Below are 144,179 nucleotides of genomic sequence, written 5' to 3'. Positions count from 1 at the left end.
TTCAATGCACTACTGCAGTCTCATCCAGGTAGCCTCTTGCCAGTTTTTCTTTTTGTCTCTCCTTAAATATATGCTCTGATAGTAAATGTGGCAGACTACAAGGACTGCTTGGTTTTGGTGTAAAACACACAAGCCATGACAGAGCATCCACAGTTAATATGCCACCAACCACCTAGGTTTCAGAAAGGCTTCTCTCCATAGTGTGAAAAAAGAAAATGTGCAAATCAGCTATGAGACAATGAAAGCCAAGGTCAGGGCAGTTCCCAGGAGCTCTCCCTGTTTACAAATACAGAGCAAACTTGCAAAAAGATGGAATGAAGTTAATCTAAACAGATGTTAATGTAACTGGGATTGGAAACTGGCCCTGTTTGCACCTCTGTAGAGATACCCTACTTCTAGGTTAAATGTGAGAAAAAAGTGTCCTTTTATAATTATCATCTCATTGATAGGCAGCAGATCTTACCATAAAAAGTTTTATATTCTTCACTGGCAAGAAGGTTTTATCCTTCTCACATGATGTGACACAAGCTCTGGCCCCAGACTCAGAATATATCAGCCGATGTCAACACTTTCTCCTTCCACTTTCTAAATATTGCTGATCAGGCCAAGTTTCATTTCACTGAAAAGGCCACTTTCTTTCCTGGCTAGGTGGAAGAGAGAAACTCAGAAGGGTTCAGACATGATAGCTGCATCTCTGTCAGTTTAGACTGCAGCATCTGCATATTTCAGCTGAAAACTTCCCTAGATTGCAAGCATGCAAAATGTGAATGTGCTATTGGGGTACAGGCACATGGTCCATTCATAACAACTCTGCCTCCTCTCGTCTGAGCACCCCTTGCTTGGGACTATTCTGCCAAAGAGGTATACAACAGGATGTCTGACAGTCCCGGGCGTCTGTCTTCTCTGGTCCTATTTAATGCACATGGATCCATCCCAGAGTATTCAGGCCATGCTTATCTGGTTTTGTTCAGTTTTTCTACATATGTAACCACACACATGTTTTGTTCTTCATCCTTTTTTTATTAACAAGTCTAAACCAAAAGATATCTAGGAAAAAATCAGCAAGCGTTTTCCATAGGTATGGAGTTACCTGTCATTGGCACTTTTGCCACTTGAAATTCACTTTATTCATGTTATCTTCCTTACCTTGTGCTTCATGTTCCTCCTCAGGTGTTCCTGGCACTCTGTTAACAGAATATTATTTATTTCACTTAGGGTGTGAAAAATATTGTGCTCCTTCCCATGAAAAAACTTTCTGAAAATAAAGAAAATTAGGGTCAGAGATTCAAAAGTAATGGCCTTGTTAACACACTGGCTACACTGAAGAGTTAACATTGGTTTGGTTGAAGAAATGGTGCCTGTTCTAAGAATATTTCTGTCCAAATCTGAGTACTTATTGAGCAGGAAGCACAAGATAAAAAAACTTTGAAACACAGCAAAACCTTTGAAATGGCAAGATGTTTTAATGGGAAGTCCCTTTGGTGGATAGAGGACATCCAATTCTAATTTCTTATTTAATTAATCTCTTTATTTGGGCCAAACAGAAAATGTGATTTCACTCAGGGAATTTCAAGCTGGTCCCTTTGCGAGCTGCAGGCATTTCTGCTCTTGGCAGAAACAAAAAAGAGGGAGGAGAAATGGAATAATGCAAAATGGGAAAAACAGGAAGGATTGTTTCCACAAGCAAAGCGGTTGGGCAGTCAGGCCATATACTCTGGGGTGGCAGGTGAGCCATAATGCTTTTGCTTTAAACCTCTTGCTCACCTGGGATATTACCTGTGTCTAACCAAACCCCTTTCCTTCACTGTGAATGCTGCATAACTCAGTATGCCTCTAAAATATGGCAAAGCATGGGAAAAGAGCCAGAGGACTCATCATGGAAAGAGCGGAGAGAGAAAGAAAGAGAAGGCGCAAGAAGGTGGCCATGCCGTATGAGATAGAGACACGAGAAAGCAGCAGGCGGAGTGTCTTGTCCCAGCTTGATCTGGTCCCATAGAATGGGTGAAGGGGCCTCCTGGCTAGTCTGGATCTCTGAGTGAGGCTTACTAATGTGGGGAGTGACTGAGGCTTACTAATAAAGGGAAAAGTCTCCATGGCAGAGGAGGTCTTCCACTGGGGAATTCCCTACATGTCTGCTCTGTTCAAAGCTTCCCTTTTCTCAAGAGGCCAACAAAAACAGAGAGGAGGAAGGGAAACACAGACTTTCATTATTTCAAGTCACCATTTAGGACTGAAATACAATACACAGATTTTGGCTTAATTTCCAGTTCCCACACCTTTTTTTGTTTGCCAGATAGGAACTTCAGGCTTTGGTGCTACCAACAGATTTTATCATCTGTACTAATTTAAGTTTTCGGACCACCTGCCGTCACTTTTTCATCCTCTCTGGTATAGTTCACTGCTATAGGTAGTACAACACTTGCAGAACTGTCCCCTGCTTTCCTCCTCCGGATTCACAATTTGTCCAGACATGGAAAGACTTTGGGCTGGTGAGTCTGCATGGCTCTGTTCACCTCACATATACCTGGTCCCGAAGACATCCTTTTTCTGCATGCACACATGCAAAAGAAGTGGACAAATCTATACAGAAAAGACAGATGCAAGTTTAACTGGGTAAGCCTTATTTCTGGTACCAAAGCAATGGTTCAACTATCTCATGCAGATGCAGCCTACAAGTCTTCTTCTTTAAGAGAAGAGAAACTCTCTTCCTGATTAATCCAGCCCGAGATATTACCTGAACCTCTGCTGTAATCCTGCTATGCGCGATATTCTCACTGCCTAATTTCCCTTCTTCATGGGCAGCCTAATTTCCCTTCTTCATGGCAGCACAGGTCATGCCCTCACATTTCCCACATTGGAAAATGGGAAACATTTCCCAAGTACATTGGAAAACCTACATGCTTTCCTTTTGCTTGGTGTTGAAACCAGAAACCTTAGCCTGTGCCCGTTCCCTGTATTGCAACAAGGACCGTGGTTCTGATGGATGTCCAGGATATTACAGACTAAAGCAATACGAACATTTATCTCTAGTAAACAGGTCTTTGTTTAATAAAATTGCATGAGTACTATAAACTTTAAAAAAATAAATCTCTGAAATATACGTTGATATGTTTAATTCCCTGGAGACAATGGTCTAACAATACATGTGTCCAATTTCCTTATTCCTGTGTCCAGAAATTACCGTACAAACTGATCACTTCAGACAAAACTAAATCCCTCTTGGCAAATGGACAGCATTTGTTGACTAGCTAAACAAGTTGTATGTCTCATTTGCCAAAAATATCTATCTGATGAGCCTTCAAAAAAAGACCTTTTTGAAGTGATTCAGCTTTGGAAACGAGAAGTATTAAACCCCATAATTTTTTGTGAAAAACACCTCAAAATCTGAAACAGGTGAATGTTGTGCAGAAGTGATGCCATTATTCACACTGTATTTTACTGGAATTTCAGGGTTATTTGTGTGATAGATTTTTAAGAACATCAATTATGCTGCTGTCACCTGGTTTTAGGTCAGCAGCTGACCCTCCCTCCAAGCCCTGGACAGGTCTCCTCCCTTCTTGCAGTAAGGCTCCAGGGGAAATCCTGGCCACCCACTGGGCTCTGCAGTGGCATCCCCACTCCCCCAAAGGGGAGTTTCCCACGCCCAAGCCCTGGAAGGCAAATGCTAAGAAAGCCTGAGACGTAGAGAAGAACAGGGCTGGGATTTGTTATGAGTTTTTCTTGACTTTGTTAGCAAAGCCAAAGCCTGGGAAGGGCAGGGAGAGGACCCTTTATGGAAAACATAGTCTGAAGCAAGGAGAGTAAAACATGAACTGGGCCGTGCTCCCAATGCTGGGCGCATAACACTGCGCAGCTGGGCAGCTATTTGACTTTTTTTATTATTTGATTGTCAGGGGGTAACTGGAAAAAGCCTCACAGAATTTTTTTACTTCCATACTTCTTCAGGGAAATTTGAAGAAGACTCTTTAGGCTGCTCTTTACTACTAAGAATATCCTTTCCTCAGATTACTGGTTTTGACAGTTATTTTCTATCCCTGTATCTCCCAAGTGTGTCTCCTCACCTTCAGAGGAAAGGCAATACTGACTTACAAGAGGAAGAAGGAAGGAGCAAGAAGAAATCTGAACAATATTTTATTTCTTGCATCAACAATTTATTTGCTAAAAAAAAAATAAATCACATTGATCAAAATGAACAGGGTATTTTTAGGTAAGGAATTTAAATTACTTGTATCAGTCTCTCCTTAAAGCAAAATATTTTGATGTTCTCATTTTGAAAAGTCTGAAATGAAAGGGAATTTTTATTTCAAGCTACATCAAAGTTGGCCTGACACAAAACCAGGGATGTCAAAGACCACTCCTATTTTACTGGGGGAAAATGAAAGTATGTCTGTAGTGGTACAGAAACTCAAATTTCTTTTGAATTATGAGCTGTTACTGAATCAAAAAATGTGTATATGAATGATCAGAGCACCACTTTATTTTAAATAGAAAAATTAAGGTTACCTGTAAATGGAACAGTAGGTTTGCCTATTTCTTTTGGTGCAAATTATAATTACACCAAATACTAATTATTTCAAATATGTGGTGGGGATAGGTCTTCTCATTTTCTGAACTCAATAGTGTGCAAAAAAACAAGCAAAAAATATAATCATCTTCTATACTTCCGCAGTCCTTCCCCAGATATTAAAGTAACTGCTACACCACAACCTCCAAGTCAAAAACATATTTATTTATGGTCATTTTCCTATGCCATTTCCTATGACTGTAGATGTGTGCAAAAGTTTGGGTTACCCTACAACAGAATATTTTCCTTTCAAAAAATGAGAACTAACAGGCCTTTGTTAAACAAAACCCTCTTCCTAAAATATTCTCTAAGGATATGGGAGAAAGGGCTTTTTTTTGAGTAGCCTCTTTGTAAAACTTAAAATTTAGATGGAACAGAAAATAGAACCCAATTCTAATTAAGGTCTAATGGCCCCTCGCTGGCTGTAGGAGAATTGTTTCAATTACACTGTGACCAGTGTCATTGCATATCAATAGCTGGAATCTCTAATAATGCCAATAAAGTATTTCTTTTGTTTCCTTTGTTAAACTGTTTGGTTTGAAGCTATAAATTGGGGACAACAGCATTAAGTGTCATCCTATGCTTGTGAAACCATTGCAGAATATTCTGGGCTTTTAAATGTCCATTTCTAGCAGGGCCTTTCACTATGCCAGACCACATCTCCTCGCTTGTCTGTTGTTCCCACTGTTCATACTCGAAGAAAGAGCAGAAATAAAAGATCACCAACTTCAGATCCAAATGGAATATACTCATTTTCTCCTGTTGGTCTGACCAAGTATAGAGTTTGGGTTTTAAAGTGACCTTATACTGCAGCTTGTTGTTAAATAAACAGTTAATTAAAATGTGATGTGCCACAAACACCAAAACTTTAAATAACTTCAGCCACCTAAAAAAAGAACTGATAGCTTTTCCTAAGGGGAAAAGTACTAGTAGCTTACTGAGGAAGCTTAGCCTCCAAGGCCAGTCTAGCTAACTATGGCCTTAGGACCTAATCCTTGCAAAGTCCATCTGGAGAATGTCCTAATTCTGCTGCCTGATCTTTGAGATCATCCTTCTGCTTTTCTTCCCCACCCTTGCATCCGTTTAGTGTCCTCATTTGCTTTCTAATGACTTTCTAAAGTGAACTCGGCTCTCATTTCTTTCCCAGATGACCTTTAGCTGGTTTTCCTTTCCGTGCTTCCCTACATCATTGCAATATGAGCCATGATACTCATAACCATATGAGCATTGTATCAATACCATATGCTCCAAACACAGAGCAGGTAACCAGCAACAAAGCTGAGCCATGCTAAAACACACCTTTAACTTCCCAAAAGAGTAGGTGCAGTTGAGTAGGTATCTATCTGAGCCACTTCTGTGCTTGGAAATAAGCAATGGTGCTGAAAGATTTTAGCCCTAGTAGCCAGGACCAATGTTTTATGTGGGGTATTTCCAGTGCAATTTCCTGTGGAGCTTGCTGCTTTTCTGAACCTCTGATAATTCAACTCAGCAGTGTTAGAGATGAGGCAGTGACTCCTTTCTGGTCAAGGTTGTGCGTTGAAGCAAGAGGGTTTCGAACATTCCTCCCAACCCGATTCTTAAATAGTGCAAGTACTACAAAACCCATGTTCTTCGTGGGGTTATAACTAATCAGCCATCAGAGCTGTCATGTAATTACCACAAAGCTGCTTTCATTTGGAGAGAAATGTAGCAATAATAGCCTGCTTTCTGTATCCTGTTTATCATTTTACCTCAGAGTATGAGCATAGTTTCTTAATTGCAGCATCAAACTCAGAGGTTTTCATCCTTTTACACATCCCTAACTCTTTTTCCTGAGAAAGACAAGCATGGGGAAGGGCCAGAGTATATCCCTGAATAGCAAATGTAAAGCCTGCTTGTCTTAGGCTGCTTGCCTCATACCTCCCAGGGACCCCGGAGAAGAAGCCTGAGGATCTCTAGCAGTATGTGGGCCAACAACCGAAAAGCAGGAAGCCAGAAGTCCTCACAGAAGGAAGTGAAAATACTGCAGTGTTGTAATCACTGTAACTTTACACATACAAGAAAATAAAGGCAAATTAGATGGTTCATCCTTGCTGTAATTTCTTGTTACTTACAATCCGGTTTTCAAGTGCAAAATCTTTAAGCAATTAAGCCTTGCAGTTAAATGAGCTTGTTGATGGAGCCTTGGAGTAGCATTAATTCTCTCTCATCCTGACACACTGACCTGAAATGCTCAATTCCCTTTACGACATCAGGCTTCTTACTAACGGGAATCTTTGATAGTGAGAACTTGCCAACCTGACAATATGGTTGACTTTCTGAAGTGAAAATCTCCTGAATAAGTAAAAATAAGACAGGTTAAACAGATATACCTATGCTAATAGCTAGGTACCTGTTTACACTTATTAGTCACTTCATTAAAAGTATTACTCTAAATAACATGCCAGTTATATTTGTTAAACCCATTTCACAGGAAGCTTAACTAAAAAGGAAAGAGGTTAAGGGCCAGATTTTAACCTCTGCATAAGTAGGTGGCTAATCGCAGCTTCAGACACGCTCAGTGGAGGGGGAGGCCCTGAATCAGGGCAGACCTAAAATGTACATGCATGTGTAATTGCTTTCACAACGCTTGAGCTTGAGGCATGTTGTGGGATTGGGGTCTGAGCAAGAGAAGCAAACACTAGCAGAACTGGGAATACCTTTTACTGCTCTGGGGATAACGCTTTTCTCTTTATGGGGAGGCTTTTAAATTATCTCTCAGTATAGCATATTAACAACCTTGTTTTTTTCTGAGTGCTGGTCCACATATGTGGTGCGCCTGCAGATGCTGTGTGAGTTGTTCCAGCTCTCCTCAGCCCTGCCAGGTCTCTTCAGTCCTGACTTGCACACTGCCCTGCTCTGCTTCTTTCTACAGCAGAGGTTACCAGCTGTGGGATGTGCTCTTATATTCTAGGAACTATGATGTTATTACCAAATTTATTTTCCATGTAACTTGAGAGAGGAATAAAAAGCAGATTCTCAGCTAGCACAGATCATCACGGCCCATTTGTGATGGGGGAGGTTCATTATACTATGCAGAACAATGTCAATTGTTACCAAACAGGAATTTGACTCTCAAAACCCAGGCACTGGTGAAGTCTACACCAGCCCTCCACAAGCCCTGGTCTCCAGAAGGGCTAGACAAGAGGATAATTACAGATAAGATGCCTTGGGTGCTACATGGGTTGGCCCACTCTTCCGTTTTCAATGAGAGATTTTTCTGGGATTCTTGAACTAGACTCAAAAAGGCCTTTAACGGACAGCAGGGGATGGGGATGGGACTGAAGTCAGTATTGCTGCCGTTTCCCAAGCTGCAAGCCAAGCTGTCAGCCAACAGTCCCACGTGGGCCAGAGCTCACAGCGGTCTTGTTCCCTCCACTTTGTCCTCCGGTAGTCTGCCTGCTCTTGCCCCATCCAGCTTTTTTTGTGTTTACAGGGTAAAATTTCTGCTAAGCTACAAACTGCATTCATTCAGAGACTCCAAGAAATGGTACAAAACAAGCAGAAGGAGCATCCACCTGGAGATGGGAAGTAGTGGGCATGAAGAGGGTCAGAGCAGGACCCTTCCTGGCAGTGGCACTGAGCTGTTATGTCAGCTCCCATGCCACCAGTAGACATAGCCCACATACACCACCCTAAAAGTCCCTGTTCAGCTGCCATCAAAACCTCAGAAGGCCTTTGCTAATCAAGGTGTTCAAGATGTTTGGCTCCAGGCCTGTGTGCAGTGCCAGGGTTGTCCTGATAATGAAAGCTGAGCAGCCTCTCGCCTACCACAGAGCCAAAGTGAGCCAAGTTGACTTCCTGAGTAGGAGGCGACACAGCAGGGTCAGGGAAGAAGAGCTTCAGGTTCTTGACCCTGCTCTCAGGACTGCTTCATGATCACTGGTAGAAAAGGGTATAAGAAAGGCACTGAGATGAGGGCTCTGAACAGCTACCCACAGCACTGAAGTGGGGCATCTCATCCCTCCTGCAGAGTTTCAGTAGAACAGAGCCATCCTTGGTCACCTGCATGAGCCATCACAGGATGATTTACACCTTGCACAGTGACAGATCCAGAGCAAGGTAATCTAGACACTTCCAAGTAAGATGCCAGAGGACCAGAAACCGTGATGCGCAAAATGTCCCCATGACTAACTCCAGGCAGCTATCTATGCATAGGATATCAGCAAGAGGTGGGTTACTGCACTGCACAGTTTGGAACCTACTCTGAGATGCCAAATCCTCCTCAAAGACTCAACAAGCATCCCAAAGCCCTCACCCAGGGTTTCAGGCTCTGTTTGGGAGGTCAGACAGGAACAGGTCTTGTGCCATTTAACCTGTAGGCAACTGTTCTCTTTATTGGATTGGGCCTGTCAGATCAGATCTTGAAAGTTATTTGTGTTTGTGCTTCACTCAGCAGTGTGTGCAAAAGAGCAGAAACACAAGCTATGTAGATATCCATCCTCTGTCAGTGCCTAAGTACAGCTAAAATAATTGCCAGATGGTGATGAAAGTGACCTATGAGAGAATCACATAACTCCATCCTAACCAAGCTAAGATAAAATTATTGCCACAGGGGTAAAGGGATAATAGCAAAAGGCGTCATTAAAGGAAAAGTAGAATTTTAATCTCCTGTACAGGGACTAGTTTCTCTTGCTGGAGATAATACCTACGTAGGAATACGTAAGATTAGAAGAGTCCTAATGTTCCCATGTTCCCTTATGAAATACTTTGAAATGTGTTACTGGGAACTTACTTTAAAGACTAGTAATAAGGAATATGAATCATTTTTATTTACCAGAACAAAGAAAAGACGTTTACTTTTTTATTTTTTTAATGTAATTGTTTCTACAGAATTTAGCTTATTTACCTCATAGTTGGATCATACACATACCGAGAAATTGAAAAAGGCTTGATTTAAGCTGAAACAGGTATTATTCAATAGAGTCCAAATCAGTAACTGAAGATCAAAATGATTTCAGCAGGTTTTTAAGAGGGGGAAATCTATTTAAATAATTGTACAGGTACACTGTATTACTTCTAACCACCAATTTAAAGTTAAGTATAGGTGAGACAAGATGATAACTTCCTAATTTTCTAATTAGGGTCCCATCATGCAACATTGCCCAGCTGGAGCTCTGTGGCTGCCAGGAGACAGGTAGAGCCTAGGCAGAAGTGCGGGAACAGGAGGAAATGCAATCCCTAGCCCCGGGATCCCACTGTGCAACACGTGCACAGAGGAAATCAGATGAGTGAGTCCAGAGATTGTCTCCCTTCAGGAAACGCAGCAAAAGCTCTCTTTTTAGAAAAGTCCTCTCACCAGAAAAGTAACTTGGGGCAGATACCATCCTGTGTTCTGGTGATCTGCCTTTACTTTACAAAATAGGAGAGAAAAAATAGGGAAAATTACTAGTGAAGTCATGGGAAGACGAAAATCACTCTAAGTTTGACTCTGAAGAGGGAGAATTCAGCAGAGACTGCTCTGTTGCTGACGATTTTATGTAAAGCATACTCACATACTAGCAAGATTATAAAACCCAGATAGGTGCCTAGATAATCAGACAGACTGACTGAGCTTATTTGTTTGCTTGGCTTTTTTTTTTTGTTGATTTGAAGCCAAAGATCCAAGCAAAGATCTCCACAAAATACCATTACAGCAGTCTGTAAATGGCATTTTCTCACATAAAGTTGTCTGAGAGGCTGAGGAAGAAAGATGAAGAGAACTTAAAACAGTGCTTTTAGTGCTTTTTTAATAACGATGTATTTGGAGTACATTCTTCATTCAATGTATATGCAGATCAGCCTTAATAATAAATTACATTGTATTTCTAAATTTCAAAGAAGAAAATACTTCAGAGAAAGGATAAGGTAAGTCTGAGGAGCCTTAAACAAAAAATTTTACATGGTCTCATTTTCCTCCAAAAGTTTCTTGGAGAAGACACTGAATTTTATCATCTAATTCACATTTATAGAAGTTGACAGATTTAATTTCAAATGTGGTTCTGTTTCTCAGTCCAAGGACACATACGTCCCCGTGTCACACAAGCATCCGATTATTTCTTAAATCTCAACTGTGCAGATCACGCAAAGTTTCAGACTTCTGTTTGAATTTGCCTCTAAGAATTAGAATCATATAGTCACAGAATAGTTTGGGTTGGAAAAGATCTTAAGATCATCTAGTTCTAACCCCTTGCCATGGGCAGGGACACCTCACACTAGATCATGTTGCCCAAGGCTCTGTCCAACCTGGCCTTGAACACTGCCAGGGATGGAGAATTTACCACTTCTTTGGGCAACCTGTTCCAGTGCCTCACCACCCTTCTAATTTTCACATTTTAATAACTTCCTCTTCAACTGAAATTTAAATTGCTGAGAACCTTTGTGGGAGAGAGGAAAACTCCCATAATCATCTCATTTGAATAACTTGAGAAAAACAACGTGAATATCACTCGGTGCAGGTGAGCAGGGTGCAGGTGAGCAGCCACAGCCAAGTAAGCAGTCTCATGTTGCCCCACCAGGCTAAATCTGGCTCGCCTGACATTTAGGGTTAGGATCAGTGGGATCATTGATACTGGGTAAATCAGACCTTTCCTGTATTAGGCATAGCACACCGCTGAGGTATCTCTACTTGACAGAAAGAATTGGGTAGAGAGTTCACGACCTCAGTGGCTCTGGGTACAAGTATGCAAGAGATGGAGGACAAGAAGAATCCCCCAAAGAGACATAGTAGGTTCATTCTGCTAATTCCTGGTACCTGTAACACAAGCTGTGAGGTATTTGATCACGTTTCCATAAGGAAAATGCTACATCAAAACATACTAGCAAGAGATATGCTATAAAATTATATATGGTTCAGTGCAGGGATTTTCCTCTTGCAGGATGCCAGGCTTCTCAGTCAACCAGGTGTGATGGGTGGTGAGAGCAACAATGTCCCTCCTTCAATGGGGGTTGTGGTTCAGTTCCTCCCAAACTGGTTCTTTGAGATCTTTCTGAAGCAGCAACCCTGCTGGAGAAGTCAAGCCCATCTGATCTCACTGTAAGGAACCATGTACCCAGTACCTGAGGAAGCAGAAAGGGGGACACAGCAGAGGACAGAAGGAGCAGTGCAGAAGGGAGGAAGGTGGACCCGTCCCCAGCTTTCAGTCTAGCAGTGTCTTGCCATTAGATCAGCAGCTTATGGTCTATGACACCTGTAAGGAGCTTCAGAAAAACACTCCGAAGAGGACTTCTACCTCTATATAAGTGTCCATCTTTTCAGTAGCCTTTCCTTCTGGCAATGCAGACCTTCCACTGCCTCACTTGCAATGACTGACACCCTGAGGGCTCCACCACATGGAGTTGCAAGAGAAAATAGAGCAGCTACAGCAATTTGCATCTAAGGAAGGTTGCCTACATCCTTGTCCCACTTTTGGCTAGAGAGAAGCCCCACTAATCCTGATAATCAAACTTCAGCAGGCAGGCCAAAGCGTGCAGCTGAACCAGCATTTCTTTTCATGAAGGACAAGACCTTATTTTTAAAAATAAGTAAATTTCACAAATTACTCAGTCAAAATTACATTGAAGAGACCTCTAATACCCTGAATGCCAGCTCCAGGCTCAGAAATGGCATGTGGGCTTTCTTACTGCAGAGTGTGCTTTTTTTTTTTTCCCCAGGAAGTTGGTGCTGAGAATAAGTTTCTTGCACAAGACACAGTAAAGTCCGTGGATCAGAAATGGTAGCTAGTGTCTTAACTACTCAGCTTTTGCTACTCTCTCAGTTTCACTCTTCCCATGCGCCCTTTCTCTGCTGAACTATTTATTTCCATTAAACAAAATATACGTATTTAGGTTGGCAAAATCTCTTGAACCACTATTTTGTATTTATGAAAGGAGAAGCTATGGATGAAATTAAAAGTCACGATGTCCAGGTGTCCCAAAGGGCATTCCTAGGAATGCTAGATCTAGAAATCATGACAAACTGGGCGCAACCTGACACCAGCACCATTGTAGCCTCTGAATAATTCTCTCTGAGTCCACCTTTCATTCATGATGGCCCTTGAATCCCTAGATCAGCTCTGGTTTTGCCTTCCCTTAGACGCTCTGTGGCTTGGAAACAGAGAAATTTGGACATTTGGAAACAGAATGGTCTAATGTGCTTCACTGGGATGTGCAATAATGCTGCGAAAGGCATTGCCTCAGAGTGATGCAAAACTACTTTGAAGACAGGGCTGCTGAAGTTTAGCACTGTGAGTCTTGTACCTGAGCAATCTACGCTGCTGGCAGCCTCAGCTCTTTCAAAGCATTCCCATCTATCTTTGGCTTGTGCTACATAATGTGACTCCATCACAGTTCCTAGAAACTGGCAGATAATCCTTTCAAAATTATAAGCCTCCTACATATTCTCTATTGCTTTAAATATTTCTTCTTTTTCTTCCCTTATCTTTCCAGCTTCTTTTCTATGTCAGAAAGCTCAAAATTCACAGAAAGGGGTTTCAAATTGCTCAGAAAAGTAAAGTAAATTAATAGAATGGGCACAAAAGTCCATCACCCCCACTAATCTGTCTCTGCAAGTGACAGGACAAGAAGGGCCTAGACACGCTGGCTGCAACAGCTCATAGCCCTGAAGCTCCTTCCCTGCTGCCTCTGCCTTCGCCTGGACCAGGAAAAGCAGAGCAGGAATTGCAAAAAGCTGCCACCAGCTCCCAAACTGCCACCACCTCCTGTCAAGAGCAAAGGCCTGACATGGCCAGTGCTGCACCACATAATCATGTAGGACTTCCCCTAACCATGCAAGCTGGTCATCAGATTATCTGGAGAGTTTACACACTAGCTGCTTCTCCTCTCCTCTGCACCTTCTACACAAAGGAAGGTGGCGGCAGAAAGGAAGAGGGCAGAGTGCCCCTCCAGCCCTTCCCTTGCTGCCCCACTGCCCCAGTGCCACCATTCACCTCCCTTCTCTCTGCAGCTGAATCCTCACAGGTTTTCTGCCACGCTGCCCCTAAAATCCCCAGGTATCCACAGGCTGGCCTATCTCAGATCTCACAGCTGTCTGGGGTGAGTGTTCTGGGAGCAGGGTGCTCTTGCTTCTGTGTAAGAGGTCCATGACAGCCTCTGGACAAAGAAGGAAGACCACTGAAACCTGGGGAACCTGCACCCAGAGTTGCTCTCCTGGGACCTGCTTGGAGTCACCAGATCTCCATGGTCAGCAATGCCAGGTGGATCCCATGCTGCTTGCCCAGCTCACAGAATGCTCCTCCCAGTCTGTCCCTGTCCCACCTGTTCCAGGACTGCAGGATATGCTTAAATCCCACAGTCTTTCAATATGCCGTTAAATCCTGCAGTCCTCGCTTGGCTAAGTTTACAAGCCTTGCCAGGTCACATGCTACTGTACAAGACAACATGATAACCAGAGAGAGCACCTTTATACCATGCCTTGACAACACCTTTGTGAGTTCTTGCCTCAAGAGCCCATCCCACCTAGACACAAAATGCTAAGAGGTGTCCTCACCAGGAGAAGGCAAGGAGCATCAGTGGGCCAGTATGCACTCTGGGCTAATTCTGTGTCCCTGGAAAATTTGGCAGGCAGGGACTGTAGGTCCCATTTCCAATGCCTAGCCCTCTCACATCTCCTCGCAGGGTAGCCATGGTCAGCATCTAGCAACTACTCGGGTGCCTCAAGGGAGCAGTGGGTGCAGCTGGGGTCACCTGCCAAGTGTCCCCTTCTGGTTCCCTATTTTTCACTGTCTGTCCCCTATATATCTTTTGACTGTCCCCTATATATCTTTTTATCATTTTTGCCAATTGTGATCACATAGGTATTTTCCTCTTCAAAGTCTTCTCTTCATCTTTCCTCCCTTAGTGGGGGTTTGTTTTGGTTTTAGCCTTTGTTAGGGATGGGCTGCCTCCCATACCTAAAGGGGAAAAGAAACATGGGGACAGTGGCCAAAAGCAGATAACTTTGGAGGAGTACAAAACAAGGAAAAATACAGCAATGTTTTCCTGGTACACTTTCCCAACCATCACACTCACCTAGCCTCCAGCAACTTGCAGATCAGGCATGTAAGCAAATACTTTCTTCAGAAACATTGTTCATCAGAACTCTCCTTCTTTATTAATCCAAAGTGAAGCATGTTGTATTATCTCCCTCAAATAAATGAATATTAAAAGTTATGTCTGGCTATTGCAAACATTACTGGGTGAGCAGGGCATGCTGCATCATGCTGATAATTGAGAGAGACCATGATGTCCTTGGAGAGAGAACAGAACTTTTATAAAGCCATGGTGGTTCTTCTAACAAGCTTCATTACAAATGCAGACCGTCTGCCTATAAACCAAAAGTCAGTTCCTGCCAATTTCCTTGTATGCTTCTAGTTCCTTATGAACCAGGGCTGGGGTTCCTTTCAGTAATGAAATGGAAAATGAAAGAGCATGAAGGGGCAGCAATGGCATGCTCTAACAGAGACATACATATGAAGAGTAAAATTCTTATCTTCTTGAAGTTAGCAGGATGTTAATACTGACTTCATGGGGCCAGAGTTCCACTCTGATCTGTAGAAGCTGGCAGGCAACTTAACAGTCTTTGGAAAGTGTTTGCCGTGCTTGTTATTTGTAGTATTTTCAGCAATTTTAATGACAGTAAGCCCTATGGGGTGAAGCCCCATAGATGAAACAGAAGGATGCAGGCAGCCTGAGTGATAATATCATGAGCCCTGATAACTCTCCTCGCTCAAATCAATACCCTCAACTGCTCCATGCAGAGCTGCAATGAAGGGAACAACACACAGCTACCACTGAGACCCTCGAAGATTTTGAGGGAAAACAAGCAGAGATCGGCCACAAACAAAATGTTCTGACCAGGCCAATTTTTTTTTTTTTTTTCCTTCTTATCTTGGGAAGCGCTGAAAATTCACCACGGTGCTTCCACTCACTCTCTGGATCAGTCATATGCCAATTTATCTTATTTACATTTTTACTATTTCTACAATATCTACTCTAATAGCAGCTTGTTAAAGAATTGTGGACACTCTGTATGCAGGTGCTTAACTCCACCATAAATATTTACAGCAGCATTGCCACTTGAGTTTTCACATGTGGCCTTCTAAGGGAGTAATTTATGGGTGTTTTAACTCTTCTGATTCATTAGAGCATGCAGGTGAAATTTCTCTTTAAAAGTGCAACCAGTGACACCAAGTATTGCCTAATAGCTAGAACATGCTTCATGTAATATTCATGCTGGTTTGGGATCTAATCCTTTGAGTATTCTATGCCTGGCCCTAATGTCTTCTTTAGATTTCCATAGCCTAACACATGGGCTGCTTTCTTTTTACAGTCTCTTTTTTTTTTCTAAGTCCTCCCACATCTCCTACTTCATTCATTGGCAAAAGACCCAACTGAACCAAATGGTGAAGGAAGCAAGAGGAAGCCTGCAAGGAGAACTTATAAAACCGCTCTAATCTTTTAAAAAACTAGTTTCTAAAAAAAAAAAATGCACACAGCATTTATTGTGTGAATAGCGCTTTGTGAAGGGGTCCCTTTATTATACAAATTCAAGTAAGAATTTAACAAAAACATTTCTGAAGTTTGAAGAAGTGAAGCTGATGATGACAGAGATTAATGTTTGGTTTCGGGGAATCCACTTATTAATTTCGTCAGGCTGAAAACAACGGTTAACAGTTTCCAAAATAGCTGAACAATGTCAGCAAACATTTGCTTTGACTGAACTGAGACCCTCCCTTGCCCTAAGATCAGCCCCGGGACATTTTCAGAAAGGCTTTCTTTATCTCTTGACAGTGTGAAAAAAACTTTACCTGCAAATTGACTTGTGTGTAGAAGGAAGCTATCATTCATGCTAATGGAGCCCATCAGCTTGCTTTCACTGTACCATGATACCCTGGAGCAAAAAATGTGAAGCCTGTTAAGCCCTGGGCTTAGCAATAGGATTTAACAACTCTAAAATGCCTACCTTCCCCTGTACGCATTTTGTCCACCACTATCCCACACATTTCTCTCTGTTTCTGTGACAGCTGGTCAATGTAAACTAGCTCTTAAAAGATTTTATGTTGATTTTTATGCTCTGGGAGCTGTTTGCTTAAAATAAACCCTACAAATTTAAAAAAGCAAAGGCACAGAGGGACAATGGAAAACTGCAGTAGAAAACAGAGCAGAAAATTGTACAAAAAATTGTTTACAAAGCTCCCAGTAATTTGGTAATGTGAAGCATCTTCCCTGCTCACTGGCTCCTCAAATAAAATGCTGGTGGGCACATTTTGAAAGCATTGGAGATCACGATTCCTGCAAAAACATTGTTTTTGTAGAAAGTGGAGGTATGAGAAAGGTTAATCCCAGACCACGAAGCCAGAGAACAAAATCACGAAGGAGCTGGTCCCAACTGGGCTTAACAGAAAGGCTTTGACTGGGGCACTCAGGTGGGTTATGATGTACCAGGTGTGTCTAACGGCAGGCAGCAAGAGAATTAGAGATTATTAGCAGTTAATAGTATCACAATGCTAACATGCAAATGAGTGTTCAGGGGGAGGAAGAAATGGCTCTAAACCATAGTCGGTAAATGGGGAACATCAGACTACTCTCAGCCTGACCTCCTGAGATCTGGAGCCATGCCAGCCCTGGGATCTGACACACCCCATCCCAGACAAAAGAAGGGTCGAGAAATAGGCCTCACTGACAGGCCCTGAGTCTCAAGTCTCTTCTTTTGTCCATAAAAGCTGATCGCAGCCCTCCAGAGCTGGTCCCATTGACCCCTACCCTTCACTGGACCCTGGCCAAAACTCTGAAAGCACTACCCTCCTTATAATCCAACCAACACTACATACTGCCAGGAAAAGGTTAAAAAAAAAAATTAAGTAATTTGTGACGGGAGAGTAAAAAAACTCTTGAGGATATAACCAAAGCCAAAAGAAAAGCCGCAACATTAAGCAGAGCAAGGGCAGGGCAGAGCAGCAGTCCTCACAGATGGCACCGAGCAGATACCCTTCATTTCAGCTGAGATAACAATTTATACATCTCTCCACTGTGGATAGGTGGCAAAATGAGACTGGTCAGGAGCAGGGTCAGTCAGTGAAATACAACAGGACAAGAAAGCAAACCATCCTGAGAGAAGTGTTTTATGAAAGCCTGCAGGGGAGTGTAATGCTCAGAGTCTTCAGAACCCATGAGACCGGCTGGGACTGCTGCCTGCTTGATGGAGGCATCCTTGGAGTCAGACCGACCACCAGTGCCCAGCCGGGACATGTGGAAGCCTGCAAGAGCCACAGAGAGGGCTGGGAGTTCCCCTTCCCTGCCTGAGATGAAGTGAGAGTTTGTTTACAGGGGAAAAAAAGGGCTGAGGTAAAGATGTACTCTTTCTCTGGAGGTACCTTAAAAAGTCCCAAAGATACAGTAAGTTAAAAGGCAAAATGCTTGTAGCCAGGCAAGAGGATGAATCAACATTTTCAATAAACAAAACAGGTACCTTTCGCAAGCAGCTGATGAGACCTTTTTCTTCTTGCAGCAAAGCAGCAGCACCTCCCGAAAAGTCTTTTAACGCAAAATGCTGACACCAATTGCAACTGGGTGGTGATGAAAAAAATAATGTGGTTGAACCACCAAGGAGCCACAAATAGAAGAAGTAAATCTCACTTTATGTATTGGTGAGTTGCTGAAAAATGAGAAGCAGCTTCTTTAGAGATGGGACAAAGGTGGATTGCTTTCATGCCAACAGAAAAAGGTTGGTCATGTGCAAATCTTCATACACAAGAAAAAATTCCTAACACAATCCCAGGCATATTTGGTTCAGAAAAACTGCTACAACAGAGGATAGAGGTGACTTCACAGGTAAGCATAGATGGGTACCTAGGAAGAAGAGCTGAGGTACCACAGCATCATCCACTGCTGCCTGGCCTGTGTCAGGGCATTTTAATGAAAGATCCATGATCTGATTTGGTTTCCTTTCACTGGCACGCACACTGAAGGAGCATCTTTCTCAAATGAAAATTTAGCAGAATTCTGTTAGGCTGAAAACAGAAATAATAATATTTCCAAGATGCCTTGATTCTGGAAGATCTAAAACTTGGGGGAGATGTTTCTGGAAACTTTCTTTGTAACAACCAACATTTCAAACTAAACTTGCAGATATCTTTTCTAACACAATACTGAGCCATCATTTATCACTTTGATAACTCAGTTAATTCTTATGTCTGTTTAACCCTGGGAGGAGAGTCATAATCCAGGAGACTCTAGCTCTGCTAAAGTATCTACATTTGTTATTCATTGCATTTCTCTGAATACTTGGGATAACTTTGCTCACCTGCAATAGTTCTTACCCAGAAAGTTCTATTTCTCAGTTACCAGTGCAGATCTGAGATGCCCGCCAATCCCCTTGCTATGCAACTTCCTGTTTTCTGGATGTAAAAGCACTGTTTGTTACCCACACAGGGCACGCATTCAATGCGTTTTCAGCTCTCTAGCCCTTCTTGGATGGTCCCATTGTGCTACTTTGTGCAGTGATTCACCTCTGAGTCAATTCAGTCTGGTCTCACAAAATCTTTTTTACTAATATTCAGTCCTCCCCCTGGCTATATCCAGCAGTTCCATTTTCCATCAGGCAGCCTTGGACTCTTGGTCTGCTGCCCATCTCTCAGTGGGTATGGCACCAAAGGACCCTGAGGATAGATAGGAATTTCAAAGGCAGATTCACAGTGCTTGATGAAGTCTACAGAAGACCTACTGGAAAGGATAATAACTCTTTCGAAAAATTACTTCTTCGCATCCTGTCGTACCATAAAACTACATTACAGACCATAGATTGTCTGGACTTACAAATGAATTCCCAATGTTTAATCTATCTGAATTTCTTTCTTGTGGGTTTTTACTTCAGAGTAATCCTTCCCTAAACATTTTTCAGCCATTAGCTCAGGACTATACATTTTTCATTATTAAAATGCCTCATGTTTTCATTATATCTGCATGTCAGATTTTACTTAGTGATATATCAGTGGGATCACCTCTCTTATTACTGCACTTGAATTCCTCTTCTGAGACATATACAGTTATTTCAGATGAAAAAGGGCTCCTCAAAGCTAAAAGGCCATGAAGCATATTGTCAAAACAGCTACTCAGATTATTCTTGCCAGACCCGTGACTATTTGCATGAACTGAAGTAATATCAGAGTAATACCACTTATGAGGAGGGAACCAAACTAAAAATCATCTCTTTGGGGCGAGGTGCTCCATGTGGCTGAAGGAAATACATGCCCATGGAATAGCTGCCTAAATAGACAAGACAGACAAAAGGTATGAGAAAAGAAGTGTTGTTGCCCCATATTACAAACTGGGATTTGAGTCACAGTGTGAGTAAGTGATCCAGAGAAGGTCACACAGGAAATCTGTGTCACAGTTGATTATTAAACCCAGATTTCCTGATTTGCCACTGAACCCCATAATTACAAGACCATCCTTCCTGTCCCTTCCAACTCTACCCATAAAGTACCGCACCAGTTGGGCAATGCTTTACAGGAAGAAAAAGACTCCTGTGCATCCTGCAGCATGATCTTGGGTAACTCCCATCATTGGGTTCAAATCCACAACCCCAGAGCATGTCTGAGAAACTGCATTTCCTCATCCCCATAAGGCTGCTGCCTACCCTCATGCAGGTGTCTTCCCACCCAGCTCGTGCCTTGGTGCCCAAGCTGCTCCACTCCGCCACACCACCCTTCCCTGCTCCTCTCGTAGCCCTCCATGCAGGCATCTGGAACAACCCTGCTGCTGCCTTCTGATTTGGTGGGGCTTCCTCAAAGTTGGTTGTGGTCCGGCTAGTGGGGCTGGCGAGAGGAGGCCCTGGGGACCTTCAAGGCTGATCCTGTGGTGCATTTAGTGATTCTGCTTGAAACAAATGAAATGGGGTCACAGCACACACAAGCTTGCTAAACCTTATCCCTCATACTTCAACAAAAAGGCGGCAAAAAGGGTAAAGATGGCTGCGTCAGGATTGGGGAGGACCTACTGAGAAGAGTTCTATCAGCAGGAGGGAGACCTGGAGCAACAGGAATATCAAATTTCCTGGAGATTTAGGGAACTTATGGAAATCAGAAGACAAAGGAGATTGGGCTGGGACTCCTGTGAATAAGAGATGGAAAAGAGATGTGAGGATGTGAAATAGACACAACTCAGCCTATCTAGGAAAGGAACCAACTGAAAGCAAACAGCAAATGTCTGAAATCAAGTGTAACAGGAAAATAATTATACAATGTCACAGATTTCCACAATTTATTTAAGAACACTTGTCAGATCTACAGACGAGAAAAGAATTTGGATCTGTTCTTAATGGTCTTCTGAGATGTTTGAAATTTGTTTTTAGAAGTGTTAAAGAAGTAGGCTGCAGAAACAAGGAGAAGATACAGACATGCAGCCCTCCCTATCGAAGAAGTAGCAAACTCATTTTCAAGTTTAAAAAAACAGAGCCATATGGCTGGATGGTAATGCAGGGTTGAACCCTATTTAATATCAGCATTAACACTATAGAAGCTGTTGCTGTAGTAGTGACATCTGGATGAAACCTTCAAATAGATTATTCTCTAACCTGGATGAAGGATTCTGCCAGTCTGTCTGTCAAAGAAAGCCTTCAGAACAAATCAATAACAAAGATCTTGTTACCTGAACGCAATGCAATTTAGTGGCTAATCAGTTTGACAGCATTAGAAATACCGAAAAGAACAATGGAAGCTGGGAGATGTAATTAATAGCCAGGAAGGCAGAAATTACTTCAGAAACATAAGGAGAAACATTCAACTTTTATATGCCACTGTCCACTGAACTTTATCAGTAAAATCACACCTCCGCTCTAAACTGTTCCCAGTCTAGCTGATACTGTTCATAGGCTGCACTTAAAAAGCAGTAACATTACCAGTGGATAGTATTATTAGTAAAGATGAGGGATGCATGCACAAAATACTGCTAATTGTGAGAGCAGTGACAGATACAATGCCCCATCTTTGTTTAATGTTGGTTCAAATACCTGTTTTTCTTTGGCCAAGTGAGAAGTTTCCTCTCAACTAATTAAAATGAGCCTGTTAAGCATAGACATTTGGCAGTCTCTGGAAATTCAATTCCTCCTTGTAGCTGGCCTCTCTGGCTCAAAAAATATGTGAAGTTGTTCCTAGAAAGAGGGGTTTGTTAGTTCGCTTGTTGGTTTGTATTATACTTAAACAAAAGCATTTTGGACCCAATTTACTTCTCCTGACACTGAAGAGATCAGCTGAAGTTGACAGGAGGAATTCTCAGCACCGCTTGTACCTTATGTAGTCATTGAAATCCTAAAGGAGTGTAATAAAATTAACAGCGCCATTTCCATTCACTTGCACAGTGTACAAAACAATTGCTCTGATGTGAAATCATTATCATGACCATATGTTTTTGGAAGATGACAGTATGTGGGGATAACAGACTGTATGTGGGGATACAGCATTTAACTCTAGAGTTATCAGTCAAAAAATCTTGGAAATGGTAATTTACATTTTTCACACTTGTTTTCAAAAAATACTGTACTTTACATCCTTTAATGCAATACACCTATTTATTTCCTGCAGGGAACAAAACTATTTATTCATTGAATAGACCTTGATATTCATCTTACCCCGACCCCTTCAAAGTCAGTCTTTGACTCTGGGTACATACCTGGTACAACCCTGTATGTCTTCACCATTCAGTGGAGCAGATCTGACAGAGAGCAAAGGCATGATACGATTCCTGGCTTGCAGCCTACAGAATTCCCAGGGGAGCAAGGGAATCCTGCTTCTCAAGAGCAGGCATGGGCCCACGCTGGATAGTCTATATGTATTTACTCCATGAAGGCAACAGAAGTTTTGTCCTAGAGTCCAGCAGGAGCAGATTCTTGCAGAGTTCCCTAACGTCATCTAACATGCCACCTGCAGATGTCTCAGAAAATGAGTGCTTTTATAGTTCGCACTGACCCAGTTGCTCACAGACGAATGTGAGTGGGAGCTAGATATGCTATTTATGTCAATTACATTTAATACTGATATTACCTAGATATTAACACAAAATGTGCTGTTTTCAGGATGCTGCAATCACCACATAAACAGTAATTTTCGACTTTCTTGCTCCTGGAGTTAGAACGTACAAGGGTCAGCACTGTTCAAAAGGTGAAAATAGAGATGACCTTTAAGCCAAAAAGCCCATTCTCTTTGTTTTATTTAAATACATAAAGGTGCTTAAAATTATTTAATACCACAACTCATAGAGTCTAAGCAGGAGTAGCTGCAAAGAGGAAGAAAAAGTAGATGGAGCACCAGGAAAAAAACAGAGATTTCGTTCCAGTTCTGAGAAAGTGGTTGAGAAGTCCCTGGGTAGCTGTTCATGCAGTTCTTGCTCTGGCAAAACTGCCACTGACTTTAATTGCAGTTCACTCAGTTGGATCAGCTTGCTAATCAACTAAGCACTTTTCATTTCATGGCAATAAGAAGGTGTGCTGAAAATGCCATCATATCTCTAGCCATCTTCAAAGACTAGAATGTCTTCACACCATTTCATGGGTTTCCCCTTTCCAGTACTAAAAAAGGATGCTATAAAAGTCATGATTTAAATGATATATTGCAATTTTATGGACTTGGAAGCTAATTTTGCTTAGAAGCATTTTTATGGACTTTGGAAGCTGAGAGTGGGGGGAAGCAGAGCTCCTAAGATCAAAAACTTTCCTTCTGTAGAAAAAGGTTTCAGGGGGGAGCAGTTTCTGCCTCCTCTGGATAGGACTCAATTGCTTTTTAAGTCTCCAATATTGAAAGGGGTTTTTTTGCTGAAAAATACACATAAGAAGGGAATTCATTTTATCTGCCTTGCAAACAAAAGAGATTATTTTCAGTTTCTATTATGAGTGGGAGAAGGGGGGTGTCTTTCAGCGAAAAGCTGTAAGATGTTTTCCTTAATTAGTTTAATTACAGAATGTACTAAGACTATTAGATAAACATTAGGCTGTTTTCGGGTTCAAAACAGGCAGATGTTAGCAGGATTAAATCAAAATACTTTATACGCCTTTGAAGATTTTTTACTCAAAGACATCAGCCTTTTTTTTTTTTTTTTTTAGGCTCTGTAACAGCTGATATTATTAGACTTTTTTTTTTCCTTCTGATTAAAACATGTCCATCTAACTCATGCAAGTCAGCTTTCATTAACAAAGCAAGCAGCATTCGGCCTATAGTATCACATTTCTGGAATCTGATGATTTCTTTTGTGTTCATCCATTCTCCCTGCTCTGATCAGATTCTAATTATAGGCAAATTACAGCTATTGTCTCAAAGGCTGAGTAACATATTTGTGGTGTTTGGGAGGAGGAAGAGAGGGACAGAAGATGGCTGATTTACAAACAAGAATTATACGAAGTAGTAAGAGTTGCTTATAATATTTTTGGGTTGGTTTTTTTTTTTGTGGAACATGGCAATGGTGGGGAGGGGAAACGCATCTTTACCTCCAAGTAAGAGAGTGTGTCAGTTTGCTGGATTGAAGCTGCCTTTCTACAGCTTCCCTCAATATTAACACTCTATCAGCTGCTATGAAGCACTGAAGGACTAGGTAACTCCAGAGTAGTAAGTACAAAGCATGCTGCTTCGGGACCTAACAAAGAGTTCATTGAATGTATCAACAGATAAAGTATCACTGAAGAAATAAATGTAAAAGACAAAGAGAAATATTCACAGTCATGAACAAATCTGCTAAAAACTTCAAATTATGTTCCAGTTATATACATACTAAGAGATGAAATAACAGTATATTAAGCAAATGTGTAAAGAACTGAACTCCATGCTTGTGTACACTCATGAGCAACAACACCACTTCTCTGAAACCACTGAAATTATTTCCAAAGTAAATTTAGGCCAATGGCATTTCAGGCACAAACCTCCTTAATTATAATCATTTTATCATCTGAGAGTGACAGCCTGACATAACTGCTTTTAAAGGTATGAATGTCATCAACTCTAAATTAAAACAGAACTCAAAATAAAAAGAACAAGAAACTATTTTGGTCAGAAAGGTGGTTTCCAGTGCTAATATATTTACGAAGCATTTTTACTTCATCACTTTTAAAATCTATAACTAACTACCTCTAAGATTGCTTATTACTGGCCTGCAAATTACTCCAAGACACATGCAACACCAAATGAAAGACTTCTCAAACATTCTTGCATACCAATAGAAGTTCTTTTACAAGAACTAGGCTAAATGCAGTATATTTTATTGCATTACCCTGCTGGTCACCTCAGTAAGATGAAAATGTAAAAAGCTTTTTTAGCATTTGGTTTTCAAAAGGAGCTTTGGGTACTTGGCAGCCTTACATCTCCACAACTGGTCTAAAAGCATTAGTTAAGTGCAAGTTCATTATTTTCTCTATCTTCACCAGCATCCACTGAGCAGACAATAACAACAAAACCCACCAGCCAGGCTGATGATGAACAGATAGCTCCACAAAAATATCCATAAAGCACAGCTAAACAGCGTATGGATAACGCCACAGACAGCAATACATCACTGTGTATTCAGTAAGAAATTGTATGTTGTGAAGATGTGCTCTTGCACGTGCACACAGAGCCCAGTGGCCTACCTTTCACACATAGTAATCCTTTTAAAAGCCTTTCGTGAAAAAATACAGGATAAAATCCCTGAAATGTTCTTCCTGTAAACACACTGAGATGTGCAATTGTTCCTCAGAACGAATTGTATAAATATCATCAGGTGTTAATGTAATGCAGTGACCATCAAATTTCATTAAATGACAAATCTATTAAATGATTAAATCATTGAGCACACCAATTCATGTCAAGTGCAAACATACGGTGAAACACTTTTAAATCAGTTACCTGATGATAAAGGAATAATCTTCTTACTTAAATGAAAGCAATTAATGTATGTCAGGGTTATGCATTTAAGAGGTTTCCAGGATCAGAACCATCAATTTCATAGCACCTAAACTCACACTTTCAGAACTAAAGCACAGGGAAGACTAAATAGTGTTTAATTTTTTTTCCATTCCACAGGATCTCACAACACCGTACTTTGCACAACACTGAAACGCAGCCACTGATTTTCCTCCTGCCATTTGTTTCAGTATCAGTAAGTGTGACACCAGGAGGGGAGCAAAGTGGCAGTGCTGCTCCACTTGTGCTGCTAAGAGGTGGCATTGTGGAGTTCGTACTAGCAAGGGCAACATGAATAGCACAATACAGAGAAAAGAGATGTGATAGGGCCAGATGTCATGTGTCCTTCAGCAGTGTCTCAGCTGCCTGAGGTGATTACGGCCGTGGGGCCAGGCACAGCACCCCCATGCTGGACTGGGCACAGAATCTGCTTGTTCTGAGGCCCCTGAGCCACAATATCTGAGATTTCTGATTGGCCCCAACTTATAGCAGGCCAGCTGACAAAAAAGAAATACAGTCATTCATTTAACCAAGAGCATTTACAGAAATTGCATACAGGACTTGCCACATTTTCTTTGACTCTGCCTTGCCAACTATGCCTGTGTCCTGTTGTTGGCAGGAACTGTGGCCCTTGGTGTTGCTTTTGGCAAAAAGGATAAATGAAGAATTGCATTTGCCTCTCTTTCTATGCTCTCTCTCAGTCTCCTTTACTCCTTTCAGCCTTCTGGTTCCCACTTCTACAGATGACTTTTTTCTTTTCATTATTTTTGCAGTATCAGGGCATGGTGGCATTGATAAAGAGGTGGCTGTTACCCCCTCAGGTCCACACACCCTTTCTCCCTCAACCTGTGATCCACTCACTTCAACATGATCCTCAGCAACACCAGAAGTACTAAGCACCACCATGGCAGCAGAACTAGGAGTCATCCTGTACAGGTCATGTCCTGAGCAGAAGAATGGTAGTGAACACCACGAGCGTGAGCTCAGAGTGTCTGGCCATGGGCACTGGAAGAAGAATCACGTGAAGGCCAGTCTTCAGTGTGCATTAAGTTGGTTACTTTGAACATGCTGGAAAGGTCTCACAGGGTTGCGCTGTGGGTATGCTGAATGACATGCAGTGTTAAGTGATACTCATACACAGTGTGACCATGCCCATGTAATGCACAGTGAAACTGCATTACACATGGCTTGTGCAAGAAGTCTACTCTCAATGAATATGCAATATACAGTCATTCTGCAGCAGGGCCTTAAGGCATCCAGTTAAGCGGCAGTGACAACTGTGGGTGTTGGTGGAGCACACTGATACCCATTCTGCTGAGAATCAGTAGCAGGTTTCTGGAGCAGACATAGCAGTTCATCCAGCACGAATTCAGTGTCCTCCAACATTTCAGGGCATTGTGTGGGTTAGACGCACCCAAGGTTGCAGCAGGACTGCTACCTCTCCCTTTTCAGTGCCCCCCTCCAGCTTTCACTCTAATTCTGTGAGAGAGTAGTCACTCTTCCCAGCGCATAGGGAAGGGAGGAATTCCAGCCTCTGCCAGCCCAGAGCTCAGAAACTTCAGTTGTCAGATGCAGAGTCACATGGGTAGGTAGATAGTTGTAGATACAGTGCAGATAGAGATGGCGACATCATGAGCCTTGGGATTTTCTTTTCCTTTGGCTGACTAGACTTTGGCACCAGACTTTTCCTAAAGTTTAACTAGTTGCATCCTTAATTCAGGCAGTCAAGCAACCATGTAGGGTCCTGGTGATTTTCTCCTCCCTGACCTTTCCTTCATCCTCTCCTCCCACACCTGTACTTTGCTGGGGTTTTTTTAGCTAGGGTTTCACTGTATCCTGCCACACAAGGTGTCTAATACCTATGTCTATATGGCAAACATAAAATCAGAGGAAGGAAAAACAGTCCCTCTCAGAAACACTTCCAGAATCACTACATCCAGCTGTAAAATCTTTGGACCTGGGTGTCTTTGCTCTGATCCCGCTCTGAGAGCCATTTCCAGAAGTGATGCACAAGATCCTTAGATGTAGAGAAGTCCTTGGCCTACAGAGTCCCAGTCTTGGCTGACTGCATCATGAACGACAAGAAGATTCATTTCCCTCCACAACCTACTACATAGCTTGATTGTGTTCATTACCACAACCTGCATCCTAGGTTTCACTGACAAGTCCCCATCCATACAGGATGACACAGACCAGGATTCTCAGGGACATCATATGCAGTATAAATGTATCACACTGAAGTATGTGAACTCACAGTAACCTTTCACTGTCACTGTCCTTATGTCCAGACATTGACTTCTGGAAGTTCAGCTATGGTTTACCTCCTATGTATGGTCTACACACCATATATAACTGCCAGGAAAAAACTTTGAGCTCTCTCCCATTTCTGCTGAACTCCATGACAAATTCCCCTTAACTTTTAATGCATAGATTCATGTTCTTTCTCTAATGACTGAAGATCACTTTCAAAACCAGACCACTTCTAAGTATTAAAACCTGGGAAATAAGCTTAAAAGACCCTCTGTTACTATTTCCAAACCCAAATAATTGACCAAATTGCTTAATTTAAAAATCTTTCAGAGTGGAAAAAAATGTCCTGTCTGAGACTTTCCACACCAAACTTAAGCCACAAAAACTTTTTTACCATGACCATTTACAGCTGGGAAATGTGTGGTTTATAATGGAATGATTACACGCATTTAGCCTGGGATGTCATAGGCGTTCTGGTAAGGTAAGTAAGAACAGAGCCAGTTCTAATCCTTCCTGCATACGTTAGGCACAACTGTTGTAGTAAAGCAGCTCCCTGGCCCTTTGCACAGAGTTATACCAGTTCTGGGTTTTGTGGAATTCTTTTTTTAATAAAGTATATGGTCTAAGGCCCAGCTTGAAACAAAAATGCTCGTTGCTTGCTGAGTTGTATGAACTTTGGAAATATGGCAATAAAACGGACACATATGTTCTATCATTATTATTATTATTATTATGCTTAAGGGCTACAAAAATAAATCATTCGCCAAGCTCACATGGACAAAATGAGCACTGCCTTCTGTGAGAGTCTGTGCTTACATGTATCTGTTTACTTGGATGCATCTGTTCTTGATATCTTGTGGAAAAAAAAATCAAATATTATATCTTATGAAAAACCATGGCTGAAGCATTGTTCAGAAAATCAATCCTAAACCAGAAATCCATTAAAAAACCTGAATATCTGGGTCTCTCCACTTGGAACTCTCTTTTATTGTTATTAATAGATCATTTATCTTCAATATGGTTGGAGATAAAAATTCCTTTTTAAAGTGATGAAATGAAGAGATTTGCAAGTGCTGAAACCCCCTGATCTCCCCCTCTCTCTCTCATCACCTGATACAGGCTTAAGGTTTCACAGTTTGTGAAAATCAATGGGAATTTCTCCCCTTGCCAGCAGCCCGGGCCAATTTAATAAGTACCCAAACAGAAAGCTGGCCTGTCGGAGGGGCAGTCACCTTTTGCCTGGCAGAAGGAGCTGCAAGGGCCAGGACACTGGAGCGCATTGTGTCCCCGTGCGAAGGCCTTAATCAGCAGTGACGAGATTTCTTCTCAAAGTCCAGCTTCCCCCCCCCCCCCCCCCCCCCCCCCCCCCGAGCCTGACTGTAACCCGGAGGGGAACCTGCAAGGGGACAGCCAACTTCTGCCACAGGATGCAGTTACCGGGGGTGGGGGGACTTCACGTTTCCAGTAAAGGGCTTTCTCCTCTCTCACGACGACTTTGCAGGGAAACTCCAAGCAGCTGCTGGGCAATTTCCTTTCAACTCTGTCCCAGCATCACAATTCACAGTTTTATGAAGGCAGCTCCGACTGCCTCTTCTCCTCCTCTCCCTCCCACTTGTTCAAGTTTGTCGATACCCGATCCATGAACATTTGTTTCCTCCTTCCCTGGAGGAGCTTTGCGCTCCACTGACCTCAAGTTCAGCCCTAGCAAGACTGGCAGCAGGGCTCAGCTGGCTCTCGTTTTCCCACTTGCTGCAGTCCCTTGTGCTGGACAAGCAAAACCAGTGTAATTCAAGCAGGGGAAACCCTTCCCTTGCCTGCTCCTCACACTGTCCTGGGCTCTGCTGCTGGTGAGAGTTCACCCTCCCTGGTCCCAGCCTACGCTCCCTCCATGGAGGCCACTGGTGCCAGGGGTGTATGGGCATGTCTGGACCCTTGGCCTTGCTCTGGCTGCCCTTAGTTCTTCTTGCTCTGTGCTGCTCCACACTGTTCTGTACCGCACACCTGCGGCCTGGCTGCACCTTCTCCAGGTGGGTCCCAACCTCGCGGCACTGCTGTGAGTGCACAGCGTGATGCAATGGGGCATGGCAGTGGGATGGATGGATGGATGGATGGACGGCTGCATGTTTAACTCTCCTTGCATCTTGATCTCCAGGTGGTTCCCCTCCCACACTGTATCAGTACTCTTCAGCATCAGACCTCTCTTGCCTCGTCCCTTCCTCTCCCCACTTCTCCCTCTTTTCAGCAGTGACAAAGCCTTTTTCTTTAACCTGTTCGGTTAAACGCAGCTCTCCGCTGCGATCCCCCGAAGATGGGTGGAGGAGGAGCGGTTGGGAGGTCGGCGCTTTCTCTCCGTCACCAGCGGCGCGGCCTCCATGACCCGGAGCGGGGAGCTGCTGCCGGCCACTCGCGGCAGGGACGGGAGCGAGACCCTCGGCGGGAACGAAAGGGTGTACGGGAGAGCGGGCGGGCGGGCAGCAGCGCAGACCCCAGCGAAAACCCGGAGCAGGGGAGGAACGGAAGGATCCCCCCCACTCCCCGCGGATAAATCAGCCAGGTCTCCCACTAGCTTCCGCGGCGCCCCGCGGAGGGTGCGCGCAGGCAGGGAGCGGGCAGCGGGCACCGCTCGCTGCCAGCGCCGCGGCTCCGCAGCCCGGCGGAAAGAACCGCGCTAGTTCCCTTTGCGCGTAGCTGCTTCGGCTCTAGCCCCAGTGCCCTGGGACACCTCTGCTCCTCTGGTGGCTCCTTCTGCGCCACCGACCCCCCAAAGGTTTATGAAATGCCGGCATTCGTTGCTTTCTAATTAGCGGCGCCCGAATCCGTCTGCTTTGTTTTGTTCTTCAAGGCGTCGCTGCTACGCGAGCGCACATCAAACAAGGGGGAAAAAACCAACCTATATTTTAATTAAATTACCTCGCCTTGCTCGCGGGGGATAAAAACCCAACACACGTTCTGTGAGATAATCTGTACTTTCTGCTCTCCCCTGCCCGCTTTGCCCAGGGTTATCCATTCCGGTTGACGTGCTGTGATTTATTTGCCTGTATTTTTGTTTCCCGGTAGTCACATAGCGAAGTTGTTTACGCAAACTGCAGGAAGGGAACGGAGGCAAGATTTTGGGAAGGATGTGAAAATGAGGGTGGTTTGGCAGTGCCGGGACTACGGCGGAGCTCACATTTAAATCCCGCTCTTCGTCCTGGCGCTTTGGGTGTGCGTAAAAAGAAAGGGGGGGGGGGGGGGGGGGAGGAAACACCCTCACACCCTTGGATTAATGTACTTTTCTCGGTGCTGCCGAGGTGGGAACTGGCCGGGTTTGCTGCGCGGCGGCCCGGGGGAAGCTCCGGAGACCGCGGCGGGGGCAGAGCCGGGTACCGCTGGCCGCTGCCCCGGTACGATCGGTTCCCGCCCCGCCGAGGCCGCTCAGGTGCGCGGAGCGGCACGGAGCAGCAGGCGCCTCAGGCCGGTACCCCGCGGATCGGGACCGCGGCGTGGAGCGCTTAAACGGCGAGCGGTGCAACGTCGGAGAGATCATTAACGCGGCGCTAAGTGATCCCCTCCTCCGCGCCCGTCCCGTGCCTCCGCTGCTGCAGCACCGGGGCACATCTCGCAGGTGGGGCGCGGGGCTTCGGGGAGCCCCTCCGTCGCCCCGGGTACCCCGGCACCGGCCGCGGGTCTGAGGGCGCGGCTGCCGCAGAGCCCTTGCCGGGAGCCGCAACCAAGCGGAGCGGCCAGTGGCGCCGTTTTGTCACCGATCTGGGGCTATTTTTCTTTTCCCTCGCATCAGTCTCTGGTGGAATAACTGTGCGCCACAGTCCCGGGCTTTGATTGCCCTGAGGTGCGCACCACAGAGGAGGAACTGCTCGGTGGTTCCTGCGCTGAAGGGTGAATCAGTCCGCGGCGGGGCAAGTGCTGATGTTCGGGAAACGCGCAGGGCTGGTGTCGGGAAGGGGAGTGGGCACCTCGTTTTTTTCTTGTTCTTCCCGTGGGTTTATGTGAAAGGAAAAATCCCTTTAAAGTGCGTTTTAAAGTGCGCGATTTTATGATAAAACACAAAGTACCTCGGCAAAGGGTTTAGGTTCTGTCCGAGTAGTTAACTCTTTCCTCCGCGCCGCGATGCCGGAGGCGGGAGGTGGCCGAGCCCCTGCCGCTCCTCACCGGCTCTGCGGTGCTGGGAACCACTCGCTGGGGCTACTTCAAATGTGTCCCTTCACACACGGTTTGTAGAAACCGATTCCCACCTGCAAGCAGCTCATCGGAAGCTAAATGACCTGTTATTATCGGCTGTCTGAGTTTACCACTTGCCTTTGGGGTAAAGCAACGGTAACCTGCTAACAATAAACTTACCCCGGGGGTGGAAACGGGATTCCGGGAGAGTGCTGATGTCTTCCTTGGATTGTCCTAAATGCAACATTTTGCATAGTTTCTAGTAGCCTCCCGGTCATTAAAACGCCCCGCGGAATTACTGGGGGTAGGGGACAAGGAGATCTCTGCTTGCAAGGGGAGAAATACACATGCTGGATTTGGGAAGTAGGGAACAGCCATCTTCCTTCAAGCAAGTACTTACTTTCCTCCTAAATCACCCCTTTGAAACCCAATTCACCTAATCCGGCGTGGAGCCGAGCCTCTTTCTCACTAGTACAAAAAAGATGGGGTTGTTTGGGCTCTGAGCTGTTTGGCAAACTGTTGATTTCCCAACTATGGGGAACACAGACTGAATGCAATTCAGCAGATGCAAACAGGCAGAGCCTGGCTGATTGTTTTCCTCCAGAAAGTAACCTTGCGAGATGCTGAGGTTATTGACTTTGGAGTGAGAAAGGAGACGTCTGATAATCAGCTCACTCTCTATCTCCCTTAGATTTACAGATCAGGGCCTCCCTGTCTCTCCTGAAAATATAATCATGCTGGCAATAAACCCTGAGGGAAGAATGAGACAGCAAGTGTTTTTATCTGAGAGCTAACACAGTGACCTTTGAGTTACATGCGTAAAGGAGCCACGATAGGATAGGAAGCCCGGAGTTGGTCTATCTGATTGCCCCGTTTTGGTGAAGCTGCCCGGGAGGGTGCCACAACTGTCCCGGCACACGCAGGGCTGCGTTGCAGCGCTCCCCACACCTGCAGCGCAGGGAAACTTGGCATATTGTGTTTTGCTTTGGGTCTGGAACTGCTACCACAAGGTGCAGAGCTGGTCTTGAGATACGTAGTTTGGAAGGGGGGAGATATCTGTCTCACTTTGTTTCACCAGATGGGAAAACTGCACCAGAGGGACTGCTGCCTTTTTTTTTTTTTTTCCCCCCTCTCTTTTCCATTTTTTTCCCCTTTACTTTTTGGACAGAAACATTTCCTGTCTTCTTTACAAAAATGTATTTTATGACCATTTTGCTGTGCAGACTTCTCCCTCTCTGGACATTGCACAGAGTAATGCAACACCTTCAATCTGTGGAGCAGATACCTCTCGATTTCTTTATCTCAGAACATGCCTTTGTCTCCCCTGGACCTGTTCTTGCTGTTCAGTGAAAACTCACCTTTTTACAAGCTGTCAAACGTAACACTAAGAGCTGAGCATTCCTTAAAAAAAAAAAACAAAAAAAAACCACCACCCAAAAACCCCCCAAACCCAACAAAAAACCCAAACATATTTACTTAAAAATCACTTAGTATTTATGGCTCCTTGATTTTTTATTAGCCTTTTAACAATGTCTCTCACTTTACCACTAATCCAGACGGAAGGGGCTCTCCCCTATGCCTGTAGCAGATATATCCAGAGAAGGGAAAAAGAGTTGTTTAATCACTTCTAGTGTTTCCGATATTTAAGGCCGTACTGGAACACACAAAAGACTCCACTTCAGTGTGCTCTTTCCTAAAAAAAAAATATATATTGTTTCCAGATTCCATGGTCTAGCTGGTGATAAGCAGGATTCAAACAAACAGCACAAAAAGCTGCAAGTGTTACTGCTTCTACAATCCCATTCCGCAGAGGAGGCACCTTTTCCCAAGGGACCTCTATTTAACGAGGAAGAACTAATCAGGAGATGAAAGTTCGGCCCTTTGACACAAAGATGGCCAGGCTTCCCAACTCTCCTTCACTTTCCTTCCTAAACCCAGTTGAGAAACCCCAGCCTGCCCACAGTCTGGCAGACCAAAGGAGGGTAAGCGCGGTGAAGTGGTATCCATCTGAAATAGTGCAAGTGGTTACTTTGGCCAAATGCTTGACAGACAGGGAGGAATTTTAGAGAGGCCCAAGGCAGTCAGAATGGGTAACAGCTTGGCAAATGTTAAACAGCAAACACAAGATCTGAAAAACACATTCACTGATTTGCCTCTCAATTTGGTGTGGTGACTCAGGATGGAAATCTGGACATCGCTGTGGATAGCACAGTGAAAACCTCTGGAGAAAGGTCAGCAACAGCAAAGGAAGCTAATTAAATATTGGACAGCAAAAAGAGAGGAGGCAGACATGGGAGAAAGCTTTACATAAGCTTTGTCATCATGTAGATTGGCAGAAAACCCCTGCCAGGAATAAGATCTCAAACAGAAAAGAGCAGAAATCAAATGGCTCAGGGAAAAGCATCATGAATAGTTTTGATACAAACAACACTGATACTTGAAAAGACTGTGGCTGCTTTGGGAGTACGGGATAATCGGAGGGTAAGATGAACAACACAAATGTGTAAAATATAATGGGTGTAATATAAGGTAGATTAGGAACTTCTTGGCCACCCTCATGACTTGTATGAGTAGTAGATAAACAAGACAAGAGGAAATGGAAGAGAGATCTTAGGAATTTCCCGTACAAGGCACAGTTAACTTGAGGAACACACTGTCATCAGTTGCCATTAAAAGCAAGGTCTTGCTGGAAATCAAAGGGAAAATATATATGGATAATGAGAGTTATTCCTCTATTATAAAGATAATAATACTTTTGTATCATCACATTTAGAAGCAGTGCAAATCTTCAAGTCTAACAGAATGTAGGAAGAAACATGATTAATCTAGAAAAGCTCTTTTTGGGTGCTTTTTGCAGCTTCCTCAGAAGTGGCCATTAGTAGCCATAATTTGAGGTTGAATACTGGATACATGTTAGACTGAGCTCGTATGAACATTCCCATGTTTCTACATCTCTCCTGTAGCAGCTTTCTTTCCTGGGTAGCTTTTAGCCAGCTTGCTAGCATCAAGTCTGGAACTGAATTCACAGAATAGAAGTACTGAATATGACACTAAAATATTAAGTAGAACAAACCAAATAATGTTCTACTCTTTTCTCCATGTTATTACAGCACCTACGTGGCTTAGGATGTATAATTGACTGTCAGAAAAATACTAAGTCTCCAGATATTTGAAGGTGGGAATAATAATCATGTGTAATGTATAAACTGTTTCCTCCTCAACCTATTCAAAATAAGAATCATGACCATTTGTCTGGTTCTTCACATGTGGCAATCAGTTTGACTTTCCTTTCCAATTCAAGTAATTGCTACAGGAAATCTTCATATTTGTGTTCTAATTTTGGGACTTTTAGGTTTGTTTTGAGTGGAACTAGAAAAGAGTACGAGCATGCAATGTAAAATTTGTTTAAAACTACAAAGAGAAAAGTTCCACTCTTATTTTTGTTCCGTAACTTTTAATAAGAATAACTTTAATTTAACACATCTGGGCAGTTTGCAGACCATCAGATAGTGCCTACATATCCAGTGTTCTAAGTACCCTGGACAAATATGGTGACCTAATAAATTAATAATAATAATTAAAAAAAAAATCTTACATTAAATAAACCCAAGAAAAACCACTGACACTCACCAACTGCCCTTACAGACCTGCAACACTATTTCTTTGCCCTTCCAAACACTCATCTATTCTAAGCAAGGGAAAAAGAGTAGGGGGGATTGTAGCCTGAAAGAAAATACCTTCAGTAAATTCAACTGGTTTGAAGCTTAGAAAGAAAACAAGCAGCAAATTTCCAGGACTCTAATACAGCAAATTCTCCCTCAGTACAGACTGAGCTTCTATACCAATACCTCTGCTAACTGAAATTTTAGAGGGCAAGAAATTTCTTTAGACTCCTTGCCACTTCTGATCAAGCACTTTCCACGAGGGTTTGCTGAAGCAGGTTGCAAACCTGAAAGCAATGATACTTAAAATTGCTGGGACGTGGTGGACTACTTTACAGAGAAGTATTATTTACTTTGTACAGAAAAAAGGAAAGCACAATGTCCTGCCCAAGGTTATAGACAGCTTGTCTAGTTCAGGGACAGAAAGCTCTTCTATACTTCCCATAGGAGGACCACCTTTCCACACTGTATTTAATCCGGCTGCCCTTCCTCACACAACTTTTGTCACATTTTGTCTGTATCAGTGGTCTTCATGGCCCAAGGACTAAAAAGGGTGTAGACTGCCCCAAAGCACTTTTCCTTCAGCTCTTTTATTCAGAATAGGATGCCATTTAGACTCATGCATACCATTATCATAAACAAACCCCAGAACTATTTAAATCACAGGGTCTGCAAGCATTTGGAAACAACAATACATGCCAGGTATACATTTTAATTTATCCTTCTTGTTTCTCACTTATAAACATTGGTAAAACACAATACTGTGAAAACTACATAAAGGGACAGCTTTGAGTTTGCTCGTCCCTCCCTGAACTGCTCAGCACCCTAGTGTGTGTTCTCTGTGTACCTTGACATGCAAACACAGGCTTGGTTGCCTCAGATTATTCTGATATTGATCATTCAAATGTTCTGCTGCAAAGCAGCACTCCTTTCTGTAATTTTAAGGATGGAAAGCCTTTTGGGATTTTTATTTTGATTGATTGAAAAATGTGTTTCACTTGTTGGAGACCATTTCTTCTGATGTTAAAAGAGCTAAGAAACAAAGCCCACTCTCCTCCCCCAGATTTACTTAAAACATCATGGACACTTGATGGACACTTAACCTGATATTCCTTTAATTGTAGCCTTTTGTAAGTAGAACTGATGCTCTTTTAATTGCAAATATTTAAATTAAAATGCCCTGTGATGAAAGTCTGGTAACAAATAGATAGGTTTGTGCCTCTTTTAAAACTTAAAAAAAAAAAAAAAAAAAAAAAAGAAAAAAGTAAATTTCCTTCCTCTCACTTTCTGTATTTTCCACCCTTTTGTTTCCCTGAGCATCCGAAGGTAATAGAGCTTGATAAAAATGCAAGGGGGCAGGGGGAGGAAACCGAAGATAACATTATTCCTTGCCCTCTCTTTTGTTAGGACAGATTTAATCTTTGGGCAACATCAAAAGATAGGCCTGAATGACTGCCTGATCATCTCTTCACTCTCTCTTCTTTTATCTGGATTACTCTTGACTCTTTTCAGGGATGACATCTCACTATTCTTATTTGGTAAATTAGGCTATTGTTTCACTGTATTTCATTTATTGTAAAATGTTTGCTCTCTTAACTTCAGGCCATTGTTCCTGGGTAGTGAGGATGCTGTCACTGGAGAGATGACTATGTAACTGAGGACAGATACTGCCCCATTTTGCCAGTTAGCAGTAGCATGCTGCCTAGAGCTCTTGATTTCATGGGGGTTTCTAGCAGAAAACATATGGATAAAAGGGGTCAAATTTGGCCTTGTAATGGAAGGGAAAATTAAGGAAAAATAATGAATATTATAGAAGATGGAATAATATTAAACGGCAATTTAATTTTCAAGTTAGCAAACACTGATAGTAACAGGCCATGCACTGGATGTTTCTGAGAAAATGTTTGTTCATAGCCTGATCCATCAGTGCTTCTTGTTGCCTCACGATAAACACTAAAAAAAGGAAGAAACACAAATGTCACGGTCATTTGTGTTCCATTTAACAGTGAATTTCAAGGCTAATGGTTGTAGTTCAGAAACAGAAACCTCAGGACAGAATGCTGAAATATGTGGTGCTGGTACTCCATTTGTTGTCACTGGAAAGTATATTCTGGGTGGTAATTTTTTATCTAACTGTGCTTTGAAAATAAAAACCCCCAAACAAAACCCACTGTAATTACATTTTGCTTGTTCATGCTGAGCAAACCACACCCGACTTTTGGGGAGAGCAGGCTGAGGTGTGGAGAAACTCAGTGCAAGCATATGTTAGTGCTTCATAGCACGTGCAGCCTGGTGGTTGGCACCAGCATCAGCCGAGCTTTGATGAAACCCAAGGGATTGCTGCTGTGCTTGTGGAGAGGGCCTGGGTGAAGGTGGTTGCAGGCCAGCTCATTAAAGACAATAAACATGTGTTGTGCCATGGTTGATAGCTGTTGAGAGAAGGCCAGAGTGAAACAGCTTACATAAAAACATTAACAAGGTCATAATGCCAGTTGACTCACTCAGCACAACATTGCCTCTGCACAGAGCACATGAAACCATAGTGAAGTCAGCGCTGCCATGTTTCCCAGGGACTGTTGGGATCCACCAGCTCTGTTACATGGTTAATGAACACCTGAACATGAGCACCATGCAGGTGATGGGCATTTCTCAGGAGGCACATGGAGAGCCTCTCTGGAGAAGGCTACTGCTCTTTTCTGGCTCTCTCCCCTCCGGTTTGAATGGTACCAACATCTAGACTAGAGGTGCTCATGGAAAATGTTGTTCTTCATGTAGGAGAGCCATGTCTGTGAGAGTGGGGTGCCTACAGTAAAAGAGGGGAGCAGGACAGAAGTTGTAACTCTCCTTTTCTATTGATCTTTCAAAATGAAGCAGGGAGGCAACAGCATTTGTATGGAGTGTGCCTCCCACCCTGAAAGTGTTTATTCCAAGCTCAAAAAAGCAGGGCGCTAGGCATCTGCTCCTGGCATACACATGTGATGCTGGCCTTGCTTTCGGTGGGGTATCACACAGTCTGTGTCCTGGGCTTGCTGTCGGTGGGGTATCAAGCAGTCTCTGTCCACAGGTGAGAGTGCAGAGCGTTTTGGTGGGAAGTGGGGAGAGGCCCCACCATGTCCCCATGCCACATGCTGGAGATCGCCTGAGGCGACCTGCCCTGCACAGCACACAGCAGCTCCAGCTCCATGAAAATCCCCAGCGGGATTTTCACCAACCCCTTTAAATAAGCTGACTGATCAAGCAGCTTGAGGGGAATGGGGTGCACACGAGATCAGTCCCACCAGAAGCAGGAGAAAGCATCTCTGCCTGCAGCTCTGAAATGCCCCGCTCCCACTAGTCCCTCTGTGCCTCCCTCTGCTGCAGTGCTCCATGCCCTTCCCCAGCCCGGAGCTCCCACGGGCCCAGCTATCTTTCTCCTAGTCTCCTCTTTTTCCCTGTTTAAACCGTGAGGGGAGGGCAGGCAGCGCCGGGCCCCCCGCACCCCTGCAGGCCCGAGGGGTGGCCGCTGCCCCTGCGCGGCCCCGCGCCCTGATGAGCGGGTGAGAAGGGGGCTCCGCTGTGCCCCCTCTGGGGCGAGGCAGCGGGTGAGTGAGCCCCTGGCTGCGGGGGCCCCCTGGGAATCCCTCGGCGGGGCCAAAGTGAAAGTGAAGCGACTGCCGAAACCCTTTGGGGGTGGCGGCGGGAGCCATGTGACAGCCGGGAAGCGGCGCGGGGTTGCGGACGGCGATGAACGGGAGGGGCGTGGGGGGGTGTTGGTGTGTGCACGATTTCTAACGCCGAACGCCCCGCACCGCCGGCGTCTCCCTCCGCGGCCGCACTCGCGCCCGTCCCTGGAGGCGGCGGCGGCGGCGCGGAAGGCCGGGCAGGAGGGTGTCTCCCCTCCACCGCTTCCCCTCCCCTCCGCCGCGTCCCCCTCAGGCAGGGCAGGAGCGCGCCCCGCAGCGCTGCCCCGGGGAGGAGGGAGTCGCCTTCCCGGCATGGTCACGGCGGCTTATTAAGGGTGGTCGTGTCCTCCCTCTCTTTTTTCTTTTAATTGCTTTTTCATTTTCCTCCGCCGCCGCGGCTGTCACTGCTCTCACCGTTACTCTTACCACCGCTCTTCCCGGGGCTCCCTGCGCGGCCCGGCCCCGCCGCCCCTTTGTGCCCAGCGCGATGAGGCGAGGGGCCGGCGGCCGGCGGGCGCGACCGGCCCGCGGCGCCCGGGGGCAGCGGCAGGTAAGCGGGGAGGCGGCGAGGGGCGGGCGGGGGGCAGGCAGGTCGGCAGCCGCTGTGTACACCGGGTGCGGGCGGGCGAGGTGCCGGTGCGGTGGGGGACGGCTGTGTCAGCGACACCCGATGCCGGGCCGGGCCCCCCCCGCCCCGCCGCCGCCCGCCCCCCGAGCAGCCCGCTCCTCACCCGCGGTGGCGCGGCCGGCCGGGATTGTGCCGTCCTTTGTTTTATTTAGCCTGTGTATAAAAACTTGTTATCGCTGCTGCCCGAAAGGACACCCCTTCCCCTTCCATCCGCAGTGAGACCTCTGGGGTGTCTGCCCCTTCACGGATTGCTCCGTGCTTTAACTCTCCCTGTCCCTTCCCGATATTAAACCTGTCTCTTGCTGCGAATCTTCCCTCTCTCCAGCCTGCCCAGCTCGCTGCCCTCCCAAGTCCCCGGCTCCAACCTTTGTACCTATTCTGATTTATTTTTTCTCCCCTCCCTTTGGTTTCTAAAGGAGTCCCCTCCAACCTGTCTGTAGGTATGTTTGTGTAACCAGACACTGAGAGTAGCTGTCTGCCGAGGAATTAACTCGGCAACCCCCAAAGCTTAGTTTGCATTCAATAGAGGTGTTTGTTTTTCAGGTTTAAACCTCCAGACGGGTTGAAGAAATCGCCCAAAAGGAACCACTTGGCAGATTTTGTTTCCTCCCTTGAAATCCCACTGGACTTGGAGCAGGTGGGGGATCAGGAAGGGAGATATTCTGGGGGGTGAGAGGAAGGGTGGGTGAGATGGACAGTGTCCAGGGGCTGAGTAGTGTGGGAAGGAGGGAAAAAGGACTTTAAAGTTGGGAGAGTGGAGCCGCGCTTTCCCCGTTCCTCTCCTGCGAGGGGAGGGAGGATAGCTCATGCTCTCGCTCTCGTTCGTTAAAAATAAATACTACAGAAGTTGGCAGATTCTGTAGTTTTAGAGAAGTGGAGTCTCTCCAGGATTAACGTAAAAAATGTTGATGTTTGAGGAACTGCTCTTGCTCAACCCGTAAATAAAGTGGAGATGTTGACAGTTTGTCTAGCCTCTGGTAAACGAGAACAAAAACCATTTCATTTCATTTCTTGAAGGGCATCAATAATTGTGAGGGTGGGAGGGAGAGGAAGGAGTTTAACTATTAACCTTTATCTGGGATCGTAAATGAGTTGAAACTCGTGTTTCTGAAGCTTCTTTTATGCATTTGTTTTTCTGTTTCCCCCTCTCCGCTCTCTTTCCCTGGAGATGGTGAAAGGTAAATGAAAACGATGATGCTCGCATTAATTGGACAAGCAGGCGATTTTATGGCTAGCCAGTAAAAAATAAATGCCACGGGAAAGTTGCTGTTTGTAGTGCAAGCAGTGGGAAAGTGGTCTGGAGGGTGTGTGTGGCGGGGGGGGGAAGCGGTAAAGCAGCGGTGCCGGCTTCGGGTTGAGCTGTTACTTGAGGGGGTTTTGGTTTTGTGCTTCCAGATCATTCACTTGAAGACGCCGGAGGACAATTTGCAGAAGGTAAGAGAGCCTTTTCCCCAAGAATTGCATCCTCCGGGGCCATGTACTGTGTGTACCTGAGTATTTGCCTACTGTTCAGGCCCACAGTCCTGGGAAAATGTCGGGCTGTTGCTGGCCATGGTGTGGGTATTGGGAAGCACAGCATTTTGTAGCAAACAGATAAGCTGCTTTTACACACGGAGATGCTTGTTAAGCTGATGAATTCCTCCCGTCCAAAAAAGGGATACCTTTTCTTTCCTTAATCAGGATGTAGCTTAGGAAAACAGGAGATGAAGAGCGCAGTGAAAAAGTTTCTGTTCTGACCATATTTTGGTAGGAATTAGGGGAAAAAAATAATAAAAAATTCCTTGTACCTTCTTAATTGCGGCTTTCCCAAATGTGTTATGTTACTTTGTGGCATAATTCTTGTCTGAAATGAAATAAAATTACTTACTACTTCTGAAAATAAACTGTGTGCAGCCACCAGAAGTTTTCTCTTTCCACTTAATGAAGTGAAAGCAGGAAATCTTAGGGAGGAGGCAAGGGTGGGAGAGATAGGGGATCATAAAATTTGGCAGAGCAAGTGATTGGGGGGAGGATGTCTTTGTTAGTTTGTCAGCGTTGCAGTTACAAGCAAAATATGCTGTTCTAGTAAATGCAAATTCAAGTAATTTCGAATGAAAATTGTAAAAATGCTTTCCCATTATTTTTTCTTATGAAGAGCAGACTCTTTCACTTGACTGTCATTATTTTGTCATTCTCTTGTCTAGGAATCAAAAATACAAAGCCTGAGTAATACTGCTTATTCTCATGAGTTACTGTAGAAATCTGTACAGCACACTCAGCCTCAGTTCTGAGGGAGTTCCTCTTCCCCCCCTTTAAATGAGTCCCTGCCAGCAACAAGTGTGTTGATATACTGATCTGAAGGACTTGGGCATGATGCCAACTCAAGCAATTTAAATGACATGGTTAATAGTGTCTCTACTGTCCTTATCACACAGTAGTTGTCTTTAATAAACTCAGTGAACTTCCAAGTGATAATCGTGGATGACAAATTAACTCAAGTCCTAGCTCTCCTGTTCAGATGAACTATGTTTTGCTCTGATTGATAAATATAAAATGCTAATTCCGGATGAACTATATGAATTTGCAAAACATACCTCTCCTATAAATATGTTATTTCTTTCAGGCAAATAAGAGCCCATTAGATTGTCTGAAATAACTCTGAAGTGTTCCCATGGATTCTGCTGTTAGCAGTGCCATTTTTTAATTATTTCAGTGGTGATAAATTTATGTGGGACATTGCATCCTTCAAATGAATCCTTATCAAACACTTCAAAAGAGAAAATAGTTTTACATAAAGTAGGTAAGCCACTATAATACGTCTAACAAGTTAAAACACTGTAATTCCTATAAAGCATTTTGGATGGAAGTGAAAATGATTGTTCCATCAATTTCAATTTGAAATAGGTAACCTTTAAGAAGCAGCTAATACAGTTTCAGAACTGTGACACTGTCAAACAGTAAGCTGTTTCACAGTAGGAGTTTTAAAGTTTTTTGAGGACCTCTAGTACTTATACTGACTTTCTCCTTGTAGAATTAAAAAATTACAATATGAAACTACAGAAGAACAGGCAGAATATTATAATTGACAGTTTAACTGCAAGTTGCATGTATGATTCCTTAGATTATGATTTTTATTTTTTGAGAGATTTGATCCTAAAAATACCTTTGCTAGATCTCATCTTCCTGATTTCCAAACCTGCTAAACCTTGCCAAAAGCCGTAGAAGTGCTCGTCTTCTCAGCAGCTGTTAAGAGCTTGCTAAAGTGCCTAATATTAATAATAATGTTTCATGTCTTGTGGCTCTGCTTGAAATACAGTGCTGTGTGCTTAACTGATAAGTTTGGAAATGCTCTTCTTAATGGCCAAAATTGTATTTTTGAAAATTAATTTGTGAATGCAGAATGTCACAGGTTTGATTTCTTGTGGCTTTGCAAAATTCATTCCTTTGATACTGGTGAAAGCTAATTAGATTCTATCTATGTCTTAAAAGTAACAATAGATAAAAATAATCAATTACTTTCCTAAATGCCTTGTACAAATGAAGAAGTCTGACAGATTATGATTTTTTTTTTTCTTTGTGTCACCAATCGCATTATAGCAATAACAAAAGTTGTTTAAGTGACAGCTTTTGTAAAAGTGAAAGACTCAACCTGAGATACTACTGAAATCTTATCATGAAACTCCTACGGCCCAAAGAATGGGGCTAAGAAGGGAATGTGCCTTTATGTATATATTCACTATATATTAGTTATGTTGATTTCAGTCATTTCTTGACAGTATGTATCTGCCCTATACATAAAAATTAAGTACTTATTGGTTCCAAGTAATATTTAGAAGATACTCAGTGATGTGAAGACACAGTATTTCCAGAAACGCTTTTTAACGTTGACAGGTCACTCCTCCTTTTCGGATGCTCTGAAATGATGATAATGGCTTTCCGATAGTCAGGATGTGAAGTTAAAAGCAATCTTCTTTGTTAACCCTTGTAATTTATGAGGTTTTTTTTCCCTATAGCCCTCCTCAAACCTGATAGCCCTTTCAGTTTCACAGTTGGCCTCATGTTCCACTTTTCTTTTCGCTTTGAAGGCTGGGCGGAAGGCTTGTCAGGGTTTGCAGTTGTACTGTTCCATGCGGGGCTGGGTGGCTGTGCTTGAAACCATATGGGTGTTAGTCGTCAAGAATTGTTGCCACCATTCCCGATTCCTCTTTCTTATTAAAACCAATGCTAAGGATCTCTTCATTAGCAATGTATCACATTAGAAACCACATGTTAAGCATCATATACTTGTATAATGACATTTAGAAAGATAAGGCTTGTATAATGACAGTAGAAAGATAAGACTTCAGGTTTGGGGTGTTTTTGTTGAAAACTAGGCACATTAAATGCACAGAAGAAGTGTTTAGGTTCAGAAAGATTTCCAGATGTAGTGCTTCTGAAACATTTCTCCCTAAATATATTTCTCTTTTATGCTCCTTTTTTTGCCATGTTCAACACTTAGGACCTAAAATTGTTAGCACGCGTAATAAGCACAATCTTACTACTGTGAGGAATGCCACCAGAGTAACTGGAATAATTTTTGGTAAAGCAGTGCCCTATGTTAGCAGAATGGACTAGCCCTTGTCTTTTAAGCTCCGCAGGGCAGGGAATTGTCTTCGAAGTATTTTCTGTAAAGTGCCTGGCATGCCTGTGTGTGTCAAAACATGATAAATAATAACAAACAGTAGTTGACAATTTATGTAGATTTTTTTTTTTCCTTTTAATTCTTATTTTGGAATTTGCCTATAGGGGTCTTTCTAGCAAAAAGAAAAATGCCAGAGTAGCTTCCAGCTGGGACAAGATGTGCTCTGATGGCAAGAGAAGCTTTTAATCGGAACAGAACACACATTTAATCAATAGTATCTTCTGTGAAGCCGTCAGGCCAAAACATCAACTGGTGTAAATCGGTGTGTCTCCAGTGAAGTCTGTAGAGACACAGCTGACTTACACCAGATGATGTGAGTGTTCTTTTTGGCTTTAACAATTTTCCTTTAATCTTCTTGCCACTTAAACTTTTACTATGATCTGCCCACATTCCAGAAGTGTGGAAGGAAGATGGGATAACTTTTCCTTACTTTCCTCCTCTGTTAAGCCTTTGGTGGCTTTTCTTTTGTGTGATGATGTATACATTTTTAGTTATATATGCTCTAGTCTCCTCTTAAAGCTTGTGAAGGTAGGTGTCCTCAAAATCACACCTGAAAAGGAGTGCCATTATATTCAGAAACTCACCAGTCTTGTCTAGCTTGCCAGATGTAGGTGTATTGTAAATAATTTCCTGACCATACTGTATTTGTGATTAAAGGTTCCTAAATACTGTTATTAGAAACCCTCTTCTTAGCAATTTGTGTCATGTGAAGAAGTTTAGAAGCATTGCTCCCCACGTCAATTTCCCAGAATAATTTTATTGTGTCTGCCAAGTGTCTTAATGTTTTAGTTACTGAAATGCATCATCCAGATGAAGTAATTGAAAATGCTGAGTGTGTACATCTTGTGTGGTGGGAAGACTCAAATGATATTTGGGTAGTAAAGAGGAGAAATAAATTATTTTTCTTTATCTTCCAAGCCTCTAATAAACATTTTTGAAGGCAGTGTTAGTAAACTAGGTCTTGTTAGACATGGGAAAACTGTGTTTGAGTAGAGAGCCACTAATTTTCAAAAGTTCAAGTTAATTCTTGTTCTTTTCTATGGAAGCATGATGCCATTTTTGGAATTTCAGTATAAATATTTTTAACAAAACTTGCTTTGTTAAGTAATGCAGAAAAGTAATCGAGTCTGTTAGGTGATTGCCCAAAACTGATGGTTTTGAAGAAAGATGCGACACTTATGAGAGTGTGTGTGCGTGCAGATTTGGAAGCAACAGAGAAATAAATTCTAACAAAAACAGCAACTATGAGGAGAAGCGTGATTAACTGCCTATTCATACGTTCTTGCTCAAACGTCTTCTCACCCTATGCCCAGTTTTTCCTGATCTTTATAAACTAATAACATCTTCAGTGGGGGGGAAAAAAAAAAAAAAAAGAAAAAGAAAATATTGTGCCCAGATGCTGCACTGCAGCAGGTCACATAGAAATGAGGTCTGTAGAGCCTGATAAAGAGTGGATTCCGCAAATGGAAATGAGAACACTCTATTTCCTTTGAACTGACTGGAAAGTTACCTTCCTTGTCCCAGCTTGCCAGTTCTTCCAGAGCTATAAAGGACCATAGTAACTAAGCCTTTCACCAACATCTTATTAAAGCAGGAAATACATGTAATTTCAACATTTCAAATGACTCAGTAAAGATATGTAGAAAACCTATAATATATGCAATAATTTTAGTTCTTACAGGCACTCAGATGTCAATTTCCTTTTTGTTTGTAGTTAGAAAAAGCTTTGGGTGGAAATGGGGCTGCAAAAAGGGCAAGAGTTGATGCCAAAAGGATAAAACACATTTCAGAGCCTATTTTATTTTCTATTGGTGATACAGTTTTTGCAGAAAGTGAAAATACTCTTAACAAAACTCCAAACTTGATTTTAAGGCTTTAAGGGTTATAAGGGTTAGCAATTTTAAAAAATGTGTCTCTTCAATATACTTCCAGCTTGTGCAAGAAGATGTGTTTTCAGTCTCTCTCTCTTTTTTTTTTTTTTTTTTTTTTTTTTTTTTTTTTAATCTATTTTATTGTCAGAAACCCTTTTCAGGTCTTAACTTAATCGTAGTGGGGCATCAGCTCTGGTTGAGTTATGACAGTTTATAGTGACTGGACTGGCTTGAGAGCCTGGTCCTGCTAGTGTAACAGTGAAGTCAGATTTTACAGATAAGCATGTTACAGTAAGGAAAATTGAACTTCTAGATTTTTATCCAAGGATTTTCTAAAAATATAAAATTATAAGATGCTTTCATAGGAGAGGGAAGTCCTGTTACTTCACTCTTTTTAATGGTTTTCTCTGTGGTATTTACAAATTCCAGCTAATGATGAAGAATCAAATGCAATAAAATTACACTGTAGATTGCTATGCTTAATGGTGTTTTTAGCATTGTATATACTTTGCTAGTATTTAATTTATCACTAAAAATAAGTTCTCTGTTCAGTTCCTTAAGATTATAACAGCAGCTTATGAATTGGGGAATGATTTCTGTTACATATTTTCAAGTAATCTTTTACCTCTGATGAAATTACAGAAGTGTACAAAAGGCAAGAGGTGAATGTTGGGAAGTGATTTAGAGAAAGTAAAAAGAGAAAATATATTTTTTTAAGTGGAGATCAGTAAAGCTAGAAATTATTACTTTGTGTGGACTTTGTTCCTAAAGATAAAAACCACCCCCAAAACATTTTTTGTTTTGAGGTTTTATAAGTATTGTAAAACAGTGGAAGAAATTACATGTGGGTTGCTTTTGTCTGTACTGAGTATTTTCTAAGGCTAGATCTGAGAGGATTTTGTATACCAGCCTAAATGATACTATATTAACTACAAATCACTCCTGGCCATTTACAAAAACTCCATGTGATGCCTAGTCATACAAGGGTTTCGTTTTGAAATAAGACTTTTTTCTTTTCTTTTTGATTCTCTATTATAAACAATTTGAGTAATATGTTGGTTACACTACATTGAATAGCAGTACACCCAAAAGCGTGGTAGATCGGGAGTTTTATCCTTCCACCCTTGCTCTGCAGTTCTGTTTGCACAAGAGAAGTGTCCAGTTATACGAATCTGATTGCAGCGGGAGGGGAACACATGGGATGGTGCAGACGGAAAGTTGTTAGCGTGGGAGTGTTTGCAAGATCAGAGCCTTGTACTGTAAGTTGGCCCTCATGATTTCAAAATGAAAGCATATTAACCTATAAGCTTAAAAATAGTTACCCTTAATTTAAATACACATTGACAGAGTCCTGAAGTCTCGTAAGTGCTCTTCTGCTGTGACTTTGTGTGCTGTTATCTATTGTAGAATTTACTAATGCAATTAAAAAAAAAAAAAAAAATCAAAGCAATTGTTAGAAATGACACTATTTGATAAGATCATCTACCGAAAATAAAGGGGGAAATGAGATCTGACAGAGGTAAAACCAGGTAAATAGCTTTCAGCTCTGCTTTTGTTATTGAAGAAGAAAGAGAAACAATAGGTGCTGTTTAGAGTCAGGAGCTGCCCTTCTAACCTTTGCTGCTCTTAAAATGCCTGAAGGTTATTGCATGGTTCATGGTGGCTTTTATGCTTGTAGTTCAACTTTTAATTTTCTAACAAAAGGAGATGCAGTACCAGCCTGCTGATAAACACCATGCAGAACAATCAGAGTGAAAAATGGAAAAAGTCCTCACGCTTTTTTCCTTCTTTCCAGTTACTGAAGTATACTGGCATATTTTTAGCAGGAGAAAAGCACTGCCTCCTATGTTAAGCTGCCAAAGCTGGAGACTGATTTTTAAAAAGTAGGAACATAATTTCTGTGAGGATGGGATGTGCATTTGCATTCAATAGCCCCAGCCCAAACAAATGATTTGTTGCATGCTGTTATGGGGAGTGATCCGAAAGTCCAGAGGGGCTGTATCTATTTCAACAAGATATCTAATTCTTGCTGCACTGGCAAAATTGTGTCAGCTAGCCTTAAATCCAGCCTTCTCAGCATCAAAACTCCAGCTGCCTGCCCAGAAATGTTCCTCCTGAGCATGAGAAGCACCCTTTCTCTGCGAGTTGCGAAGCAGTGCACAGTGTAAGTAAGTAATAAAGTTGAACTTCAGCCAGCACTTTGGCATTGTCCTTACATGTGCTGCTTGAATTTGTTGGCGTGATCACTGCTGGTGTTTAGAATGCTGCACTTGCTGTGATGCATTGTACTTGGATACCGGTACGAGCAGAGAAGGGGTCAACTTCTGAAGGTATTGTTTTCCAGTGCAGCTGAAAGTAATGGAATGTAGCAGTTTTAGGAATGTACACCTGTGAGTATATAATAAGAGAGTAGCTGTTTGTGTATTTTCACTGCTGACATTCAGATCAAAGGTCCCCTAGGTGGTGGTGTGGTAAGAAAAGGGAAAGGAGCCACATGTCTTAACAACTCTGACCTGTCCTATTGCTCCTTGTTTCCAAGTTTTCACTAGAAAATCAGTCCTGAGCTGGCTCTGATGAGGTGACTTACTTTCAGGGGCTCACTTAATGCATATGGGTATTCAGTTCAAAAAGTGGCAGATTTATGTCTCTGTGATTAAAAGAAGAAATACTGTCAGCAAGTGCTGCCACTTAAATATCAAAACTGATGCTCAATCTTGCATTGGACGGTGCTGGGATATTGTCACAAGCACTTAAAAAAACCCATTGTGTTTTGAGGCAGTGAGTGTGACTCCTAGATGACTGATGCCAGAAAGGCTGACAAGCTGAGAAACGTCTTCAAGCCTTTACACACACATACCGGCTTACGCATCTTCGCTCCTTTACAACTACATGCCAGCTAAAAAAGCTGAGGAAGAGCCTGTCTCTTGCCTTCCAGCTTGCTTACAACTAAAGGAAATGTATTCCAAATGGAGGAGGCTCCCCCAGGCCCTGGAATTTGATTAATTAATCATCACTTTCAGCCTGCTCATTAAATACTTTTTCTTTTCTCACTTGGGCAAATGAAAAAGATGATTACACCTGGGAGAAACAATGACACCTGTTAAATCTTCCTCTATTGTTAAGCACAGTTTAAAAAAATTACATTTAGATAATGCAGAGTAAGTAGAACTATGCTTGCTTTCTTTTTACATAGGTTATGTGGAATTGTGCTGGTACATATTTGTATCAATAATGTATGCTATTACATGTGGCAGTATTTCTTTTCTTTAACTGAATTTGCTTAAATCAGAAATACTAACTTTTTTTATTTATTAAGGTAGAGAGTCTCTTAATGTCAAATTTTTGCTTGCTTCCGTGAGACATCCGGCTTGATTTCTGTATAACAGAGGTATTTTACATGAGAGTCAAAACTGTCCTCACCAGTCTTCAGTGGTTTTCTGCTTCTGTTGTGTTAACATTTTGGTCATGATAGATATCTTGGCAGCTTATGATGTAATTTATCATGTTGCTTCAGTGCTGGGGCTTTGTCAGCAACAGGGAATTTCAGGAAGAATTTTCCACTGGCTCAATAAAGCCAGCAGCAGCACTGTGAGAATTTTACATGGAAATCTGAGCGTGGACAAAGCTTAAGGGAAACTACTCGTGTGTCTGATTTTGGGGCACATTTGGCAAGAAGTAGTAAGCCAGGGGTGTTGGGTGACTGTGGTTGTCAAGAGCTTAGCTTGCTGTCCATGCTCAATGTGTGCAAGGCCTCTTGCAGTCTTTTCTTAATGTGTTGTGTAAAGTTACTAGCACTTTGATAACGCACATTTTTGTCTTTCCCTGTGGGCTTGCAGCTCCAGTGTGCTCTGGATGAATTCCTGGGGCACATTGTTTGCACACTGTACTTAGGCCTGGGAAATCAGTATCTTACTAGGCAATAAAGATTGTTGTTCAGATGGTTTAAGATACTCTTTCTGACATTTTCAGAAAGAGTATCTGGTTTGCTTTATTCGGATTTATTCCACAGAAAAGCACAAGCTGGGTATAATTTGCAAATGTTTACTTTAGTTGCACAGTTTTCACAGTGTGTTCTCCCAGTCGAAGGGTGGGGAAAACACGCAGTAAGGCCTGTGACACCATTTCACACAACCCGTGGCCACATGGTTTTATTTTATTTTTGCTTTCTGTTGGCAGACACTAAAGGGGGTGTTAATTCGTGGCTAGCTAATTTTGCTTAGAAGGTCTATTCAGCCATCAGCACAAAAAAGGGTTACCAGCCTTGCTGCTGCCTATGGCAGCTGTGGTGCAACAGCAGCACGTGCTGCTATGATCACGAGGCTGGACTATTGTTTGTAATCCCTTGCAGTAGAGCCTGCAGCCCAGCTTCTCCTTCGCTTGCCCACTACCCTTCTGGAAAGCAGCACCGTGGTTGCTTGTCAGCTGGTGGTACTGTATGCTTGCTGTGTCAGCCTTCTGTGTTTTTGGGGGCTTGGCAAGCTATGAAATAGTGACTTGATTTTAGGCTGGTGCTGCTATATGTGTTTCAAAGCTACGTGGTAGGACCTAGTTACCTTAAACATGGAGCTTTGGTCTGAAGGATGTTTACCTTCAGATGCTAATCTGTTTAATTTTCCCACTGTGACAGTGGCTACAAGCAGGGGTGGTGAAATGTTTACCTACTGGACCCTGCCACAGCCCTTTGGGTTTACCTCTAGTCCATCTTCGGTCATTTGATCAAAGTGGCATTGTTCTAAAAGGTGCAGGTCTACAACAGTTTCAGCTCTCTCCTTCCAGTTCCAGCCTTCTCCCTGGCTCTAAAGCTGGCTCACAGCTGATACTGTATGAGCCACCTTACAGCTCTCAACCTGCAGACTAAGCCACAGAAAATCAAGGAGCTTTCTGCAGGGTTATCTCCCTGAACTGGGTTTTCATGGGAGCGGAAATGCTCCACCGCCAGCAGCAAAGATGTGGTGGGAGCAGACAGCCTGCACAAGGGGAACAGTAGCACAGCCTTAGCATCAATACAGTTTAGTTCCCTTGAAAGTGGTGTAAAAACGCAGCTCTTCCCTAGCACTGTGGCTATTATACGTATTTCTAAGCAGGAAAGCCTTTTCATTGTTTCATCACATGTCTGTACACATGAGAGTGAGACAAAAGCTAGGAACATTTTATGCATCACTGTTAAAGGGATGGGGGGGGGGGGAGAGGTCTGTTTGTTTTAAATGTTATAAAAATCCTTGTGGTTGCCAGTGATTGAGAGCTGGCCTGTATTGTCATCTTATCTTTCTTTATGTTTAGAGATAATATATCAGCATAGCAATTTTCAAACTAGGAAACTATACCACTTTAACTTAGACCCAAGGAACAAGGGTGCAGTCCATCCGGCTCTATGCCTCTCTTCATTCCTGCTTTCTGCAAAAGACTTGGCAATATCATAGCAGTCATTTTTGGCGGAGGCAAGGAGTCTATTTGCAGTATTTACGTAAATATTTTATTTTTGGACGAAATGCCACTCACTGTACTTCATACTTAAGGTGATCAGCCAGTGGAAGAAAATGAGTTTGTTGCTGTTTAGCTTGCTAAGGAAAATAAACTACTTTCTGCTTATGATTTTGCCTTTAGAATACTTCTAAATATCAGAATTTTTTATCTTCCCTCCTTCCTTCAAAACAAGGCTAAAGAACTTAAGTAGGAGCTGTCTGAGTCTGGAATTGGGACTGCTAAATCTTTTATTAAATTTATTTTCTTATTTTGGTCATCAGATGAAGTGTTGGAAAAAAAAAAATCAAACCCCCAAAACCTGAGTGTATGACATGCATGATTTAACAAAACAACAAAAGTCTGATTAAAATACCCTGCCCTGCCAATTGCTGAAGTTTTTGCCTCTTGATATATTTGATGTTTAAAGCCAGCAAAAGTAGCTAGTGAGATGGAGAGTTCAAGGAGAGAAGGAAAAAAAATCCCCAAGCAGAGAGAAAGGTGGATTTTGATACAAAAATAAATTCAGCAACAAGCATAATGCCTTCCATCTTCAGAGTAATGTTAAAAAGGGTTTGCTAAAGTTTCATCCTCAGAGGGGCTTTGTTGTATTCCAGTGATTCATGGGATAAAGTGATTTTTATGTCTTTTTCACTTATATTTAAGTGGGATTTCTTTCAGATAAACAAAGTAACACACACTCAAAGACTCTTTCTGCCCCATTTAAACACCCCACCTTATCAAAACTCCATTTCCATGAGTGATGGATCTTGGCTCTAGATGGGAGAATGAAGTATTCAATTACCTTATTTTCATGTGCTAATGAAGCAGAATGTGGCTTTAGGGGGTTTCTTTTCAGCAAGGTAGCCTGTTTGGTTATGCACATGCTGCCTTCTTATGTTTCCTTCCACGTCTCTGTCTACACTCAAGCGGTGGTCTTAATGGGCAACAGTGGCTAATCCGTCTGCAGGACAACAAGCCTTGGCCTTCTTCAGCCCAGCGGGAGCAGCCCTGGCCTGTAATTAGCGGAGCCATCAAGCCAACTGTTTGGCTCGAAATGATTTCTTTTGGCACCTCTTGCAACAACTTTATATGCTGGAAATCCATGAAGGTCGCTTTTGTTTTTCTCAATTTTCTTTGCATCACAGAGTGGTGATGTGAGCTCTCAAATCCTCAGACCAAGCGTCAGCAGGTTTGTACTCTGGTAACTTCGGCTCTCCTCAAAACGGTAAATGCACAGTTTAAATGTTTGCTGTCATTTGTTCAGCTGAGCTTAAAAGTGCAGGTGCATTTGTCACTGAGAGTTAAATCGTAGAGTCACAGAATGGTTTGGGTTGGAAGGGACCTTAAAGCTTATTAGTTCCAAACTCCCTGCCACAGGCAGGGACACCTTCCGCTATGACAGGTTGCTCCAGGCCCCGTCCAACCTGGCCTTGAACACTGCCAGGGATGGGGCAGCCACAGCTTCTCTGGGAAACTTGTGCCAGTGCCTCACCACCCTCACAGCGAAGAATTTCTTCCTAGTATTTAATCTAAATCTCCCCTCTGTTTAAAGCCATTCCCTCTTGTCCTATCACTACCTGTAAGGAAATCCCTCTCCAGCATTTTTGTAGACCCTCAAATTGTAAAGGCAGATATTTTTTATATCTCTCTCATGCTGCTGACAATGCAGGAGAGAGATTTATTTAGCTCGGGCACTCTTCAGTACTGGCACTCTCTCTGGCATCTTCGGCTTTACTTCCATGAGGGGTCCCTGGCTGGGATCATTCATACTCTTGAAGCTAAGCTTTTACTTAGTGGTTGGTTAAAACAGGACGAAAATGTTCAGTGCTTTACATGATAGCTCCTTAGCTGCAGTTACACATCCTTTTCGCACTGTATAATGAAAATTAACACATTGTGGGGGTTTTCCTAGCAACTGTATGCTAGGAATTACTGTGTCAGCTTCACCACAATGGATGATGGAGGGAAATAACCATCCATCAGTTACTCACTGCCAGTTATGAAGTTGAGGAATTGGAAAAAGGCAACCAATTTCCCTTTTTTTCTTCCCCCAAAGAAGGAAATGAAAAAGTACACTGAAACATACCCAAGTTTGGTGGATGGTGGTCTTGTTTTGTTGGTTTTTTTGGGTTTTCTTCTGTGTGGAGACTTCTAAAGAAAGTGTAGAGCAACTTAAATTACTTTGGTAGGTGTAAGAATAATCACCTTCAGTTCTCCTGTAAAGCATTAACATGGGGAGCAATAGACTTTTAATATAGCAATAGAACTTTTTTCCCCTAAGATTCATGAAGAATATTCTTAAGAGTTATACAGCATTGTAATGAATCTCTGCTCCCACTAACTGATGGTAACTAGTAAGTAAAAGGAGGAAGTGTAATAGACACTGAGTCGTAGCACAGATTTTGTAAGTTGCACCATACTGCTGGGTGTCCTGGATTTTCCTGAAGGAAAAATAGGGAAAAGAAATGTATGAAAACAAAAACTGAAACCCTTGGGTATAATCTTTCACAAAGATACTAAAGTAAGTGTGATGGTAGAGTCCTGGCACGAATTAAAACAGGTGAAAAAATTAGGAGGCTGGTAATAGTAGTCTTCTGTTCTCAACCTGGAGGAGATTCCTATTTAAGTGGAGCTTTAAAAAATTGGTATTGGGAGTGGCATGTGTTCAGGCAGAGAGGGATCAAGAAGCATCTGTGATAAGTGGGGTTACCTGGCCAGTGGTTTGAAGTTGTGTACATTAAGGCTGTTGGGAGAGATAACTTGAGAAGTATGCAAGAAAATTAGGTAACTTAATAACACACATCATACTTCATGGCTGAAGTATGTAGCAAACCAGATTTGACCAGGGAAGTGATGGTACCGGTTCTCCTCCATGGAAATAAGGCTGATACCTTGTTCTGCTGCAGCCCTTGAATAGGGCTTTCGTGCAAACGCCCAAATGCCCCAGCCTGGGAGCGTGGCTCCCAGGAAATTCACCTTCTGTGAAGGAAATTGCTGTCATGCTTCCCCTGCTCCAGCTTTCCTCCCCTTGGGGGTGGGGGAATTTCCACGCCTCTCCCTTATCTCTTGGCTATCCTATCTCCACAGTGAGATGAGGGAAAATAAGGTGTAGTGGTAGCTCTTCAGAGCTACCGGCTGCCTTTGGCAACTAGAGACGTACACTGTGATCTGAACCAAGTCACAGCAGCTCTTTTATCCCTTAAGGTTGTGGAAACAGTCCTGTGCTCTTTAGCTAGAGTTGGGTAAAAGAGATTTTCGTGACTAATAACTTTGTTTGCCAATATGTGCTGTTCTGGAAAGCCAAAGCAGTTAACTTGGTTATGAATTCAATTTGTTGTTCTGGTAAAGAGTTGGAGAGTTTTCAGTTGCAACTTTTTTTAGTTTTTTATTTCTGTAATCATTCTGAAAGTGCAGCATCTCAGAGCATCCCTTTCAAAAGAAAACATGTATTTTTAAAAATACACATACTTTCTTTGGGAACCCTTGGTGAGACATTTTATTTCACATTGCTTAACATTATGAATTAGTCCCAAAACAAAACTTTTTCACTGCAGTGGGAGGAAAAAAAACCAACCCCCCAAAACCCCCTCCTGCCTTCTTAACTGCTTTTGAGACAATTCTCATCCTTCTCCTTTCCACATCCCTTTTTATGTCCCTTTCTTGGATCCAAGTTAGTAGAGTGTCTGGTACCTCTGTATGGCTTGAACTTACCAAAGCAAACTTTGCAGAGTGTTGCGGAGTAGGGGGAAAAAAAGGGGGAAGCACTGGAGCAAAATGTTCCCTGACTTGAAAAAGTAAATTTGCTGCACTTGAGCTGGGCAAGAGCAGATACCTAACATGCATTTGGAGCTGGTAGCAAATTTAAATTAGTAATGAACTGCATATCTATTTTACAAAAGTGTATTCTGGAATGAAAAGACCATTTGTTACTTCTTTAGTTATTTAGGCTGTTAGCTTATTTCCCAGGTGTTTTTCAGTTAAGAACATCTCACTATAGTTTCTAATTTTAACTCCTTTCTCACTGTCTGGTTCAGATGCACCAGCACCTCGCTACACCATTTATGTTGGGAACATTGCAGAGGCCTTTGTTTCCATGAGCATGTTTACTGAGCTTTATAGAAATTAGTAAACTATTGTGTTTTGGAAAACGCCTCTCAGAAAAACTGTGTTCTTAAACACCTTCCTGTTTAGAATGATGATAGCAAAGAGAGAGGAAAAAAAATTATGGTGGTAGAGGTAATATCTTCTACATTATATTGAGGAGAAATGTTGAGTTTGCTTTCCAGTGAAATGTGTCTTCGGGACTATGATATAGCTTTGTATATTTAAATACCCGTAATTTTTAGGCATGAATTTTGTGTGAGAAGCAGTTATCTTACTGAATCTCATCTCACTATAGAGGGAACTATGAAAGTTTCATGATCATACAGTAACTTTTGTATATAATAGGTATATACAGCATAACCACCAAAGTTGTAATACTGAATTGCAGTATTCAGTGCCTAACAATTCATAAGAGATTTGTGTGTATTATTACTTTAGAGATGCATAGACTAGCAGCCCTCCTTCTGCCTGGTTATATTTAATGTAAAATTTATCTCTACTAAGAAAGATAAAGCCAGCAGTCTCAATAACCAAGCAAACCCAGGAAGAATAGAGAGAAAAGTACCAATGTAGCAGAAGTGACCTCAAGTAGCCTGCTTCCTCAGTGAGTTGATTACAAACCAAAGATTAGCATTTAGCTCATGCTGCTACTTGCATATCATTAATCTTACGCAGATGTATAGTGCCGTTGAATTCTATTGTGGCAGCATAGACATGTGTCTTGGGGAAACTGAAAGCATTTACAGTTAAAAACCCATACCACTGCATTAAATTCAACCTGCAAACCTTCATGCATAAGTAGTCATAAAGCCACACTTAAGGCTCTTGTGTGTTGGATTTCGCTTCAGCTTCTGAGTTATGTTAAGGACCTGAGCAAGTAAAGCCACGCCAGTAGCCTGTTCTTGAGGTGACCAGAATATGGTAAATGTCAGAAATCCACTTCTGAAATAAGAGGTCACACGCTCTTTACCAAGCGCAGACAAAGCAAAAAGGCTCTTTGATGTGGCTCTAGTGTAGTATCAGCTTTGTCTCTAGCAAGACCTCTGTGCTACAAACTTGATTTGTGTCTAGAAGGCTGTACTGTTGGGTGGAAGGGTTGATACAGGCTTAGCCTTCCTGTCGTCTCCACCCCCATCCGCCTTCTGCACCTCTCGGGCGATCTCTGTTTAGGCTGGCTAAAGTCTCAGCCAGCTAGTCATGATCCCAGCCCAATCACCTAAAACCCCTGAATAATTCCATTCCAGTGCATAAACCAGAGCAGCCATAACAGCGATAAACATTTGCAAAACAGCTGCTTATTGCAGACATACACCCACTGGAGATGACGGGGAAGGCAGGGGGACCTCAAACCTTGATGCCCAAAGAGCAGCATTTCAGATGGCAGATGATGCTTTGGTATCTCCCTCTAGTTCCCAGCACATATGGCAATTTCTCTACCTACAGCAGTTCATACTTCTGCTGAATGCATACCCCTTCTTAATATTAGCATTGCTTTTCACCCCACTGCTACTTCTGCCCTTCTCTATGCCTGGGCCAAGAAGTACTTAAGGGTCCCTCTTTCATGCTTTCCTCTTGCACAGTTCTCCTTTGCCCAAGCATTTTGTCACTGTAAAGGAGCTAGTTTTGGTATAGCTGATCTGACAGCATAAGACAGAACAGTAGTGCTCTTCCAGTTGTCATAGTTTACTAATTAGATTTCTATACATGGACATGTGAATATGGTAAACCTTCCAATACTGTATTATAGACAGTGGATGTGTAGGAAAATGGTAAAGGAGTCTCTAGTGGGGCAGCTTCACTGCCCTTCTGCTATACTCTTTTCATGCTACCACTGTCTTTTAAGCAGCTTTATGTTTTGGAAAAAAAGGGTTAGGTATTCTGCTAGGGAAGAAATGTCCTTCCAGTCACATTAATGTAATTAAGCTGTTTCATGGATCATTGGTCCCTGTACTTCAGCCATGAAATGGTGTTGGCTGGTTTGAGAGGGCCTCAGCTTATATGCATAGGTATCACTTGTGTTAGGGCAGCCAGTCAGGGATGCGTATGAGGTGGTTTTCACTTACTTTGGGATTCAGGCTGTCCGTAAAGATGGCAGAAAATGGGATTTAGCAGTTAGTTAGGAACATGCCTAACTTGATTATTGAAAATGAAAAGGGTTCCCCATGTTGTCACAGCAGAATAGCCACTATTGTGGTGTATGCATTGGCACGCTTTCTTGGTGCGACGACTTGGGGTGCTGTGGGACAGAAGGGTGTCCCTGTGAGCACTGCCTTTCCCAATCCCCACTGCACCCAGAGGTGGACCACAACACAGCAGAGCGTCAGGCTTGCACTGGGAAGACACTGATATTTCCAGTTCTGTCAATACAGTGCTGGCTGCACTGGTGTATAAAAGTCTTTAGTGACCAGTTATGCAATGTAACTGCTAGCATGACTGTGGTTGAGAAAAACACGTATATTTGGACTGGAGGAAGGAGCTTTAGCACTGAGCTGCCTGTTATGGTTTTGCTGAGAGAGTATTAGAATGAGAAGTGATGGGCGAGGTGCGCCTGGAGACCCCTCTTCCCACCACATAGACTTATGGCGCAGAAATAGCATGCCAGGTAGAGCACTGTGCTCCTGGGCTGGAATGTGGTCTCCTTTAATTAACCTTCTGTTATTTTTCAAAACATACTGCGGAGTATTTACCAGGCCATAAAAAATATGCTATGAGAGTTACCATATATAATTGCAGCTGCCAGAATGAAAAAAGTCATCTTTGCGAAGGTGCATTTAGAGGGGACTGAGTTGCTTTGGGTTTTGATGTTATGATGTGTACGTGGTTCCTTACGAAACTTGGGACAGCACGCTTGAGCTCCTAGTGTAAATGAGTGAAAATTCAGCTCTCTGAGGAGTGTCTTCTAACAGGGGTTTGTAAGTCAGAATTGTTAACTCAAGATACCTGTGGTGCCCAGACCGCTGTCACTGCGTAGCTGTGAGCAGAGTAACACAGCAGAGAGAGGAGACACCAGTGTAAGAGGTGACCAGCGTGTTTCCTACACTGGCACGTGGCAGCATGTGTGCTCCCACTGTCTGCCTGCCCACATCTGCGGCTGTGGACTGTTGCAGCAACCAAAACAGGACAGGCTGAGGGAATTGAGACGGCAGCCTCATGATTTGTGTCACCCAGCCTCCTCCTGTCCCTGATGAGGGCTGTGCTAAGGGAAACAGGGTTGTTTGTCAGGCCTCAGGTGTCACTTGTCAGCCAAGCAGTTGGTTTTCTCCAAACTTGGAGAGCAATACATGATGTACAGCAAAGGAGGCTGTATTATTTTCTTTTTTTTATATATTTTTTATTTTATTTTTAATTTTATTTTAACAAGGCAGTTATTAATTGTAGAAGAGGTATTCATCAAAGGAGATTCATACCTCCTGGCAAACTAATCCACTCTGTAATCTTTTGGTTATATGGTTTAATATCTTCATATGGTAGAGCATTGTCTGTATCACATGTTCATATTGCAAATCAGTTTGGTCAGTTCTAGATCTGCTCTACAGGCACTTCAGATCACAGCTCACATGAGGGATTGCTCCTCCAGGTATCATCCTGGGAATTGCTTCTCCATGCATCAGTAATCTGGCTTTTCTTTTAACCTGGTAAAAAAACCCCAGCTGATGGAAGTCACTCATTGTTTTTAGCCACGAAGCAGCCATGACCTTGTTTGTTTTGAGCTAGTTTTCAGATGAAGAAAGCATCGACATTTCTTTCCCCTCCTTATAGATTGATGGGTTGAAGCAGTCCTTGGGATTTTACTATTTTCAAAACAAAATATTTGACCTGAAAGGTAATATTTATAGCAGGCAGCTAATAGAAAACATGCTTGCCCTCTCTCTGTCTCTCAGTGTCTCTTGTCTATGTGTGTATGCGCACTCTGGGTTCCCTCCTGGGCCTGACCTCTGCTGCACGCACCGTGGCTTCATTGACTTCGCCTTCTATTCCCTTCTCCTGATAAATGAATCACTGGAAGCAGCGAGGCTCGGTATGTGGGGAAGCAGGATGCAGGAAGTTCATGGCAGTCCTTTGCCATTCTGACCCGCTTCAAATGTCCCCTTCTGCCGGAGTGATGGATGGTGCGAGACTTCTGCGTCAGTCACTTGTGAACTCTGAAGGTCACCCAAGAGAGCATATTCTCCCTTTGGAAAGACACCCTGAAGGGATGTTGATTTAGTGACATCTAGCAAGGACTGACCCTGTCAGTCAGTGCAGTAATGCTGGAGCAGGGAATGGTGTTAGCGTTGGGTCACTGGGTCTAAAGCAGGAAGAAACGATAGCTGGACTCCATAAAAGCCCTCCTCTGGGTTGCTGATTGGATCTGGCAGGTGGGAAAGGGCTATTTTGGATGAGGTATCTGGCTGAAAGAGCAACTGCAGTCCCAGATCTCTTGTAGCAACAAGTGCTTTGCATTTAAGTGAGGACTGGGTGAGGCCTTCTCATTTGCTTGCAAACAGGCGCTCTCCCTTTTTTTCCTTGAGGAAAAAATGTTGGCGGGACAGTAGGGTCTCTAGGGAGCTTAAAAATGCCCATGTAATTAGAAATGGTGCCTGCAGTTTTTTAGGCTTCAGTTTCCTGTGAAGTTTGGATTTGAACAAACCTAATTTTCTCATGTTTGGACCCCTGTTGCATGTCAAGAAATCTGTTACTGTTCAGTGAGGGTTTGCTGTGATGGGGGGCGGCTCAGTGGGATTCAAGGTAGGCACAGAACATGCAGTGAGGTGCCTACGCTGTTAAAATTAATACAGAGGGGTGGAAGCAAACCAGGTGCAACAGCAATGTTTGGACTGAGGCGGCTGAAACAAATACGCTTCTGGTCTCCCTTCTCAGCCCCTACCTGAAATGCGGTGCCGATGGGCCTACCATCGGGGTATTCACAATACCGTAGTCTGGCCAGAGCTGTAGACTTACTGTATATTTGAAAACACATCCTATTTTTTCCAGCCAAAATTGCTGATATGCCAAACAGCAGGGGCTTCGCAACAGTCCTAAAGCTGGAGACCTGGCAAGAAAATTCAGCATTCCTCAAACCTCGTGAAGTTCCAGTTTTCAGTTCAGCCATTGCAGGTTCAGAAATAAAGATCATACTCTAAGCAAGCTGGAATTTGAGTGAATTTAAGCTGAATATTTATTAAAGCTCTATTTAGACTGGGCCATGATGAGGCTGGATTGCAGAGGCTGGCTGCAATCAACACTCAGCAGGAGGTTATTTAGATTAAATACCAACTGTCTTGGAATGGTGGGAAAAATTTCAGACAGAAGTTTTATTTACTGTTTTTTTGGACAAAGTTGGGCTTGCAGTAATATTTCAGGAATTCTGCTGGACAGATAGTTTTCCTCCTTGAAGAAACATTCTTTTTGCATTGCAAGGTTCTTGAATTCAGCTACTCCCTTACATATCCTTGGATGAATACAGTTGATATCCAATTTGCTGCCCTCCTTTATCTCCTTACTGTGAGACTGTAATCATCCTTTTGCTTTCTTTCAGTCTATTCGGGTTTTTTTTGGGTTTTGTTTGTTTTGTTTTGTTTTTTGGGTTTTTTTGTTTGGTTTTTTGGGGTGGTTTTTTTTGGTTCCTCCCCCCTACCCCCCCAAGAGAAAAACAAGACAAGGAGGAGCTTTTACTGGGGTGGGGTTTTTTCCCCACAATTTTCTCTTTTTTTTCTCGAGGTTTTTCTCTCTTTTCCCATTTTCATTTTTCGTGTTGACCTTCCTTCTCACCTTTCCTTTTCCTGTGTCCTGTCTAAAGGGTGGGCTTGCTCCTCCCTTCTCATCTACTCTCTTATTTTTGAAAATAGGAGTGATGACTGATTGTTTTTTCCCCTCATCGTTTATCTACTTGTCCACACCTGTTTCTTTCACTCGGGCTTCCTTCAAGTTTTAGCACGTATTTTCTCTTGTTCTGCCTATTGCTTTTCTTCTCTCCTCTGTGATTATGCTGGATCCCATGGTCCCCCCTCTCCTCCTTTCCGAGCTGCCTGCCTGGGGCTTGCTTCCTCCTGTCCAGCCCTGACAGAGGACTTTCGCGTCTTGGCTGAGCAGCCCCTGTCACTGTTGTGGTGCTGCAGAAGCACTTGTGCCTTTCCGTTTCTCCCAGCACGGTAGCGTTTGGTTTGAGTGCTAATGTGATTTGCATCGTTTTATTTTGGGGTCAGCCCCTTCAATAACTAATGCATGGAGGAAGCACCGTAATGACTGTGTTGCAAGCTTGAACTGCAGAAAACGGGGTCCACTGACTTACTTTCAGAATGAGTGCACAGTGTATAAAAATCACAGAGAGGAAAAACGATACTCATGCAGCTAATGTCCCTGTAAACAGACTGAGTGATTCCATAAACAAATGTGGCAAGCACCTCCCTGAAATTAAGAAAAATGCATGTTTCCTGTAATACTGCTTCATGTTTATATGGGGTCTCTCGTCTATTTCTGGCTCCATAAAGTGAGCAATACAAAATACTGGAAATTATAGACTACTGAAGGTCTCCAGCCTTTCTCACTTAGGCAAGTAAGTGAGATTTCCTGTTTCTCATTGTCATATGGCTACCATGACAGAGGTATTGTGTACAATTGCTAATTTTATCTATTTTTATTTTTTTCTTCAAGGCATTCTTAATTGCTGCAAAGTTTTCCTGAAATTAGTTTTACTAATTGGTGTATTTCTTTTGCCTTAGTTACTTTTCTTTGTATTGGAGCTTGGAGGTTCCAAGTGAGACTGTGCCTACCAAAGCAGTCAATGGAGCTACACAGTCCTTGTCAGACAGCACTGTGAAATAAATTCCTGCACGGCCTTGGCCATAATGGGCTAAAAGAAGCTGCTCTCCAAAAGCCACAGGCACAGGCATGTGCTGTATGTCAGCAGGGAACTGGTTGGAAGGTGGAGGTCTTGCAGGCACAAGCTAATAAAAGAGAGTCAAATGCTGGTACAAAATGAACTGCCCCCGTGGCCATAGCTTAGCAGATGGATAGGAAGAAGGTACAAAAACTGAAGTTTTTTATCTGTAGATGTGCAATCTGAAAGGCTGATGTGTGAAGCGTGGTACTGCTCAGCGTAAGCTGAGGAAGCCCAGATGGTCTCCATAGCCAAGTGAACCCCTACATGCTCTTGTTTGAGCCGTGCAGGACAGGCTTGGCAGCTGGCATCCACTCCCCATGTTAGAAAAAGTGATGCAGACTTTATACAGTACAGCTACTTTTCATTAATAATTTCAACAAAATTCAATAATACAAAAAATATAAAATTTGTTAAAACTGAGAGTACCGAAAGCCTTTGATAAGAATCTCCTCAAGCTCAGACTGAAACTATCTTGGTTGATTTTCCAGTGTCACAGTGAAACCAAATACTCATTAAATCACTGTAACAGTATTTAACATCCTCATGTATTTTAAGTAGTCTAAAGAAGTTTTTGTTTCCAGCAAAATAATTTCACCAAACTCACATTTATCATTTGAACTTTGCTAAGTAGGTTAATCAAATTGTAATTTAATATCTGAACCACAAACACCCTGTCAATTGTGCAAAGCTTTCTGGTTACACTTTCAGGTCTTATATCCTACTTACTCCTTTTCCATCCTGCTCAGCATAGAAATGTTGTAATTCTTGACAAGCTTATAGCTCTTAACCAGAAACCATAGGTGAACAATCTTAAGACACATAGCACACTTTTAAATAGTGTCTCCTGCAAACCCTTGTAGTGTTTGAACATGGACTACTTCTTACAGGATCTGTCTCATAATGAGCTTTTGCGGAGGGTCCCATATGTACACAGTTTCATCTTCGTATCATGGCAACAAAGAAACTGGAAATAGCCTTGCTCTTTAGTTTAAAAAGATGTCAAAAGACATTGGAAAATTAAGATTGTTAAAAAGGAAAAAACATAAGTGAAAAAAGCTTCACAGCTCCTCAGCTCATGCAGCACTCTAGTATCACAAGTGCTGGAAGTGCAAAGTAGGTAGCAGTGAGCTTCTCATGAGTTGTTATCTGCAGGATAGAGAGAGACTAATCCTTGGCTGGTGTGCATTGACTTACACAGCTTCCTCTTTCCAAGGTGCTTCCTTGCAGAAGCTGTGACCAAAACGGCAAGCCATCTCAGATGGTGCTGGATTACGGTGATTTAGGAATGATGCCTGGCATTGACCAACCAGTAGCTACCACAGGAATGTGTAACATGGCAGCTCTGGTTTGTAAGCAGTTGGCTCCACATTTGCAGGAGATGCCAGTTAGCACACTTCCATTTGAAAATGTTTAAACAGAATGTTAAAGTAGTTCTGGAATTTTTGTCTGTGAGCACCCTTCCATATAGCCCATCAGAATTCCCCAGAAGGAAGGCTACTTTAGGAAATGTGCTCTTCTGCTGTTGTAACATCTCTACTTTGCAGAGAATTCAGCGTGAAACTGTATTTAATACTGTTATTAAAACAGACAATCAGCCTCTCTAAATTGAAGTACACAGTTTAGTTGCTAAAAAGACTGCACATCAGCAATAGATAAAAAAAAAATCCTATACAGTAAATGCCGTTTTCTCTTTTGCTAATCTGAAGAGAAACATTCTTGTTCTTCATGTAAACAAGGCAACTGTAGTTACCCTCCTATTTTGGATTTCATCAGTACGACACACAGTTTATTTTCCAAAATCTAATAAAATGGATGGGAAAAATTCTTTGAAACTCATTAAAACGAACCCTAATATATATAATTTAAAATGTGGTTTCTCTGCTTCTACAAGCTGTTTGCATGCTATGCTAGACTACTGGTTTAGGATCTTTTAGATGAGGAAAGAGTGATGAATAACAAAGCTGCAGTTTTCCCCAGTGTAGGGGTGACTGTCCAAGCAGAGATTTCTACCAACACAAAGAGAATTCCTGAGAAGGCGTCTGTTTATTGTGGAAGCCTCTGAGCCTAAATAATAATTCTGCAAATTGAACATAGAGGTCCCAAATTGCTTCTTCCCACTAATTCCCAGGAGGATATTTCACATCTCAGCTGAAAACACAACTCCAAAGTTTTCTGTTCCATGGGTTTCTGCAAGTAATGTATTCAGGTTGTGTCCTTGTCCTCTCTTACAAGTTTGGTCCTAGGTTCTGACTCTGAACAAATGGCAGAATTGCAATCAGGAATTTTCAGTCACGGGATTTCAAGGCAAGGTCATGAATTAATGCACATTTTTAAGCTATTGACAATTTCACAGCGCACACAAAAATCACACAAAGACAATTTATAGCTTATCACTTGCAGCATTGTCAGGAAAGTTTCATGTGGGCCTGAATTTGTTTCATGTGCTCACAGTAGCTCTGAACAGCACAGTCTCCAATATTAAGTGTCATAGAAGTAAGAAAATACACGTTTCTCTGTCACTGTTAATTTGATGCTCATCTGTGATAGATTTACGAAGGAAGCTGTATGTAAGTAGCACTATTTATTTCTGTATGTGGTACTGCAGGAAATGTGTGAGAAATGCTGTGGGGTTAATACGCACTTTGGAAAAAAATATGGGTTCAATGTATTTCGCATATAAAGCATTATTCCCCCTCTGATTTTGTTTGGATTGCAGGGGGAATGTAAGTAAATCTCCAGTTCTACAATTATTCAGTAGGATTGCCTGTGATAGCAAAGCTAAATACACTCATTTGTCAGATAGGCAACTTAGACACTAGGATTCATAACTGAGTGTTTGTTTGCTTGCTCATAAATGGTTTATTTTGAGCTGGTCTTAGATTGGCTGTTGTGCAGAGGGCATCAAGCCATGTTCTGAGGCAAACCTGCTTTGTTAACGTTTGAGAAAATGGTCTGGATTATGGTTTTCCCTCAAATTATTAACAGGCACAAATGGTGTTTGATTTAGCTTGGGTTTTTATTTATATAATGATCAATGATAGGGTAATGTCTGAATTAGTTTGGAAATCATACAACTGTTTTTATTTGACCTGTTTTCTGCATTTGGATGTGTTTCCTTTTCCTGCATATAAATATCCATAAAAACGTTGAAAATTTCAGGTCTCACCTAGTTAGTCACTTTGTTGTGGCTACTGCTATCTTTATGAGTTTGATTCTGTACTTACATATCAGTATTCCACTTGACGGCCAGCTAACACACATTGTGCAAATAAACCCCTCATCCATTTAATCTGATTTTAATGTAATATTCTTCTCGGAGAATCATAGAAATAAGAGAGAGAAAAGCCAACTTGTGCAAATTTTTCAGTTGTGTAAAACTGTTCTCCAGTTCCTGACTCTCTCTAATGTTGGGGGTTTTTTTCTGATTATTTTTATTACTTACCAGTAGTCTGTTACTTAATAGATGTATTTAGATAGAAGGCTTTCTTTGACTCTGAAGCTCGAGCAGTTAGTCATGTTATTATTATCCACAGAACATTGTTTTTCCTATGGAAAGACTGGTAGCTACGCTGTTCATAAGCTGGCTACTAAGAGGGCGTAAAACCCCTTACAGTTCTGACTGTTCCTCTATACATGGAAAGTACAAAATAATTTAAGAACTGTATTTCTCTTTTTTACTCAGGCGATGTTCCGAGTAAGATTTCAGCAGAATTGCTTTTGTGATGCAGCAAAAAAAACCCAAAACAACCTGTCCGAGGACTCTACTGTTTGTCCTCGCTCTTTCTCCTTTTTTATGTCTTGCAAACAGCCATCGCTGCTACCCAAATTAACCTCTTCTGAGTTTTGCTTTTTCCACCCCCCTGGTACTTGGATCAGACTTCTCTTTGGGTGGGGCGAAAAGTGAACTCTCCTAACATACAGTACAAATTAGGTCTTTTTAAAAACAAAGACTTCTCTTAAGAATAGCTGTATTTTATTTCTGACAAAAGAAGGGAAAACACAAGTGCAGCACAGTAAATCAAGAAGTCAAATGTGTGTAATCTGATGCCAAGTGTAAACATGTATGGACTTTACAAGGCTTGCCAACACTAGATACTCTGATTTTCTTTCATTTGAAAAAGTGCTTTTGAGTTTTCACAGTAGTCCTTGCAAGAGGTATTCAGAATCGCCTAGTGAATAAGAGCAGGTCTGTACACCAGCTCATGTTGAATCGAGATGGTTTTACTTTTTTATGGACACAGCATTTTCTGCTCAGAGTACCTAATATAAATTTGGTAGATGTAGCTCCATATGCAGTGGGGTTTTTTGGCCTGGCTCTTTGGCAGAAAGTTTCTTAAGTGAATACTATAAAAAGCCGCTAAAGAGTCAAAATATAGTCCCTCGCATACTAATATAACTGTTTTATTTCAAGGGGGGTTAAGCACCTAACTACCTCAGGATATTGGCTCTAAAGACCACCTGAATCCTCTTCCAGCAGCGAAGGGCCTGAATACTTTCTGTGTTCACTGAAGGAAAAACTAAGTGCAGAAGGTAGCGATTTCATTAATAAAGTTGTCTTCCCTGCTATTCTATCAGGCTGCTGCTGTAACAGATCATGGAATTACTCCATCTGTGCGGAAGTACTGCTGTAAAACTGTAAATTTTCAGGCTGCTTAACATTGCGCTGAACGTTTCAAGCTGTGTTAATTATATATCTGTAAGCACTCTAGTACTGACTGCTGGTTGGGTAGATCCCGGAGGTCTGCCAAGGCATTTTTCATGTAATTTTAATGTTAACAATATTTTTGTAGCGGAGTATTTATTCTAAACATATCGCAAGGGTTTCTAAACACTAAAAAACCTGTGTTTGCAGTTACTGAGTGAGACTTCTGTTCTTCAGCCTTACCTCTAATTACATCCTATGACTGTGAGAAAGGGTGTTTCATTTTTGCTTGTTCATGCTTTACAACAGTTACCGAATTGCTTCGATATTGTTGTGGGGAGGCAAATGTAATGACTTTAGCCCTTTACTTTTCTTCTGAAGACAGTGAGGCATGTGATGGTCCTTATTTCTAATGAAGAGGGAGACACTGATCAAAATGCAGTTATAAGATTTTTTTTCTGTGCTGAGACACATCATGCCCCACCATGGATGCTCTGAGCCGCTGATGTCCTGGCACGCAGGGAAAGTGAAAAAGATCTGGGAGATGTTACATCACCTTTCTTCCTCCCTTCCTTCCGCTTCTCCATTTGGCAGTGGCTGAGGGCTGGTGCAGCCTACCATTTGAACTACAGCAGCCATGGGTCTGATTCAGCCTAAGCTACTTGGCACTACTTGGGCACCAGGAGCCAGCTGGAAGAGTGGATGACTTGCAGCTCTGGAGCAGGAGAGTGCCCAGGGAGCTGCGCTGGTAGTTGAGGATCACCATACTAAACCAATGCCGTATCAGACCTAATGCTGGCCATTCCCTATATAGCCTGTAGACAAAAAGGGACAGCAAAATGCTGGGTTCACCTCACCTTGGAGACACCCTGTGGCAGGTGAACTGCCACCTGCCCCACTCTGGACATGTGAAGGAAATGTCTAGGGAGAGCAGTGCAACTAATTCCCTTCCATAACCACTTCTGAGCGCAACTGCTTCAGTAGGTTGTGGTTGCTCCTTAGGAGAGACTGAAAGGAAGGGATGGGATGGTGTGCTGCCTGAGCCATCAAACCTGAGGGACACCTTCCAAAGAAGGATCTAGAAAGCCTAGATGGTCTCATACAGTGCTTCTCTTTCCCTCCCCTTCTCCCCCAAGCTTTTTCCATGTAAAAAACCAGAGAACTGGCTCTTAAAAGTCACTTGAATGAATATAAACTCTTGAAAGTATCACGTAGCCCTTGGAAATATTCCGAATAAATCCCATCTTACTTGGAAAAATTGCTCCTTGAAAGAAATGCACAAACATTGGTCTCAATCCAAAGCCACGGAATCAACAGGGAGACTCTCATTACAGAAGGCTTTGGATCTGGCCCATTGGTGGTTATGACCAGAATGATGGTCCGTTACAATAAATCATATTTAGATTCCTGTTTTACAAATGCCTGCAAAGTTTTGATTAGAGGAGAAAGGAAAGAACAACCTTCAGCTGCCTTCCAGTGAAATCTCCTGTTTTCCAAAGTCTTTTAAACTATTATAGACTGTCTTATTCTGCTATGAATGCTGTACCTTTTCTTCTCTCTTTTTACAAAGATTAGAGATAATATGTAACCATTTAGAATGAAGACTGAATTAGCTGTGCCGAGGACTTCTAATGCTTTTAATTTTCTTTTCTTGTTTTCTTTAACTGCTTGGTTTGTTGGACTATCTGAATCCATGGGTCATCCTAGGTAGTTTGAATATCCATGTCACAGAAGAAGAGACAGAGAAAACAGCAGGGGCTGAAAAAGAAATACCAAAGTTTGTCCTAATTAATGTGTTATATAGAGAGTAACTCAATGTGCTTTTGCAGAACAGAAGCTTGAAACTGCTTATTTGTTAATATAAATTATTTTGCATCCCCCCCCCTTTTTTTTTTTCTACTGAGGACAGTGGGGACAGTGTGCTTGCTTTGTCAGAAAACCACAGGATTCTTTAGAAGAGAGTTGATAAATGCAATGAGTAAAGCGTTAGTCTAGAGGTTGGAGTAAGTAGTTTACTATGGTGTTACTAAGAGTTAGGGTATCAAGGTAGAATTTTTGATCTGCAGAAAAGCCAAGAAAAAATTTAAATTACTGCGAAGATTGGAGGTCGTTAGATTATCCCTTTTAATATAATCAAACCCTAGCTTCCAAGAACTGTAAGTCAGGTTCTAAGGTCATGAAAGTTGGCTTAAAAATCACATGTTATGAAAGTAATATTTTTGAGTTCTTTAATTAGCTTTCTGTGTTTGTTGCTGTTAGATTTCGGTTTCAGGCTTTTCTTTGTCACCAAGAAGACCAGACATTTTTTTCTCTCATGAAGCTGAGATTTCCACAAAATCACATGATTTTTCAATACAAGGCTTTAAACAAAGCCTGTTGTAAGACTCACAGTAGAAATTTTAAGAGCTCACAGCACTGGTCATGCATAAAGTACAAGCTGATAGTAGATAAGCAATTTATTACAGTTTCTGAACTGTAATAAATACATTCTGTTCCTCACCTCAACTGGTAGATAATCATCGTAACATCCTTAAATATTGTGCCCATAAACTCCTAAGAAGCACCCGCTACCCTTAACTGTACAGAATAGTCTCTACCATGCCGACAGTGGCAGAGGTTCTCCATCTCCCAGGCCAGGTTGGCAGCTCCAGGTGTGCCTCCTCTTTCCTTTGTACTGAGAAAGGAGAAAGCAGGGGGCAAGAGGATGCAGCGTGGGCTCTGTCTGTCTCTCTAATTAGCGGTATTTTCCCAGAAGTCATGAAGGTGTTGGAGGGGTGACAGTATTAATAGGTTTTCCTATTGGCAAGTCTGGAAATGGAATAGAGAGAAATTTTTCAGGTCATCCAAAAGAACAGGCAATAGCACATCTGAGAAAATTATGCACTGGGAGAGAAGCAGCTGAGGATGCTCTAGTGGGTTTCATTGACTGGCCTTCTACGATTAGAGGTGTGGCTGTAAGGTGTGTGTTTCAGAGAAATGAATCAAATTCCACTCTTCTATTAGGCTCACAGTGAATGCTCTAGAGACAGGACGAGATTTACAAATAAGCGCTACAGGCTTTGATACTCATGGGATAGCAGGATTTTGCAAGTGTGCTCCGATGGCTCTTTCTGGAGGAAGTAAGAAAGAAGAAGAGAAAAGGTGATCTTTTGTGCCCTTAATTTTGAAAATAGATGACTATTTCAAGTAGAAAAGAGTTATAACTGGGGTTGGGGCACCTAGGGTAGGATGTCGTTGTGTTGCTGAGTCCCAGGTGAAGGAGTTTGGCAGTCCCAAGAAAGACAAAGAGGTGATCTGAACGGCTGGGCCATGCCCTCCCTTGTCCATCAGTTTTTGTGGCTGGAGCAGGGTAATAGCACAGTGCTGTGGAGAAAGGACACACTAATTCCTGGTTTACTCATCAGTACATCTTACCAGATCCTTTTTCTGGGTGCATGAGACTGAGCAAACAAGGAGAAGCTGTGGCACAGAGATGGGGACTGACGTGTGGGAGGTAAGGGGCCTCTCAGTCCACTTTCACCAAGAAAATCCATCATCTACCTGGTGCCATATACAAAAGTTGATGTGGTTCCTTTAATACTCTGCATTCCTGCAAATACAAGATTATTTGCTTTCTGGCTTTTGAATGGAACAGTACGGTGTGTGTATATATGTGTGTAGATGTGTTCACTTACAGTAAATGTGGAAATAAGGGAGACCTGAGAAGGATAAATGAAGAGTCAAAGTGAATCTCAGAGGAGCTAAGTGGTGAAAACGGGTAAACAGAAAACTCTCTTTCTGTGGGAAAACATGGAGGAACAAAACCACAAACAGGAGAGGAAACATCCAAATCTAAACAATGGACTGCAGCAGCAAGCTGCAGCAAATGTAATTTTAAAGAACAGTGTTCACAACAGACATGCATTGCTGCTGAAGATGGAGTATGTGAGCACTGCTTTCCTGCTTCCCCATCCCCAGTACTTCCATGGAAAGCTCAGCCTCTCCTGTCTACCTTATTTGTTCAGTAGTGGACTTCATACGACTGATCCAGTTCTCATTAAGCTGATTTACTGGGCTCACTGGCTCTGCTCAGCTTCAGTTTATTCCTACTTTGTTTAAAATTCGGGAAGTGCTGGGGGAGGGGACAGGACACTAATGGCTGTTCTCGTGCAAGTGGAGTGGTAGCTGATTTATTGCAAAGGTTATAAAGGAAAAGTATTAAGTGTGTTCCATTCTGCTTGGCAAAGTCATCCTGCACAATGTCCAACAAAACCCTGAGAGCACTGGTTTGTACCAAAAAAATAAAAGGGGAGGAGTGGTATGCGTGTGTGCAGAGGGGGGACGCTCCACCAGAGATGTGCTCTTCTTCTTTTGAGCATTAATTAAGACTGTAAATCACAGGCAACATGAAACAACTGTATTCAACAGAACGTGGACAGTTCTGGAGTTCTGCTGTGCTTGTGCGATCAGTTAGAATACCTACACTGAAATGCTAATGGGAGAGCAAACTTCAAAGAGAAATTTTGGCATGAAGAAGCGGTCTGCAGGACCATTACATGGATAATGTTGTAAAATAGACTCCTCCGTGCAAACTCGGAAGGGAGGGGGAATGAAAGTTTGAAAGGTTTATAGGAACTCGGGCTTCTTTTCCTTTCATGCACGAAGTCAGTCCCACATTAATTTGGTCTCGTCTTGAAATAGTCTTGTGTATTTGGGTTTTGAATAAAAGGGGGGAGAAGAGGGTGACAGCAAAAAAAATTGTACTTGGATAATGAAAAGCTCAGCTAATAGTCTTTAAAATGAATTTTCCTTTTCGAATAAATAGTTGAGGGAGCTCTTTTGTCACTTCATAAGTAATGGTGGGTCACATTCCCAGGTTTATAGGATTTAAAGCCTAAATTTGTTAAGATCAGGTAGTTTTATCTTCAGCAGAACATCAGTTATAAAAATTTATCCAGTACTTCCTGCATACATGTCATGTCCTAAATGAATGTGCTAAAGCTTGTTTTTAGGAAGCCATCTAATCTCAGTGTAGAGGTACTAAGTAATACAGACACCCCCCCACCCCACCCCCATGTCAGGTTGTTCACGTTGTTATTATGTATATAAAATAAAACTATATGTTTAAAATTCCACAGTATTTTTTCCATGACTTCATCTAGTTTTAGTCTCTTGCTGTTGTGTCTGCACTGAAGTGCAGTGGAGCTGCTCTAGTGTAGGTGAGAAGATGATTTTCACCCATTTTAGAATATGGTCCATTTGTTCCTCATTTTATTTTGGAGTAAAGCTACTGGATGCAAGTAACATTTTGATGAAAAATGGTCTGTCCTTAGTACCAAATCACAAGCAACTGATTTCCCAGCGCTACACATTTACGTAATTATAAGTAGACTTGTGTCCAATTACTTGTCCAGGGTCCCTCAAAGCATTTTTGGTTTGCCAAGTGTGGTTTGAGATGTAATTCATAATGTGGGGGATTCCAGAATGGCTGATGAGGTTAATTTTCCTTCTTGTAGAACATGATATTGTAATAGAGATGCTCTCTTTAGATATGCAAGATATAAAAAAAAAAAAAAAAAAAGAATATCTGGAGTTATTTATGCTTAGTATATAGGAATCAGGAGCACTGTTTGCAGCAGTAGTCCCCATGCTTACCATAAAGCTGCTTCTTCCGCTGAGCATATTAATTTTATGCCATCAAGGGATAACCATCTGATGTCATGATACTACTCTGAAGACTTCTCCTCAATATAGATATATTATTTCTATATTTAAATCTAGTATAAATGTTTATGCAATAAGCAGGGAAAAGGAATCTGTTCTATTGTGGGAATGCGCATGCTAGAGGGTTTACAGAATGAGAATTCAAGTGCCTTAAGCCAAAGGTAGGGTTCAGCGTAATTGGACTTGTCATAACTTCCAGAAAGAGACGATTTGTCTGTATGCTACTTATGTTGTCAAGGAAAGTACTTGATGTAAAGCATAGTGTGTCCACTGCTTTGGCACTGTACTAGTACTTCAAAACACTACCTCTCCTTTCTCTAATGACAGAAAAAACACATTACCTGACTTTCTATTACTTTAAGACAGCATCTTTTTTCTTAATTGGGAACCAGGATTGTGCTGGTTTAGCATGCAGTGCCTTTCAGAGGTACTTAGATTGTCTTGAACAAGAATAAATGCGTGCTGTTTGCTGAAAAGGGTTGAACCATAGCATAGCCATGTGTTTGAAGAGGCTTACACTTGCGTGTAAGGCTTACGCTTGCTTGTCCAGATGTAAATAGTTTAAAGGGTGCACAGTCTTGAACTGTACCTATGCTGGAAAAAAAATCCAGTCTTGTCAAGAAGACTGAGATAAGAGTAGACACCTCTGTTATTTCCCTGCTGTTCTCCCTCTACCAAAAGAGGAAACAGCATAAATGAGCACTGTATTAATAATTCTTTTTAAAAAAGATATTTCAGTGTTATTAGAGAAGTTCATACAAAAGGCATGTTCTCGGCTTGCCTCACTTGGTACATCACCACTGATTTCTGTGGACCTAAACCAGGATTCTTACGTCTAGCCAGAGTGGCTGCATTCAGCTGCTAAGGATACCATGTGCAGCCACCATGGCAAAAGCATACTTGAGTTATTCAGTTGTCTTTCTGGCAGTGCAGTGGCTGTTTAGATTGGCTGTGGCTAAATATGCAGCCACAAGGAAAGCATGCATAAAAACTTCTGACCTGAAATGATTCGCGGATGCAAAGGATCTGTCCCAGGCTCTTTAAAACAAGCATACTATAACCTTGTTTTCCTGGTTGTCCTGATGTATATATTCCTGTTAATTCTTGGATCATCCAGGAAGAATACTTGTCTGTAGCCTAGGGATTTATGTCAATTCACAGATACTTCGTGTGTACAGGAAGCAGGCAAACCTTTCTGAGTGAGAGGTGATAAAGGGAAGCCAGAAAAAAGGAAGGTGCTGGGCTTTCCATTTCTTGTTGACTTCAGATCAATATCCAGTGTGTTCCTGGGAAACACAGCTCCATGCGGATGAAATGCTTGGAATTACTAGCCAAGTCAAAAGCACCGGCTAGTGCTATGGAAGTGAATGGACTTTCTGCCCATGCTGGCTGAATCTGTGACTGCAGAACAGCTGAGCAATTGCCCTTCAAAAGCATTTGTTAGCAATGTGGTCACTGTTCCACAGTGACCTTTAACGTGTCTCTACCCTCAGGTAAGCGTGCTTTAAGTCTCATCTTGTGGCAAGCATGTTGTCTTGGAAGAGAGAACATCCAAAGTGAATTTAATGGTTTCCCTTTGTCTCCAGGGTGATTTGGGGTAGGGAGCTGGGGTGGCATATTTTTTACCCAGCTTCACATGCTTGTATTTGAGTCGGTTCTCTCAGAGCTCCCTTTACTGTCCATGGAGAAAACCAGCCAATGTTTATAACTCGGCAGTCTCTTTCAGACATCTGTGATGGAGAAGTTTAGTCAGATGAAAACAACAGGTAGCCCCAGACTTTAAAATGCATTAAGATGTCCAGTACACACTGGACATATCAAAAGATGGTGGAGGTAGCTCTAGGCTATTCTCTGTTCCCTACTGGGCATAGGAGCTCTAGGTGCTGGAAATACATACAGCTAGGATGGTGGAGATGGTTGCTAGCAATTTTGGCCCAACTCATCAACACTCTTCTGGACAATTCCTGGGCACAGTTCAGGTGTTAAAGACAGACCAGGAGTCGATGCTGGTGGGTGACTTGGATGCAGTTCTGTCCTAGAGGCTAGAAGATGCTGGTAGGTTGGATATAGTCCCTTCTGGGCAAATAGTCTTCTGTGCCGTAGGATGGTTTCAGCTGCGGCTGTAGCCTGTATGTCCATGTTCCTTGTTTATTAAATCTTGGCCATAGTGTCCTCTGCCTTGGAGTTGTTTATGAGCATAAGTTAAAGCTTGTGGAAGAGCGCCCAGCCGGGGTAGTTTACAGCCAGAGCAGTTCCTTGATCCATTTTGCACACCGCTGTAGAAATGATTGTGTCTTTATCATTGGGGAAGACTGGGGTGGAGGAAGGTAAATGCGTCTGCAGGTAGAAAGAGGGGTTGACAGCAACTGCTTTTAAAGCAGCATTGCTGCCGGAAACTTGTTCTTCAAATGACCCTGTTGACTTCACCTCCCAATCCATGATCGTTTGCATAGTTCAGTATATTGGCTTCAGGGAGCCCCGGAACAAAAGCTTTCCTTAAAAAAACTCAGACCTTACTCAGATAAAACTCCCACTCATGCCCCAGGGAGTTTTGCATGATGAAGGATTACGGGATGGTGTCTCAGCTTTGCAATGTGTGCTGCTTGTAGCCGCTTCTTAGTTTGTGGATGAGTAAGAGTGTGCCCATTTACATTTGCTCCCACTCAGTTTGCTGGAAACATTTTTTACCTTTTTTTTTTTTTGTAGGCTAATGGTGGGGCTTTTGAGGAACCTACAGGTGAAGAGGAAGGGCATCCACAAGAAGGAGGTGTCTTGGGTGCATGAGGGGAAGGAGAGGGCTTTGATCATCTTAGCAGGCAAGCGGTGGCATCTGGGTTTCATAAGTTGCCCATTCTCCCACCCACATGGCCCCCAAGGTTTCAGAGATGAGGGGTTACTCAGCCCCTGCAGGACTGCTGTTAAGCCTGAGCTCACACCCTGAGTCTCTTCGGTGTTCGAGCATCCTGAGATGCTTTCCCCCCTCTTTTCCTGGTGTGATGGGTATGCTGCATCATGTCTTTAGTTTCTCTGGTTCTGCAATTACTCATGGTTATTTTGTGTGAATAAAGCAGGCAGATGTTACAATACCTTCCTCATCAGCATGTCCTGCAGTTTCTGTTTCATTAGATGAGGCAGTAAAGCAGCCACTTCAGGGCCAGAGAGCTGGGCCTCATTTCATCAGCTGGAAGGTGACTAGTTAAAATCTAACTAGCAGTCTCACACCCAGTGCCTGACAGGAACAGTCTTTGAAGACTATTAAGAAAATAAAAATTCCCTGCTCTGTCATATAATGGAAATGAGTATTCTTCAACAGCCCTCCACTCTAATCTGTTAGCCAGCCCTTAGCAGCTTACCAAAGCCTGTATTTAACCTATTTCCCTAATGGCAATTAAGAAATGTTTTCATTTCCCAGGGAGAGGATTGCCAATGAAATCCCCCTCTCCCCCCCCAAACCCCATGCTGTGGCTTCTCTCTCTCCCTCCTCTTCCCCACACCCCAGCTCCTTCTTCCTTAGCCCAAGGCATCCAAAGCATTCCCTGTGTGTTTGGGTAGCATGCAGTGAGGAAGAAATGATTAAGCAGCTGAATGTTTGAAATCCAGCTAAATGCACCGATTATTATCTGCTTAGGGCTTTCTTATCTCGAACTGTGTGGTGCTTAATGGCAGGCCCATTGTTTTCAGCTCAGAGGTATTAATGAAGGAATCAGGGCAGCAGGCTGATGTCATAGGTGGCCGAAAGGTGACTTGCTGCACTGATTTCCCTTACTCCACCCCTTTGCAAGTCCCTTCCAACTAGTTCAGGAGAAGGGTTGGTATTTTTAGAGGGGGGGGGGGGGGGGGGAAACAAGCAGCCAGGTTGCATTTGTGTGTCTGGTAAAAGGATTGCAGAGGCTCCTAAATATCAGCTTAAAAGATGTACTCTCTTAGCTTCTGCTCTACTTTCTCACTTCATAAAGACTCTGAACTGCTGGCGCGGGTCTTAGTGCGAAAGCGGCCCGCCAGCCCTCGGTCACACCTGCCCTAGGCACTGGCCAGCAGACTGCACTCTATGTCCTGACCTAGATCCAAGGTGAGGCTTCCACTTTGTGTTTCCGATGCGAAGAAAGAGCTGTGAGTAAGTAGCTGCCCCGAAGGGTTACCTAGTGAGGTGGATGCAGCCCCAAGATGATGTACAACTTACCCAAGTGCTTGTGTAGTCAAGTATCAGTTGTACTTCTCGTCACTCTTATGAGTTAAATTACAGGGTTTTTTTAACGTTCATAGTTATTGGATGCAAAGTGGTGTATGTTGTGTGAAGAGAGACTCTCTGGGGTGGGATATTTTGAGTGTATTCAGTTTTCTATTGCATGGCACAAGCAGGGAAGAGGTGGAAGATTCACAGTAGATTTCATTGTTGTTCTTTGAGTTTTAATCATACATTTTTATTTCTGTAAATCTTTTTGTGACAGATTTAATCTGACATTCCCTTCTTTTTTATCATAGACTTGAAAAACATTGCTGCTTTCTTTGACTTAAAGCCTAAGAGTTAGCAGTATTGCTCTACACTGTGGCATCACGCTGCCTACAGAAATAATAAAAACAAATAAAATTTCATCAAGGTATTTTTTATGGACCCAGCTAAGAATTTGAAGGAAGATGTGTTACCAGAAACTGAGTTGTGGAGCTTTTGTGATATATGGAAGAATAAAAGAAAAATAGCTTTAGACAATAGTGTCAGAAGGTAGCAGGTAAAGAGTTCTTATGTGCGTACATACCCAAGCAGGTCTCAGACAAGAAAAAAAAATAATGCCCTTTTTTTTTTTTTCCCCTCCCTTATTTTAACGAGACAGTCTTTTTGTGTAATATGTAATTTAATCAGAGTCTTTGTGACTGCAGTTAAGATTAAAGTCTTTTGCTGGCACTTTATTACTAAGTTAAGGATCCTTGTCTTACCTAAATGAACAAGCAAAGAGTTTACTCCTTTTTCTTATTTTTGATTGGTTTTGTTTATTTTTCTCCATTTCAGTTTAGTTTGGTCTGCTGAACACCTAGTAGCTTTCACTGCTCACTGGAGTATTTTGTGCCTATTTGAAGGAGCTGTCTAAATAGCCCACTAGCAAAGGCTAGACCTCAGAAAAAGCAGAGGGAGAAGCAGAGTGTCACTGAATACCTATACATGCATCAAAGCCAGCTGCTCTCTTGATGAGTAAGATTTGCTTAACATCAAATCATCAAACATGGGAATGTTCCCTTCAAAGTTGTTCTTTTCCCGAGGGAGGGGGGAAAGCCCCAAAATTGTATACCACTAGATTTTTTTAATTGGGTTTTTTTTTTCCTACTTACTTGCTCATGGTTGGATTTTTTTTTGGGTTTTTTTTTTTCTCCATTGGAAATGCAGTCAGCTGGTGTTCTGAAGGGAAAACTGGAGAACTTTTAAAAAGTGTTAGCTGAGGTGCACCAAAAGTGTTGAGTGAACTGCCTGGCACTTCCAGTCTGGTCTTCTCCCATCCCCCCTCCCCGTTTCTGTAGGTTCAGCAGTAAAAACCTATTGAAATGTGAGATTACCAAACTGAAGCAATCAGTCTGAAATGATTAAAGAAGATGACTATTCTTCAGATGACCAAAAGTCATATCGTTCAGGGTTCCTTATCTTTGAGCTGCTATTTCACAACTGTTTCTGTCTCTCTAAGTTTGTATTTCCTGTTAAAATCTAAGAATGCTTTTACCTCGTATGTGAGCTTGCATGTAGAAACCATGACCAGTAGTTACAAGAAATGGGGTCTGTCTTTCCCCTAAAATTATGTTGAGATTTTTTAAAGGAAAAAGTGTTTGTTTATTTCTTCAGCAATTTAGCAGATTATGTGTCAAGCCCAGGGTGAAATTTTGTTTGCTGAACTTATCTTAAACCTCAGGAGGGGAGGAAGGTTCCGTTTAAAGGTCAAAGTGTTTCAGGATTTCAATTCAGTGTATTTTTTACCTTTAAAGTTTTCCCTTACCCCACCCAGACCTCGGACTTTAGAAGCTTTTCAGATGTCTGACACATGTTCATCTCGTATTGAAAATTAAACAACTCTACATTAAATCCCAGAATAGTTCAATATCCACACACGTGTTATTATCATTCACTGCACAAACATCACTCTGGGAAGAAATTTGGTGTTTGACGTTAGGGGAGAATGCTGGAGCTGACAAAATTCAGATGCTAATGATAATTAATTTATGTAGTGACAAGGATAGGTGCACTGCCAGGTGCTTCACAGGCAGATAAGATCTGGTTTCTGCTTCAGTGAGTTTACAGTCTGAGGCCCTGGTGTTGCAAATAGTTATGCACATGAGCTGTGCCACTGAGTGCAGTGACACTACTCATGCATGTGAAGTTACTCACCTGTAGTGAGCGTATCTGTGTACAGTTTCAACTACATTAGCTTTTCAATTGATTTTGTGGTGAGTCGGTAATTGTTTAGTGTGATAATTGACATTTAATAAGTTCTGCAAGTCAGAAGTTAAATGAAAGTACAGGACTCATCCTTCCTTAAGGGAACTGGAAACTGTGATTTTTCTGGCAGGTTTTTTAGGATTCAAACAATCCATGTTAGATCTGGCACTTTCATGTCGTCACACTGGCTTAAATTATGGCTGTTTGCTTACAAATCACACAGGAGAAAAAATCACCCAGTAATTGGAAGGGAAAAGTGTTATCCCCCTTCCTCATTTGTCGTGATGCTGATCTTGGGGCCACATTAGGAGTGTTTCCAGTGAAATTACTTTCAAGTCTGGGAAAATTTAATCAGCAGAGGCCTTGGTAGCTGTAAATTTGTGGCAGCAGTCCCTAATTCATCTTGTAATTCTATGACAGGCTCTGAATTGCCCGTATTTGGCCAGGAATCACCTCAGTGGACAGTTAATGAAAGAGTAGAGGGAACTTGAAGGTCAGTTGCACTGAATTCTTTTTTCTTCCTGGATGTGTCTTTTTTTATTGCAACCTATCTTCCTTTCTATAATTTATTAAACAAAGACCTTTTTTGTTTCCTGCAAAGGCAAATCTATCCCTCTTTATCTGCCTTCTTTCCTTGAAGCAATTATATAATAGCCCCAAAAGTCTCAAAGTAGGTATTTCTGTTGAAATTACTAGACAGAATTACACTCTAGGCAATTTGCATTTCTTCTCTGAGTGCGGTGATGAGGATAAAACTGCAACAAATGCTGCAACCAGGTATGTATTTGGAATTTGATCATCAACATGTAAGTCTAATCTCAGTAGAATGCAAAGATTTTAGTTATTGGCTCAAGCTCAGAATAAATTAATTTGAACCTCAGAAAACCATGAGACTTTAACCAAAATAGTACCAGAAAATGCATTAGGGTCTGCTGAACTCAGACTAACCAGCAAATAAGCTGGAATAGCTTTTGTTTATTGAAACACTATCGTAAATGGGTGCTGACTTAGCGAAACACAGGATTTTCTTGAGACAAAAAGAAAATTTTCTTGAGACTGTTATGCTATAAAGCATAACAGATATGTTGAAAATAAAATGGAAAAAAAAAGTGGGGCGTAGAATAAAAATAGCAATGGCCTTTTCTTTTTCTTGATTCCTCTTTCTTATTTAATAAAATAAGTGCTTTATAACACTATTTTATCTTTTGCAGGATCTTTTCTTTCTTTGGAGGACATCATCCTTACCTCTTGTTTTGTCTCATTCACTCTCTCCTTTAGAGTACCCTGTGCCTTAATTTTCTCTCTCTAGCTTATTGCTCCACTCGTTTTACCTCCTTTTTCTATCCTTTTCCTATAGACTTCCCCCTCCCCCTTCATTTTGACTTCCATTCCAAATGCAGTGTCTTCCCACCTCAGTTCCCTTTGCCTGTTCAGCCTGTGTCAGAAAAAAATTTGTCGGGCTCACCATCATTTGACACTTCAGGATCAAGTGTTTTGAATAACCACTCTGGCTTCAGAGGGAAAGGAAGTGTTGGTAGGTGACGTGATGATTTTACAGCACCTGAGCTCTTAGCATCCTTTCAGTCACAACAAGATCACTGCTACCTCCTCTCAGGTTGAATTCAAAATCCTTTGCAAGGTATTTTTGGAAGCTTCATTTACTATTACATTAAACCTACAAGGTGGGAGAGAAATGAGAGATAGAAAAGTGGGTAAAGAAGTCCGCTTTCTGCCTGGTGGACTTACAAGGAAAATAAAAAGAATATTTAGAGATGAGTTTATTCTTCAAAGTGCATTTAGTTTAAACCAGCAGTAAGAATTACCTGCATTTTTATGGTTATCATTCAGTGAAGGATGACCTTTCTGTAAAAACAGTAAAATGAGCTTTTCTATTTGTAAACTTAGGATTTTATGTCACTTTTTAATAGGCTTCTGAAGCACGTGTCCATTGGACTAGCTCTGATATAGCAGTGGTTATTACTAGCTGCAGGACCAGCTTCTTAGCGTGCACTAGCTGCGCCTATCTGGGTGATGGGACATCTCCTGTGGACGGTGTGACTGGGACCGCTTGTCATTTACCAGCACCAGGGGATTTCCAGCTTCAGCACTTTCGCAGGTCACAAATGCAGTATGGGGAGCAAGATGATGCCTTCTAACTCAGTCGTACTGTCTCACCTGTGTAGACAAAAGGGGGTTTTGCCCATATTGAACCCTTTTAAAATGGTGCCAACACAATCTCAGTCAAGTCCTGTGGAACAAAAATGGTCTTTGTTCTTGCACAAACCAATGTAGGGAGCAAGGTGGCCTCTCACAGTGTTAGCGTCACTGCATTTCTACATGTGCTGGTACAAGAAGCTACTCTGAGAAGGTTGATTGGAAGTGATTAGGATTGGTTTACATCTCGATTTTGCATATTTCTATTTAAATCAGGATAACTGGTTGTATTTGAAATGCTGGAGTTGGCAGTAACTGCAGAATAACAAAATTGCTTGAAGGAGGACATGAAAATCTTCTATTTGTTTGTAGAAGGCTGTTGTTAATTTAATATAATTGGGTGTCAAGCTTCAAAAACCATCAGATGCTATGTGTTTATAAAGTGCTTTTATTAATGGTGTAAAAAATCCAGTAACAACCCAAGAAACTTCTCATTGTGAGAGGAGAAAAATATTAGTGCCTTTCTCGACAGGGTTTCTTTTCACAAGGGATTCCTCTATGGAACACTAATCAAGTCCATTCAGAAGGCCCCTAATTAATTTAATTAAAATCTGTCAGATGAAACTGATTAGCCTGACATCCAGCCTGGCAGGAGGAAGGAGGCTGGTACACAAGTTGTAACTGTGCTGAGGTGGGCTTGCCGTCTGCAGTCAGAGATGTATGGCCACTGCAGTGATCAAAGCTGTCTTTCATTGTCATCGGAATAAATGTTATGGCTCCCTCAGGCAAGTGATCCAGTTTCTTTTTGTTAGGAAATATTTTATACCTCCACAGCCCCAGCAGCTGAGGAGGGGACAGCAGGTACCTGGCTCCATGCGTGATTGAAGGGGAGCGCCGGGTGACCTTTCCTACCCTTATGACAATAGGTATACAGATTAAATATTTTTCATCCCTTCAACATCCTCTGTGTTAGCCTTTGGCCATGACCACTGCCACACGGGCAGGAGGGAGACAAAGGCCATGTCGACAGGGGTGCATGTTGATGGTGAGCATAGGTATTACTGCAGCAGAGCTTTCCAGGGAATGGTGTGTCCGCATGGGGCATCTTCCTTTTGAGGACCGAACTGAAGTGGGAGCTGAGAAACTGCAGCCTCTGCTGTCTGGCCCTCTGCTTCTGTTTGGACATGCTCATCCAAAATATGAGGAACTACCTTAACCTAGTAGGCTGCTTAATCCTACAGCTGCTAATAATGATGTGTGGTTTCTATGGCAAACATCAGGGCAGCCAATGCAATCTGTGTCTCTAGCCCTTTCCACTTCCCCTACTCCACACATGTACTTAAGGAGTATCTCTCATCTTCAAAGCTTTTTTTATAAACACTTTTATCCATCATTATAGTGGGATGGATCCATCAAAAGAGTAATAGCTAGTAAATACTCAGGTTTTTAGGCCCCAATCCTGCAGGCGATTATGCATATGTTTTAGCTTTATATACCATAACTAAGGCTTCAGTAGAACCATTCATAGTGCCTGAAGTTAAGCATATGTGTAAGTTAGGAACTGCAAAGATTAAATAGCATTCCTGTTTGCTAGAAATCAAAAGGTAGATGAAAACAGTGAACTCAGCTACAGAGAAACAGCAGTTCCGGGAGGAAGGGCAGCAGCAGTGGCTGACACGAAAGACTTGCCAACAGAAGACCTGCCAGTGACATGTGTTTGGTATTAATTTGTGAGAAGGACCCTTCTCCTGGCAAAATGCTAGTGGTCCAGTTTCTCCAAAAGTAAAAGTCATCCGAGGCATCCACATACATGAAAGCATCTTTCTACAGTTTAGTGGTATGTATCCAATTTTAGTAGTTTGTCTTGTCCAAACTTTACCAGTGAAATGATAGAGGTGCACTGTTGGAAGAAACATAACCTAAGTTTCATCTATAGATGTTTTTCCTGACTTGTAGCCTCCCAGTATTTTCTGGCCATGCCAGTTCTGTTGATAATGACAGCCTTGAAACAGGCAAGGTAGCTTTAGCTTGGAACAGTGAGCCTGCAGTAAAAAGGGTATGTTTTGTCAGGTTAGGATCTTACCACTGGAGTAGCATGCTTTATGGAATGATTCAGGGTCATAAGGGTAGAGCAGACAAATACATCAGAAAATGAGCCACTAGCCAATATATTTCCCCTTTTTGAAATAAAGTAGTATTTTGCCTTCTCTGCTATCTGAGCCTAAGCTTAGATGTGTAGACACATTTTTCCGCTACCTGCCAAGGGCTTCTTTGATCCTGATCTCATCGTATCTGCATGGTGGCCCAAGGATCTACCCATGATAAGACCTTTTTGCAAGGGAATACATTACAGTGTCTGCATGTTATCTATTGATGATGACTAAGCTTTAGCAGTTTTTTCCTAGGGGTGTACCAGAGTCTGTCTTTTTTTCTTCTTGCTATTACCTTGGTCCTTCCCTGATATCTTCCCAATTTTATTTTTGTCTTCAGATAATAAAAAACTGAATTCTGTTCAACCGTACTCATTAAATTAGATTCTGCTCTGTATTTTATTTTATACTTAATTATCAGGTACCTAGCTCGAAAAACTTCAAGATTCCAGTCATATAACTGAGAGCGAGTGGTTGAATCAACACATTGCTATAATGCATGTTTGTAGATACAAGTTGGCAACAAGAAGGAATTTTTAAAGAGATGTTTCTTAGTAGGATTTTATAAAATTGCTCTCTTCTATAAAACAGCTGTGCTAACTGTATGTACTACTTGAATCAAAGTGATTTTATTTTTTCTTCATCTTTTCCTTTCAGCTAACCTGATATTTATGAGGAAATAGCACTGGACGTTATTGATCCATTTTTTTTCTTCCTGGCTCCTAGGTCACAGTTTAGGCCCTAGTTCAGCGAAGTACTTAAGAAGAGGCTTATCTTTAAGCACATGTTCAAGTCTCAGCGGAGTAAATGAGAATTAAGCAAATACTTAAGTACTTTACTGAATAGGGATAGAATTAAGCACATAGTTGAATGTTTTGCTGAATCAGGGCCTTAAAATTAAAAATTAATCTTATTTGTGCTACAAAGATTGAAAACCTAGGCACTAGATTTGGATCTTGAATTAATATAAACCAGGAGCAGGGTAGCACCAACTGTCACAAGAAGAAGGGTGTATAGGTGTGAAAATGCGGTAAAGCTGTGGTTGTTAAAACTGTGGGTGGGACGTAGGAGAGAAGTGTGTTCAACTCCTAGGTCTGATTTAGACTGAGTTACTGGAGATTGACAATCCCTGTGCTTCAGTCCTGGCATCGGTGAGCCTTGGCATGCACACAAAGCCCTATAACGTTAATAGCTGCCATGCTAAGTCTGAAGTTGCAGGAGAAGGGGCTTAATCTTTCTAAGCCTCAATACATACTGTTTGTCCTGTGAAGTGAAGGTAATGCCACTTCCCTTTTTTCACTCTGTGTCTCCCTTCTCTATCCAATTGCAGACTCTTTGAGGTGGTGAGGTTTCTTTCTACACCTTTACGTAGGGACAGTGCCCTTGCTTGTGGCTTCTAAATAGTTTTGTAATAAAAGTCCATAATAATAAACCTCATGGTTTGGCCTTATAAAATAATTTGTGTCACATGACAGAGTATCGTTGCAGCTAAAGTTTTTATCAAGGTTTAGGTTAATACAAAATGATGGCATCACTAAGTAGTTTTCTGAGCAGCATGAGTAACTTGGGAGTCTCTGGGGGAAAAAAAAAAGATTTGTAGAAGCATGGTAACTTTCCACTATTTTTTAGGACTAAAAGCTGCTGCTTTCAGCCTTTAGAGTGGAGCATGTTATAGATGAATGTAGAGGGATGTTTGTATGGACTTGTTTTAGGGATGTTTGTTGAATCTGCAGGCATCTAGTGTGAGTTTTTAGTGCCCCTGAATTCCTTTTGAGCAGTTTTTGGTATCAGTAATAAACATGTTAGTCGGGTAAGTGAAGTATTTGACAGCCATTGTTTTTACAAATGCGGAGCCTGTGCCCAAGGCTGGCTCTATGTGCATCCTGTTGGGGCTGTGTTGGGGCAGCGGTTGTTATCCTTCAGTGGTGCTTAGAGAAGACCGACTGCCCCAAGTGCTTGTCTTAAACTAAACTTCATTTAAGGATACCTTAACAAGCATGCATAGTGAGTGTAATACGACCTGTATGGGTGCTAGCTAATGGTTAACCCACTCTGTTGAACCTGTGCTCCTTAAACAAACGCTATCAGCGTGGGATGAGCTGTCTTATTTCTGCAGAGAGGCGTCACGCAGGTTGGAGACTAATGCTTTCTTCTTAGGAGTAGAAGACAGCAGGAGGGCTTTCACTGCCTGCTCAAACAGGGAAGGGAAGGCAGGCATCACATTACTAGAGCTGCTATTTTCAAATAAAGACAGGAGGGAAAGAGGGTAGTGGGGTCTCTGAGTATGTCCTGAAGTTCACAGGGTGGCTGACCTCAACTCAGCTGTTACTTTGATTTTGTAAGTGACTGTTGTCTGAACAGGTGCTCGATGCAGTATAAAGCTGCTCAGGATACTTGCGATAACTTTGCTTTCAAGCTTTGAGAAAGAGAAGAGAAATAGGCAAGATCATGCTTTACACAGGAGGTTACTGTGTGGAGATACTCTGTACGGTGAATGAAGGGGCAAGATAGTGCTGAAACTTTGAGCTTTCTGTGCAACGCAAAAACCTAATAGATCAGGTGAGTCAAAAGTGGATCTTGCTTATATGCTGGGGGCTTTGAAAACTTTGTGGAAATCACTTGTCATAAGGCATACGGAATAACAATCGTGTTTTCTGAACTTCTACGAAGGCAAAAATTTACATTTTGTGTATGGGAGAGACCTCTCACGCAAGCGTAGTTCTTACAGTGAATAATAGCATTGCATGGTCAGCTCAATTAGTCACCTTGGCTTATAAATGGTTGGAGTTAGTATCTTGAATGTGAACAGTTCTTAAACTGGTAGAAAAACGCTGGTTCTGGATAAGTCGTGATTGTCTCAATTTTTAAAGAATGGCAAACACAAATCCCCTCTATGCATTTGAAATAAGAAAAGTAGGCTTTTGTTGAGCATAAGCAAATTACTCATTCCTGCAGGTAGAGACCCAGAACTCAGCATGGAAGGCTTCAAAAGCCCATCTAGAGCAAAACCCCAATGTATTTTGGTGTTTTTTTCACAGTTACGGGCAGAGTAAGTTGGTATTTCAGGGTTTTGATTATGGCTACTTGTAGATATATGAAGTACTTTGGAAATTGTCTCTCTGTGATTATTTTTTCAGACTAACTTTCCTCCCTTGATGAATTAAGTGACCTACCTCTACAAACAAATGAGATTGTTAGCTTTGAATAAGGTAATGGATTTATAACTGTATAGCATCTATTGCTCACAATAAAAGCCTCTGTTCAGGACAGAAGTTTAGAATTTGATGCATTTAAGGTATTTTTATTGACCAGGTAAAAATTCTTTGTTGAAACATTGTCGGGCATTCAACTTCTTCTTCCTTTAGGTTATCCTTGCCCTGGTGTAAGTACGTTTAATTCAATTAAGTTCCCTGTGACTTAGAGCAATAAACATAAACAAAGTGATGAGAGAATTAAAAGATAACTTTGGTTTTTATGTTGTTTATAAACAGCATACTTCATTTGGCTTTGGTTGCACAAAAGCTTTGTCAATTAAGTTGACAGTGAATGTCACTTTCTGGTTAACATGTCATGAAATCCTCTAGAGTACATAATAACTATTATAAGAATCTTTCATTCACAAGATAAAATACATAGCCATAAATATTTTCTTATTTAGTCTTTTAAAATTATTATCAAAGAACAAAACCTTAATTTGTAGCCCTTAAAATATGTTTTTCTTAACAGACTTAACTCATGCCTGAGTATGGTTTGGTATGATAACTGAATTTATAATGAAGAATTAAATAAAAATAAAGATATTTTAAACAGATCAATGAAATATTGACAGGTCTGTAATGTGAATGATTTGGGTTTGTAAATTCTCCAGTCACATTTTTCGTGGGCAGAAAAATAATATTTGGACAATTTTGACGAATTATTCTATTAACTGGAGAAAGTTTATAAATATTTTTTTAAATGAATCTGAAATTAGGAATGTGGAATGAGAGGCTCGTTTTGGACTCCGTGTTAAACAAAAATGTGTTACCTATTTTGCTTGGAAATTCCTTTTAAGTATAGCAAAGTTAAAAATATTTATCTCCCTAATACCTTTTTGGATTAAAGTAATAAAGTCTCAAATGACTTTACAATACACGCTTCAGGGTTGGGGTTTTTTGTTTTGTTTCAATAACATCCATTTTGTGGAGACTTTATGAGTTCCAGTGCACCTTCCAAATATTGACAGTGCCGGGGCTGGATGGAAAGTTCAGACCAACTCTTGAACCTCCTCCTGTTGGTTCTACAGACTGTCTGGAGTCCAAAGGTTACGAACTGCTTGTAAACTATCTCCAGAATAAAAGCCTGTGTGCCAGGACATCAGTGCTGGTATTGTGCTCTCTATTCTTTTCCTAATTTGCAGTTTCTCCTCACCCTGCCCCCGTGGATTCTCAATGGCCTGAATTGCTTCAGTCTATTTAATTCAGAGAGGCTATGCTAATCACTGTCAACTGAAAGCCTGTCCTGAGACCCCCAGACTTTTTAGAGATGTTAATTTGCTTAGTACTACAAAACTGGGGTGGGGGGAAGGTAGTTCTAAATTGTCCACTTCTGAGGCACAGACATTAAAACCTGTGATTCAGCAAGTTCTTTAAGTGAGTACACAGCTTTTAATGGTACTGGTTTAAAATAATTATTTCCTTTAACATTAAGCACCACGTACAACATGAAGTAGCTGATGTAATTTGTTAGCAGTAAAGGGTCCCTCTGCAGCATTTTTCTCTGTTGGGTCTGGCAGTATAAAGATTAAGATTTGCATGCAAAATAGTCTACAAGATTGACACTAACTCCTGAATTCAACAGGAGTCTTACTGTGAATCTGAATTTAAGAGTTTGCTTTACTTAGCACTGCAAATCATATTATTTAATAATAATCAAATGATTTTGTACTAAATCAAATAAGACCATTTATGTCCTTAAATGTGAGGCAGTAGCACATCACTCGAGTAACTGTGGTGTAGTTACTTGGAAGAGAATCTTCAAGCTTGAGTTAGGTGCTGAGGCTCAGTGGGAGAAGATAGTGCTCAGGAGATGATTCCCAGGAGTCAGCAAGCTCAACCAGAAGCGTCCCAAGTTCCGTTCAACAGTATGATCTGTGCATTTTTGCGAAGTGGAGGATGGGACATAGTCCAACCCCATTCTCCCCCAGTAAACTGAACTGCCTGTCTGTGCCTTGGATCTCCTTTGAAGATCCAGGCTCTACCTTTCAGGCAGAAGTGCAAAATGGTAGATTTCCTCAATGTTGTTAAAAAATTTAGTTCCAAATGAATGTTTCTGCCTAAAGCCCTTTTCCAAGCGAATACCTTTGCTGGAGAGACAGGAAGCTTTTCGCGGGCAAACACTGTGTGTATTTTATTCCCAAATGTGATAAATTTACATCTGGTTTAGTTCATTAAGAAAACTTCAGCAAGGAAATGCAATTTCTCATCATTGTGTAAGCATAACAAATAGTACTTATCTCCTGTGACTGGGGTTTTTTTTCAGGCATGAAAATTCTGGTAAATGGATCTAATTAATGTAAAGATTAAAAAAACCCCACACATTTTTCCCCCTTCATCAGTGTGTGTTTTTTAGTTAGTAACAGACTACGTAGAATCAAAGTGATCAAAGATCTAATGAAGGCAATTTATGTGAGTCTTTAACTCTGAATTAATCTTCAGTGATCAGCTTAAACTTGTTGCTTTATTCACCAGAAGTAACTTTTCTTTTTTAATAGCTTTTATAACAAACTTTTTGTATATCACATTTTTTGCACGTTATGGTGGCATATGCCTCATGGGTATACTCTAAATACCCTTCTTAGCCAGTACAAAAATCATTGAGATCATTTATCTCAATGATAAATCATTTTACAAGGCATCGAATATTCTTAACTCTTAGTGAGATAATCCTGAATTTAATGTGTTAAATATTTTCAAGAAATAGGCCTGCTGACTTGTAATCTGCTGGTCTGTTTTGTACAGCATGCAGTTTCCAGTTGCTCGGTATCTCTTGTGCTGCATAACCTGTATCGCGTGCACGGCTATCTAATCTCGCGGCAGGTGAGAAGCTGTAATTTGTGTGGTGTCTTATCGAAAGACAGAAAACTGATGGGGAAACAATGGTGATTAAGCCGTATTTGGCCTGTACAGTCTTAATTCTGTTTTAAAAAATAGGCAGCAATGAATGAATAATCTCCAGAGCTGTTAAGATTGCGGGTTGTGTGGTGCACAGGCAAGCTGCACAGGGCACCATTGCCCCTCGCTCTCCCAGAGCCAAGCATTCCCCCACACAGTCACCAAGATCTGTTTGTCCAGTGATGCAAGAGTTTGCTAATTAAACAGTTCACAGCGGTGTTTGGGGCAGAACCTGTGGACATTTAACCAATTGAACAATTTATTGCTGTAATTGAAGGGGTTAGCTGGTGTTTATTAACTAGCCTTCCTGTCACGTTTGGCTGGACTAACCCTTGGTCTCTGACTTGTTTTCAAGTGTCCCACCGGTGGTGCTGGCGCTGCGGTTGTCACTCTTCAGGCTGCTGCTTCAAGGCCAGAACTTTACTTATCTCCCTTTTGCAAATTCAGCAATATTATTGCACACTTTTTTCCCTTGCAGGAGCAAGTGTTTTATTACAAATTAAGTACTGTCCCTTTAGAGAAAAAAGGAGATATTATCTTGGACAAAAAATGAATTGAGATGATTAGGAAATTTCAGCAAACCAGTTCTGGCTTGAAAATGGGTGTTAGGCTTTGTCATCTAGCTTAGCTCTAGTTTATTTTCTTTTTACAATCATGGTCACCTCTGCCGTCTCCATCGTCATTAAAGCAGTTCGGGGCTCGGATAAAGGCATCATTGCAGTGGTGTGCAGCAGGGCTTCCAGTCAAACCGCTGAGGCACAGGCGATTTGAGGCACAAATCTATTCAGGGGAACAATGAGTCCTGATGGTGATAACAGGCTGCTTCTCCCCCTTACCCATGAAAGCTTCTATAACTAGAACTAATTGGCCGTTCTTAAAGTGCAATTAGTGGGGATATTAATCTAGGGCTGACAGGTGTGAAAATGTGTTTCATTGAGTCCATTCAAAAGACAGGCTATCTGATCAACCATAGGAGGAGCCTCAAGCAATTGTGTCTATAAACTTGCAAGGCTTTAGTTTGTTGGAACTGAAGAGCCCACTTTTATTAATCACATTTAAGTCAGATGACATTAGCTCCAACAGAAATGGATGGGAGGAAGTTCACTTAATACTAACATAATACTTGGTATCACTTCCATCATTGGGAAAGGAAATGCTTGTTTCTGCCTTAATTTGGGTACAGGAAGAAAAGGAAAGAGTTTAGGGGGGTTTTCTTAAATATTTTAATTAGGAAGATAAGTCTGAACTATTTTGCATTAACAATCATTCAGTATTGCCTCCCTCCAGTTCGCTTCTAGTAGAGTTTGATAATTTCCATTTGTAATGTTTGATACTTTCAGCACTTAGTTGTTCTTAATTCCAGTAGGCACAGCACACAACAGTGACTTTTAAAAGGTGTTGCCACCAAGAACATCAGCTGTGCAGGTATTAAATAATACTGATATAACAATCTGTGATGGAGTTTCAGGACTTGTTTTTAAGGAACTTGGCCCAGATACATCACTACTAGTTCATCTGCTTTACAGCAGGTATGAATGGGCGCAGCCCAGTGGACCTGGGCTGATTTATATGTGTCCCGAGATCCTGAATTCAACAGGCATACTGTAGGATGCTGAAAGGGTTCTGTCTGAATCTGCAGACAGCTGCTTGTGCTAGTGGGCTTCAGCTTGGCACTAGATAAGGAAATTTGTATTTCCTGTTTTGATTAAAAGGGGTGTTCACAACGTAAGACTAAAAGACAAAGCCTACCCCAAAGATCTGATTCTATTTTACATAAAATATATGCATTATAAGAGTGAGAAATTGCTTGAAGGTGGCCTTGGTACTGAAAACAGCATGTGTTCATGGGTGTGCACATGCATGTATACTGCTCAGTCACCTAGAATTTTCTCCAAAGGTGGAAAAATCTGGTTTGTTTTATTACATACAGTCTGCTCTGACAAATGTATGCATAATGCTTTACTAGTTCATCTTTCTGGAAGTATCTGAGTATCTAGACCACTGTGATACGTCTCAGAAGATCTGCTGCAAAAGACGAGTCTAGAAGAGGCCTCCCTTGTCACTCAGCCCAGTCTCCTGATGAGAAAGGCAACTTCATAAAAAAGTATTTTACTAATGAATCAGGCCTGTCTTACCAAGGGTAGGATTTTTTGCCCCACCGCTGTGACAGAAAAGCACCTCTCAGACAAAAGAACTTCTGGCCCAAATGACTTTGCTTAGGTCAGTTCTGTTTTCCTACAAAAATCTTCAGCTGAAAAAGCTCAAGAAATAGGTCCTTGCTATTTACCCCATGACATATTTATAGAGCACAACCATATTCTTTTCCAACCTTGGCAAAGGCAGAAAGCAAAAAAGATCATGCTTGTGTTGCGTAATAGAACAAGGTTCATCAGCTTTCAAGAGTATAGGTAATGATTGAGGTAGCTGTAGAAGTATGTCTCTGGACTAAAATTTGTATGCCTTTCTGAGCTGTAAGGGTTATTAACTTAGCTACTAATGTATCTGCATTGCTGTCTTGATGCAGCAATGTCCCTCATGCCACTACATTCTTCCAGTGTGCAGGCTTGGAGCTGTCTCCGTGGGCTTTGCAGCAGGGGATGCTGCAGGGCATAGATGTGCTCTTTTGTGTCTTTCCTAAGAAAGGCTCCACATTTTCTAACCTGTTGCCAGCTGAATTGATCTTGATTCAACACGGATGACCAGCATAGGAAATGACACCCTTCTTCCAGAGCAGTAGCAAGGTTTGTCATTTCTTTGGAACCCATTTCCCTTCCATCAAGATGGAACCTGAATTTTCCAGGTGGTAGCAGGACAGTTTTTTTCTTGATTACTGTAGATAGTGCAAAACATACAAGAAGAAGGAGGGTCTTGTGATTGAGATGAAGGTCTGTGACTCAGGACGCGTGGGTTCAGCTCCTGTCCCTACTGTCTGCTTTCAGTGAATCCCTGGGGAAGTCATTTGATCTGTTCCTCTTACGCAAAAACTCTGACTCTTTCTGTCTTTTGTATTGAGCTGAGAGCTTCCTGCTGCGGGCTGTGTGTTTGTATGCCTTCCCCACTGTCATTGTCCACTAATGGAAGCTGGACAGCCTGCCTTCTCATGTCTGGGGAGGAGGGTTCAGGTATGAGAGTTTTGGGGTCTGTTCTTAGAACAGATAACGTGATCCCATGCCCATCTGCTACCAGGATGCCTTCTTGCTTTTCCATTTCTCCCCCAATTCTTTGCCCCTAAAACACTTCCTTTTTTCCCTCATCCCTCCTGAACCACCCAGAATGGAGAGGAAGAGAAGGGCTAACTTTCCCCTTCATCACTGTGAAGCCCAAATATGTTATCAGTCTTCTCTTAACCAGACTAGGGAACAAGATTACTCAAATTGATGTCAACTGAATACCAGCTCTGTAGTTTTGCGAGTTGCTGACTAAAATTATTGGAATTACCCAAAGCTAACTGATTTGTTAGAAAGTCCTTTTTATAGACAAAAAGGGTGCACAGAGATGTTTGTTCATACTTGCCTAACCTCAAATGGTTTGGACAGTTACTTTCTTCATACCTCAGTTATATTTTCATTCCTGTTCAGAGTTTTCATTAGCAAGTGATTTTGCGGCTACCCAGAGTGTTGTTTAATAATTGCATTGAGCTCTTTCTCTCTTAGAAATCTAAACTGTGACAATGCAGTAGAACCTGCTTCTGCTTAAGAGATACCTGAGCAGAAAAAAACCAGCTATTAAAATAATAGCTAAATAAGCACTGGTGCGGAATTTATTGATAGAAAGCTGCAGCTCTTTGCTGCGCGGCTGGTGAGAAACAAGAGAATGAATAATAGCTACCAGTGTCCCAAGTTTGAAAAGTCAGAGGAAATGGCAGCAAGAAAAAGCAAATGAAGATGGATGAAACCCCAGGAGGGTGAAGCGAGACGTCCTCCATGCTGGACGGGGCTGGGCGGCTGACTCCTGGGTCACCTCAGCTGTTGCTTTTGGAGTGGTGTTTTGAAAGGGTGCTGTTTGGGAGAAGCGCTTCCTGGCTGCCACCGCCGCGCACCACTTGCAGATGCTGCCTCTGGGTCAGTGGGAGGTCACCGCCAGTTAACTCAACACCTCCAGCGAGGAGAAAGCTCTTGGGGATAAACGGCCTTACTATCACTGTCTAACCCGCTCCGAGAGAACTCGCAGATGCTTAACTTGCTCCTTTGCTTTGTCTCAAAGTACGTTTTCTTGACATCATTAGCACTGCCAACTAACACCTCTCCCCTTGCTCGGTAGAGCAGGTTCAGCATTGGTTTCTCCAGCCTCGTGGTTGGTTTTTCTCCTGACAGGTCCATCTTCCCATGCTGTGGCTAGGGCTGGGCTGCCCTCCAATGCCTCACTGGCACCCTCCTGAAGCTGCCAGGGACTGAGCAGGGTCTGCAGAGGCAGCAGCATCCCAGGCACGCTTGGGTGCCTCCAGAGCACACCTGGGTGCCCCCAGGACTTGCTGCATGCTCCAGGGTCCCCCAGGACCTAAAACAAGGCCATTGTCACAGTACTCACAGCTCTGTGGCTCAGTGCAAAAGGGAAAAGGCAGCTCTTACACCTCTGGCTGTATTCTGAGTGTTGTCAGTGGTGGCATCAAGGGTGACATCAAGAGCAGGTAGACTGAATGTGAAGGTGGATGGAGTTTGCTTGTGCAGTGTAAAGTCTGAGTATGTTCAGCAGATTGCATTGAGTCCTGTAGCTTTCCAGAAGCGGAACAGTTGCATTTAAATCTTTGTGTTTTAAATAAGGTTAAAGATGCAAATAAATGGCACAAGTAGTGGCAGGAGCCCATTTCTTTTATATGCATAGAGGTACCTGAGAAATGGGTGTATTTTACATTGCTCCCATGTTCATGCTTCTGACAGTAGAGAGCCCTGCTCACAGGCTTGTCTGGGTGCAGGCGCTCCCCAGTCGTTACTTCCCTGGCTGTGAGAACTGGCAGGGCTTTCTAAGGATCTGCACAGATTCTGGGCAAAAGTCTGGAGAAGGTAAAATGCTGAGGCAAGGGGATTGAACTCTACAAAACCTCTGCAGGTTGCAGACTGCTCTGTTCTTGTCCATAAAAGAATTTAGTAGGCATATATTTGATGTGTGTGGGTACATCAGTAGATGTGTAAAAATACGTGAGTCTGTTTTCAATAAAAGTATTCCATGATCTAAACATCTTCCAGATAACATCTTAAAAATCTTAGGCTTCACATTTTCTCGAACAGGCTTGTTCAGGGAAACGAAAGAGGGTGCTTGACAAGATTATGGTGTTGCTTCTATACATTTCCTTTATTCTTGTGGCTAAAAGGAAATTACAATGTGTTGTTAAGTCAAAGCGTGGTCTGTGGAGCTGAACCAAAAAACCTTTAAATGGGCTAAAATTCCCCTCCTGATAAAAGGGAAAACTACACAGCAGAGAGACAGGATATCTTTAATTTAAATAGTGGGTTTAGGTATATTAACGTGAGTTCAAAGCATCTTTCAAAGGGTATGATGCCTGCATTTTTAATTTTACCTAATACTGAGCATCTGGTGTGGACTGGTTTGTGGTACTGAGAGCAAAAGGAAATACATTACTCATAGATGAAAGGAGTGAGGGGGAATCACTGTCCTGACTAAAAATAGCCTTTTTTCCACCAGTTAATATCAGCTGGAGGTTTGATTAAATAGTAATTGTCTAGAAAAAGACAATAATTGAGTGTGACTGTTTCCTTTCAGGGGCCAGGCACAGGTGGTGAAAGTTAAGTATTGTCCTTCAGATAAGGTCCTGAAAGCAGTTTTCCTGGATGTCCACTGAGCCCTTCTGCAGAATGTCCTTTCTGGGTGCTGAGCTGCAGACAGACAAAATCCAGGCCTTTTTGCAGGGCAGCAGCAGCTTTCGGGGATGCAGCGCTGGAGGATTTTATGGCTGCATTGCAGATACAAGCTGGCTCACCTCTCTGGCTGGAACTCTAACCTAGAGGCGCAGAGATCACAAGAGACAAATGTCTTGAATTAAGAAATGGGGTTGACATCTATAAAAGTCAGAGCACATCTAGTAGGCAACGTGTAATAAGACTACAACATTATATCTAATAGGGAGATTGGAAAGCTCTCAAAAAAAAGCACAGCTTTTTTTCAGATCTGCATTTTCAAAACCAACATACCCCAGAGTAATGCAGTTCCCTCTCCCCCCTGCCCCTTAATTTACTGATCTGATTCCCCATGATTTTTTTCCTAAAAATCAGTCTGTCTTTTTCAGTAGATTAGTGATGATACTGGTAACAACTTCGCCTAGCTTTATTGGAGTCCATAGTGATGAAACACATGTTTCTATGAGGTTAACAATATTTTCCTCTAGACTCCTATAAAGTTATGCTCTCTGAATGACCCTTTTATGCTTCATAACGTTAATGCTTATCACTTGTCTGGGACTTTGCATATTATGAATATCTAAGCATTATTTAATTAACCTTTGCAAGTGTCCAGTGAGTCAGAAAGCCATGAGATAGAGCCAGGCAGGAAATGCTTTTTCTGCCCTGTGAAAGTTTTCAAATTGCTACTTATTCTGAGTGGAATGGACTCAAAACTTTGGGGAGTTTTTCATGGAGGAAAAGTGGAGGAGGAGAGAGCGTGAGAGACACACTGGTTTGCTGCAAAATAGCAAAAAGTTACAGAGTGCTCCCTGGGGAAGAGGAAAGCTATCATTTCAGCCCTTTGTCCCACTTGGTGAAGGTCTGGGACTTTAGCCTGATGCCTCCACATGCTGAATTAGGACTGTAGTGGCTGGGCCAGAGTCAGGCCAGCTCTGCTGGGTGGCCTGGGGACAAGCGCTTGGAGAGGCAGTCACCACAGCCTCGTAGTGAGAGCAGCTCCCAAAAACTTTGCTGGCTGTAGCTTGGACTGTCTTTTCCTAAGCGCTCCATGTAAGTGGCCTCACTGCAAGATGAGGCTGAGCTCTCATCCAGGCAGAAATATCACTCACTTGAAAAGCAGTGTTCTGCCAGGAAGCTTGGGTAGAATGCATGTTCTACCAGGAAGCTTGGGGTTTTTGGTCATTCAACATTTTCCAGGGGAAGCTGACCCCTTGGGTAGGTAAGGGTAGTTGCTTGAAAGCCACAGCATAAATTAATACTGTATTCAGTTTGAGAATTCATATCTCTCAATTCTGTGGTTTAAACCACTAGACCACACTCTTTCTGAAATAGGTAGGAATATTTGCATTTTTATATAAGGAAGCTGAGACATGGAGATAGTACAAGGCATGCCAGAAGCCACGTAAGAAGCCCGTGGCAGAGCTAAGAACAGAACCCAGGTTTCCTGATACCAGCACCTGTGATTCAGCTACAGCACCCTGTGAGGTCAGGACAGGAAGGAACAAAGAGATAAAAATTGAATTTCTTCTGAAAGTGAAGACTCTCCTTGCTTCAGTTAGTGTTTTCTATTATATCCAGAACAATGATAAAGTCAGATTCATTGCTGCATCCCTATAATCTAGTAATTCTTTTCTTTAATGGTTGGGTGTAGCAGTGAATATTGCTTTGGCACCTACCTCAGGAAACTGCTGGCCTTCTGCTAACCACAGATTGGTAGGCTAAAATGAGAGACTGCCCACTGAGAATGTAATCCTGGTCTGCAGGGGGCACAGAGATTTCTCCACCTCTGGGAGGCAGAGTAATAGTTTAAAGTAACTAGAGCCTGAAACTCCTCGTTTAGGTACAGCACAACGTGCTGAAAATTAACATGAACTTAAAAGAAGGGGAGAGCAGTCTTCAGTTGATGAGAAGGGTGATGAGTTTGCTTGTGGCAACTCTAAATACGTAGAAAATACATATGAAATTTTATAGGGCATGTTAACCATGAGTTCATGAAAGCAGATATTTTCCTGTCTTTCACTGCAGATATAGTGGAAAAGCAATATAAATCCGTCCACATTTATCAGTGACTTTAATAGAAAAAAAATGGGGTCAGTAAGTCTCCTGAAAAGAGGCTAAAATGAAGGAAGATTGGGAGTTCATCGCTTCCATATTTTGAGCCTGCAACTTCCACAATCAAGGGCCTAGTAATCCTAATGGATTGACTTCCAAAATTCCTTGGATTTGTATTGCTGGACTTGTCTCTCTCCAGGGCTTAGCTGGATCCCTGCAGATAGATTTTCAGGTTTATATGCTGTAATTCCACTTAGTCCAGCTGTAAACTTGTGGTGGCTGAATTAATACATTATAGGGGAAAAAAAAAGGGGGGAAAAAAAAAGGAGTATACCTACCCTAGCTTGTGTATCAAATCCTGAGGGGAAAACTGGGCATTTCAATTAGTTGCTTGTGTGGCCTGATTGAAGAACAGCCCCGTGGCTAACAAAGCTTTGTCTGTAGTATCAGCTTGCTCCTCATCCACCAGGACAAATAGAGTGGTTGGTCATTAACGGGCTAGCCATCGGGTAGGGGTTTTGTTCTTAAATGGGGGCTTTGTCTTATCCCTGCTGTTTAAGCCCTCTCCAAGCACTCCTCACCTGTCATATCTGTCATACATTTAATTCATCACGCTCTCTGGTCAAAAGCTACACTGATAGTATCAAAAGAAGAGGAGGGAGCTTCTTATAACTTTAGCGATCAAAGGAGATTACCAAGCAAATAAGATTTTAATGAAGACGGCAGGTTTGGAGAGGAGAATTTACTGCATTGCGAATCGCTAACACATAAAGGTTCGTTTTATCTGTATAATATTTGAGAGTGGAATCTCACACTATTAGAGAAAGAAGGATGGATACATGTGTTGGTTAATGGTTTTAATAAAAAACACAGAGGGAGGAAATGTAGGGGGTAAAAAAGAGCTTTTTTATTTCACTTAAAAGGGCCATATTTTTAATCTGTAAATATGATAAGCATAACAGGCTGTGTTTAAACACAAGTTTGTTGCAATGATGACAATACATCAAGCCCTTTGCCACTGAACTGGTATTGTAAGGCCAATGATCTCTGTTACTTGACCTAAGTTTCAAAATCACAATACTGAAATAGGCTTGGCCTCGCTGTAACCACTTAGGAGGCAGAGCAGGCAGTTCCCAGTGGCAGGCACAATCACCCGCATGTTCCTGTGATCCTACATGAGAGAGGCCAGAGATAACAGAAACACACCTTTTGTGTTGGTGGGCGTTCTCCAGCATGGCAGCGTGTGCTGGGGGAGCAGGGAACATCAAAACACCTTCGCTTACACGTTTGCACAGAAAAGCACATGACGTCCAATGGTTCATTGTCATGGACCGTGAGTCTGCAATACCCGCACCTTTATTAACAATTATTTTCTGTCACACCTTTCCATAGAGGAAGTACACATTTGGGACTATCAGTCCAGAACACTTCCGCTGTTTTCCGATAAAGTGGAAACAACCAGTAGGGAATTATCTGTAGCTGTTCCCGCTGATACTGGCATGCAGTAGCCAAGTGTTGCATGACCAGCTATCCACAGATTCAATTAGCAGCAAAGATGCTCTGCTGGAAACATAACAGTTATGGAACAGATCATCTTGAGTGCCATCATGCAGCATGTACAGGAGAGGCAGGTAATAAGTCAACATGGATTTATGGAAGGCACGTCCTGCTTGACTAACCCATGTCCTGCGACAAGGTGACCAGCTTAGTGGATGAGGGAAGGCTGTGGATGTTGTCTGCCTGGGCTTAAGGAAAGCCTCTGACACTACTTCCCGCAGTATTCTCCTGGTGAAACCGGCTGCTTATGGCTTGGATGGTGTACCATTCACTGGGTAAAAAACTGGTTGGCTGGCTGGGCCCAAAGAGTGGTGGAGAGTGGAGTTAAATCCAGTCGGTGGCTGGACACAAGCGGTGTTCCCCAGGGCTCAGTACTGGGGCTAGTTCTGTTTAACATCATTATCGATGATCTGGACAAGGGGATCAAGTGCACCTCACTAAGTTTGCAGACAATACCGGGTTGAGTGGAAGTGTTGATCTGGTTGAGGGTAGGAAGACTCTGCAGAGGAATATGGGCAAGCTGGATTGATTGGCTGAGGCCAGCTGCTTGAGGTTCAACAAGGCAAAGTGCTGGGTCCTGCACTTGGGTCACAACAACCCCATGAAATGCTACAGGCTTGGGAAAGGGTGGCTGGAAAGCTGCTTGGCAGAAAGCTGCTTGGCAGAAAAGAGGGTGTTGGTCAACAGACAGCTGAATATGAGTCAGCTTGTGCCCAGGCAGCCAAGAATGCCAGCGCCATCCTGGCCTGTATCAGCAATAGTGCGGCAGCAGGGCCAGGGCAGTGACCATCCCCCTGTATTCGGCACCGGTGAGGCCACACTGTGAACACTGTGTTCAGTTCTGGGCCCCTCACTACAAGAAAGACATTGAGGTGCTGGAGCGGGGCCAGAGAAGGGCAACGAAGCTGTTGAAGGGCCTGGAGCACAAGTGTGATGAGGAATGGCTGAGGGAACTGGGGGTGTTTAGTCTGGAGAAAAGGAGGCTCAGGGGGACCTTATCGCTCTCTGCAGCTACCTGAGAGGAGAATGGAGTGAGGAGGGTGTCGGAAAGAAAGTGGTTTCAAGTTGTGCCAGGGGAGGTTTAGGTTGGGTACTAGAAAAAATTCTTTACCAAAAGGGTTGTCAAGCATTGGAACAGGCTGCCCAGGGCATTGGTGGAGTCGCCATCCCTGGAGGGATTTAAAAGACGTGTAGATGCAGCGCTTAGAGACATGGTTTAGTGGTGGACTTGGCAGTGTCAGGTTAACAGCTGGACTCTGTGATCTTATAGGTCTCTTCCAACCTAAACAATTCTGTGATTCTATAAAGCAGTGCTTCAGCCACCGGCTGACATCTGTGCAGTGTATAGAGCCAAACCTGCCCCGTTAGCAGCAGAACTAGGCAGCTTTATTTTTGCAGTTTTTTCCTTGTGATGAAAGCCTCCGCGATTGCTGAAGCCTTTGATAAAAGAAGGGGTACTTATATTATTAGCACAGATGTTAACATGTTTACTTAAAAGGCAGGGGGGAAGTGGCTGCCTAGCCTTCTTAAAATTGAATTAAAAATGTGGGGTCCAGGAAGGAGCTCACAAAACCATGTCTGAGCTTGTCAGCCTTTACAGGTTTGGGTGGAAAACTCCAGTTCTCACTTTCCGCTGAGTAATACTGAGAGCTCATTATTGGTGTGGTTTTCAACCTGGCTATGAATTATGAATGATTTATTTAATAAGTGATAAACTGTAGGCCTGCCCTTCAGCTATGAGGAGGTCCCTACAGCTGAGGTATTTTACATTCAGCAAGGAGATGGTCCTCATCACCCTTTGCACATTGGAGTTAATATCCTGTATTTTCAGTTGAGGGCCAGTATCCGTCCCTTTAGTTGCTTTCCTACAGCCCCCAGGATCTCCTCATATGCAAGGCAAAATGAACTAATTTTACTGAAAGAGAGATAAAAAATCACATGCAGTCATCTGGTGACATGAATGGAGCTGAACCAAAGTCAGACCCACATTTATTTGCAAGTGAAGACGGGATAAAGATATAGCCGGCACCAGTTCAGAAACTCTGCTTGAACCTTGCTTTGAGTAAGTATGTCAACAAATGGCTTCTAAACTGATTTGCTTGAATCAATAACGATAAAACCCATGTGTGAATAGGGCCTATATTTATCTGATACTGTGATGAGACAGTATGGCACAGGCACCTGCAGGAGGGCTCACATCAGTTCAATGGATGGGTGTTAGCGGCACTGGGAGTTGCTCTGCAAAACTCTGTCCTGTAAACAGGGTGGGCACAGGTACCAGACACAAACATTTGTGTTTACTGTTGGTTAAGGACCTCCATGCTTTTTATTCAGCTGGGAACTGGTTGGTTTTAATCCTTTCTTCTTTTCCCCTCTGTAAGTTAAGGGGAGCAGAGGCTAATTTACAATACTGTCTTTTCCTTCACAAATTAATAACTCTGGGAAGGTGCATGGGTTACTTGAGGTATGGCCTAACCATCTTGACTAATGTGTTCTGGTTATAGATCTTAAGAGGTATTTGCAGGACCAAAGTACTTACGTAAAGAAGTGTTTTTTAAAATAACATAAGTCCACCCGACAGCATATAAAAGTCAAATGACAGAGTAATTCATGGGTTATTGTTACAGAACTAACCTTTCAAATGAGCTCCTAAAATACTCTGTGGTTGGAGTTTCACTTAAGGAATTTACTTTTAAGCCACTTTCTCCAAGTTTTAAACTGTCTACAGAAAAATATTCAAAACCTTTTTTTAATTAGGAAAAGAGAGAAAGAAAAATAGCATGCCTTTTTCTGTGTTAAAGCAAATGCTTTTGAAACATATCACCCCATACCTGACTGCAATTAAAAAAATCCCTTACTTTCAGAAACTGGGCATCAGTTTTCTTCGACAGAACAAGAGCCACCATGCCAACACTTACAAATGCAACACATCAACTGCTCTTATAGCTCATACTTTATTCTCTGCATCAAAGCTCTGGTGGGGGGGAGAAAAAACAGAGAGTGAGAGAGCAAAAGAGTCAAGCTCTTCAGAGCCTCTAATGACGCGTGCCAAACACGTGGAAGGTAAATCCCCTAATTCAGTCTATTCTTTCAGCATTCCCTGGCAGACAGCCAAGCTAAATATTTCTGCCGGATAAAAAATGCACCCTTGTACGCGGCACTTTCTTAACAGGATGGTTCTCCAGCTTTAGCAGAGGGGGCTTCTCTGGGGGAAAGCCAACATGTGTGTTCTCTTATCTATTTATTTATTTTATTAAAAAGGGGCTTTATGGGCTGTGATTGGATTAACTTAGTGAACCCTGGAGGAAGAGGAAAAACAAATTGGGAAGCTGGTTTAGCACCCCCACCTTTTTGTCATCTTCTTTTGGGATTTCCTGGCTGGCTGCCACCTTGAGCCTGTTGAATGTTCTTTAGATCAATCAATTAAAAAGGCAACGCAACATATGGGCTGCTGGTGCGGATGTCATGTGGTGCGTGGAGTTAATTGAAATGATTAATAGAGGTGTTAGTTTCTTCAAGACTAATTGAAGAAAGAATATAATTAGAAGCATGGACTAACGATTATTGATGACTTTTTTAAAACATATTGTCTCCCTTAAACACTTTTACGTGTTTATAAGTATGCAGATGGATTTTGTTTAGATTTCTTCAATGCGGTAATTTGCAAAATCACATCTACCATACAAAAGTCAAATCTATTTTTATGTAAATCAGTCTGAACAAATATGTCCATGTGTCTTGTCTGTTTCAGTAGTCAGTGCATACACTGGATTTCTGGTACCTGTTTGTCTTTAGATCCTCTCTAGACTTAAACCAGTTTACCCAGCCTCACTGTTATCTCTGGGGTTACAGCATCCATCCTCAGAAAGAGATCATAAGCCTCCGAAGGGCACTCTTCTCTCTGCACAGTGAGTTGTGATAATTTATGCTCTTCTGCTGTCCAAGCACACTGCGAATGTGCCAGGTATTTCAGGGAAATAGCATCTCACCTTGTCAGCTTGACCGTATTTCAAAGGGATCCAGCCTGGCTTTGACAGTCAGAGAGAAATGAGAAATGAGAGAAATGCAGAGGATTTAACTAAGATCAGATCTTTTTGCCTCTCCACTTTCGTTAAGAATAACACATACTTTTTTTCAGTAATGTTAGTCTGTGAATTTTTAGCACAAATTGTTAAGCTATTGCGAAATACAAAATGAAAAGCCAGGAACTCACTGCAGAGGACATCTGGCAGCAAGGAGAGGGTACAAAGGATGTGTCTCTGAAAGCCATCCCGCTGCACAGGGTAGCTCTCAGGTTAGAAATGGGGAAACTGAAAAAATATGACAGTCTCTCATCTGTAGTCAGCGAGCACGGGCTGAGCGGCTGAGCGCCATGCAAGGAAGAGCAGTGTCGTGTCCTGTGTCCTGTGTGCTCTGGTTATGAATGCCATAGCAAACTTTCAGCTGGGTATTTCTTAAGACTGAAGATCATGGCTTAACTTGTGAATCTGCTAGAGGGCAAGTGGTTACCTTTGGGAGAAGAAAATCAGGGGAGATTGTAATGGGGTGTTGATCCAAAAGGTAAGTCAGGTTGGATTTAGGACAGATAAGCTACATTTTGGAGCGCAGCATTTTCACATCAGCCTTCTTTTTTGCTTGCTTTTGGTAATAGAGGAAAAGCTTATGCATAATTTTAATGTTGCTGGAGAAACTGTCTTTCTGGAAAGGACATGTAGATTATTGTTTTCCTTTGCACATACGGTGCAGCTTACATATTTGCACATTTTATTCAGTAGTCAGAAAGTTTATTCTGCAGCCCAGAATAAGCTGAACAGAGAAGTGAAAGATAAGTTTAGAGTGGGTTTGTTGTTGGCTTAAAAGAGTATAGGATGGTTTTAATATTTTAGAGCCTTCCCACACAGATTTCCAGTGATGCTTTGAAGGCAACTGTGCGTCTGCAAAGACTTTGAGCCTCCCCGGAAGATGTGGCCTGTCTTGTGTACAGATCTGAGTGAAGCGTTTGTAGAAAGGAAGTGGCTGTCCTGTGCTGGGGGCTGAGAGGAAGGGAAGACATTAGGTCTGATTGCAAGCTTCCCTTGCTCCCTGTTGCCTGATTTGTGTGCACATAGTGCTAATAATTGTAGATGAGGGGTATGCTAGGACAGACTGGTGCAAATTGATACTTTTTATTATTGTTACCATTTGGTGATGAGATTAGTCACTGAAGGATCTGACTTTATTACAGCTAACTACTGCAATTAGGTAGTCACTTGTGTATATTTTAAGGCTTAACAGTGATGAAAAATAGTAGCATCAGCATTTTTGTCGTCTCCATTGCCCTTTAGGATTTAGTCTATGAAAAGGAGCACTTTATGTAAACTTGTTGGAACAGGAGCATCCTCACGGTCTTTATCAAACCTTGCCATGTTGTATAATTAGTCCAGTTCTAGTGCATTGGCCTGGGCCACTGAAAGAGAAATAGCAGGCCAAGGAAGTAGGGTTTAAACCTATGCACATACTTTGTATACCATTTGTGTGTGATGGTAATATTCTCATTCCCATACAGAGAATGTCCAATAACATCTCCCTAAAGTTAATCTGAGGAAACTGATCTCTTGTATAAGCAGGGCTGGTAGCATCACCTGTTGCTAAGACAGACCATTTGCATTAGGAGATCCCACTTTTAGGTGCTCATAAATCTACCAAATTCTAAATGTGGGGCTCGGTTGCTTCTTACATTTACTTTCCTCAGGCTGTGTTTCCCCCCAAAATCTATTCTGCCATAAATGTCATAAATCGTGTTGCTGACATTAAAAGTGTGATGACTTTTCTTTTCAAAAGTAATCTCCACGTTGACAGCCCTCATTTTTTGGAGCAGAAGTTCAAATGACTGGTTCAGTGGCTCAGGAAAGACAGCGTAGTGGCAGGGGAGGGTGGTGGCCATTGTCAGGGATGCTCAAATACCAGCCCTCTGCCAGGAGCACTTCCCGGTTCGTGGATCTGCCCATGTGCTTCGCTTACATCAGGTCTTTGTCAGAGCAAGACCAGAACACACACCAGTCTTGTCCCCACCTCCATCCCTGACTCCCACGCCCAGGAGAATTGCTTTAGAGCTAGAAGCCAACCTAGATGACTGGCAGAGCAGCCCCGCCAGGAGCTATAGGAGGGCATCAGGGCTTGCTTCAGTGAGAGGGTCTAGAACTGAGCACCTGAACGGAGACCAGAAGAGTGCATGTTCAGCGTTTGCTTACTGCAAAACATCCTGAGACCAGAGAGTCATGAAAAGGAACTGTTTTTAAAAGCCTGTGGCCAAGAGCTGAACCTGGAGAGGATTATGAAGGAGGAGAGACTGTGCCTGGAGATCAGCAGTGTCAGGGAGGAGGGAAACTGAGAGTAAGGTTGGTACAAGACCGAGGGATTTATGTTTATGGGTTATTGTAGACGAAGATGTGCAAGCTCGGTGTTAAAAGCGGGTGGGATGTAAGCCAGCTCTGATCCAAAAGCTGCCTGTCTGCATTAGCATGGTGCTAAGCCCAAGCTAATATATCCGGCTTCTCACCAGGGCTTATTAGGTCGGGCTCAGTGCCATACTAACATAGTCACAGGACTTCTAGTTGGCTTGACACCATGTCTGCTCAACGTGTGAACTGAGCTCTGCTAATGTTCCTGTAGAGGAGGACCAGGAGATGCCTGGAGACTTGGCTACACCATGCTGCTGTTCAGGCTGTGGAGGCCAGGCCTGCCAGTCAGCAGGAAGGAGAACATGGGGATGGAGAGCGTACCATGTTTGTGTCCATCGGGAGGGGAAAGAAGTGCAGTGCAGATGAGGAACCAGGAGGGACTGGAACTGGCTTGATGTGGAGACTTGGCACACAGAGCCTTGGTGTGGGAGTGCAAAATGGGAGTGACTGGAAAGGGAAACTACAAGAAGGGTCAGGGAGAACAAGGTGAGGACTTGCTGGGCAAGGAAACCGATCAGAAGTCTGAGATGAGGTCTGGAAGATGGGCGGAGGCAGGAAGAGGGGAGAGGAGGAACAAACTCCACACCAAACCTGGCATAAAGCCGAGATGTCTGAAAAGCAGCCATTCCTCTACTTCCAGCGCATCACCTGGGGAGACCCATCAGCAGAAGTGTCCGATCCCTTCCAGTGCTTGTGCTGACCTTGCCAAAAACAGCCGTATATTTGCTCTGAGCCAGGTCTGCTAGCTTCCCTGCAGAGGTCTGCTCTGGCAGATCAGAATATCCCAGCTCTGCTGATGATCCATGTGGGCATTGGTGTGATGACACGTCATGGGATCTCTGCTGTTTCTATTTGCAGTTTCAAAAATCAGCACAAAAACTGAGGAAGAACATGACTAAAATTGCAAATTCAAGTTCTCCAGAGTTTAGTTTTTTGCCTAACCCCAATCTGATGATCTTATGCATTATGATACAGTCTTTAACTACTCATTTAATTACTGTTTTTTCTACTGATTACTTGCCTCATTCAGGCATCAGAAGAGCTTGCTAAGGGAGGTGAATTAGGGTGGTGTAATAAAATGTTATCTTTAGACACCTCTTCCCCCTATCTCATTCACTGCAGCATCAGGAAGTAAATCAGGCATGGCAGGAAGTGTTCCTCTTCTCAGGGCAGGTGAGCTCTGCTCTGAGGAAACAGGTATTATTTCTGCCTGTGATTCTGAGTAAGATTCATGCCAATTCACCTCAGCAAAGCTTTTTGCAGGTGCTCATTAATTTTAACGTCTTCCTGGGTGCCCAGTGTGAAACCCTGCAAAATACAGAACCATCACACATGCCGAGAAGAGAAATGCTTTGAACATAGAAAGTAATACGCCATGCTTGGTAAATGGGCTGCTCTGCATCCCCAAATTAATGTATGCTTTTGACGTTAATGTCATTGTGCCTCCATACCCCTTCTGCAGAGCAACAATAGCAATAATACCTTCATCAGCATATGAGGGAGGTATTGTGAAAATCAGATTAGTTGTTATTTGATATTTGGGAGGCACTCAACTGTTGCTGTTGTGATGAGCAAAGTGGAAAACAAGCCAAAATTGGTTTGTCTTCCATTTGAACAGACTGTGTAAGAGTCAGGCACTGGGTCTTTCAAGGAGAAAGAAGAGAGGAAAAAAAACAGAAATAAAGACTTTGCTAGTGCTTTTCTTTCTAAGTACTGAATGAGGAAGCAATCTGGTGGACAAAAAGATGGTGCATCAGATGCCAGTAGTGCAGAGCTGAGTTTCTCCTACAATGCAATCCTACACCTGACATCTCCCACCATTTGAAAGAGTGCCTGATTTTGCACCATAATAGTCTGAGTTTACTGTCATTCTGGAGTGTTTGTCTCACTGCAGAACACGGCTTTTTACGTGAGGCTGTAGTCTTGCCAGTCTGATGGTTTGCTGTAGGTTTTTACAGAACTTTGACTCAGCTTCAGGGAAGGAGGAATGAAGAAGCAGAAAAGTGAACTTCTGGAAGCTGAAACCTTCCTTTCCCTGTGTTTGAGCAATCTGTGTTCTTATGAAACCTTTTGAAATCTCATTTAGTGCTTACTTTCTGACCCCCAAAATTATTCTTGTGCAAATGTTGACACCCAGCAGAGATGAAATCATTGACTTAGGAAAACACATCTAGCTTATCATGAAACTGTGGCATTCCAACAATACACCAGCAACACCAGCCTTCCTTTTTTTTTTGTGAATTGTTTGTGGTTAGCTGGCAGATGGTATTATGAATCAGGTTATACGTATCTCAGGGAGCAGTATGTTTTTCAGTTTGTACGAACCCAAATCTGTGTCACATACCAAACTGGTTTTATTTTCTTGTCTTCTGCTCATGAATTTTCTGTGTGCTTATGATTTTGATACGTTTACTCATTTTATGTTGCCGATTTTAATTACACACTCCCGGAGCGTAGAAGCAGAACAAGATCTAGATGATGTTTTCCAACTGAATTCAGGCTGTGTGTAAATCTTCTGTGTAGGCTGGACCCATATCTCACCGAAATCAAAGGACAACTGAGTTTCTCCAGTGACCACCTGAAATCAGTTAGTCCTCAAAATGTTGTTCTTTTGATGATTCTGACACCAGATTTCTTCGATTTGATTGCTAAAGGAAAGTGATCTGAAAGTGGATGGACAAACCATCAGAAAAAATGCTGAGGTTTTGGTCTCCTATATCATGCCATTAGACACCAGGCAGGGCAAAAGGAACCATTACAATCTATTTGTGGATGTCTGTAAAGCCAGAAGATGCATTTAAACTTGATTTTAAATCTTGGATTTTTAGGGTCACAGAGTAATTCCAAAAAGAAAAATAGGTTTCTATGGTGGGTTTTTGTGCGTAAGAGGAGGGAGCTGCCATCTAATAAACTAGCAAAAACTCTAAAACAGTCTCCTTGGTCCGACAATTTTGAGTTCTGCTGTTCAGACATGAGTTTTGGGGTTTGTGTTTTAAATTAAAGGCGTGGCTGAATGTTCATTATCCCTATGATAAAAGCAGTAAAAATAGGTGCAAAATGGCTCTTGTGCAATGTTGTAATGTACCTTTACTTTAAACTGGCTTACACATCTTAATACATTATGACAATCAGAATTATCAGGCCACCAGGCAGAGAGGAGTTTGTTTTGTTAATTGCTCTTGTTAAGCCTAATTACAGAACGGGGTGGAGTGGATGCGAGGGGAGGGAGGAATCTGCTAGCAAGAGGAAATTCTAAAATCCTCGGAGCGGTTCCAGGCAGTGCGCGTTGGGGAGCGAGAGCGCGGGTGTGGCGTGCGTGCACGGGTGCGCAAGTGTCCGTGAGGGTGCGAGCGTGAGTGACAGGCTTTCCATATGGACTAAACTCCTGAGATGCCTGAGCTGGAGGTGGGGAACCTGTGCTGTGTGGACACATGAAGGTACAGCTGAACAAAGAACCGTGCTGTGTTTTGCTTTATGAATTATCTTCTTTCTCTTTTGGGGGCGAGGGTCATAATGCAGATTACTTAGCTGTGAACTTTTGAGTTTCATATTAGATGGAGCGTTAGAATGGTTTGCTGATGTGATGTGCCATCCTTTTGATATTGTGGGTTGCTAGCACAAGGTGTGTGCACGTAGCTGTGGGTTGGTATCCTAAATCCCTTTGAACTGTTTTCCTTCTTCCCACTGATTGCAGCAGAGACGTGCTGTCCGCAAACTGTGTTGTTTGTTTTGACTTTCCAGTGGAAAGCATACATCCAAAGAGCCCTTCTGCCCTGCATTATTCCAGTTTGTTTGTGTGCCCCACATTACGCTGCTGGCGACTCACTGTGCCTGACCTGCATTGTCAGCCCCCTCCGTTGCCTCGGGAGACTCCGGGACAGAAGTTTCTGATAAGGCAGTTTTGAGCAAGGCAGGCACGAAGTAAATGATTCTATAACAAATCTGTGCTCTTCTCCAGGGTATGTTACCTGACTGGTTTGCTGCCAAGGTGGTTTTATTGTTTTGGCTACTGGGTGGAGGGAGGAGACTAGAACAGCAGAGGAGTCACGCTTTTGTTTTGCTTAATTATAATGTACGCTTTTAATAAAACCTTTTAGTGCCATGAATTAAATGGCATTGCAATCCTGCACAAGAAGAAAAATGCTACTGCTGTTGTAGCTGACAGCTGAGTGGTTAGATGGCCAGCGTGGGTCTGAGGCTCAGAAGCCTTTTCTTTCCTGGCTGGAGATAGTGCTGGGTAAATGTGTTTACTTTTTCCTTAGTATTTATACTAGTTAATGTGTCGCACTAGATAAATCTACTTCCTGAGTCCATCTTTCAGCTTGTTCTCTTCCCTCCCAATTGACAAATGGTTTGAGTTTGACACCGTTTTATCAGTTGAGCCCCTGCTGGGTGCTGCATGCCTGCTTGTTTCTGCTTTATTGTGAAAAGTGAGTTATCTGCAATATTTTGTTACCATCTAACTAGCAGTTGGCAGGCTTTCCTCTATGAACTGATTTAGATTTCAGCAAGGGGAGGCTGTTGTCTTTCTCTGCAAAGCCCCGTTGTTGCTCTCCAGGAAAACAAAAGATCCCAGAGCTTTCTGCACCACAATCTGCTGCTGTCCCACTTTCAAGGAGGTGTTTTGTTTGTTGCGGCAGCTTCCTATCTTAAAATGATAAATTGAGCGGACATGTGCACTGTTTTAAACCTCTGTCTCCAGGGCTTTGTGTTCACTCAGGATAAAATACATTATTCTGTGGTAGGCTCTGGTGTGATTTAAACTTGGTTTAAAGACTACAAAGCAAAAGGGAAAGCATCAACATCTTCAGCAGTGGTGGTTTGATGAGGAATAGCTGTCAGGAGAAGAACTCTACTGACTTAACCTCAAGTGGGTTGCAAATGCATTAGGGATTCATTAATATTAATAGTAGAATGGACATTTCCTGCATTCATTTGACATCTTCCACGCTCTTTTTTTTTTCTCCTTTTCCTTTTTTTTTTTTTTTTTTTAAAGAGCAACTTGGAGTGCAGTTTTAACACTTATTCAAGTTAATACAAGGGTGATAAGCTTAAGTTAAACAGAAGGAGACCCCTGAGTGTGCGGGGTTGGTCTCTAGGAGTCCTGGAATTTGATGTTGTGGTTTAGAGAAAGATTGTGGTAAACTCTTGGGTGAGGCTTTCAGGGCAGTTTGCAAAACGGGTCCACTAGGTACAATTGTAACCAGAAGAAACTGTTGTCAGAAGAAATTGTTCTATGAGGTTGACAGGAAGGTCACTATCAAAATGGCATGTAAGGTTAATAACTGTAGATTTCTAAGGTGGACACAGTAGTAGCTTGTTCAAGAGTTCAGGGGTGAAAAAAAGAAAATCCAAACCATTCTGCAGACTCCAAATGTTTTGTGAGGTTGGCTGAACAGTTCAGTTTGAAAAATTAATAGATCCAAAGTAATTTTTACTTAGTTTCCATCTTTTAAGTCCTGTGATGCACATTTTCATGCGTCTGCTCTGTCACTAGCAGGCTTCCAAGCTTTCCTCAAAAAAAATAGGAGAGGAAATTTGAGAAAAACACCAAATATCTTTGAGATGTAAAATAAACCCAAGAATATTGTCAGCAGCAGGAGGGAACATGTAATTGCGATGATCGTTTTTCAGCATCCTGCACAGCACATCACAGTTTCACCCACTGAGCCCTTCAACTAGGAGAACTCGTGGTAGTAAAGTGAGGCAGGGGCTTGCTTTTTATAGAAAACACAGCTGAGTCCCAGTCCATAAAATGTCAAAAGAAGAAAAGATAAGCCCCCACAAAGCACCTCGTCTGGCAAGACTAGTGATGCAGCAGCTACAAACGCAGAAGTGCACAGGAGTTTGGCAGCTCTTACTGATAGGGCAATTTGAATTGTCAGTGTGCGTCTGCTCTACTTGTTGAGCCTAATGAAAAGTAGAGTTTAATCACTGGTGTGCCAAATTGACCCTGATTAGCTGTTACTGCAGATTAGTGCATTGTCTGGGGCTCCAGAATTATTGATCTGGGTGCTGTGCTCTGGTGTTTTCTGTGCCCTCTATCGTAACCTCTTCTTAATGCTTAGGGGAGGGAAGCAGGAAAGGAGAGTAGGAGGAAAGAAGTCCAGATGGGAAGAAAACAGGTCCTGAAAAGACCACATAGGAACTAGGTCAGGTACTCTGGAGATTAAAGAAGCATGCTTCATCCCTGGACGCAGGAGGCAGGGACAAGTAGCATACAATTACGAGGAATTAGAACGGCAACAAGTAGTGCAGATTTATCAGCTTTAATTGTCTATTGTCAGGACAGAGCCCTTCTTGTAGATCAGGCGCTGCCAATGCTTTAATACCTCTAATGGACTCTCTATTGTGGGATTATCTCTTCTAAGGACAACGTCTTTCTTAAAACTAGTTGTTTTGGGAGAGGGAGCAAAAAAAGAAAGAAAGAAAAAAAAGAAGTAGCTGCAGCCCTCGGGTTTTCTTTTCCCTCCCTGGTTTGTCACATTCTGCAGGAAGTAGCTGAGAGCCCAGTGTTGCTCTTCTGTCAGCAGCGCTATTCCTTCAGGGGAACTGATAGATACCTATTGAACATTAACCCCCTTTGCTCCACCTTCCCCAACGAGCTCCTCCAGAAACAATAGCTGGTTGATAAAGAGCAGATAAGCAAGGACACCCGGCTTAAGAATCTCTCTGCTATCTTTATTTTAAAAGCTTTCCTGGGTTTTGCAAAGTAAACATTACAACATTTAAAGAAGGATAAGGTGTCAACTATTTAATGAGAAGTTGTGTTTAATAGCAGAGGAATTCTTCCCTCCCCCAGCCAACGCACAGGTATGAAAAGACTGTTATTTCACCACCCTGGGGTAGGAAAGGTGGAGAAATGATGACTGTACTCTTAGACACTTAAAAAGTGGTCCTTCAGCCCACCCCTGCCAGATTCCCTAATCAGCTCTAAACATACAGTCACTATTTTGAATCCTTTGGTCCTGGATGCACAGTAGTCACATTGCTGGATCTGTGATAATCTGTGGGTAAATATTTTTGTTTCCACCATATGTGCTTTGTCATGGTGCGTAGCTGTTGTTTTTGTTAATCTGTTTTGAAATGCGCTCTGTGGCCAGTTCTTTGTCTGAGAAGAGTGGCGTGGTTCCACCCATGGATCTCACCCTCCTTCTGGTGTATTCATCAGCTGCACGAGATTGGGCAGCCTTGAGAGTATCTGAAAGGAAGACTGAATTGTGCCGGAACAGAGTCCAGAGTTTCAGTATGGTTCATATCACTGCGACTTACCAGGCAGGTTGAGGCAAGAATACCCCAAAAAGTGTCATGACTGCCAAGTTGGGAAGAGATGTGAAAGTTGAATTAACTCAATTCATTCTGAGGTGGCTTTGTTATTTAAGATTGTTGTCAGCTTGCTGTGGGGCTGATGTCTTTGAAATACTCACAGGAGTGAGCCTTCTAATACATGTATACAGTCCCATCCCTCCTCTGTAACAATCTGGAAATCAGTCTGTCTTAAAGGAGAATTTCCCAAAGCACTCTCTTTTTTCAGTGCTCTCTTACCAGTAAGGTTGGAAAATGTTTGGCCTGTTTTCATTCATTTTTTCTCAGATTCAGTTGCTATGGACAGGTTATTCAAAAATCTGTGTTTGGGATGCAGAAGGTTGATTTTTGTGCTCTGGACAAGGTTTTCTTGTCCAGTATAAACTTGGGTTGGTAGAAACATGCAAAGACAATACAAGAGTTGCTTTATGGGCTGACGGCTATCATCTCTGTCTTTCCTAAGACCACCATCACTCAGAAGTGCGATGGGAAGGCTGATGGTAACCGAGAGGGGAACATCTGTGGTCTTTGCTGTGAGGCATTTCCTTGTAAGCGACAAGGAGATGGCTCCTTATGTTTAGTCCAGACCCTGAAGTGTGCTGCCTTTTCCCACAGTGAAAAGAAGTGCAGTGACAAAGCCTCTGCTGCTGCTCCTTTCTCAATACCTTTCCTACCTCAGCTTACTTCCTGGGGAACAAGAGTGAGTATCTTCAGGCTTGTTCGTCTTTGCCACTCAGCTGCATTTGCTGAGAAGCCCAACTTGTCACATTGACTTCTTGCCCTCCTCATAGCAGGCCCAGACAGTCCTGGCTCCCTCTTCTCAAACTTGAGCCTCAACAAGAGGAAGTGGCTGAAGCTTAGTTCTTGCTTCTGTGTGCCTTTTTTTTTTTTTTTTTATTGGAGGAGGATTGTTTTGGCTTATTCATACGTCATCTGAGCAGTATTTTAATAAGGCCTAGCTGGAAACAAAAAGGGATATGGTATTTTAGTTTGACTCCTTTTTCTCTTTTTAAGGAAAATTTTTTGAGAGGGTAAACCAGCAGAAATCAAAAGAGATGGTAAGGCTGGCGCTAGGCAGTAGCTGAGACTGCAGCCAAGAGATCTGCTCTTGGTATTGCGCAGCCGAGACAAAAGTAAACGTAAAGGCGTTTGGAAGTGCTACGAGGCAATGACCAGGGTGCTCTGTAATTAAAGGCAGTCCCTGAAAGCTGCATATGTTAATTTAAAAGCCTCCTGGCTACAACATACACCACCCCAAATGCCCTTGCAAAAACCTTCATGTAGATTCAAGTGCAGTTTTAATTTCGCTCCTTATAGGCAATACTGTGCTGAGGTTGTCTAGGGCATAAAAAGCCTCTGAGATTGTATCTGAAGCCTATAGGCTGTGTTTTGCAAAGGTCCAGCCAGTCTGTGAGAAGACAACTGTAACTTTTCCTGTTGCACAGTCACTAGAGCGTGCTTGGTCTCTTTCCCTGAATCTGACAGCAACCATGTTTTCAGATTCGTGGCCCCCAAACACGAGTATATCTCAGCAGAACTTGAAAGCAAGTTCTGTAAGTTTGATTTCTCACTTGGCTTTCGAAAGATGTGCAGTCGTGCAACTACATTATGTACCTTCTCCGAGTAATGACCACAACTGGTCCCCAAATGTTTACCAGCACAAGGATGCCTACATGCAGGAAGTGGGAAATGGGGGTGGGTCTGGTAGTTACTCTTGATGTGGTCAATCCACCACTGACCTTGTTTGGGTAAGGGGAAGGGGAGGATGTGAAAATGTGACTCTGCTTTAATCTCTTGTGTGCATTTTATCTCCCCTCCGACTTTCTAAAGAAGTTTCATCTGTTAGAGCCAGCTCCCTTCCCTCCTTCTTCCCCTTACAATTACAGCAGGCGCAGGGAGAACAGCAGCAGCAGCGGTGGCGGCAGCTGAGCTGAGGCTGAGTTGCGCAGGCTTGTTGTTGAGCTGAAGTGGTGATAGCATCAAAGGAAATGGATGGGGATTTCTGAGATCAGAGCTGTTAGGGCCATTCATGATTTGTTGCCAGGCTGAAAGCTGCTGCAGAGAGAGCTGCCTGAGAAATGCTGATTAATACAGTAATTGAGGTTTTCTATGAGCGAGAAGGAAAAAATGAAAATATGACTAAAAATGTTCTTTTTGAAATGAACAACATTTTGAGATTGCACATTCCAGACAATAGCTGCTACTGGTATGAAAGATTTCTATAAAAAAGCAGAAAACTTCTGGTCGAACAGAAGTCTTTTTATGTTTGTCTATTAAGGAGGAAGGTCAGAAGGTCAGTCTATATATTTCTTTAATGGCAGAATTTCCTTTTTGATTCTTTCTTTAGTACACATTCTTAACAATTTGTTTCTGTCTCTTCTTTCTTGATAAACTTAGTTTTATTCCAGACCAGGCATCGCTAGGCTAGACCTGCACACCAGCAAAATCCCTTCTCCTGTGCTATGCAGTTCTGGGCTCAGCTTCACTGAGACACCTGGAGCTAATTTCAGGATAGCCTTGGAGTGTGCCACAGAGTTATTTGAAGTCTGTAGGCTTCATAGCGTGTACTCGCCTCCCGAGGCTCCATGGAGAGAGCCGCACCGACCTAGGATATTGGCATCCTCCTGTTGTCCTGATGAGTATTTCACTTCATCTGATCTGATCTCATCTCTGCTTCCTCTTCTTCTCCAGCCCAAAAGCATTCTCAATTCCTTGAAAGGCAGATTTGCTTTTCTCTGGCTGTTCTTCGCATTAAGAAGATCAGCTCTTGAAGGAAATGCATTGACCCTGTTTTCTTACCCCCCTCCCCTTTTTTCTTTAACAGGGAAGTGAAAAGGTCTGAAACAGCTGCCTCTCAGAGTGAGACTATTTTTCGGTAAAATAATCACCTTCGGTATGACTACATTGTTTTTCTGTTCTATGCGGTGTGACTCAGCATCAGTTAATTAACCCAATCAAGTAGGCCGGATTTCTCTCCTTTAATGAATGGTTCTTCCTACATCAGAGCCTTCCTTAGACCTCATTTTGGATGTGCCTCGGTTTTACAGGGTATATCCAATTACATTTATATCCTTCAGCCCAGTGCTTGGGCCACCTCTCTTGTGGAATTACACCGTGGTGGAAGTTAAGCCAGGACACTCACTTGCAAGCAGTTGCCCTACTTATGTCTGCTGCCACGAGCCCTCCTGTGTTAGCGCATACAGAAGGTCTTTACACAGATCTACTATTCTCAGCATCACAGACCAAAAATGGCAAGTAATCCTTTCCACACGTCTTTTTATCAGAGGGAAGAGGAGCAGGTTCAAGGAAGGGGATGCGTACACCCATCAGAAAGGCACCTGATTGCATAAAACATGCTCCCCCCCCGCCTTCTCCCGTTTTCCTGTGAAGAAATACATAACACCCAGATCACCCCAAAATATCAGCGCACGTGTGTTTAGCAGAAGAATTTGAAACTAGCTGCTGCGTAATGTGCCAGGAAAGCGATGAGAAATATGCTTGCAGATGTGTGAGAAAGGAGGAGGAGAAGGAAAAGTAGTAGGGGTTGCCCGTGGTGAAGCAGCTAGTGTCCGCGCTGGGCTGTGGATGGCTATAAATGGAATTGTGCATCACCGTTCCTCTGAGCCCTAGGACGCCTCACTGAAGGGACAGGACCACTGAAGGAAGTAAGGCATCTGGTTGTTTTGTAATGAGAAGCAGGAATGCTCTTAATAATAAACAAACAGGACATTGTATGCCATCATCACAGGATGTCCTTCCTTCAGCCAGCATGCTTACTTGGATCGGAGGAGGGAAAAAGAAATCGGGTGTGGGGTGCACTGATTGCTATCCCAGTCCTCCTCCTTCCACTACCAGCATGCTCCCGGGTGGTCGCTTGCGTGTTCCCTGTGTGAGATCCTTGCTCATTTTGTTACCACACTGCGACGGGCATCGGGTTTGAAAACGCATCCTGCAATGCCCTGCTCCTGTGAGCTTCCCTGCTGTTACCTAGGGACAAGGGGGCAGGTTTTAGTTAAGGAAGAAACAGAAATGTTTTTCCTAATTCCTTCAACAAGCATTGGCTAGAAAGTGACTCGGGAAAGGGATAAACTCAAACCTCTGAAGCTCCAGATTGGTGACATCAAGTAATTGTTAAGGGTTGGGAGTGAGCACTTTAAATCGGCTTTTAATCGATATTCTGGAACCTGGGAGTCATTTTAATTGTTATTTTTATGATGCTCTCTGTAGACAAATTGCGGGGGAACGAGACCGGGTACACACTGGAGCTTAAAATAGCAGGAAAAGTACACTTTTAGTAAGAACCGCCTCACGTCCGCTTCTCCTGAGGCACAGAGGTGCTGCCTGCCTGCTCACCCGCCAGACCCCCGCCCCCGGGCAGCGCCGGGCCATCACCCCTTGGTAGAGGCGGGGGGAATATCAATATTCATCATAATTTAGAAAGAAAAGGCCGGTGTGTTGTGCGGGGGCCGGGGTCAGGCCGGGCCGGGCCGCAGGTAGCGCCCCACCTCCCGCGCTGCGGGGAGAGGGACGGAGGGAGGGAAGGAGGGAGGGGAGGGGCCGGTGCGTGAGCTGGAGCCGCGGGCGGGCCGCGCCGTGCCGTGCTGGGCCGCGCCGCGCCGCGCCGCTGTGGCAGGCGGCCCCCCAGCGTTTCCCGGCGGCAAGAGCAGGGCGCTCGGCAGCACCTGTCTGACAGCGGGGGGAGGAGCGGGCGGGGAGCGGCCGCGGCTGGAGGTGTGAGTCAGTGTCCCGGGGACCCGGCCGGTGCGAGCAGCGAGCGATGTTTACTCGGCAGAGATGAGCCACGGTTGCCACCGACGGTGGGCTTCGGTGTGGAAACGCGCGCGGACTCTGCCCCGGTAAGCAGCGCGGTGCCTGCCCCCCCTCGCCCCCAGCACCCTCTCCGGCTCCTTCTGCTCGCCCTCCCCGGCGCCCGCAGGACGGGGCAAAAGTTTCCCCGTCGCCTCTCCCGGCGGGTCGGGAGCGCTCGTCTGACCGGCGTTAACCCCTTCGCTCCGCCGCGCAACTGTTCCCCCCCTTGAGTTTCGCTGTTCGCCTCCTTGTAATGCCAAGAGACGGTCGGTATTATCGCCCCGCTCGTCCCGACTGCTGCCGGGACTGGGCGCTGGGGCTGTTCCCGAGGCGGCTCTGGGAAGCTGCTTGCCGCGGCTCCCGCCGCAGCCTCCGCGGGCGGCCCCGGTGCGGGAGGGGCGGCCCCGGTGCGGGAGGGGCGGCCCCGGGGGTCTCCTGGTAACCCTTGGCCAGCCAGCCCTGCACCTCTCCCTCCGACGGTCGCGCTCTTCCCGTCTTCGCGTTTCGTTTTTCCCGGAGGAAGGGTGTGAATTTTACAGTAGCTGCGTATCCGAAAAGGAAAACCGAAGGGATTTTACACCGGGCTTGAACGTCATTCCCGGCTGCCGGCACAGGCACAGATTTTGGTTCCTGATGAACCTTACGGGAAGAGCCCGACCTAGTACCTGTTAGGGGATAGGTTTGATAGCAGTGTTTCTGTCCCGAATAGACATTGGGGCTGAAGGACCTGGCGGAATTGGCCTGTGAGGCTTCTATCTAGTGCTTTGAGATGGTAATTCTCAGAGGTATCATTAAAGTCAAAAGGCATAGAAAAACTTCTTTTTTTATTATTTATTTTATTTATTTCCCCTGCTCCTTTTCTTTTTTGCCTCTCTCCCCTCCACACACAGACACCACCCCCCCCCCCCCCCAACGTGTTGCAGTGCTTTGTGCAGGGCTGCTGCTGCTGCAGTGATGCTGGCAGGATGTCGGCTTTCTCAGCCTTCCATGCCAAAGGATAAGGGGACGTCAGGAGGAGGCGGGGGGGCCAGGTTGTTTTGAAAGTTGTTTGTGTGTTGAAAGCCGGTGGGAAAGTTCAGGCTTCCCCATTTGGAAGAGGCAAGGCTGGGTTCCGCTCTTCCAACATGCGCTTTCCATTTTTAGCTTCATTCAGACGCAGACAGCAGCTCCTTTCCTCTTCCTCTCCTTGTTTGTGACACTTTTCTGAGGCAGCTTTTCCACAGGCAACTAAGTGGTCTCGCGGCCATGACCCCACGTTTTCTTCAGCATGGAATATTCTTTTTCTCTCTGAGGCATTAAGGAAGGGGTTTGAAAAAGGTAAAGCGATTGTCAGCCTAGGGATTCTTTCCTCTTTGTTTTCGTTCCCTCCTCATTATTACCGAGGCTGGCGTTTTAAGGCACTGCTTCAGTCAGAACAGCTTCGTTTACACTGCTTTTTGGCTATTACTCAACTGTACCAACTATCCTGCATACGCTTTTAAAGTGTCACAGACTACTGTATTAGTCACGCTGTATCAACGGAAACCACAACACTGAAGGACAATGAGGATTAAAGGCTGTTTTCTTTTTTTCCAGGCTGCTACACAGTGTAGCTCGGACGCTGTGAGTTTCAAGAATCTGGTGAAAGGGAGAGAGTGGACAATGAAAATGGACATGGAGGATGCTGACATGACTCTGTGGACGGAAGCCGATTTTGAAGAGAAGTGCACATACATTGTAAACGATCACCCGTTGGATCCCAGTGCTGACGGAGGCACCCTAACTCAGGCAGAGGCTTCCTTGCCAAGGAACTTGACTTTCAAATACGCATCTAACTGCAAAGAGGTAAGCGGCAATGCTCTGGGGAAGGTTGGACTCAGACAAGCCAAATCACAGCGCTTCGGAAAGTGTGTGCTCACCCTGGCTTCCATTCTTTAAAACACACATGCATACACACGCACACCCCCCCCCCCCCCACCAACAAATGCTGCCCGCTGGCTTTTGAAATGGGACCCTCATAACTCCTTTAAGAAACTGAGCTGGTCACCTGTCATGTAATATTTACACTGGGAATGGCAGCTAGCCTTATCCCTGAAACTGGTTCTGTACCAATTCGCAAACAGTTAAATTTTCACACAATTTGAACAGCATCTGAATAAGCATATTTAAACTGTGGGGTAGTTCTCTGTGCCAATTTCTAGACTGCTGTTTGCCAGGACCATTCATTGCCTCTGGCTCAGAGATTAAAGTGCCTCGGTTGTCCAATAAATAGCTTTAAAAAAAGTAGAGGGGGGAAAAGAAAATAAAAAAATTCCTGGAAATGTGTTTAATTATTTCTTTTTGTTTTCTCTTTGGTTATGAAATGGCTTTATTCTTTTCATGAGCTTGCTGTATTCCTGACTTCCTAAATTCTTAAAAACTGCGGCATGTTGTTTAAGGAAGTGATGGTGGAACTTTAGCAAGCTTGACAGAAGGGTGGCCGTAGCTTAAATTAACTTCTGTTTATCTGGGACAGTATCTTCAGTGGTAGCTAGCTGTGCAAGTCTGTCCTATCCTTGTCCCTGGAGTGGGTACATTCTTTGTTGTTGTTTCAGAAGGGCTGGAAAGAAATGAGCCCGGATGAGCAATTTGGTTTTGTGTTTACTCCTTCATATAGAGTAGCTATTATAGCTAGGTGTGATGTTCAGCAGGGTAATAACCGAAGGGACAACCCTTCATTTCTCCTTGTGCTGAGACTTGTGGTATAGCAGCTATTACCTGTGCTTCTACTTTGGCTAAACACACTGACCACAGAGCTGAAAAGAAGAGGTACACTCATCCGTGCCTATCAACTATTTCCTTCCAGAGTAGGTACTTGTTTAATCCTGCGTACAGAAATAGGGCCAGACCCCCAGCTGGAGGGTGTTGGCACCGTGGAATTTAGCTTAGCAGTGCCAGTCTGTGCCTAGTAGGTGAGGTAAGAGGTTAAAACTAAATTCTCCTCAAAATCACTCTTCTCTTCCCATCTACCCTGCCCTGCCCTGCAGAACTTTGGCAGAGAAAGGACATCCTCCAGAAACAAAAAAAAGTGCAAACCCTTGGTTTGTGTTACCATTAGATAGGTTTTACTTTGGTGGGGCTGAGGGACGAAGCTGTGGCTCCGCTGTGTGACATGGCAGGATTTTTGGTTGAAGGATGAACTTGTAGCATGACAGCTCGGGCAGATCCTTGGCTGCTGGTTGGTGACTTGATTGGCCGCTCAGGCTGCCTTGCTCTATCTCTGCCCCCGATGAGTCCTGGGGCCGATGTATGAGATGGCCCAGGAGCTTTCAAAATTCCCAGCGCTGTGTTTGGAAACACCGAGGTGTAATTTCCTTACGGTGTAGCTCAGGTCAGTGAATCACGGTAGGAGGATTGCTGCCATCTCTGTATGAAGAGGTGAGGGGAGAGAGAAGCCGTTGAAAGATTCCTGGTTCTTGCTTGTAAAATGTGACCTGTGCAGCTCCCTGCTAGTGGGAGTCTGAATATAGGACATCCTCCTTTTGTTCTCCGAAGTTCCCCCCGGTCTTTTTATTTGCACTGAATAGTACCTACCGTAAGGAGCAATAGGAACTTTTGAACCCTGACTATTTATTTCTAAGGTAGCTCTGAAAGAAAGGGCCGAGCTGATCCTTTTTTTCTCCACCTTCTGTGCAAGCTATGGTCCTGGGAATGTATGGACAGGTCGCTTGTTTGCTACTTGTCTGCAGGATGGAATAGTTGTAAATGGCACAATCCACTTGCGTTCTAGCAACTTCTGACAAGAAACATTTTTTCTGTCTGCCTTCCAAGTTTGATTTGTTCAGTGGGGTTAGGACTGGGCGCGTGTTGCTCTTGAGCATCAGTGTTTGTGGGGTCAGCGATGGAGCCTGGTTCTGGTTTTGACCAAACTGATGGAGAACCACTGGAGTCCTGGCAGCTCGGTAGGGTGGGTTTTTTTCACTTGTGAAAGGATGAGGTAAGACTTCGGGGGATGCATGCGTGCGTGCTTGCCAGTGGGTTTCAGATGTGAGCTGTCTTCATTGCGAACTTTGGGGAGAGCTGTGGCTTCATTTGGTCGAGAGTTTTAAATGCTGAGTCAGTTTATTGACAAAAACATATATAATACATGGCTTGTGAAATGCTAATACTGTCATGATTAGATCATGAAATCCTGGTGCTGTCATGATTAGTATTATATCTCCACTTGGAGTAGGAAAAGTACTGCGTGCCTGCTGAGGAGGGAGGAAGTACAGCCGCTGTTGTTTGGGGAGGGTTGCTTTTTGTGTTTCTTTTCCTTGCATGCTTTGTGAAGCGAGTAGCTCTTCTGTAAAGGCTTATTGAATTTGCAAGGGAGTCCATGACACGTCATGCTCTTGTTTATTCTTGGATCTTGATCGGGGATTTTTCTGAAGGACACATTTTTCATTATGAGTTCACAGCATGTGTCAGCATTTTAAAAAATGAATTACTACTGCTCGTAACATTTTAGCCTGCTAGATTTACATGAAGTCATTTATTTATTTCTATGTGTGAACTATTTATCCTTTCCTGTAGTTTTAGCAACTGACAAAAAATGATGAAATGAGGTGCCAAACTCACGCTCTAGAAGGCCATATGTGAATGATCTTTCTCATGCAGACAGCTAAAAATTTTTTTTCAGTGCTTTTTTTCCCTTTGGTCTCAGTCTTTAAAGCCTAAACAGCCCTTCTCGATATAAAGTGCCGGTTATTCTGCTGTCTTGAATATTGCTGGTGCCTCATCCTGCTCTGTGAGCTTGACAGAGAGAAACATATCTCAGCAAACCCATTACTTGTTGGATTTCTCCGACTAAGGCCATTTCTTAGAGAGGGACCCTGAGTCAGTGATTTTGACAAAAACAGTGATTTTGAGCTGTTGTAAAGTGTGCCTCGCTGACCTTAGACACTTGCTCTCCCATATTGCTTTTATTTCTTTTATATGTGAGGAAGCAGTCTGAAAACATTTAATTTCATGGCATCTCTTTCAGAAAACTGGTCACTGAAGGAAAGGGTAAAATTTACGCAGCCTTATGTAACTGTAGAACGAGTAGTTAAAGCAATGTATATAAATAAATCGGTGTTATTCCAGGACACATGGTGGCCTTCCCTATTTGCGTTTGGAGAATACTGTTATTTTACTGAAGCCAATAACAGTTTGCTCGGTGTTTTGTCTTAAAGCAGTTTAGCGGTCCCGTTGCAAAATACCCTCCCCTTGCCGAATGAACAGAGGTCACTGCTTACTTCCAGTTCTCTCTCCCCAGGCAAAGATGTAAAAGTGTTGGTCTTTCAAAACGCCTTTTAAACACCGGGTTTGGAACCGGAGCCCACCCGTCTCCTGCCCGGGGGCTACGGGTCCGGAGGGCTGCGCTCTGCGGCGGGGCCCGGCGGGCTCCGGGCGTGCCGGTGCCGGTACCCGGCCCCCGGCGCCGCATTAGGACCCTGGTCAGTTCCAGGGCGGCCGCCGCCGTCCCGGGCTGCTCCCGGCCCCGGGCTCTCTGCGCCAGCCCGGCCGGGCGCCGCCGCCGCCGCGCCTCCAGGTTGCGGCTGTCCCCGTTCGCCAGCCGGCTCCTCCCGAGCGGCGCATCCTGTCCCGCTCGGGCCGGGCGCACAGCCGGTCAGCTCAGCGCGGCCTCGGCGGGAGCCACGGCTGCCCCGCAGCACCGGGAGCCGGCCTTGCGGCTGCAGGCTCACGTTTGACTTAGTGCTGGAAATGCTGTTTTACTGAAAGGAAGTCTGTGGTAGCGGCCCGCTTGCAGGAGTGTTGAAGGCTGGAGCTTTGAAGGGAGACGGGAATAAGCGTCTGATAGAAAGGAAATTATTCTGGAAATAGAGCGTTTACCCTTGCGGCGTGTTTGAGCCCCAGAAGGCTGCACAAGGGCAGTCGGCTTTTACTTGTGGGGAGCGAGCTCAGGTCATGCTCCCCTGTGGTTCCCCGCCACGAGGCTGTTTCGGAAGGTCTCATCGCCGAGAGGCAGCAGTGTGCTGAAGGACACCTGGTGGACACAAGTTTGAAATGCCTCTCTGCGGCAGCTTCTCGGCAGCCGGGAGACGGCTTCCCCTCAGCTCTGGATGTGGAGTTCCTTCGCTGTTTTGCCTACAAACCCTCGGCAGCTCTGTACGCGGTGGCCTCTTGTTAAGCCGCCCCTCCCAAGCTGTGTTAGGACGGGAGCCCCTTTAGGCTGGCGGGGGGAGATAGAGGGAGGCTGCCGGCAGCCTGGAGCCAGCCTGTCCTGACACTGCTGGCACCCCTCTCCAGGAGGTTACCCCTCCTCAACCACGGCCGCTGAGCTTGTGCGGGCACACCAGAGACCAGGAGTTGCTGACCAGAAAGCCACCCTCAGTTAAAAGGCATCTGGACAATTTTAGTCTGGTTTAGCAGAACTTCAGTGTTGGCACACACGGATGTGCAGAACATCCTCTGCCAAAATAACCTTCTGATGGGTACAGGGTGAGAAATCGTACTCATATTCAGCTGCGCCGAGGGAGAAGCCAACACTGCGTGTAAGGTGGATATCAAAAACTATCTGCTGTGTCACAGACACCAGTTCGGTGACTGTTTCAAGTTGACTAGTTCGAGGAGTGATTTCTAGAGATTCTGAGAATTTCATTAAAGTAATTTTAATTAAGGCCAAGATATTTTAAAACCATGAAAAAGCTTGAGCTACCATGCAGTAAAACTGGTGGGGTGTGCTGTAGCTTGGTTGTGAACTCTTCTTGAGAGGGCAGATGGATGTAAATGAAGATATATGGGGAAGATGAGAAGAACATCTGCCTTTTTCAGCTCTCTATGAGAAATGTACAAGCAAGACAAAAATAAAACTGAGCCACTGAGCTTGTTTCAGCTTGTGGTAGGTGTAGGAAAATTTCTGGAAGTCCCTTTTCTCTCTCTTTAGTCCAGATGCACAGATCAATGGAGCATTTAACTACCTCTACTGTTGATGTTTAATTTTTTTGGTAGTGTGCTGAAACACATGTTGAAACACAGACAAGTGCAAACAGCCACCACGTACACCCAGCAATCTGTTTCCGGGTGGATTACCTCCTTGAGTTCAGGGCTGTTATTTGTCCCCTTTATTTGGACATTTACAGTGAAATTATGCTAGGCGTTAGTTGTTTACTGGGGGTTTTAATCTTGACCAATACACAGGCAAGTGTTTCCCTGTCTGTCTCTCTCTCTCACACCAGGGGTGACAGAACAGAGGAAAATGTAGCCTGAGAAAATCACAAGGCTTAGCTAATTTTATAAAGTCCAGGGTCTTTACCGTCCTTTGCTGCGAAGGACTGTTACAAAGAAAAAGAAGCACTCACTTAAGTGAGCTATCTGCAGGGGCTGATGAGTGCTAATCTGCTTTGGTAAGAGCATTGATTCCTTGCGGGCTACAGGCTGCAGTAATCCCAACTCTTGGTGTTTCTGTTGTTCTGTCTTGTTCTGAAATCCTGGCGAGCAAAAAGAAAAGTGGCAAGATGTGTGAAGGGGATACAATTAGTACATTTTGCCATGATAGTTTGCTTATAATACCAAATTAATGGGCTTTTTACCTTCTCTTTTTTCCACTATCTGAGCAGCGGGATCAGTTTTGCCAAGGCTTGGGGTTTTTGGTTTACAAAATTGTTGGTTTTCTAACATTGTTTTGCTACATTAAATTTACGAAGATTGGTGAGGAACAGAGAGAAACAAAACCAGTAACTCAGCAGTGTTTTGCGAAGGGTTACTCCAAGGCACGGTCTTCTGAATAATGATGAATTGCTTCCTGATTTGTGGTCAGTGACTTTTTTTGGTGTAATTACTGTCAAGAAGGAAGCTGAACAACTAGAGTACATTTCTTAGACCTAGCATAGTGGAGCATTTTCACCAAAACCCTTACGCCTCTTTGGCCAAACCCACTTGACATATGTTACCGGAACTGCTGCCTCCTTTTTATAAAAGAGGGTGATCTGTGAGTACATGTCCCAAAACCATTTCATATTCTGTTTTCTGTGCCACTGTATGCTGGTGAGAGAGTTGTAGGTTGTCTTTGTTTGTTTTCTCCTTTTAGCTATCAGGACAGGTATAACGCAGAGAAGGTGGGGGTGGGGGAGGTTTCATTTTGATCTGGAGGAGCAGTCATTCCAGTTCCTAACTTACTTATTAGAAAAGTGAGCTCTGTGGCAGTGAAGTGATTGATAGCTATTGAATATTTTTGTTTGCTGGAACTAGACTTCTGGGGCTTGCCTTTGATAGGAGAAATAACTTCTGAAGATATTTGACAGTCTCTGTACATTTCACTTTACTGTTTCTTCTTGTCAATGTATTTCCACAAAACACATTTTTCAGGTGGTGTTTATCTTTGGCTTCTCTATGTCTCGGTAAGATTCTGGTATGTAACAAAGATGGTCGTATCCAACACTGTTGTTACTTTATTTCTGGTTTGCTGACCTGTCACTAAAAATTTCTCACGTCAGGTTGCTTTACCTCATTAAGATCGGGGGGCAGGGGAGAGGAAGGAAGACCTTTTGATTTCTCCTGGTGATGGACTGATCCTGTGCTGCTCTTCTTATAGGTCACTGGAGTTATAAGCAAAGAGTACATCCCAAAAGGAACACGCTTTGGACCCCTGGTAGGAGAGATCTACACCAGTGATACGGTTCCTAAGAATGCAAACAGAAAATACTTTTGGCGGGTAAGCAGGAAAAAACAGCCCCACGTTGTTGCAGTAAGCAGCTCACTAAATGAGTACAGCTGAGAAGCTGGGTCACTTCCTGCTGCAGACCTGTGCGAATGCAGGGGGCAACCTCTGTACGCTGCCAGGCACGAACGCAGCCAGTGAGTGTAGTGAACTAAGTCGAGCAAGAGCCTGGCTGCCTTGGGTATAGGGACAGTGTGGGTGGAGAGAGGAGGGGAGATGCATAGCCCTTCCCAGCTCTGTCTTCTGAAATGGATCGGTGCTTGGTTGTGTAAAGAAACAGTCTGATGCTTGTTGTAGGGGCCGGTTATTTTGCATTTCTTCACAGTGGAAAGTCATTCTTATTTATGCAAATATCATGTGTCCTTGTTTTTTCCAGCTATGCAGAAGCTGTGAAAGTACTGCATAATCTTTTGGTCTGGAATTATACCTTTTGTGACATTTTCCATTGGGTTTTGGGTAGAACTGCTATAACACGGGGGTGGTCATCGTCATCATGTATCGTTCAAGTCATAAGCTTCTTTAGTCCACTTCAGAAAGTGTTAAAAGAACAGCCGACAGATTTTAGTGAAGGGAAAAATCCATTAGTGGCAGACAAACACTAGAGGTGATGCCTAATTTGTACTCTGTAGTGTAAGCTGTAGGGGAGCACCAGCCAATTAGTTTTGGCTTGGGAAGTCTGTGCTGGGGAATATGTTTCCAGTTTATCAGTTGACATAATCCTCAGTTTCCTTTACAGAGCCATTATTAATTGTGAGAGAACATTCCTTCAGGCCCATCTCCTTCCATAGATTTGTTTTGCTGCCTTCTAGCCATTTAGGTTGTGTCTAAATCAGTGGATTTTGGAATATATCCAAGCCTCTGTGCCCAGGTGCCTGCCTGCCTTAGTAATATCCCGACCTCATATCCAGGTGAAACCCAGGGCAAGCACCAGCCCTTTCTTCCTACCTAATTGAATCATTTTGGTTTTCTCAGATCATCTTCACACAGTGTAATACACTATTGCGCAGGCAGTTATTTGCATGAGCATTTTTACAAAGCAGGCGACCATTTTCACATTCATAAGGCTACAGAATGTTTCAGCCAAATTTTCTGGGAGCTTGCGTCTAGCCTAGGAAGAGATTGGTACACTGGCCCTAGCCCTAACAAGACAGCAAACATTGAGAAGAGGGGCTGCTAACCATCTTGCAGGACTTCATTCATATATTGCAGTGAGAAAGATGACATCATTCTCATGATGTGATTTTAAGCCTTAAAGCAGAGGGAGCCTCAGAAATAATATCCTAGGAGCCATCTAAGAATCGTTAAATTCCCTGTTATAATCCCTTGATTTGTTCAAGACATGCTGCTGCATCGAAAATGAATTTCTTCCTAGGGGTCTGACACAGGCTTGCATATGCAAAGGAAATTGTGGGAGATAACTTCCCACATGTTATTAAAGGCATCCTGGGCTTGCTGGCGGGAGCAGGAACATCTGCTGCATGCAGGGGGAGCGCTGCCTGTTCCTTGCCCGCGCGTCACTTCTGGGAACCACGCCATGACTCAGCACATCTGGTCTGGACTTCCCCAGAGTAGGTGGGAGTCCAGTGGGTTGCCTTTGCCCCGCAGCCAGAGCACAGTGACCGGCAGCATCCGTGGCCCTGCTGTGGGACTGGTGCAGAGCCGGTTTAGGAAGCGGCGGCAGGCATAAAGTGCCGGAGCCCTGTGTTCCTGGAAGTTTGCGAGCCGAGGTGAGCAGAGAAACCCAAAGGCTCCTCTTGATGCCGCACAACTCACCCGGCTCCCTTCCATTTTCTCATAACAAACACACCGCAAAATCTCTCGCAGGCTGCTTTGATGAGGCCACATGTATTTCCCCCTTCTCAGTTTACAGGAAGTTACTCTTAAAGAAAGTGATTCTGGTGTTTACAGCCCCATTAAAGGGCCAGGCTGCCTCCTCGTCCCTCTCCGCTGGCAGCTCTCTTAGGGAGAAAAGGAGAGGTCCCAGCCGGCCGGTGGGCGCTCGCGGGGTGCGCTGCCAGGCCAGGTAGGTGTGAAAGACAGCGGTGTGAACACAAAGGCAGGAACACCCATGGAGTGCTTTCCACCTGAGATAAGCTTTCTCTCCCCGTTGGAAAGGCATTTCCTGCTCATCGAGGTTGGTCACTGGTGCAAGCTGCTCCTGCTTCAAGGTCTGGCTTTTGCTCAGTCATCTGTTTTGCAAAACCCAGGAACCCCATTTCATCCAGCACGGAGCTAGTTCCCTGCGAGAGTAAGGGATGTGTCTTTAACAAACATGCCTCCTGGATTTTTATTGATTTTATTTTTATTTTAATAGTTTTCTTATTCATACCCCGTTAAGAAACAGTAGCTTCTGTCAGTGACTGGGACTTCTTGCCCCCAAGTCACTGAGCAGTTTTTAAATCATGTTTCCTTTCCCCTGTGTGGACAAGACAGAACATGTCCCTTGATAGGAAAAGTGACTTCTCATTGGCTAGCTCCTCTCCAGGTCTTCGTTAAGTTATGGCAGGTGAAGTTCATCTTTGCCTCACCCAGCCTTTCTACAAAAGGGTTACAGTCCAAGTATGAGCAAGCGTTGCTTTAGGACTCGGGGAGGGGGGGGTGGAGGATGTTTGCATAGTTTAAACCTTTGGGTGGAGGTGGTAGGAAACTGCAAGTACAGAGGCCATAGAAAAAGGCGAGAAAGACTCTGATGTAGCACAGCCAGTCTGTCTTACATGCAGGTGACTCAAAGCATTAATGCAAATATCATCATATGCTGCAGTCATCAGCATCACACACTTGTTGATCCTAGCACCAGGAAGAGGACTCTAAGGTTCACAGAGGGAGAGTACTCTGCATTTCAGATTTTGGGTCCGATTTGTCCATGCTAGGAGAGACACAGGCTAAGCAGAAATGGAAAAGGTGACTGTAAACTTACCTGCGAATAAGCATCTCACTTCTTAACACAGAGGATATCATAGCTGGAAGGGGGGGAACCTAGCTTGAGTCTTATTTCAGTAATATCTGCTCATTAAAAAAAAAAAAAGAAGAAAGCTTATCACTTCTCCCCTCTGGACTCTGCGCACGTGCTGCGTATTGTGTGTGTATATATTCATAAGCACTTCTTCTCTGTTCCAGATCTATTCAAGTGGTGAGCTTCACCACTTCATTGACGGATTTAATGAGGACAAGAGCAACTGGATGCGTTATGTAAACCCTGGCTACTCTGTTCAGGAACAGAACTTGGCTGCTTGTCAGAATGGAATGAACATCTACTTCTACACCATCAAGCCCATCCCTGCCAACCAAGAGCTGCTTGTGTGGTATTGCAGAGACTTTGCAGAGAGGCTGCACTATCCCTCCTCCAGAGAGCTGACAATGATGAACCTCAGTAAGTGGATTACAGTATAAACAAGGAATGCTAGTAATGTCTCTTCTGCTTATATGATCTAATAATAAGTCGTGTAATTATACAGCTGCATCATCTGTTGTGTCACAGTAGGTGGCTCGGAGTGGAAAAGGGGAATTAACCCAACGCAACAGAATGAGTTCCTTGTGCCCATTCAAATGTAAACAGATTATAAAAAATCCGAACAGTTACTGGTTTACAAACTGAGTCTTATCCGATGAACTTCTGGACTGACAACTGTCCTCTGCCTTCAGAATCACAGATGTTGGTTCTCTCAGGCCTTCCAGGTCCAGATCTCGTAGTGTTGAGCAAAAGTCTGCTTTGATAGCATATACTAAAGCCTGTCCAGTCATGCTCCCAAAGGGCCGCCCTCACTGTACAAGGAAGTGGCCATGTGCCATGGCTCTGTCTAGGTGTCTGACAAAATACATTTACTGCATAATGCTCTCTGAGCCTTGCATTTACACTTATCTTACGGGAGCAAACCTCCTGTGGTCTTCTCATCTGCTTACGTGTTTTGTAAGCTCAGTGTATTTTGTCCCCATTTCTTGGCTGTATATCATAGCTTTCATTTTCTGTTCGAAAGTAATAGCACTGGTAGCATGGGGACGAGGTATTTCCAGGAGCTTATCTCTGTGTTCTGCTGTGGTTTCTGACCATTTTCAGCATCAGCGCTTTACTCACAGCTTAATCACTGCCTAGCACCTCACCCAGAGCCCCTTGAAGAGAGGGAATGATTCTTGCTGGCTTCTCATTCGACTCTTAGGCTGCATCCCCTCCTGCTAGCTGCGCTGAGATAGAGCAGAGCATTCTTTTGTCCTTTGGCCAGCACCTACACTGAAATATGAAGGAAAGCCTGCAAGCAGGTTTTTTGGTTTCTTTTTTTATAAAAAAACCCCTATTTGCTGTTATTTGGCAACAAATAATGGGTTATAAAATAGCAGTGTTACTTTGGGGATCATTAGAGCTAAAATGTAACCCCGCATCATGAAAATGATGTCACACATTCACATTAATCAAGAGTGCGTCTGTCCTCCGTGGCTGTCATCCTTTCACCAGTTTTTGGTCTTTCCCTACAAATTATAGAAGAAAATGTGCTTTCTCTTAGTGGCAGAGGGAAGCGAGGGAGGGGATGTCCTATGCTGCTATATTCCCTGTTCAAGAAATATCTCACCGATTCTGTCATCTTTGCACATGTGTCCTTTCACCACTCGCTGCGCGGTTTTATTTTCTGATCTGATGAACTGTTGGCTTTTCAGTGGGACGTGCAGGTGGGATGACACAACAGCATTAAGGGTTCCTGTGGATGAGGAGTTTGCAAAGATCCAGCCAGACACATTTGGCCACTAGCTAGGAGGAAAAACAAATGCAGCTTCAGTTTCCTGCGTCTGCTGGCATCTCAGGTTGCCTTGCAGAAGTAGCAAGGAATGTGTTTGTAAAGTGTCAACTAATTCCATGGTTACTTTTACTCAGGTCAAAACTAAGGGTGTCTGAACACGTGCAGAATAATCCATTTTAGTAAAAGTAGGCTTAATACATGGGTCTAGAGACAGGATCTTGAGCAGCAGTTGTGTAGCTCAGCCTTGATATTCAAAAGAGCAATCTTTCCAGATGCTGAAATGGAAATATTCCTTCTTCTTTTAAAAAATAATTCTGTTTAAACTATTTAGAAATTTTATGTTAGCCCCCTCCACCTAAAGAAAACAGCAGTTCAGAGAAGTGAGAAAAAGTTCTCACTTTTTAAATCTTTTCCCTTCATCTTTGTGACAGACACATTCAGGCCTAAAGCCTGCAGTTGGGCCAGAAACCCTACAGGTACTGTAAGGATTGAGGTTTTCTAAAGTGCTTTTCTTGAAAAGTACAGAAAAAAATCCAGAGGTCTCACAAAGATGCTTATTTGCTGAAGGCCCTGCAGCAACAGTGCAAGCAGGGATGGTTTTTCCAGCGTTAGTACTGGAACTAGATGAGTTTAAAGTGAATGTCAGCACTGTTCAGTTTTCTTCTTCCCCTTCCTCTCAGGCCACTTTTTCTAGTTAAATCTAAAATTAGTAAGCATCCTGCTGCCTCTCTAGCTTCTCTCTCTCTATTGCAAGCCTGACCAAAGTGCCCTCACGCTGCATTCATCTATGAATAAAGTGCAGGCGGCTTGTCCCCTAATCACTAGCATCCTGCACCTTCTGCAGACGTGGGGCTTTGCCCTATCAAAACATCTTAACACAGTCTTGCGGGGGGGGGGGGGAAGGCCTCCCACTTGTCACCTCCTCCACCTGCTAGAAAGTCAGGAAATCCCTCTCCAGCCAAATGGATCACTAACAATTCTGTGTTTAAAATGGCATGGCTTCCCTCAGAGGAGCAGGAGAGCACTGCCGCCTCTCCCAGCTCCTGGCTGCTGTCTTTGGCACCTCTGAGGGAGGGAAAGTCACAGGGAGGTCCCACCACAGGCTAAAGTGAGGGCTCCCTCCTGGCAGGACACATGGGGCAGCAGCACTGCCAGCCCGTGGTTGCTCCTTCCCTCCCTCCACCGCGTCTTGGGTGTGCAGAGCATGCCGGTGCCCGCGGGAGGCTTTGGAAGAGCTGTGCCTTGGCTGGTTGCCCAGCCCAGCACAGGAGAGGCCACCTGGGACACACACACCTACAGAGAGCTTCTAGTCTTGCCAACTTAAAACATAGGCAGCTGCTTTAGGTGCCTCAGGGGTTTGGGGATCACGGTCTTGGAGTTCAGCACCTCAGTTCCTCTTTAAGCACCTGAGCGGGATGGGCCTCCGGGGAAAAATGTATCAGAGAATTTCTCTGGCTTTATTTCCTGTAATTAGTGGCCTCAAAAATGAGAGAACTACCACTTTAGAGCATAAATATATTTACACATCCACACATAACATCTACTTGCCTCTGTAACAGCAAACTTTCAAATTAAAGGTAACTTCTCCAGCATTAGTTCATTTGTGCTGTAGAAGGAAAGCATCCAGATTCAAGACAGCAATTAGGCATGTACTTAGTTATGGGTTTAAGCCTGTCCTCTGTGTTTTCTTAAAGTGGGGCCTTTGACCCAGTCCTTCAGACGCTGAAGCACACACCTACCTTCACAGCCATGATTAGCTCTGAGTGGAGCTACGTAACTTGGAGTGGATGTTGAAGTGCCTGCAAGGAGTTGCACAATAGTGGTAGAGGCAAGACTCCACATTATCGCAGCGGTGGAGACTCAGTCTTGTTTTAAATGATCCCCATCCCCTTCATGCCTGTTTTGAGGCCACTAATGTTGTTTTCTATCAAGATTTGAGATATATCACCTTCAGATGGTGCCCTTGTCCACTAAATGGTTTTAAGCGTGATGGCACAAGATTCCTGTATTCTGCTGGCCAAAAAATCAGGTTTTGGCAATTAGTTTGTTAAATGTGCTGCTTAACCTCATTCAGCTGGGCCCTCAGATTGTATTTTAGTCTGTGATATTTTATTTTTGGGCTAGCAAACAGACTGAGGAAATTTGCTTTGCAAGTCCCACATAGTTCAGCATTTCATTCTTACCTCATTGTAGGAGGGTTATTTTGGGATGGAAGGTGGAGAGAGTAACAGTTTAAAATAAATAAATAAATAAATAAATAAACCCCTCCAAACATGTTGACTCAGGCCATGACTATTTGATAATAATGTTCACGTATTGCAATCACATGATGCAACTTCCTGCTGCTCATGTCGTGTTTGTCTCCTCAGTCAAGTACGGGCAGGTGACATCTTCTAGTCAAGCTTCAGGAAAAGAGTTTGAGTTGGGGGAAGACAATTTGCATATTTGCAAAACATTTGGCAATCTTTTTGTTTCATTAACAGGTTTAACAAGGTTAAATTTAAAGGTTTAACTTAAAATTATTTAAAACCTTCTGGATTCTATGAAGATGAACTTTTCAATGCTTGTTTTTAAATGTGATTTATTCTTTCCTTCTTCCTACTGGCCCTGACACACTGGACATTAAGCTAAGCCCTGCCACTCGCTTTCCCTTTTGTTTATGGGCAGTTTCACTTTCAGGTTTTGAAGCCTTTCTGTTTGGGTTGAGAGGAAACATCTGCACTTGCTTAAAAAAAATGCCTCCTGGAATCTTCAAAAGGGCTCAGGAAAATTATTTTGAAATTATATGAAAAGTTGTCTTCACAAACCCAGAATTTGGGGGCTGAAGCTGACTTAATACTAAGGATTATTTGAAGGCTCCCTTAAAGATCTTCTCTGAGCAGAATGTTTTCAAAGGCATGTCACCCTGCCTTGGACACATTCAGAAAACAGATGATCAAATTATATACTTCTAAATGTTGGTCTCTGTTCTCATTTTGAGTGGGAACACTTTTTGTTTTGCCTGCTTCACAACTTCGAGGTTCTCTTTCTACTAGTAAAACAGGTGCTTAATTTAGACTGAAAATGTGAATCGGCATAATTAAGCTCCACCACTCGAAGTGTTCGGTACCATCTCGCTCCTGAAATTACTATTGAGATTACTGTCTGCCTACAACCGTTTTTCAAGGTTTTAGAAGAAAACAGATCATTGTTTTTCTGAAGTCTTTCTCAGGCTACAGCTCGGAGCACAAGAAATGAGAGCAAAGCCTACAGCTATGCAGCAGGGTGTAGCTGGAACACCCACATTGGAGTGACTCCAGGCAGCCCCTCCACTCAAGTCTTATTAATACTTAAAAATAACATGAGTTTTGTTCCTTTGCCTCTTGCACACACTCACTAATCTCAGATCTGAGAAAATAATCTGTTGACCTTAGTTAGAAGTGGATCAGGCTCTTTAAAGAGGCACATCTGGGTTTTTTTTCTTTCTTTTTTCCCCTCTTGCCCTTCAGATCAGTAATTTAGAAATGCAGCTGCACTGTTCTTGTTTTGTCATGAACCTCTTTTCTGTGTGTCCTGCCAACCACAGAAAATAGACAGATCTTGGAAGAGTATGTGCCTGTATTTAGTGTGTATATACGTATATGGGGGTGGGAGGGAGAAATGCATTTCAAGAGTGAGAGGAAGACATTGTGATGGGTAAGAACTGAAATCTAGAATCACAAGTTTTAAAGCAAAAATCCATTTATAAGAAATATCTCTCTTTAACTTTGAAGTATATAGCTCCTTTAAGAGCAACGAGAAAGGTTGTAAACCTCTCAATCAGTCTCAGCCCTGGTTTAAATCCACGTTCAGTATAAAACATTAAGAACCTCTCCTCGGCCCTCAACATGACCTTCTCTTATTTTACACAGTGCTGACACGCTTGTTTATGTTTTGATCTCTTTGGTGTTTTCAAGGGTTCGTTGTGCTCAGGTAATAGGGGAAGAAGCCAAAGAGAGATTATGGACCAAAGATAGCTTGCAAACTAAAGAAAGCAATCACAGTTAGACTTGAAAAATAATCTTTAAATGTCGCAAGTGCTGTCTGCACATGGAAATTAGTAGGAGGAAAGGCTTTACTGGCAACGCTTTGAAGGGAAGGAGAGAGCAATTACCTTTAGTCTGTCATGTGGGGACATGGGCCTGTTGCACAAAGAAAGTTACATTCTCAGTGCGAGCTTCCTTTCTGTCACTCACGGGCTTGCTCCGGCGCGTAAGGCACGTACGTCCCCACCCTGAGGTTTAACCTGGTGACAGCACGAGCGTTCCTCCCACTGAAGCAGCCGTGCATTTTCACTTTTCCAGCAGCGCCAGCATTTCCTCCTCTTCCCTTCCCCTTGGAGCTTTTTTCTTAGAGAGAGAAAAGTGTCAATTTGAACTTCCTGCTTGACAGACCCCACTGAGAAACTGATACGGGCCTGATAAGGAGGTATTTATTTATTTTCTCTTCTGCGAGGCTTCGCAAGTCCCACTTCCCACCCCCACCCAGCTTTCAGTACTTCTCCATCTCGATACTTCCCAGTGCTGATAGCATCACCGAGAATGTTTGCTCTGAGACACTGGCATGGTGAGAGGCAGCTGATAAGAAGATGTAGATAATATTATCCACAGTGCCGCTGTGGAGCTTCTTGAATCTAGTGAGTGTAGCATATTCTCTGTGTGTGTTATACCAAAAAATCTGGGTAGACGTTTAGAAAACGAGTTACCAGTCCACGAGTACAGACAAAACTATCAAAGAAAGTAGATGATTTTTAGTGCCATACAACACAACATACTATTAATTTATTTTTGAAAGAGCCCTGCATTAAGCTTTAACATCAAAAGAAGAAATTGGGAAGCTGTCTGTGCACTTAAGTGCGTACGTGCTTGCTGTACAACACATGCTATTTTTTATCCTAAACATATTATTGAACATAACTGTGTTCAATAGCATTACATTGCAGCTTGGAAATACACAAACTGCCCACATGTCAAAACTAAATTTGCTTGCTGCTAGTCTAGCGCCATTTGAAGAAGGATGCTACTGTACAAGTGGGTTGCTGTGAGAAGGAGCATGATTTGAAAGCAGCCGTTTTCTTGGGTACATTTAATAAATGGCTGTTTCTTTGCCTTATAGGGTAATGTTGCTGAATGATAGATTCCATCAGTGAATATAGTGAAGCAAAGAATCTGCGTTGAAAGTGGTGTGGTCCTTGCCTGTTCCCATCTTCCTCACTGGGTTCAGCTGGTCCTCCAAAAATCAGAAGTAACAGTTTCTCGCCTTAGTTAGTGAAATAAGACCAGTCCATCACAAAAGTAGAAACTGGGCTGCAGGGCTGCAATACTTTCAAGTTGCATACCTAGCGGCATTGACTTGTACCTCCTGATGGAAAACTGCACATAACTAACCATGAATATGAAACCTTCTTGTAGGTTTTTCCCCTGTAATAAAATATCTTACGAGTCATCATTTCATGGTTATATAACTATTAACTTTGGGAGGTGAGATAAAAGCATACTTCTTTTTCTATTGAAGACATCTTTCAGTACACTCTTCATATTATATTATGTCCAGATAACAAGGTCGAGCCTTTGAATACAAATAAACAGTGTATGTGCTGAACTGAGCCAAATGGATGCTAGCTTCTATTTCCTTCTAAATAAATATTTCTTTTTCCTTTTAATTTTTTTCTTTAAAGTACATTTCAACTTAAGCTGGAGCCGACCAGTCTTGCTTCCTTTTGCTTTGCTTCAGCAGTTTTTTTTTATAAAGTACAGCTGTAAGCAGAGGAGTTTTGCATAGACCGAATGCCACAGAAATCTGCAGTAAATAGTCTGCTTTGTTGTAGATGTTCCTAAGCAGTATATTTAATGAGTAATGATCTGTTTACTGATGGAGAATACCTTCTCTTTGAAGGGAGCTTTCATCCCAGCCAGCCATGGTTTTTTCAGTACTGTAAGTAATTGAACTGGCTGGTGAAGTGACTGCTGCGGTTTGGCAAAAGCCGATTTGTCATGCCTTGTTATTTTACTGAGGAACATTTCTAGGAGCTTGTGTTCTGCAAAGTCCTTCTGTTGAACCTGTATTGTGAACAAATGCTTGTTACCGCATTTATTAGAAATACTGCCCAAATGGACATTCAACAAGTCAAATTTAAGGGGAAAGAAAGGTTAAATCAGTTTGCAAAGTGGAGAGTAGCACTCTGCAAATGAATTGTCATCTAGATCTGTATGTACTGGCTGGCATCCCTTAAATTAACAATACTTTTTATCAACACTTACTACCAGCAGGCATTTCTTCACACAGAAATTAGTTTTTTGGTGAGTGAAATGATTCCTCATCTCTGAGAGTGGCTCTTCCTCCCCACAAAACTTGTGGGAGTTAGATTTTGTTTTGAAAAGAGATAATGATGGTGGCATATCTAAATAATTATTATCTTGTCTTTATATTTCAGCACAAACCAACGTTAATCCAAAGCAGCACAGTGCTGATAAAGATGATCTCTATCAGAAAAGCATCCCAAAGAAGGAGCACAGTGTGAAAGAAATCCTGAAAATGGAATCCAATCCTCCAAAAGGAAAAGACTTCTTCCAGACCAACATTTCACCAGTTACTCCAGAAAAAGACTTGGATGATTTGCGTAAGAACTATAGCCCGGAGAGGTGTTTCTTCCCTCGAGTTGTCTACCCAATCCGACCTCACATTCCAGAAGACTATCTGAAAGCTTCCTTAGCATACGGGATGGACAGACCCAGCTACATTACTCACTCACCCATCCAGACATCTACTACGCCGAGTCCTTCCGGGAGGAGCAGCCCAGACCAAAGCTTAAAAAGTTCAAGCCCTCACAGCAGTCCAGGGGTCACAGTTTCACCCCTGGCACCCACTTCCCAAGAGCACAGAGAGCCATATTCTTACTTGAATGGATCATATGGCTCGGAAGGATTGGGGTCTTATCCTGGATATGCACCCCCTGGCCACCTCCCACCTGCCTTTCTACCATCCTATAACCCCCACTACCCCAAATTCCTGATACCTCCATTCAACATGAGCTGTAATAACCTGAGCGCTTTGAACAATATCAATGGCATCAACAATTTCAATCTCTTTCCAAGGATGTACCCTCTCTATGGCAACCTGCTCAGTGGAGGTAGCCTTTCGCACCATATGTTGAACCCCACCACACTCCCCAGTTCATTGCCCAGTGAAGGAGGCCGTCGACTGCTGCAGCCTGATCATCCGAGAGACTTCCTCATACCAGCACCTAACAGTGCCTTCTCTGTCACGGGCGCTGCTGCCAGCATGAAGGACAAGCCATGCAGCCCTACCAGTGGGTCACCCACAGCTGGTACAGCAGCCAGTTCAGAACACATAATGCAACCTAAACCTACCTCAGTGGTGTTGGCTGCCACCGGCGGTGAAGAAGCCATGAATCTCATTAAAAGTAAGAGGAATGTGACCGGTTACAAAACCCTCCCATATCCACTGAAGAAGCAGAATGGAAAGATCAAGTACGAATGCAATGTTTGCTCCAAGACCTTTGGCCAGCTCTCCAATCTGAAGGTAGGCAGCGGAACATAAGACACAAGCCTTCTTGGAAGGCTCTGGTTTCTCCCTGTAGGATATCTGGGGAAAGTAGGGACAGACCTCCCTTGCTTGTTAAGATGTGTATCAGTCTTAAGGGCTTAATATGGCACCCCTCAGCAAGAAAGCATGGTTGTAAAACCGGTGTTTTAATACTGACACCTCCTAATTAACTAGATAACATTGTGTTTTGGCAATGGAGTCTTCCGCTAACTTTGGGAAACATCTGAAAGTACTTTTGTTACAGTACTGGAGACTGCAAATTGTTAATTGCTTTGTTTCTCCCTAGGTGCACCTCCGAGTGCACAGCGGAGAGAGACCGTTTAAATGCCAGACTTGCAATAAAGGCTTCACGCAGCTGGCTCACCTCCAGAAGCACTATCTGGTGCACACAGGAGAAAAACCCCACGAATGTCAGGTATGTAACACACCACAGAGACAACGTTCCCAAAGGGATAGCTGGGCTTGTGCATGCCCCTTACGGCGTGCGGGGAGGGCTGTGTGGCAAACCCTTGGCTGCTCGGGGTGGAGTCCGTATCACAGCCCCTTCCAGCCCTGGTGCAGCAATGTCTGGGAGACAGCAGGATTGCCCTTAGCCTGCTAGAGCAACATCTGTCTGATACAGTTTTGCCATCGACCATGCTCAAAATGCTGCTTAGCAATATTTAAATACAAAAGGTGGGGATTTTTTCCCCTTTGTGAGAAAGTGTAAAGATATAAAAAGCTTCTGCTACATCGTGCTGTCTCCTCCTAGGTGTCTGTGATTTAAACCATGAAATCCCCTCCCACTCATTCACTGTTTCTGCCACCCCCCACATTAGGTTTGTCACAAGCGGTTCAGCAGCACCAGCAATCTCAAAACCCACCTGCGGCTCCACTCTGGAGAGAAGCCTTACCAGTGCAAGCTCTGCCCAGCCAAATTCACCCAGTTTGTGCACCTGAAGCTGCACAAGCGTCTCCACACCCGGGAACGTCCCCATAAATGCATCCACTGCCACAAGAGCTACATTCACCTCTGCAGCCTCCAGGTCCACCTGAAGGGCAACTGCCCCGTCGCCCCTGCCTCCGGCCTGTCCATGGAGGACCTGAATCGAATCAACGAGGAGATTGAGAAGTTTGACATCAGTGACAATGCCGACAAGTTGGAAGAAGTGGAGGACAATATCGACTTAACGTCGATTGTGGAGAAGGATATACTGACCATGCTCAGGAGGGAAATGGAAGGAGCTAATCTGAAAGTCTCTCTACAGAGGAACCTGGGAAATGGACTTATCTCCTCAGGATGCAACCTTTACGAATCGTCAGATATGTCACTTATGAAGTTGCCTCACGGTCACCCACTACCTCTGTTACCTGTAAAGGTCAAGCAAGAAACAGTTGAACCAATGGACCCTTAAGACTTTTTGGCAAAGTGATTTCTTTTTTTTAATTTATGACTTGGCAAGTCAGGGTGCCTGTAGCAGTTGCTTGTACATAGTTTCAATGCTGCAAAGCAATCTTGGCTTACAGTAGTTTCCCTACGCTCTCCCACTGAAAGAAGGAACTCCAAAGTTACTGTTTTCTCAGGGCATAAAAAGAGGCAAAGGACTGCGCATCGCCTCGCCAGTTACTAAGAGACAATCATCTATCCATAATTATTTTTTCAATGATAGTACTTCATAATTTATTATGCAATTAATCATTCTAAAAGCAATAATTAGGAAAATGTTTACAATGACTGGAAAATTCATTGTAATTTTTACTTTAAATGTTTTTAATTTTTGTTTTATGGCCATTCTTTGTAGATAGTTTTTTTTTTCCTGCACATCTGTTTCAAGAACCTAAGATTGGGGTTTCCGTAAATGTGTTTTATGTACCGATGTCTTTTAAACAAATGTGGTTTTTCCTATTGCCAAAGTTGGACATTAGACATGCAGAATCCTAGATCTGTTGGTATGAAAAGAAACACTGTCTACTTTTATGTGCAAATCACCCCACTGGGAATTGGAATGAGAACCAACCCAGAGTAGCAGCAGGCAGGGAGGAAAGTGCCGCCCTTGCCTCTCTGAGGATAGGAGAGAGGTTCTTCTCCCTGCAGCTGTACCAGGAGCAGATGTGGCACAGCAAACACCCACCTGCCATGGACGGTGATCCCACAGGTTTTTAGAACACAGCTCTAGCCCCACGCATTGTCGTGTAACTTGATGACCAAAGGAATGCATCAGCTTCACGTGGCTCTTCCAAAATACAACCTCACACTCTTCAGTTTCCAAAAGCAGTTTAAAAGCAAATACACAAATATTCTTAATATTCTGCCTAAAAGGAGGGTTTTGTCAGACTTATTCCTTCTCTTTCCTTTTATTTTTTTTTGGCCAGAGCCTTCCAGGGATAAAAAAAAAAGATGGTCAGATTCCCTGAGAAAGAAGGGGTTCAGTTTTACTTGTATTTTCCTCTCCCACTTTGCCTGGGTAGAAGTGGGGAACAAAGTCCTTTCCTGGCACATACATACATTTTTTTCCTTCCTTCCTGTACGACTCAGATTTTTCTCAGTATTTGTGTTTGTACATTTTGTGGTTAATTTAATTAAAGAATAAAAGGGCATTGCAAAGTTGTTGAACAACAATTACCTCAGTGCTTGTGTCCAGTGGTGCAGACAATGCTGTTTTATCTAAATGCTTTGCTACTTTAGAGAAGAAACCAAAATGTGCACAGAGAAAGATAGAATGCACGTCCTTTTATCTGTTTGTTTTGCTAAGCCCAAAGATGATATGGTGACGTTTGAGGTGTAGCAAAGAATACATGTATATTTATAGATATATTTATACCACTATACTATATATGTATATGTATATATATTTATACCACTTAAGTTGTGAGCCAAACCATGTAATAAAACCTATTTTTCATCTAAGCGTGAAAATCAAATGTTATCCAGTTTTGCATATTACCAATGACCTCAAACCCAGGAGAAGGTTGTATTAAGGCGTTTACTCCAGGTGCAGCCCCAGCTTGCAAACATGTTACCCGAGCAATGTCACCCACACGTGGCATCGCAGCGGGAACAACCCTGTTTGCGGGACAGGGGTCCCCCATCGGTCCCCTGCTTTCCTGGCAGCGTGTACAGTGGGGACAGAGGTGGGTGGTCACTGACCAAACAGAGCCAGAAAACACAGCTAAAAGAACGTAAACAGAAGCCAATAGGACCCGTGTGCGATGCATTCACAGAGTGCACTGGAGGGCAGGATGGAATTCCGGTAGGATGAGCCCCTCGTCTTGTTTTACCCTGCCATGAATGAGTTGCACGGTCAACTTGCATAACTATAAGTAGCATTATTGCACACCTCCTGCCATCTGTACCTTTTTGCCCAGTTGTATTCTTACAAATGTTAAAGTAGCCCGCTGCAGCAATCCAGGACTCACTGGTCTTTTTTTCAGCAAACTTCCTTTTAATGCCTTCTGTTTGAAACCCAAACGATCCTGAAATACAAGTCTCTCTCCACACAGCTTTTGAAGGACTACCTACAGTTCATTACATTTCCACTCCTGCAAATTGTGAGGCTGACATCTTTTAAATGTAGCAATAGTTCATAAACATAGTACTTACTTGTAGGATAAACCAAAGTATCACTACTCTGTCACTGGACACACACTTTTCCTATTATTTGCCTGTAGTGCTTTCTTGTATTTGATACAAATTTTACAAGAATTTATATGCATCAGCTTTAAGAATTGTTACTTCTCTTTACTGTTTCCCCCTTCCCTTAGACGTTTTACATGTGAATGTAGCAACAATCAACAGTGTTTTGGGGTTGGTTTTTTTTTTTTTGTCTCTCTTAAGAAAGACTCTGACCAAAGTTAACAGGCTTTTTACTTTGCTAGAACAACAAACTATCCTATGTTTACGTATTGGTTTACATCATTATTTATGTGCAAATTGTCAAATGTAAATTAAATATAAGTGTTCATTGCTTTACCGATGCTTCCCTTGTCTTCAATCTGAGTGCGTGCGTGCAGAGCCTCATTGCGGGGCACCCTCCCTTCCCAGCCGCAGACACGCGCTACGCTGAGGGCGATGATGTCTCTGCCGACTTCTGCCTTTGTGGGCTCCCGATTTTCCGTGCTGGAAAGCTGTGAGCAGCCCTGCCAGAGCCGAACACCCTGGCTTTGTTAACTACTCTCCTCGGCTTAGCCAATACCTAAAAAAAACAAAAGGAGATGATATTATTTTTTTAAACCCCAAGAATTTTCAGTGTTTCAATGGAAATACTTTACTTGACTGCTCTGTGCCTCGCAGAGATGTGAGCAGGGTTCTCATTTACATTTTCCCAAATGATTGTCATTTCTGGCCTGAAACCCTAACCACTGGGACCACAATGACACACTCACAATGTCAGCGTGAGACCACTTAGTCCTGTATCAACATGGTGGGAACGGCATTCAAAATAAATGGGGATCTGTTTTCACTGCTCACAAAGGAGACGCGAATGCGAACGATATCCAGCAGGTCAAGCGCCCGTCCATTCCCCCACCTCAGCCAAAAAGTTACAGCAGGCCGGGATGCCCAGAAAGCTAATTCAACATTTGCTACTTCCATCATTTACCGTGAGATCAAAACCAGAGAGGCCATGTGCTGCCCTGCCCTACCTGCACGCTAAAGAAATAATGTTGCTGCTCATATTGAGACACTCAGCGCCGTATGATGTTTTAAAAGTATTTCACTGTCCTCTTAAAAAATTCATTTAAACATCTGTCTCAAGAATTTGACATACTGCCAGCACCGAACTGTGGAGTTAAGAAAACCAGAGCACTGTTGTCATAAACGTGCCAAATGCAGCATGTTACAGTCCTGTATTCAACAGAGCTATTGCTGTAATAATGTTTTTTAAGAAAAGCAGAGGATAACCGTTACCGCCATAAATCATACTTCATTACTTGGCAGAGCGTTGCGTTGCACTGGAGAGTTATGTCCTGGGGACACTTGTAAGCTTTAGAAGATGTTTAATAAAACACATTACATAAAAAGACAATGCACGTTATAGATCACAGCCTCGCGAGGCCGAGCCCGGCAGCTGCTGCCTGGGTTTCTGGCAGCCCCCAAGCCACTGGAAGCCGCTGAAGGCATGTGCTGGAACCAGAAATACAGCAGGTTTCAGCCATGGCAACACCACCACCATGTTGGCTAACCCTAACAGCCTTAGCAAGGTGCAGGGGGAAAAAG

At 43.1% G+C, this 144,179-nt stretch overlaps 1 protein-coding gene across 3 annotated transcripts; it reads left to right on the top strand.

Moving 5' to 3' along the window:
* Positions 1-40,392: 40,392 nt before the first annotated feature.
* Positions 40,393-142,926, top strand: PRDM1 (PR/SET domain 1). 3 transcript variants are annotated; one of them, XM_030490611.1, is made up of 8 exons: positions 40,393-40,455; positions 41,214-41,252; positions 119,588-119,836; positions 126,549-126,668; positions 129,792-130,044; positions 137,853-138,961; positions 139,272-139,400; positions 139,804-140,379. In XM_030490611.1, the coding sequence occupies exons 3-8, from the start codon at positions 119,654-119,656 to the stop codon at positions 140,377-140,379; spliced, it is 2,370 nt and encodes a 789-aa protein (XP_030346471.1). In that variant the 5' UTR covers positions 40,393-40,455; positions 41,214-41,252; positions 119,588-119,653. The 3 variants fall into 3 exon arrangements, with proteins under 3 accessions (XP_030346471.1, XP_030346472.1, XP_030346470.1); XM_030490612.1 differs by lacking the exons at positions 40,393-40,455; positions 41,214-41,252 and adding an exon at positions 118,008-118,059; XM_030490610.1 differs by lacking the exons at positions 40,393-40,455; positions 41,214-41,252 and having other exon boundaries at positions 119,388-119,836; positions 139,804-142,926.
* Positions 142,927-144,179: the final 1,253 nt, after the last annotated feature.

Source organism: Strigops habroptila, chromosome 6 (assembly GCF_004027225.2).
Source record: "Strigops habroptila isolate Jane chromosome 6, bStrHab1.2.pri, whole genome shotgun sequence".
Classification (NCBI taxonomy): Eukaryota; Metazoa; Chordata; class Aves; order Psittaciformes; family Psittacidae; genus Strigops; species Strigops habroptila.
The sequence above is the reverse complement of the archived record's forward strand: the minus strand, read 5'-3'. Positions and strand labels throughout refer to the sequence as shown.

Coding starts and splice junctions, on each gene's coding strand:
- PRDM1 (XM_030490610.1), top strand. CDS start 119,555: ATGAGGATTAAAGGCTGTTTTCTTTTTTTCCAGGCTGCTACACAGTGT. Junction 119,837..126,548: donor ACGCATCTAACTGCAAAGAG/GTAAGCGGCAAT, acceptor CTCTTCTTATAG/GTCACTGGAGTTATAAGCAA. Junction 130,045..137,852: donor GCTGACAATGATGAACCTCA/GTAAGTGGATTA, acceptor TTTATATTTCAG/CACAAACCAACGTTAATCCA.